This window comes from Peromyscus eremicus, chromosome 1 (genome assembly GCF_949786415.1).
Source record: "Peromyscus eremicus chromosome 1, PerEre_H2_v1, whole genome shotgun sequence".
Lineage (NCBI taxonomy): Eukaryota > Metazoa > Chordata > Mammalia > Rodentia > Cricetidae > Peromyscus > Peromyscus eremicus.
The window spans coordinates 193,004,170-193,148,348 of record NC_081416.1 but is presented as its reverse complement, the minus strand read 5'-3'; the positions used below and the strand labels follow the sequence as shown (position 1 = coordinate 193,148,348).

General features: G+C 38.4%; 1 protein-coding gene and 1 pseudogene across 1 annotated transcript; one reads left to right on the top strand and one right to left on the bottom strand.

Moving 5' to 3' along the window:
* The first annotated feature begins 25,212 nt into the window (after positions 1 to 25,212).
* LOC131904111 (vomeronasal type-2 receptor 116-like) lies at positions 25,213 to 104,551 on the top strand (annotated as a pseudogene).
* Positions 104,552 to 130,342: 25,791 nt separating this feature from the next.
* On the bottom strand, positions 130,343 to 131,452 carry LOC131904108 (formyl peptide receptor-related sequence 3). Its single transcript, XM_059255068.1, has one exon. The coding sequence runs from the start codon at positions 131,450 to 131,452 to the stop codon at positions 130,343 to 130,345; it is 1,110 nt and encodes a 369-aa protein (XP_059111051.1).
* Positions 131,453 to 144,179: the final 12,727 nt, after the last annotated feature.

Sequence of the window (144,179 nt, the reverse complement as noted above, 5' to 3'; positions counted from 1 at the left end):
TTCTGATTTTGTTAATTTGGATAATCTCTCCTTTTTTTCATTAATTTGGATAAAGATTTGTTGATCTCATTGAATTTTTCAAAGAAACAACTCTTTGTTTCACTGATTCTTCATATTGTTCTCCTTATTTCCGTTTTATTGTTTTTAGCCCTGAGTTATTATTTCTTGACATCTACTCCTCTTGTGAATAATTACCTTTTTCATTCTAGAGCTTTCAGTGGTGCTGTTAAGTGTTAGCATGAGATTTCCTCAATTTTTTTTTATGTATGCACAAAGAGCTGTGAACTTTTCTTTTAGCACCACTTTCATTGTGCCCCATGAGTTTGGTATGCTGTGTAATTATTTTCACTGAATTTGTAGTACAAATTCGAATAGATCTTAATAATGAAAACCCAGAGTCAGATATAGGGGTATATGCTGAAAGAGAGACAAACAGAAAAAGAGACAAAGGAGCAAGTCACAGCCACCACCTTTTATCTCTCCAACTCCTCAGCCTGAAAGAGAGATGAGCACCTGTCTCCTCCCACCTTATATTCTTCTCTCCACCAAGCCATATCACTTCCTGTCTCCACCTGCCTAGTACTGGGATTAAGCGCATGAGATCCCAATTGCTGGGATCACAGGTGTGTGCCACCACTGCCTGGCTCTGTTTCTCTTTTAGACTGTATCAATCTTGTGTTGCTCAGGGTGACAATGAACTCCTGATCTTCCTGCTTCTTCCTCACAAGTGCTGGTATTAAAGGTGTGTGCCACCACTGCCTGGCCACATTGGCTAACTAGTGGCTTAGCTCCATACTCTGATCTTCAGGCAAGCTTTATTTGTTAGATCACAAACAAAATAATACCACAGAATTCTAGAAAGTCTTTAATTCCTTTTTTTCTGCCTTGACCTATTTTTTTTTTTATTCAGTAGATAGTTGTAATAGTTGTTCAGGTTCCCTGAATTTTAAAGCTTTCTCTTGTTCTTGTTATTAACATCCTTCTCTACTCAGTGTTAGCTTGATAAGATGCAGGGGTAATTTCAATTTTCTTACATCTCTTGAGACTTAGTTTGTGTCTGAGTATGTGGCCAATTCTGGAGAAAGTTCCATAAGATGCAGAGAGGAAGGTATATTCTTTTGTATTTGGGCAAAATGTTCTGTAAATACATTAGGTCATTTTGGTTTAAAATGTCTGCTGGCTCCAGTATTTCCTTGTTTGGTTTTTGTCTGGATGACCTGTCCATTGATGAAAGTGCAATACTGAGGTCTCAGACTATCAGTACTTGAGGGTCAATATGTGCTTTATGTTGTAGTAATATTTCTTTTACAAACTTGTATGTTCTTGTGTTTGGGGCATAGATGTTAAGAATTGAAGGGTTATCTTGGTGGATTTTTCTTTTGATAAGTAAGTAGTATCCTTCCCCATCTCTTTTAGGTTTGAAGTCTGTTTTGTTAGATAATATGTCATGGTGTGTGGTGGCATGGATGTGTGGGTTCATGCAGATCCATGGAAAGAAGTCTCAGAAGCACCTTAAGAATGAATTTAGCCTTTGGCAGCTGCAGGGAGGTCTGAAGCACTTTCCCTTCACCCAGGGCATTTTTATTTTCTTTCTTTTTTTTTTTTTTAAAGATTTATTTATTTATTATGTATACAGTGAGTGTTCTGTCTGCAGGCCAGGAGAGGGCGCCAGATCTCATTGTAGATGGTTGTGAGCCACCATGTGGTTGCTGAGAATTGAACTCAGGACCTCTGGAAGAACAGCCAGTGCTCTTAACCTCTGAGCCATCTCTCTAGCCCGACATTTTTATTTTCTATTTACAGTTTAGCCAGTTAATTTCTGTACTTTCAAAGAAACCTGAAAGGAGCTCTCCAAGATAAAATGCCAAGTGCAAATTCCTTGATTTCTCAGATACCATGGTTTTCTGGGTTTCTAGAACTAAGTTTTACGTAGGACTTTGATCCTTGGGAGACTCTCAGACAAGATTCACATAGGGTGATATGAGAAACAAAACGGATAAGAGAAACAAAAGGTGTCAGTTAAACAAAGGATGGATTAAGGCTAGGTGCTATTCTCTTGAGCTAGGTCAAGAGTAGCTCAGCAGGAATGCAGCCACAATAATAAAATGGCTACACCAGCTTGCTTTGTAGGTCCATATGCTTGGAATATGTTTTTCCAATGCTTTACCCTGAGGTAATGTCTTTACTTTTATTGAGATGTGCTTCTTGGATGCAGCAGAAGGACAGTTCCTCTTTTCACAGCCACTCAGTTTGTTTTTATCTTTTTATTTTGCAATTGGGTCCATTGATATTGAGAGATGTCAATAACCAATGATTGTTGATTCCTTTTATTTTGTTACTGTTGTTGCTGCTGGTGGTGGTGGTGTTTGTGTTTGTGAATGTATGTATGAGTTTGTTTACCTTCTTTTGGTTTTGCTGTGAGAGTTTTTCCAATTTTCTGTGTTTTCATGGGTGTAGTTAACCTCCCTAGGTTGAAGATTCCCTTCTCACATCTACTGTATGGCTGGATTTATAAGTAATTATTGTTTAAATTTTACTTTATATGGGATATCTTACTTTTTCCATGTAAGTTGATTGAAGATTTTGTTGAGTATTGTATTCTGGTTAGGCATCAGTGATCTCTTAGAGTCTGAAGTACAACTGTTCAGCACCCCTGGACAAAAACTCTCTACTGAGATGACAGGTATAATAGGAGTATGTTTGCCTTTATATTCAGCTTGGTATTTTACTCTTGTAGCTTTTAATATTCTTTCTGACCCTCTATATTTAGTGTTTTTATTTTAAGTTGTGGATGGACTTACTCTACTGGTCCAATCTATTTGACATTTTCTAAGCTCTTGTATCTCTATAGGCATCTACTTCTTTAGCTCAGGAAATTTTTCTTCTACAATTTTCTTAAAAGCACATTCTTATCATTTAAGATGGATTTCTTCTCCTTCCTCTGTACTTATTATTCTGATGTTTAGTCTTTTCAGTGTCCCGTATTTCTTTCCTTCTTTTGCTTTATGATTTTTTTGATTAAACATTTTCTTTGACAAATGCATCCATTTCTTCTAACATATCTCCATTGCTTAAGATTCTCTCTTACATGTTTCTGTTGGTGCAGTTTGCCTCTGTGGTTACTTTTTGAATTCCTAAATTTTATATTTCCAGAATTCCCTCAGTTTGTATTTTCTTTATGGATTCAATGTACATTTTCAGATCCTGAACAATTTACTTGTTTCTTTCAATTGTTTGTGTTCTCTTGCATTTCTTTAAGATATTTATTCATTTCCTCCACTTTTTTACTTGTGTTTTCCTTGATTTTTTTAAGTGATTTATTCACTTTCTTCTTAAGGACCTCTACCATCTTCCTATAATTTGTTTTAAGACTTTTTTCTTGTGCTTTAGCTATGTTGGAATATTCAGGGCCTACTGTAGTAGGATAGCTGGGTTGTTTTGGAGACATGCTGCCCTGGGACTTATTGATTGTCATTTTACACTGGCATCTAGGCATTTGGATTTTAGATAATTACATGTCTAGGTGCTGATTTGTGAATTTGTCCTTGTTGCCTGGGTGTTTCTTTTAAACAGCAGGGGAAGACATTTTCCAGTGGGAAAGAGAAATATTTTCCCCTTTTGAAAAAGGGAAGGAAACACATAGAATTTATGTAGGGGTTTTTGGAAAAGATCAGAATATAAATGCAGAATCAGGTGTGTATAAGCTATTCTCTACTTTCTGGGTCATTTCTTCACATGACACTATTTTATCTTTAGAAATTTTCATGTTCTGAATATCATGATACATGTGATATAACTGGTGTCTGATTTAGGCAAGGGTAGTGCATGAGAAGGGGCTGGGGTTTCAGCATAGAGTCAGCAAACCTTAGGAAAATCAAAAGTTCCTTGGCTTGGTGTAAACATAAACACTTACATACTGAGCCAGGGTTACCTGATTATGGTCAGAGTGAATGTCGTCTATCAGGCACACATCAGAGGGGCTACAGGAAAACCGAAGTGCAGTGATATTTTATCTGTTTCCCCAAATAAAGTTTATCTGAGGATCAGAGGAAAAAGCCAGCCACTATATTAGACATAGAAGTCAGACAATGGTAGCACATGCCTTTAATCCTATCACTCAGGAAGCAGGGATCTGTCTGGATCTTTTGAGTTAAAGGCCATACTGGGAACAGAGCTAGCCAAGTGGGTGGTACACACCTTAAATTCCAACACTAGTTAACCCTAAAGTTCTGGAGGTATGTAAAGACAGACAGGAAGTGACAGAGCTGGGCAGCAAGAGGAAGTGATGTAGCTGGGCAGAGAGAGGAAATGAGTTAGCAAAACAGAAAGGAATATAGGCATGGGTATACAGGAAGTAGGTCTTTTGGAGACTGAAGGTTAGTGAGGTGAAGTTGGCTTGTTGCTTGTCCTATTCCTCTGGTCTCTCAACTTTAACCCCAATTTCTGGCTCCATGATTTTTATTTTATAAGACCATTTAACAATTCAAGTTACAATTGGTGACCAATGCTTTGTGGCAAGAATTCACTAAACAGCCATTTGTGGCCTTAAAACTCCCCTGGCTCAGGCCCGAGCTGCATGGCTCAGGCTGGAGCTGTACATGGCCAGATCTCCACCCCATGTGGGCCAGAGTCTCTTTGGCTTTTTCTCTCCTGGTGGGTGATGGGCTCTCTCCAGATTCCAATCTCAGACTGCTACCACACTAGGTAGCTGATTTGAAATTTTCTTGAACTTCTACTGTTCTATGCAGTCAACAGACTTGGTAAGTCAATTAAGATATCTTAAAGGGAGAAATTAGTTAAAGGAGTTTTTTTCCCACATTAAAAAATGGGAAACATTTTTACAATGGAAGGAATTCAGTCTCTGTTTGATAATACTTCAAGCAGTCTGAAAATAGAATGATTAAATGAGGGGATAATCAATGTTGATGGAATGTACATAACATCAGTTATGAATATTATTTGTTTGATCATTTTTATTTTAGCATTAAAAAGGTTGTTCAATTTAAGTGCCAATATAAAAGCTTTAGAAAACCCTGTTAAAATGAATTATAGAGAAATTCAGACCCAGACAGAAGATTTTAAAGATGAACCTATCTCAGGATTGAATGATATGGTTACAGAGAAAGAGCCTCAAGTTACCAGACAGCAAATGTAAATCTACCCAGTAACCTTACAGGAATGGCCAAATGCTCAAGGGTATGTACAAGCTAAGTGGACTCCAGTGGAAAAGCTAGATTTGAGGAGATTTAAAGAAGCTGTAGTATTATATGGAAAGCATTCTCCATTTGTAAAGCAGATGTTCAACTCGTGGACAACTTGTAAAGGAATTATCCCCCAGGGATGGAAAGAATTGGTTACAACTGTCCTAGAGGTTGGTCCTCAATTACAGTGGCAAATGTGGTGGAAAGAGGCTAAAACTATAGAACAATGATGTAGGACTAGAGGTTTGGAAATTTCACAGGAACAACTTCTTGGAGAAGGCAATTATGCTGATATACAAAGACAATGATTATATAACAACCAAACCTAATTCTATGCTGCATGGCAGCTATGAATGTGGGGGACAGAATTGAGGAAGCAGGAAAAAGAAATGAGTCATTTACAAAAGTTATACAGGGCCCAAAAGAAACCTTCACAGATTTCTTACAAAGGCTGTCTTCAGCAGTAAACAGAATAATACCAAATTTAGGAGCTAGACAGATAATAATTGAATCCTTGATTTTTGAGAACACTAATGCAGCATGCAAATGGGTAATAAGGCTGTTAAAGGCCAGATCAGCACTCTTGGAGCACTGGATCAGGGACACAATTAATATTGAGTCTCATGATCATGGTGATATGTAGATAGAAGAGATGATTTTAAGAGCTTTGAAGAAAAATAATAATAATATCAGATGCTTTAATTGTGGTAAACAAGGTCACCTAAAAAGGGAATATAAACAGAACATTCCTAAAAACAATGTTTCTTCAAGGAACAATGGCTACAAATGCCCCTCCCTTCTGGAGTATGCAGAAGGTGTGGTAAAGATAAACACTGAACCAAACGAATGTAGATCAACAAGGGACAGACAAGGTAATCCCTTGCCTTTGCTGATGGGAAAATCCCTGAGGGGCCTCTTGCAGGCCCCCACAACAAGTTCAGTTTAGTCCTTTCCTGCCATCATAGAAGAAGCCCCTTCTTAAATAACCTTAAATAACCAAATGCCTATTGTAATGAACCATATTACTCAGGGTGATAGAACAGCTATAGCAGAGAGAACAGGAAATTCAGGAGAAACCATAAGGTGAATTTTTTGGCAAACTTCTATAAATGAATAAAGACCCAAATTAAAATACAAATAAATGACGTTCTTCTGGAAGGTCTTGTAGACACAGATGCAGATATCACAACAATTGCGCCAGAATTTTGACATCCGCATTGGCCTCTTCAGGAGGTAAATGTTCAGCTGTTAGGGATTGGAACATTATCTCAAATGAAACAGAGCACAGGATGGGTCAAGTGTATAGGACCAGAAGGACAGAGAGGAAAATTAAACCATATGGGGCAAATGTAGCTATGAATTTATGGGGCCATGATATATTACAACAATGGAATAGCCAGATTAACATTTCTCCAACCTAAGAAACAAATCATAAACTAACACATGTTTCTGAGAGAAATATTATGTGGTATTATAAAGAGCAGTCAGCAGCCATCCAGATCATACAAGAACAGGGCACAACAACTGATGATCTTCCAAAGACACCAACAGCTCTACCTTTAAAATGGTTATCAGACAAGCCTGTATGGGTTCAGCAATGGCCTTTAACAACAGGAAACTGCAGCATTTGGAAGAGCTGGTACAAGTGAAGTTAAATGCTCAGCATATTGAGGAATCAACCAGCTCTTGGAATTCTCCTGTATTTGTTATTAAAAAGAAATCTGGTAAATGGAGAATGGTAACAGACCTTAGAGCAATTAACAAAGTAATTCAGTCAATGGGCTCTCTACAATCTGGAATTCCTTTGCCTACTCTGTTACCTAAAAGATGTCCTCTTATAGTTATTGACTTAAAAGACTGTTTCTTCTCACTACATTTACAAGAGAAAGACAGAGAAAGATTTGCCTTCAAGGTGCCTACTTATAATAATTCTCAGATAGTTAAGAGATGTCAATGGAGTATTCTCCCACAGGGAATATTAAATAGCCAACTATATGTCAATATTTTGTAAGACAGCCATTGGGAGTAATACATAAACAATTTCCTAAATCTATAATTTATTATTACATGTATGATATTTTACTATCTGATTCAAATGAAGATACCTTAGAAAGAATGTTTGAAGAAGTAAAGAAAATTTTGCCTTGTTGAGGATTACAAATTGTTCCTGAAAAAATACAAAGAGGAGATTCTATTAATTATTTAGGATATAAAATAGGTCTACAAAAATATTAAACCCCAAAACGTGTAAGTTAGGAGAGATCAATTACGGACTCTTAATGACTTTCAAAAATTACTCAGAGACATTTCCTACCTAAGGACTGTTGTTGGGATAAAAAAATGAAGAACTGAGTAAATTGTTCATAACCTTAGAAGGTGACAAGAACTTAAATAGTTCAAGAGAATTATCAGCTGAAGCTGAGAGAGAATTGACCTTGGTGGAAAAGAAAATACAGGAAAGACATGTGGATCATGAGGATCCAATGCTTGATTGCATTTTGGTTATTTTACCCTCTAAGCATTCTCCTACAGGGATTTTAATGCAGAAGGAAGATATTATATTGGAATAGCTATTTATACCAAAAAACACAGAGTTAAAAAACTTATATGGAAAAGATCTCTGAGTTGATTTTAAAAGGAAAATTGAGACTTCATCTATTAGCAGAAATAGACCCAGCAGAAATTGTAGTACCTTTAACTAAGGATGGCATTGACAAATTATGGGTAGAAAGTGAACCTTGGCAAAGAGCTTGCAGTAAGTTTTTGGGAGAGATTAACAGCAAATATCCTAAAAGTGATAGAATTCAACTTATAAAGAGAGCTAATTGGATCCTACCTCACATTCTATGGGAAACCCCAATATCTGGAGCCCTTACATTCTATACATATGCAAACAAAAAAGGAAATGCAGGTTACAAATCATAAAATTTGAGTAAAGTAGTCAAAGTCCTGATAATTCAGTACAAAAATCAGAATTTTGTGCTATTCTGATTGTATTAATGGATTTTTTGGAACCTCTCAAAATTGTTACTGACTCTCAGCATCCTGAAAGAGTGGTCTTACATATTGAGATTGCAAAATTTATCCCAAATGTGTCAGAATTAACTTTGTTATTTATTAAGTTATAAGACATAATCATGATTAGGAGGCATCCCTTATATATAACTCACATTGGAGCCCATACAGGTCTGCCAGGACCTCGAGCACAAGGTAATGATGAGCTCAATAAACTATTGATAGGAAATGTGCTGGAGGCCTTGGAATTTCATAAAAAACATCATTATCAATAGAAGGGTTTAAAAAAAGTATTTTTCCATAACCTGGCAACAAGCCAAGGAAATTGTAAGGAAATGTACTATTTGTTCTTTTTAGAATCAGACTACACTATCAGCAGGATGTAACCCAAAGGGTACTCAGAGGAATAAAATCTGACAGATGGATGTGTTTTAATTTGCAGAACTTGAAAAATTGAAATCTGTGCATCACACCATTGATACATATTCAGGTTTTCAATGGGCAACTGCTCTGAGTTCTGAAAAAGCTGATTCTGTAATCACACATTTTCGAGAAATTATGGCATCTTGGCTATACCTGCACAAATTTAAACTGACAATGCTCCAGCATATGTCTCTGTTAAAATGATACAGTTTTTTGCTTATTACAATATAAAGCATATTACAGGTATACCACATAATACTATATGCCAAGCAGTTATAGAAAAATCAAATCAAACTCTAAAGGATATGCTAAATAAACAGAAAGGGGTAACAAAACCCCCAGAAATAGATTACATAATGCTCTATTAACTTTGAATTTTCTCAGTGCTAATGAGAATTGAACAACAGCTGCAGAGAGACATTGGACAGTAGAAAAAACTACAGAATTAAATCAGCTTATATACTTTAAGGATGTGCTGACCTCAGAATGGAAATGAAGATTTGTATTAAGTTGGGGATGAGGTTTTGCTTTTGTTTCTACAGAAGAAGAAAAGCTATGGATACTGTCAAAATTGATAAAGGTTTGATTTGAACAAGAGAGACCTCTTAATTAGAAGAGGTGATAATTCACCAACCAGAATGACCATCCAATTTAAATTAACTTATACCACTAACATATGCTTTTCATTTAATCAGATATAACTTGCCAAAAGGGAACCTCCCCAAAGTTAGGCGTGGGGAAGGGTTTTTGTTTTTGTCTTTTAGGAGAATGAAGGTTAAGGAATCTGAAAAACACTGGACAAATGAGACATCTGAAGAAAAGGGACAAATCATCTAGAATAAATGTCCCAAGAAAAAGAGTAAATTGGCCTATTGATATGCCACATATAAAATTTCATAAGTCTTCCTAAATGTTTGTTTCTGCTGTTCTCTACAGACACTTAACACAAATGGTCTTTATGTAGTCCCAGTTCAATTAAAAATTAAAGCTGGCTTTGGAGTTGGAGAATGGCTGTTTCCTTCTCTAAACCCAAGCATGTTTGTTAAAAGGAAAATGCAAAATCTCTGTATCATGTCAGAAGAGCCATCTGATATGGGACATAAGAAAAACAAAATTAAGGGACTATTCTATTGCCACTAATCTCATAATTCCTTGTTGCTATTTTGATTATTTAAAACATTTCTTAAGGTATGCATTTTATATCAAAATTTATAAGATTAATATATACATATTAATCTTTTGTTATGATATTAATGGTCATATAGAAAAAAAGGGTTTATCTTGCTGCCTGCACATGTTTTTGTGTTTTAGTTTCTTACCGGTTTTCTGTAAGGAATCATGACCATGCCTAACAGCAAATTTGAAGTCTCCAGAAAGATAATGGGGCCCCACAATGATTCCACATGGACAATAATAATACCACTAAGCTGACAAACATCACCCAAAGATCAGCTTTGGATGACAAACTGCTCAGGGCAATTTTGAGATAGCTAGCTGAGATGATCCAGCCTCACAGACTACCCAAGGAAGGACTTGAAATAACCAATATGCAGAGACTGGACAACAAATGATACAGCTACCTCTCCCAGGACTTGACAATTAATTAAAATTTTTTCTTTTCAGGATCCCCTAAAGATGCCTTCACCCCCAAACAGCAGGAAGTAATCTTAAGAACATGACACCCACATTCCCAAGAGGTGGGGTGGTTTTTGGTCTTTCTACAGGTTTTGGATAATAGTCATTGCTTAGAATGGTTGGTAACAAGTCGTTTTTGTTAATGGTCAGGAAAAAGGCTAAATAAAGGAGATTAGATTTAAGGTTCTTATTAAAAAAAAAGATATAGAAATGATAGCATAAAGGGTAGATTATTGAATCTACTCTGAAAAAAAAGAGGGGCTATAGATATGATATAGATAAAATGGTATATTATTGAATCTGCTTTTAAAAGGCAACTATTAGTTTTAAATATTTTGCATTGGATTGGATTTTTGCATATTGTATACAAATTATGTATATTGATACAAATTTGAGATTAGCTTTGTTAGAAAATATTGTACATATATTTCTAATCTTGGTCAAGATATTGTACCTATACAGTTCATTTCACAATATAAGGTAATTTGCTAATCTTGAAAGTTATAAGTATCAACTACTAGGATATAAAGAAATGGAAGTTAGTAGTTAGTCATTACAATTGAACTTGTAGTCATATTAGGTATGTTTTCAAGGTCAAGCAGAGATATGCTTTAGATAGACATGTCATCTTCAAACCCTTCAGAGATCTACATAGTATGGTGTAGCTTAAGTTTTCCTGCCTGGCCCACAGTCAGGACAAATCTCTCTCACCTGCCAGTCCCACAGCCGCTCAAACCCGACCAAGTAAACACAGAGACTTATATTGGTTGCAAACTGTATGGCAGTGGCAGGCTTCTTGCTACTGTTCTTACAGCTTAAATTAATCCATTTCTATAAATTTATACCTTGCCACATGGCTCGTGGCTTACAGGCATCTTCACATGCTGTTTCTCATCGTGGTGGCTGGCAGTGTCTCTCTGACTCAGCCTTCCACTTCCCAGCTTTATTCTCCTCCTTGTCCCGCCTACACTTCCTGCCTAGCCAATGGCCAATCAGTGTTTTATTTAGTTACTAATTAGCAACACATTTGCCATACAGAACATCCCACAGCAGTATGGCTTTTAAGATATTTTAATAACATAAATTTTTTTCTCTTTTTTATGAATATGAGACATGTCTGCTTCTGGCAGCACTAATCTTCTTCAGAGAAGGCATGGGCATTGAAGAACCTCCACATGGAATTAACTTTCACTGTGGCAAAAGTTAGCCACTGTGCAAGAAAGTGCCCTTGGATTGACTGCTGACAGTATGCTGTCCAAAATGAACAAGCAAGACACAAAACAAAGGACTGCCAATCCTTGCCAAGACAAGTGTGGTTGCAGCTTGGCATTAGGCATCATCAGAAGCCTGGGCAATATGATACCATTGCTGAAATGACTTTGCAATCTGGAAAAGGTACAGTGCCTCTTCCTTCAAATGCAGCTGAACAAGCAGTGGGCTGATGTCTCCTGGTGTGCAGTGGAACAGTAGCTGGATCAGTTATTCTTGGAGGAGTAACTAGGCTGATGGAGTCTGGCCTCCCAGTGGTAGACTGGTATTTATGAGGCCACCTACAAGCTGAGAAGAATGGGAAGCTGAATTCCAAAAATACTAGCATTTTACAGAATTTAAAATCATGAATCATAACAGGACAATGGTGGAATTCAAGTTTATCTGGTACATGGAATTCTTGTATCAAATATGCAGTTGAGCTGTAGGCCTTGCATACATCCTGCTTCATAAATGAGTCTGTCAGATATGCTAAGCCTGTAGGCCAAAGATGATGTCTCAACATTGCCGAGAAACTTTGGGTGACTGTCCAGGCAGCTGGCTGTTTTTGTCATAACTCACATTTTTTGGGAAGTTGTTTGCAATTCCTGTTTTACTAGGTAATATTATTTCTTCTTTGGGTCTCTGAGGGAGTTTAAGATTAGATAGTTACAGCGATAGTTTGCCTTGTTTACAATTTAGAAAAGAAACTCACTAAAGAGGAGTGCAGGGCTGGGCCAGGCCTTGCAGCACTGCTGCTTGGGAGGAGCTACTTCACCTCATCAGTTTCAGCAAGGATCTGGATGTGGTGATATTGTGTTCCCCAAAATGTTGTGTACCCTAATAAACTTATCTGGGGTCAGAGACAGAACAGCCACTAGATACAAAGGCTAGAAAATGGTGGCACTCACACCTTTAATCCTAGCACTCCAGAGGTAGAAATCCCTCTGGATCTCTGTGAGTTCAATGCCACATTGGAAACAGCCAGGCATGGTGACATACACCTTTAATCCCAGGGAGTGATGGTAGAAGGCAGAAAGATATATAAGGCGTGAGGACCAGGAACTAGAAGCATTTTATCTGGTTAAGCTACAGGCTTTCGATCAGCAGTTCAGCTGAGAGCTATTGGGATAAGGACACAGAAGCTTCCAGTCTGAGGAAACAAGACCAGCTGAGAAGTTGGCCAGGTGAGGTTAGCTGTGGCTTGTTCTGTCTCTCTGAGCTTCCAGTGTTTACCCCAATACCTGGCTCAGATTTGATTTTATTAATAAGACCTTCTAAGATTCCTGCTACATCTGGATCTTTTGTCCAGGTTGCCCCAAACTCCCCTAAGGTCTCCATGTTCAACTGTTAGAGCTTGGTTTGGCAGCTCCCTGCCTGAAGTTGCTTATTGGCTGTTGTTTGCCTTGGTCCAAGGCTGTGAGCAGAGAACAGCCTCTGTTGAGGTGGAAGTTAAGTACACATTTATTTTTACTGTGACTTGTTCAGGACAACATTTCACAAAATGCCTTGTTTCCTTTACTGCTGTTTTGGAAAGGAAAGTTTATTAAAATTGTTTTAGTTTGAGAATATAGTCTTATTAATTATGGCTTTATTTTGGAAAACTCATGAGTTTTAATTCAAATGTTTGCCAATACCTTCCTATGTAAGGTGATAGTCAGAGATAGTTTTTGATATTGATGGCTTACGGACAGTTCTGGGGTATTCACATTTAAAGATTCCTTATTAATGAATGTCTTTGACTTAAATCTAACAAAAAACTGCAACATTATTCTTTGTACATTTTCATTATATAGTGTTAACAAGCTTAGTTGCAAACTAATAAAATACTTAAGCTATTAAAAAAATTGAAAGACATCATAAGATAGTTTTCTGTTGGTAATATAAGATAGGATAGAAAGTGAATTAGGTACATTGTGGACTTACCAAAATAGGGTAGATAATGAAGTGTTCTCACTGAATTTGTCAAATGCAAATGGACTAGACATTGTTGATGTACTATTGCTTATATACATTGTATATAGTTATTGTACTTATTTTATACAGTATATTATATTAGTTATAACATTTTTTTAGACAAAAAGAGGGGAAATTTGGTGATATTCTATCTATGTTCCCCAACAAAGTTTATCTGAGGATCAGAGGAAAAAGCCAGCCACTATATTAGTCATAGAAGTCAGGCAATGGTAACACACATCTTTAACCCTATGACTCAGGAGGCAGGGATCTGTCTGAGTCTCCGTGAGTTCAAGGCCACACTGGCTTGGTGGCACATGACTTAAATTCCAACACTAGTTAACCATAAAGGTCTGAAGGTCTGTACAGACAGACAGGAAGTAACAGAGCTGGGCAATAAGAGGAAGTGATGTAGCTGGGCAGAGAGAGGAAATGAGTTAGCAGAACAGAAAGGAATATAGGCATGGGTATGCAGGAAGTAGGTCTCTTTGGAGACTGAAAGTCAGTCGGGTAAGGTTGGCTTGTTGCTTGTCCTATTCCTTTGCTCTCTCAGCTTCAACCTCAATTTCTGGCTTCGTGATTTTTATTTTATAAGACTGTTTAGCAATTCATGTAACACCGAGGCTGTGACAACTTTGTTGCAAACAATCAGAATTTTACATCCTTATCAGAAACAGACTATAATGGCAGTTACCAGGAAGAACACAATTGTAGTTGCCAGCATACAGTAATATTTGCAAGCTATATAGGGTACACAAGGTTAATGTCTAAGACCAATTTTTCTGGCAAGCTTCCATATGCTTCTCTGACTTCTAGGTAATGCAGAGATACATAGGTGGCCTGAAGGACCACCTATGCTCCACTGCCTGAAGGAGTGCTTCAGTTTCTCAGGAACTGAAGGGCATATAGTGCTCCAGGAGCCATGGACTCTAAACTGAAAAACCTATGACACATGTCTCTCAAGTCAGCTAGACCAAGCGAACTCCATGATTCCCCATAGATCCCCTTTTTATTTTTTAATTTCAGAGTATACAAGTCAATCTTCAAAGCAGACATGTGTAGCAAATCTATCTTAAGGCTCAAATGCTTCCCAGAATAACCAACAAAAAAATCCCCAAAAACATGCCTCTAGACTACAATTTACAAGTCCAATTAAAATTACGATATACCAAAAACAATGACCAAAAGTCTTTGCTGGGTTTTTCACAGTATTGAAAGAGGGTAATTTATCTAACTTTGAATGCCGAATAGTTAATATTTATTTCATCATGCAATGTCGGAACATTATTGCTTAAATTAACATGTGACCATTGTTAGTAAACTGCAAAAGCTCTGGGTTTGGTGTCCTGGGTTTCGGCACCAAATGTAAGTAAATTGATAGCTGAAACTGTGAGGAGACAGTTCAACCCTAGAGGGTGAGGTATCCCGGACACCTCAGAGCTACTTAGGACAAGAGCTCTGCCCTGAAGGCGTCCCGGACACCTGAAGCTGTTTAGCACAGCAGTGGTGGCAAAACTGGAGACAGTTCAGCCCTAGAGGGTGAGGTGTCCCAGACACCTCAGAGCTGCTTAGGACAAGAGCTCTGCCCTGAAGGTGTCCCGGACACCTGGAGCTGTTTAGCACAGCTCTGATGGCTGAGACTGTAAAGAAACAGCCCAACCTTGGAAAGGAAGGTTTTCTGACTTCTTGGGAGAGTCAGGCCTGGAACTGCTTCAGCAAGGACGGGTATCCTGACTCTTTGGGAAAGTCAGGATATACCTGGTATGATGGTATGATGGGGGATGGTTTCCCCGCAGGACACAGCAATCCTGCTCCTCTCCTGGAGAGCCACAATCTCTGGCTCAGTGTTACCAGCTCTTTCTCGCTCAGTCCACTATGGGACGTCGCAGAAAGGTTCTTCTGTTCAGCTCCCCCTTGCTCAGTCCACTATGGGATGTTCCAGCAAGGTTCTTCTGTTCAGCAGTCAATGAAGGTCTTCACCCAATACTCTTTTGAGAAAGAGGTTTATTTGGGAAGGAGGAGTCCAGGAGAGTAACTGCCTCTACCAGGGTGGAGAGAACAGCTCACAACTGACCGGGCAGGGCGGTTTGTATAGGATGTCTAGGGGGTGGAGTCAACTGTGATTGGTTAGTTTATTTTCTGCCCAGGGATTGGCCAGTTTTGTGAGCAAGGGGCAGAGATGGCCCTGATTTCAGGGCCAAACTGTGTTTCTTTCACTGGCCTTTCTTGGCTTTTTGACACTACCTCTAAGGCCAGAGCACATTTCTTTCACTGACTCTGATTCTAGGGGCCAAGCGTGTTATTTTGGTACTAGTCCCAGAGTCAGGGCATATTTCCTGGGTTTTGGGTTTGGGGATAAAGTGTTCACTTCTCTGGCTCAGGTCCCAAACACAGGCTGTGTTTCTTTCCCTGGTCCTGGGCCCTAGGGCCAGGATTCTACTGTCCTGCTCTGTGATTGGTTGATTTCACAAGTCAGTTGGACAGGGGTGGAGATGGCTCTGATCTGAGCTAAACTGTGTTTCTCTCACGGGCTTTATCTGAGCCATCCTTCCCTAATTCTGGGCTCCAGGGTCAGGGTGTGTTTCTCTAGCCAGCCCCTTTTCTCTACAACCATCTTTGCCTAGGGAACTATATGAACAGCAGTAACAGATACCTTCAACAGAGACAGCATAGCAAGGAATAGCAGTTCTGCAGTGACAACCCTCCCCTTAGGTTTCATCAACTCTTTTTCCTCAGGTTTTTATCTCAGTCATTGTTGATAGAGAGACTCTGTTTTTCATGGTTTGATGGTTCCATTGCCTCATTGCCTTTCTTTGCTTTAGGGGTAGCCTCTGTAAACATTTTCAATTTTCTTCATTCCTCTTCCATAGGTCAAAGTCAGTCTTTAGGTATCCACATAGCTTTTTTAGCACTCTGAGGAAAAACACAGAGATAGCCTTAGCTCCAGTGAGTTATTAGACCCAGGCCATTCCTATGACCTGACATTGCATGTCTTCAAAGGACTATGCCCCCGAGTTGCTTTTGGAGGGGCCATACAATATTCTAAAGCAGTATGGCTGTCTTTGCCCAATTTTTAAAAAAATAAATTATAAAACATAGAAGAAAAAATATTATGAGGATTAGCCATAATACCCTTATCCCCCTCCTTTATTTTTAAATAATGTTTAAGTTGTCTATTACCTCTTTCCAGAAAAGATTGGTGCTGAGGGTTATATGAAATGCCTGTTATGTGAATAATAGCATATTGTTGGTCACATTCCTGAAAAAGCTCAGCAGTATATGCATGAGCATTGCCAGTTTTTAATATTTTACAGGGAACTAAACCAGCAAAATCTCTGAGTAAAAAGTTGATCATATCCTTAAGTGCTTCTCATGATCAGAGAAGAGAAAAAGTGAATAAATAAGTCTGTACAATCTCATGAACATATTTTAACTTCCCCAAACTGGAGACATGAGTAACATCTATGTGCCAAATATGATTTGGCAGCAATACTCCAGGACTTATAGCATAAGAGGCTAGAGACTTGATATTAACTCTTACACAAGAAAGGGTATTCTTTAACTCTCAAAGTAAGCCTGTTCTTTAGTTAGTGAAAAACATTTTTTTTTCAATGAAAATTTTCAATGCTTTGACGAAAGCTTTCACATGGTTCTCATGTTTTATTTAGGTTGTTAGTTCCTAGGAAAAGAGACAGTGTTAACATTTACCTCAGATAAATGGACTGAAAAATTAGAATGTGACTTAGTATATGCAAAACAAACCAGATTTTCCTATGTCTCTAATTCTCACTGAATTCATTGTAATAAATCATGAATAGAGGTGTCTGATGAAGTGATCCACCTGTTTCTAGATGCTGCACTGTCAGCACTGCATATTTTGTGTCAGAATATCAGTTTAGAGGCTTAGGGTAATTCCACTTGTTTTACAGAAGCATGTGAGTGAGTCTAGATCTGTGAAGCATTTCTAGAAACTAGGGTACTCTTACCATCTTTAGGGATATGTACAAATACTTATACAGACGGTATCAGAGAAAGCTTGGTAGTTTCAGGAAATTAATCCACTATCATTACTCTTATTTTTTTCTTGTTGCATGACTGCCAATAATTGATGCAATGTATGCTCTTAGAGGGCTGCAGTCAAAGATAACTCTTGAATATATGAAGGCCCAATATTAGTTAAGAAGTGGGTGTAATTATTAGCATCTCCTTTCTTTCCAAAGGGACCAATAACAGTCTGGCATGAAGCATTAGCATTCTCATATGCCAGCTGCTTGATAATAATCATTTCTGCCTCTCTATCAATTGTCAGGTAACTAATGTCCTGCAAAAGAAGAGAAATAAAATCTTGATATGTTTCATCAGGCCTGTACCTAATTTTAGAAAGTTCCTTTGTTGTTCTTTAAGAATCTGGGAATTTACAACATGCTTGCAGTGCTAAAGCCTTTATTTGTACATAAGCCTCAGGAGGATATTTTATCTCCTGTTGAGCATCATTGTACATGCCTCCTCATGTGAACACTTCAAAAGTTAAGGATGCATTATTTTGCTTATGTCTATTAGCTTGGTCCTGACATCTTTCTGAATAATCAGCCTTCTACAGTAAATATTTACCCCCAGTAAGACCAGATTGTATTGTTAGACCCCAAAATCTAGGGTCTAAAGTGGGCACCCCAAGAACCCAGACGCCAGTCCAGTTGATGCAACAGCACGAGGTTTTTATTGAAGAAGCGACTGGGCAGACGGGCAAACTCTGCTCCTAAGAGCAAGAGTTGCATCTTACTGCAGCCCCATGGGGACTTTTAAAGAAAAAAACCCACAAAAGCCATAAGATTACAATTCCCATACAATTTCATTGCACAAGATAATGGTCTGATCACAGAGTGATCACAGAGGGGGTACAGTTATGCAAACCTCAAGGGGGGTATCAGGGTGGGAGTGGAGTTTACACAAAGGTTACAGTGGTCCTTCCTGGAACACTTGCAACTATCCCAGTCACAGTTGAGCACATCTTTTAACAGAAATCTTTTTACATTGTTACATTGTTACGGGTTGAATAATGGCTGAGTCAGGTTGCCCTTAGAACTAGATTTTTAGTTTCTTATTTCCTGGGGCTTGGGGGGTGTAAGCCTGAAGGGTTAGGGTCTTTCATTAAGAAGATTTTTCCAATTAGAGGCATCAAAAGCATCTCCAGAGATAGAATCAAGGAGATACAATATAAAAGTGTCTCATATTGAGCACAAGCGTGCATAAGATCCTTAAGAGTCTTAAATGAAATGAGTATATAATTTTTAACTTGCTGCCACAGGTTATGATGGTTGGCCATTTCACAAACCAGGAAAAGGGAAAAAATACTTATATGTCTTCTCTCATTGTCTGGGCTCAATACAGAGCCTCTTGCATTAGAGATCTGTACTGTGACTTAAAAGGAGTTGATTCTTTTATCCAGGAGTGAGAAACCTCCTTAATAACCTTAGTAAGAGATAAAGTGAAGCAGCAAAAAAGTGTCCCCATGTTATCAGGAACTGTACTTGGTAGATAGGGGTTAGGAGTGGAAGAAATTGGAGCTTGAAGTGCAGCAGCAAGATTAGCACAAAGAGGAAGATAGTCAATTTCATCATAGAGACACTAGATAATATATATTCAAGTTTTAATTTTTCTCCTGTTCCCAGTATTAATTCTGCTTTGTCCTGATCACTTTCACTTTTAATTTTAACTGTGTCTCTTTTGTAGTGAAAATTATAGTTGGTCTTAATTCAAACTTAGAGTCAGATATCAGGTAAATGCTGAAAGATCAGAGAAATAAAGGAGCCATACACTAGAGAGACTTCTTACTTCCCCCAAATTCTCAGACAAAAGGGCCAAGCTCCTGTGTCCACCCTGCCTTATCACTTCTTCTCTCTGCCCAGCCATATTACTTCCTATTTTTTTTCCTCCCAAGTATGGGATCAAAGGCATGAGATACCAAGTGCTAGGATTAAAGGTGTGTGCCACCACTGCCTGGCCTCTAGTGGCTAACTCTGCTCTCTGGTCTCTAGGCAAACTTTATTTGTTAGAGCACAAACAAAATATCACTATACTCTTTTATCTATTATGGATTTTATTTCCTTTCAAAGCTAAAAAGCATCACTAGGAATTTTTTCTGGTCCCATTGCATCTAATTCTCCCTGAATTGTTCTTCCTAACCAGGACCAAGTTCTGGGGCTGAGAGATCCCTCTTCAGGGAAAGAAGGATGAAGTTCATCATTTCATCAACTTGTGGGGTTCTGCTTTTACTCCTTCCACCAGCAACAAAGTTCACAAATGTTGTGAACAAAATGCAAACAAATGTTGTCCCTCCTACTCTGTCTAGCCTGTATCTGATATGAATTATTGCATGGGGGGACCCCTGAGAGTATCTCATGCATGTAGGGAAACATGTTGGGTAGATGCAGTTGCAGATGCAGATGCCATGTGGGCATAGTGTCAGTGTCAGCGGCAGACAGTAGTTCACAACCCAGGTGCTGCATCCATGTGGAGAGTTTATTATAACAGAGAGATGAAGAGAAAGATAGGAAAGAAAGAGACAGAGAGAAAGAGAAGAGAGAGAAAAGTTGAGTGTGCACACCTTGTGGGAGGAAAAAGTGGAAGAGAGAGAGAGGAAGGGTAGGATTCATGATTCTTAAGCCAGCTAGAGCAGTCCAACTCCATGATTTCCTGCAGCTAGCATCTGGCAGAATTTGTTCAATGTTTGTCTTACATAACTTAACTCTGTTTTAAATTCAATTACTTAGTATATATAAAAATATAAAATTTACAATTAAGTATGCAATTATTAAGTATGTATATAATTATATTATGGTTTAAGAGTACAAGTAAATTTACATAACCATGAAGCAGATATGTTTATATAAAACTAAATTTTGGGTAAATATTTGATACTTCAGGGTGTAGAGCATCCTTAATGTGGTGGTTAGAATAAAAATTCTCCCACAGGCATAAAGGGAGTGGCACTATTTGGAAGTGTGGTCTTGTCTGAGTAGGTGTGGCCTTGAGTAGGTGTCGGGGTGGGGTTTGAGGTTTCAGAAACTTAAACCTGGTCTAGTGGCTCATTGTCTCTTCATATTCCCTGCGTATCCAGAAGTAGAAGTCTCAGCTACCTTTTCAACACCATGTCTGCCTGCATGCCACCATGCTTCCCTCATGATAATGATGGACAAAACCACTGAACTATAAGCCAGTTCCAATTAAATGTTTTCCTTTATAAGATTTGCTGTGGTTATGGTGCCTCTTCACAGCAATAAAAACCCTAAGACAAAAGTGTTATTTATTCATTTATTTATTTTACATTCTGACCACAATTTTTTCTTTCCCTCCTCTCCTTCCATTCCTGCCCACCCCTACCTCCCCTCTTCTCCTCCATCATCTACTCCTCTGTTTCTGTTCTGGGTATCAACAAAGCGTGGCAAATCAAGTGGCAGTAAGACTAATCTCCTCCCCTGGAATTAAAGCTGGGCAAGGCAATCCAGTGTAAGGAATAGGTTCCCAAGAGCCAGCCAAAACATTAGAGACATCCCTCACTCCCATTGTTAGGAGTCCCACAAGTAGACCAAGCTACACAACTGTCACACATATGTAGAGGACTTAGGACAGTTCCCTGCAGGCTCCCTGGTTGTTACATCAGACTCTGTGAGTTCTCTGTGAGTTCATATGAGCCAGGTTAGTTCTTTCTGTGGGTTTTCTTGTGATGACTTTGACCCCCCTAGCTCCTACAATCTTTCTTCCCTCTCTTCAGCAGGATTCCCCAAACTTGGCTTAATATTTGGCTGTGGATCTCATCTGCTTCCCTCAGTTACTGGATGAAGGCTCTCCGATGACAATTGGTGTAATCATCAGTCTGATCACAGGAGATATCCATTGTTGCTAGGAGTCTTAGCTGGGGTCATCCTTGAAGATTCATGGGAGTTTTCCTTGCATGAGGTTTCTACTTGAATCTTAAATGTAATCTTTTTAAGTACTCTACTCAACCATCAACCCCCAATTTAATCCCTCAGGTTTACATCCCCAACCTCCCCAAGTCTACCCATGAGATCTCTTCTATTTTCCCTTCCAAGGGAGATCCAGGCATCCACTTTTGGGGCCTCCTTGTTAACTAGCCTCTCTGGGTCTGTGGATTGTAGCATGGTTATCCTTTACTTTATAGTTAATATCTACTTATGAGAGAGAACATACCATGTTTGTCTATCTGGGTCTGAGTTATCTCACTCAGGATGATTTTTTCTAGTTCCATCCATTTGCCTTCAAATTTCCTGATCTCATGATTTTTAACAGCTGAGTAATTATTGTCAGTGTCAGGATCACTGTAATACAGTGAGACTCTGGAGTTGACCACACAAATAGTGCCCCCAAACATGGTGCAGATTCTCTTCCTGGTGGTAGACAGTAATGAGGAGTTCTAAGAAGAAAGGAGCAGAGATCAGGAGGTATAAGTAAATACTTGTGTCAATTACTGGTGTTCTACTCAGGAATTTTGTCTCCTGTTCCAACATGATCAAAGCTCTTACCCACTTTCTCTTCTAGAAGGTTCAGTGGATTTATGTTGAGTTCCTTGATCTACTGGGACTTGAGTTTTAAGCATGGGTAATAGATGTAGATATAACGGTCTTATTAAATAAAAAACACAGAGCGAAATGCAGAGTTAAAAGCTCAAGAGATCAGAGCAGTAGCTAAGAGCTGAGACTAAAACCTCTTTCTTACCCCTCTTTGCCACTGCTGTCCTTCCCCTGAGAAAGAGACCTACTTCCCGTGTGTCTGTCTTTTTATTGACTTTCCATTCTGCCTTCTCATTGGTTGTAAATCCAACCACATGACCTCCTCATCACTGTCTGTCTATACAGACCTCCACGTCTTCTATGGTTGGTATTGAGATTAAAGGTGTGTGTCTCCATGCTGGTGGTGTCCTTGAACACACAGAGATCTGCCTGTCATGTGATGGGATTAAGGACATGTGCTACCACTGCCAGACTTCTGCTATGGCTTGCTACTAGCTCTGACCCCCAGACACTTTTATTTATTAACATACAAATAAAATCACATTTCAGCACAAATAAAGTATCACCATAAATAGATATGGATTTATTTGCATTTTTCTACATGTGGACTTCCAGTTAGACCAGTACTATTTGTTAAGGAAGCTTTCTTTTTTTCATTGTATAATTTTGGCTTCTATGTAAAAAAAATTGAATGTCCATAGGTCTGTGGATTTATGTCTGTGACTTTGATTTGATCCCATTGATCAATGTATCTATTTTTATACCAATATCATGTTGTTTTTATTACTTTAGTTTAGTAGTAGAGATTGATATTAGGGATGGTGATGCCTCTCCCAGTTCATTTATTGTACTATTTTAGCTTTCCTGGTTTTTTGTTTTTCCATATGAAGTTAAGTTCTGTTCTTTCTAAGTCTTTAAAGAATTATGTGAGAATTTTCATGAGGATTGCATTGAACCTATAGATTGTTTTGGTAAGATGGTCATTTTTACTATGTTAATTCTACCAGTCCATGACCATGGGAGATTTTTCCATCTTCTGATATCTTCTCCAATTTCTTTCTTCAAAGACTAAAAGTTTTTAATCATATAAGTCTTTCACTTTCTTGGTTAGAGTTATCACAATATATTTTATGTGGTTTGTGGCTCTTGTGAAGGGTATTGTTTCTATAATTTCTTTCTCTTCAGTTTTATCCTTTGTATATAAGAGGCTAGCAAGGTTTTGAACATTGCTCCCTGAAACATCTTAAGATAGGTCTCTTCACTCTGAGTTACAATCCATCCATCCATCCATTCATCACACACACACACACACACACACACACACACACACACACACACACTCTGTATACCAGGCTACTCTTGAAGTCTGCCTGTCTCTGTCTCAGGAGTTCTGGGATTAAAGACATGTGCCACCACTGCCCTGCCCTAAATGTAAAACTTTTAAGTGTACCTTTTTTTTTTAAATCAAGAATTGAAAGACATGTAGGAAAACACAGAGCTGACTTGGTCTTTCCCTTACTGAAGAGATGATGAAAGGGAGATCAATGTTGTATGGTTACACATGAACAGTCAGTACTAGAACCTGTCTGACAAGTTAATCTCATTTGTCTAAACACTTACATTTCTTCCAACTTATCCTAAAACACTTGTGAGTGACAGTTGCTGTGTCCTATTTTTCTCTTGTACAGTTTTTCCTGAATCTGCCAGACCGCCCATTTCACACATTGAAAAAGAGGTGTGTCAGAAAAACACTAAGAGAAAATTATTTAATAATGTGTCCTGTCACATCACTAGGACACTCCCCCAAAACACACATGTTTAAGTCTAATGAGTATCCTGTGTTAAAAAGTCTTATTTGATGAGTTTGTAAAAGTTCTTACTCCACAGACTCAGCACCATGTGTCTAGGAGTAAAATTGCTTACTGTGTGATCCAGGATGGTCCTGAACTGTGTGTTACTAAGTACGAAGCAACTTTTCATGGCACACATTCTCATCATGATCCTGTCTATTGTACATATACTCATTATATGCTGTCAATTGGAAACAAAAAAATCCAACAAGATACAGTTTGGCCATTTAGCATTTCTTAATATAATGTTTCTTATTGTTGCTACAGTTGGACTTTCTTTTACTCAACTCTTCCTTCCTCTCTTAGAGGAATTTCTTTATTGAGTGGACCACCATACATTGCCACAGTATAACGCACAATAGTTTCACTGCCTTAACCTTCTTCTGTGGACTACAGAGTAGATCCCTGCTCAAGATAGTTTCATTCAATATATTGGGGGGTAGAATGCATTTAGATGCTTTTTAGCTATTATCTTTGATGGAGGAAAGAGAGGAATTTCTTACATATCTCATGTTCTAAGGAAATGGTAAATGGTAGTTGAACCCAGAGTTCTAGATGCATGGATAGGTTATGAGAACATGACCTTCATTGGACAATTTCCAAGAATGAAAGAAAACAGGTATGGTGCACAAGTTCAGAGCACAGATTATAAACAAGAAACTTGATTTCTGCTAAGAAAGTAAGGGGTTTATTTGAAATTAAGGAATACAAGAAATAGGGTAATTCTTATTCCCAAAGGGAGAAAGAAACTGAATATGTTGAATGTGGACATCATATTGGTCTGCAGATGCACATGTATCATAGAAAGAAATTCTGAGACTCATACAGACAATAGTCAAGGAAGAATGATGTAGGTTGCCTTTGGTCCTGGAAAGCCTGATGACCCACTTATTTTTGACTGTATAAGCCAAGCATGGACCTTTTCTGGCCCTTTCCCCTAGAAGGCATGCTGTGATGTAACCTGTTGGCATTATCCTGTTTTGCTTACATTTGACAAATTTCTTTCTTCACATTTGCAACCAAATTGGCCCAAGAGGATGACATCCCTGAGCTCTTGCTGTCTGTTATCTTGGCTGAAATCATGATGCCTGTGGCTATAGACCAAGATCCACAAACATCTTGCAGCTTGTTTTTCAAATGAACACAGAGCCACAGATGCAGAGCCAAAGGAAAGAGAAAGTTTCAAACCTCCCAATGGAAGTGGAAAGATCTTGGATTGATAATTGTGACAGCCTCACTCATCAACATAGTTAGAAGCACACATGCCCACAAATGTACTAGGTGAGTACAAATATGCTGGACACTGAGGTCTGCATCTAACAGACTTATGGCTATGCAGACACACGTATTAGTAGAATGTTCTCCTCAATTTTTATTTCCTGTCTTCTGCAGATTCCTTATCTTTTGTGGGCCTTTAATAGTTCTGAGTGCTATTGGAGAATCACAGAAGAATTTCATCGTGAAGGAGATGTGGTAATTGGTGCATTTTTCCCTCTTCATACGATTTATACAGGCAACAAACTTCCTCATGCCACTAAGCCATATTTTTACACAGACTTCCACCTACAGTAAGTGCCATTTTTTTTTATTAATTTCTATATCAAAATTCCCATATCCTATGGTATGTTTGGATTCAAACTCCCATACTCATTATCTTTTTCATCATGACTATCCTACTTCAATTCTGATATGCCTATTTAATTATATATTACTGTTGATTTCCTTTCCTCTCTTAAAGAGGAAGTGAGAATTTTTTTAAATTAAGAATCCTTTCTTTCCCATGTTGCAATTGTAATCTTACAGGCTTACTTTGTCATGCATATTGTACCTCATGCTTTATGTTTTAGGTCCTTAGAGGAAGATAATTTAATTAAAGGTTGACAAGTACTTCAGGGCATTTGAATTGGAATAGGGCTTCTGTAAAACAAGGTGATGCCACTAAAGACAGTGACTTCTGAATGCCTGATATGATGCTATAAAGACAAAATTTGTATGTTTTCTATGCAGCTAATACCAAATCTCAAGTGTTAGAATTAGAATTTGGGAATATTTCTCTTGTGCAAAAACACTTCACCTGTGTCTGAGTTTGCATCTAAATGTTTATCTGATATTCTTTCATTCTCAGGCAGGCTTTCATTTTATCTGCTTGCTCCATGTGTTCTAACATGTCCTTCCTCATTGTTATAAGTTTAGTCATAAGACATATTGTATTGGCCGGGCTGTGGTGGTACATGCCTTTAATACTAGCACTTGGGAGGCAGAGGCAGGCAGATCTCTGTGAGACCAGCCTGGGCTACAGAGTGAGTTCCAGGAAAGATACAGAAGCTACATAGAGAAACATTGTCTTGAAAAACCAAAAAGAAAAAAAAAAGACATATTGCATTGTCAACACATTAGGCTATTTATTAACTTGTCTTAAATATGCAAAATGAAGGTGAGTGTCATCCAAGTCTTGTCATATTCCTTGGTCTAGTTAACAAGTAATAATCATGCATGTTTCTTTAAAAAAACAACAATGCATTCTTTATTCCATGGATATGTTTCCTCAGTGGTAGGGTTCCATTCAATTGGATGTGAAATAAAGGCATCCACAATTAATTGTGAACACAGCATGGAAACATAGAAACACATAATCAAAGCCATGCTGAGAATCAGTGGATGAAAAATTACAATAAGAAATAAGTGGTAGGATGGATTGTGGTCAGTGTGACACTACTGGGTATTTGCTAAAACCTTGGTAGGATGCTAATTCATTAGATCACAGAAAGTTTAGGAGAGGAAGTGTTCAGATGTGAACAGTCACAGGATATTATAATTGACATAGCAAAAATCCAGAATTGGTGTCTTCTGCTTTGTAGTTTGCCAAAGCTGCCCATGGCTCCTCTTTTTCTCTATTCTCTAATGGCACCAGTTCAGTCACCAATATGCATCAGTATTGATTGCTTTCTTGGTTGTGTATCATGGAGCATATGACTGCAAAAGGAATAATTTCAGTTATGTGAGTTTTGAGTGGTTGTCTTATTCATCACATACAAGAATACAGTGGTGTGTCAAATGACTTAACTTCTTATGAAATCAGAGATATAATCAAACTGTGTTTATGGAAGAAAAACTTTTTTTCTACAAAAGATTAATATGTGTTTTTGATTACATACTTGCTAAATGTATGTTTTATACAAAATGAGATTCGTGAATATATATATATATATATATATATATATCTACTACAAAGTTAAAACACTTCTGTCATGCTTCTAATTAAATGCATTATTTAGGTGTGTCAAAAATTCATATACTTTTAAGAGGTATTGTTCTCCCCTCCTTCCCACTCTTCCTCCCCACTCTTTCCTTTTGCTTTTTTGAGATATTTTCTCACACACATAAGTATGTTCTTTCATCAGTTGTTTCTGTCGTATTTTTCTACATGCATAAGTATGTTAATCATGATCATCATAACTTCAAAAAGATATAAGCTGAAGCTTAGCATTATGCTCCACTGCATTAGTTTTTATATGGTCCAATTTATGTATGGTGGCTCACATCCTTGTAAAACAAAACTAAACAGTATCTTCTTTAGGCATTGATGGGAATGTTTTTCTTTCAAATTTACAGAAAAAAATGTGTTTAACTTGATATTTCAAAGTGGATCTGTAGCTAGAGATTTCCTGCCTGGCCCACAGTCAGGACAAATCTCTATCACCTGCCAGTCCCACAGCCGCTCAAACCCGACCAAGTAAACACAGAGACTTAAATTGGTTACAAACTGTATGGCCGTGGCAGGCTTCTTGCTAACTGTTCTTACAGCTTAAATTAATCCATTTCTATAAATCTATACCTTGCCACATGGCTCGTGGCTTACCGGCATCTTCACAAGCTGTTTCTCATCGTGGCGGCTGGCAGTGTCTCTCTGACTCAGCCTTCCACTTCCCAGCTTTATTCTCCTCCTTGCCCCGCCTATACTTCCTGCCTAGCCAATGGCCAATCAGTGTTTTATTGATTAATTAGCAACACATTTGCCATACATCCCACAGCACTTCCCCCCCCTTTTTTTTTTTCCAAAAGGAAGGTTTTAACCTTAACAAAGTAAAATTACATATAATTTGGGAATTTGGACGTAGCTTCTCTTACTACTTCCTGCTGGAAGGGGGCGCTGTATCTTATGGGGAAACAAAGAAAATTTTAGAATTATGGAATAGTCCATGAGGCTGTATCGTCTGAGCCAGATGCCTTCAAACCATTCTGGATGTTGGATCATCTGGGCCATGGTGTCATTGGAGACCTTCAGGGGGTCTTGGCTGGTCAAACCTGATGTATCTTAATCTGGAACAAATCCATAGCCTTTGGCTTTCTGTGGGAACAAAAGCAGAGACTCCTTTCCAAAGTAACATATCCTTATATCCAAATTTTGAAGTCAAGATATCTTTAAAATATGCCTATTGGTTTAACTCAGCTTCCTTTACAATCAAATATCTATCTGCAGTTAAGAATCCCAAAGACAACACAATCCAGATTCTCTGTGTAATATTCATCTTTACGTAGCTTATTTTTATACTACCTTTACTGTCTCTTTAAAGACTTTATATTTTAAAACTATGTATTTGTTTCTATAACTCTATATATCACCTTTTTTTGTCTCTTTCAAGCCTACGTATCTTTTACACACATTGTAAACTATTACATCTGAATCTGTCTTATTGTGAATCTCTTGCCTTAAACTGCAGCAGCTGTGGCTGCTGGCTCCGCCCACCTCAGCTTCCCAACATGGCTATGTTTACCGCCAGCTCTGGGAGCTATCATGGGTCTATGCTTTTATCCAAGAAGCATGTAGCCCAGAAACCTCTTCTTTTGTTTTGTACTAGGAAAGGCTAAATCCACCATGCAGCTTAATGTGCCACTTGCAGAGGCCTCATTCCCGCCATACAGCAGGTTGAGCACACACGCCAGGAACCCACAAGTAGCTCAAACCAGCAGCTGCCGCTCATTTGAGAGAGACAATTAGGAACTGTTTTTAGCTCCGTTTTAGAATCTTTTTTCTCAGTTTTTAGGTGGAAACTCTTGCCACCACGTTGGACGCCATTTGTAGCTAGAGATTTCCTGCCTGGCCCACAGTCAGGACAAATCTCTATCAGGATCTCATCAACTGTGTATGCAGTTCTTGAGTTGATTGATTAACAAGTTATGTATCATAAGAATATTATCTTTGACAATTGATGTTTTAATATTTTACATATTTTTCTTTAGATATACCCCATTTATGAACGTTTTATTCATTAAAGAATGTATGTATGTGCTTTCAGGTCATTCTTAAATGTTTTACAATGCAATACAATTATATATATACACACACACACACACACACATATATATATATATATATATATATATATATTATAGTGTCTGAGATTGCAATGCAATTACAATTTATTGCTTCTCATTCCTTCCTTCAAACCCTCCCATATACTTTCCTTGCTTTCTTTCAAATTCATGGCCTCTTTTTTTCATGAATGCTTGATATTTTATATTTAAGCTGGAAAAACAGCATCTTGCCCATAGATCAAAATTCATCATTTTTTGTTGTTGTTCTTATAGAGGTGAAACTTTATTAGTTTGAGAAGTGTAAATGGTTTAGTACAAAATTGTATTCTCTTAAATATACGTTATATTTTTTTCAGGAATTAAAAAAAAAAAAACAAAATGAAGCAGTTGCCAATTTGCCAGAACATTTCTCATGTAGATAAAGACATCCTGGATTCCTTTCTCCATGCCTCCTTTTCAGTGTATTAGAGTGAAAATGTCTCCACCCCTAAATTATGTTTGTTCTGAGCCCTACCCTCCACTGTTGGCCATGATATCATAATTGTTCTCCCTCTTTCTGTGAATTGTAGGCCTGTGTTTTTTTTCCTTTGAAAATAGACAGTATGGTCCTTGAATGTGCTGTAAATCTTTTTATGGAGGGCTATCTGGCCCCTTTTTTCATTTTTAGGTGTTTGAAAAATTTTCCTTTGGTGTCTGCCTTTAGCTACTGAACTTAATTCATGTCCAGTTTGTCTTTTTCTTTTCTTTCTTTCTTTTTCTGATAAAGCTTTCCTTTCTATGGCTCAGAAAGTTGCATATTGTGATATACAAAACGTTCTTGAAATGTATTTGTAGATGCCAAGATAATATTTTCTGCTCAGAGAGTCACATGTGTTTATACACTAAAGATCATCCCCATTGTCAAAGCAAACAAACTGCCATAGAGAAAGTGTAATGAAGCATCAGAATGAGCAACAGCATTAGGATTTAAATCATACATATTTCCAAAAATAACATTTTTCTCAAATTGTATCTTTTCAAGTCCTATAGCTCCGCTTGCTGACATAATTACATGGCCGTTTTTTCTTTTATTGAAAATAGATTATTTTCTCACATAATATATCCTGATTACAGTTTCCCCTTCCTCTATTCCTTGTAGTACCAACCTACCTCCTCTCCCATCTGGACCCACTCCCTTTCTGTTTCTCATTATAAAAGAACAGGCTTCTAAGAGATGGTATTGAAATATGACAAAATAAAATATAATAAGATAAAACAAAAACTATCATATAAGAGATGGTTAGGTAGGTCAATACAACAGAACAAGGAGCTCGAGTGATGGTAGGCAAATTGGATATCCTCTTATTTGCACCTCAGGAATCCCATAAACATAGTTAACTGGAAGCCATAATATATATGCAGAGGACTTTTGGTCATGTTGACTTAGAGGGCCCATTTACTTGGTGTCATCCACCTGCTCTGTATCTTACATTCTTTCTGCCTCCTCCTCCACTGGATTCCCTGACCTTTGAGGAGAGGAATTTTATGGTGACATCCCATTTAAGGGCTGAGTGTTCAAGGTCTCTGTCTCTGTCTCTGTCTCTGTCTCTCTCTCTCTCTGTAATGTCTGTCTGTGGATCTCAGTATTTGTTCCAATCTACTGAGGAGGGAAGCTTCTTTAATAACGACTGAACACAGCACTGATCCATGAGTATAGCAGAATACCCTCAGGTGTCATTTTTTTTTTATCACTTTTTCCCTTTTTTAGACATGCATAATTTGATTGTACCTCAGATTTCTGGGGTATTTTTTTTCCTGATTCCTGGTGACCCAAAGAGTGCAAGGTATGGGTTCTACCTCATGGAGTGTACCTAATGTCAAATAAGTTATTATTCAATTATGCCCACAGGCTTTGTGCCACCATTGCCCTTAGCATATCTTGCAAGCAGTATACCATTTTAGATAAAGGGTTTGTGTCTGTCTTGCTTTTCTATATTTTTCTTTTGGTAGCATGCATAGTACCTTCCTGTACCAAAATGCTAGAACATATGGATGAAGGCTCTATGTGGATACTACATCAACTTATCTGTTTTCAATGATATATAAATGTTACCTTCAGCAATGGGGCCTTGTTGTCAGTTTGTGGAAAGCAACCTATTGTCTGGGCAATAGCCTGGGTGGCTTTGCAACTCCCATGGGACCCCTTTGGGCTAACAACTCAGATACAACTTAATCCCAGTCATGGAGTTTCATTTGGTGACAAGAGATAGCCAGTTGTGATACTCTGTCCCCCAATATTTGGTGATTTCATGTAGACCACACACACACACACACACACACACACACACACACACACACACACACAATTCAGGAATTTTCATTGTATTAGGCTTTCATACTTCTCTTTAGTATTTTGCTGTCATTCCTGTATTTTCTCCCTCACACTCCTGTCCCCTCTCCTTTCCCGCTTGATTCCCTGATTCTAATGCCCCCATACATCCATAATTATTGATTCTATTTCCCTTCCCTAATTCTATCTATCTGTTTTCTCTAAACCCTTACTCTATACCTACCCTCTGTAGTTCTACAGATTACAGTTTGGTTACCATTGACTTAACTTCTCATATCAACATGTGAGTACATACCATATTTGTGTTTCTGGATCTGGGTTACCTCACTCAGGATGTTTTTTTTCTAGTTCCATCCGTTTACCTGCAAATTTCATGTTGTCATTTATTTTAAACTGCTGAGTAATACTCCATTGTATAAATGTACTACATTTGCTTTATTCATTCTTCTGTTGAGTGACATATTGCTGTTTCCAGTTTCTAGTTATTATGAACAAAACCACAATGAACAACATTGAGCAAGCGTCTTGGTGGTAGCATGCAGTGTCTTTTTGGTATATGTTTAAGACTGGTATAGCAGCATCTTGAGGCACATTGATTTTTGTCTTCCTGAGGAACTGCTATACTGCCTTTCATAATGGTTGTACCATTTTTACTTCCACCAGCAATGGAGGAGTGGTCCTCTTACTCTATATCCTGGACAGCATGAGCCGTCACTTGTTTTTTGGTCTTAACCATTTGGACAAGTGTAAGACAAAATCTCAAAGTAGTTTTGATTTGCATTTCTGATGGCTAAGAATGTTGAAAATATAAAATATTTCTCAGCATTTTGAGTTTCCTCTACTTAGAATATTCTGTTTAGACCCATATCCAGACATTTTGCACAGAGCGAGTGAGACCTTGGAACACACAGTTCTAAGTAGGGTGTCTCTACCAAATCCCTCCTCTTGGAGCTCAGGGAACCCCAGGAAAAAGGAAGAAGAAAGAGTGTAAGAGCCAGAGGGGATGGAGGACACCAACAGAACAAGGCCCTCTGAATCAACTGAGCAAGGCTCATATGAACTCACAAATACTGCAGCAGCAAGAACTGAGGCCATATGGGTCTGAACAAGGTCTTCTGTGTAAATAGTATGTTTTCCAGCTTAGTATTTTTTAAATTTTTAAAAATTATTTTTTCTACATACCACCCATAGATCCCACCTCCTACCTCCTTCCATCTCCCAGCCCTTCCTCCCAAGCCACCCCACATCCCCCAAATCAAGGTCTCCCATGAGGAGTCAGCAGAGCCCAGCACACTGAGCCTAGGCAGGTCTAAGCCCCTTCCCACTGTACCAAGGCTGCACAAGGCACCACACCACAAGTACCAGATTCCCAAAAGCCTGCCTATGCACCAGGGATGGATACCGATCCCCCCCTTGGATGTTCCCCAAATAGTTCGAGCCAAACAACCATCTTCCATATCCAGAGTGTCTAGTCCAGTCCTGTGGGGGCTTCACAGCCACTAGTCTACAGTTCAAGGGCCTCTAATAGTATGGCCAGTCATCTCTGCACTTCTTCCCGTCATGATCTCCACATTCTCTGCATGCAGAATCCCTCTTCTCTCTCGTTGATTGCATTCCCAGAGCTCATCCTGGTGCCTGGCCATGGATATTTGCATCTGTCTCCATCAGTCACTGGACAAAGGCTCTATGATGATAGTTATGGTAGTTCGCTAGACCAGTCACCAGAGTAGACCAGTCCAGGCACCCTCTGGACCACTGCCAGCAGAACAAGGTGGTGTCATCCTTATGGGTTCCTGAGAGCCTGCCCAGCACCCTACCTCTTCCTTTTCCCATGATGCCCTCATCTATAATGGTATCTCCCTCCCTGCCCTCCCACTCTGTCCATGTTCCAGCTTGACCCACCCATTTCCCTATGTTCTCATTCCCCACTCCTTACCCTCTGCCATCCACCCACACCCAGTCCTTTCATGTAGATCTCATCCACTTCTCCTTCACAGGGTCATCCATGTGTCCCTCCTAGGGTCTTTCCCTGTTAGCTAACCTCTCTGGAGCTGTGGGTTGCAGTCTGGCCATCTCTCCCTCACATCTAGTATCCACTTATGAGTGAGTACATACTATGTTTGTCCTTCTGAGTCTGGGTTACCTCACTCAGGATGATATTTCCTAGTTCCATCCATTTGACTGCAAATTTCTTGATATTGTTTTTTATTTCTGAGTAGTATTCCATTGTGTATATGTGCCACATTTTCTTTATCCATTCTTCAGTTGAGGGGCATCTGATCTGATCAGGTTTCCAGGTTCTTACTATTACAAATAATGCTGGTATGAACATAGTTGAGCATGTGTCCTTGTGGTAAGATTGAGCATTCCTTGGGTATATGCCCAACCAGCTTAATATTTCTTATGGGACTCCTGAATGTGTGAATGAGTGGGTGTTTGATGCTTGTGACTGCCCCTGTGGTTCTTTTCCTTCTGTTTGGTTACCTTGTCTGTCTCAATGTGATGGTTTTTGTTTAATATTATATTTTATTTTTAGTTGTTATCTCCTAGAAGCCTGTGTTTTTTTAATGATAGAAAGAAAAGGAGTGAATCCTGAGTGGAAGGGATGTGTAGAGGGGGTGGGGGAGTAGAAAGAAGGGATCCTATAATCAAGATATAGGATATATGAGAAAATGATCTATTTTCAATAAATGAAAACAAACAAAAAACTCAAAAAATCCAAAATGAGAGAGAATTATCTATGAAGATTCATATCACAATTTTTTAATTTAATTGTATTCTTGATATCCAGTTTTTTTTTAGTTCTTTATATATTTTGATGATTAGATTTCTACTTCAGATGTAGTTGGTACAAATATCTTCACATTGTGTAGGGTGCTGCTTTGTCCAAATGATGGCTTCCTTTGTCTTGCAGAGATTTTTCAGTCTCATGACATACCATTTATTGATTTTTGACCTGAGTGCCTATGCTAATGGTATTCTTCTCAGAAGATTTTTCTCCTGTCCCAAAGAGGTAAAACCTATTCTGCTCTTTCTCTTCTATTGGGATCAGATCAGTGTACCTGATTTTAGATTGAGGTCCTTGATCTTTTTGGAGTTGAGTTTTGTAAATGGTAGTAAATACAGGTTTATTTGGATTCTTCAACATGAAGTCATCTAGTTTTACCCATGTCATTGTGGTATTTTTTCTTGTGTGTATGTCTGTCTTCTTTATCAAAATCAGGTGTCCATAGGTATGTAGAATCCTCAATTTTGTTCTGTTATCAGTGTTTCACTTTTGTGCCAATGCCATTTTTTAACTATAGTTTTGAAGGGTACTTTGAAATTGGGGCACTGACAGAGCCCACAGTTCTTTTACTATTCAGGATTGTTTTAGCTATTCTGCTTTTTTATTTGTTTGTTTTTCCACATGAATCTTAGAGTACTCCATTCAAGTTCTTTGAAGAATTATTTTGGAGTTCTATTGGAGATTGCATTAAATCTGTAGATTGTTTTGATACTGTGTTAGTCCTACTGATCTCTAAGCATGAAATATCTTTTCATCTTCTAATATCTTCTTCATTTTCTTTCTTCAAATGTATTTTAGTTTTTATTACAAGTCTTTCCCTTGCTTGGTTGTAGCTACCCCAAGATGTTTTATATAATTGGAGGCTATTGTGAAAGGTGGTATTTCTATGATTTCTTTCTTATGACACTTGTCATTTGTATATAGGAGAGCTACTGCATTTTTTAGTTAATTTTGTATCCATTTGCTTTGTTGGAAGTGTTTGCCAGCTGTAGGAAAAATTTCCAGTGGAATTTTTAGAGTTCCTTTTTGTTAGGATCCTGCCCTCACTCCAACACATGCACAGTTTGGGGTCTTGCATCTTACATCACCAGCGAGTATGGGCAACTACGTACCCACCTTAAAATGTCAGACACAGACATCCACTCTCTCTCTCTGCTCCCTCTCTGTTTCCTCTATGCTCCCTACTCTCTGCTCTACTCCTACCATCTTTCTTTTTCTCCAGGCCTGGCTCTCCTCCCTCCTATCATCTCCTTCTTTTTAATAAAGCTCTTTGGTGGCTGTGGCCTGTGACTTTTCTGCCGGTAACCAGCACTGCCACCAGCACTGTTTATCATAACCATCACCTTTAGTACCATCATATTGTCTGCAAGTAAGATAATTTGACTTTTTCCCTTCCCATTTATACCCCCTTAATGTACTTCAGTTGTCTTATTGGTCTAGCTAAGATTTCAGTACTATATGAAGTAGTTTTGGAGAAAGTGGACAACCATGTACTGTTTCTCATTTTAGTGGAGTTGATTTGAGTTTCACTCCATTTAAGTTGATGTTGGCTATGTGCTTGCTGTAAACTGCCTTTATTAAGTTTATGTACATCCCTTTTATTACTAATCTCTCTGGGACTTTTATCATGAAGGAATGTTGCATTTTGTAAGAGGAGTGCTTTGTATCTGAGATGTGAGATGATCTGCTGAAGACCTTCATAGGGGGGTGTTTGGGTCCCAAAGAGGATTTGTGGAGTTGGGGGTGGGGTGGGAGGCAAGGCAGAGATAAACATGATCTGAGGATGAATCAGAATAGCTGCCAGCAGCTTTTAATTGAAAAATGAATACAAATTTATATTCTGTATTTGCACATAGTATGAAATGAGAGAAAAGTGCATGTGAGCTGGGGTGTGGCTTGAGATCAGGGGTTGAGGAATCTAACATTGACTTTGACAATAGGCACCAGTCATAGGTTAATGAAAGGGCCACAAGTTCCTCTTACCAGAGATAGGAGAATGACTGCTTTAGCAAGCAAGAACTTTCCTCAGGCCCCAAAAGGAATGGAAACCTTTATCTCAACTCCTGATCTTGGAAAAAAGACCTCAGCTGGGGAGAAGACACTACACAACAATTTCTTAGTCTTATTTTATTTTACATTTTAAAATTCATTTTACATGCCAACCACAGATCCCCCTCTCATCCCTCCACCCACTCCTCCCATCCCCACCTTCCCCTGCCCCCAACCCAGCCCTATCCCTTCCTCCAACAGGGTAAGTTCTCCCATCGGGAGACAGCTAAACCTGGTACATTCAGTTGATGCAGGACCAAGGCCCTCCTCGCTGCATTAAGTGTGAGCAAATTGTCAGACCATTGGTAATGGAATCCAGAAAACCAGCTCATGCACCAAGAATAGATCCTGATCACACTGCCAGGGGCTCCTCGAACAGATCCAGCTACAAAACTGTCTCCCTTATGCAGAAGGTCTAGTTCAATCCCATGCAGGTTCCACAGCTGTCAGTCTAAAGTTTGTGAGTTCCTTTGAGCTTGGTTCAGTTGTCTCTGTGGATTTACCCATCCTGATCTTGAGCCCCCCTTGCTCATGTAATCCCTCTTCTCTCTCTTTGACTGGACTCCCGGAGCTTGGTATGGTGTTTGGCCATGGATCTCTGCATCTGCTTCCATCAGTTACTGGATGAAGGCTCCATGGTGACAGTTAAGGTATTCACTGATCTGAATACCAGGGTAGGCTAGTTTCAGGAACCCTCATCACTATTGCGAGTAGTCTAATCTGGGGTTGTCCTTGTGGATTTCTGGGAATTTCCCTAGCACCAGGTTTCTCCCTTACCCCATAATGCCTCCCTCTCTCAAGGTATCTCTTTCATTGCTCTTCTACTGTGTCCTTCACCCATTTCAACTATTCTGTTCCCTTATGTTCTCATCCCTCATCCCCAGGTTACTCATGGGGATCTCTGTTTCCCCTTCACAAAGTGACCTGTACATCTTACTTAGGTCCCTCCTTGTTTTCTAGCTTCTCTGGAGCTGTGGGTTGTAGTCTGATTATCTTTTGCTTTACCTCTTGTATCCACTTATGGGTGAGTACATACCATGTTTGTTTTTCTGAGTATGGGGTACCTCACTCGAGATGATATTTTCTAGTTCCATGCATTTGTCTTCCATTTTCATGATGTCATTGTTTTTTTTTTTTTTTTACTGTTGAGTAGTACTCCATTACCTATGTACCACATTTTCTTTATCCATTCTTTGGTTGAGGAGCATTTAGGCTGCTTCTAGGTTCTGGTTATTATGACTAATGCTGCTATGAACATAGTGTGAAGGCAATATAAAGGCCTAGACTTGACTTTACAGACACCACCTTCAACCACCTGGTGACCACAGGCTATATTCAGTTCCAGGTATAACCTCAGGAATGTGCCAGAACAACTTGAATAGATAGACTAGACACAGCCAATCAAAAAATAGGGCAGTGAAGTTTAACAAGATCCAGATGCTCCTGCAAACATCCTGTCAGCAGTTTATGATCATTGCAGATATCCAGATAATTCTGTCAGCAGGTTGTGCTTTTGAACCAAAAGTCTAACCCAACAGTTTCAAATGTGTTTTTTTGCTGAAAGTCTAGACCAATAGTTTAAAAAAAAATCACCTTGCCCCATATTCCTTCTACCCAGTCCCTCAAACTGCCAAGGTATGTAATTCCCAGCATGTGTTTTTTTTTCCTTTAAATCCCTCCAACCCCAAAGCCTGGGGACACTGCATTTTCCATCTGCTGGGTGGCAGCCCAAGTTCAAACTTGACAATAAAAAAAACCTTGTGTGCTTGCATTGGAAACTGGCTTTTCCTTGGTCTCTGGGAGTATCACAACACAGGTACAACATTTAGTGCATGGGCCAGGAAAACCCATGACTGCATGGACTCCAGACCAGAGTCTCTGACTGGCTGATAAGTGTGTCTCTAAGTGTCTTTTTGTCCTGTTTGTCTGTGTTCAGTTTCATTTATGTGGCATGCCTAAGTCAATGATTATGATCAGGAATGGTTAAGGGGCAGATATACCAAAGGACCATGATCACAATGGACTGAAGGATGTTTCAGATCCTGGTAGTGGATCTGTTTGATTGATGACAGGGGCCTCAGATGTGTATTGGGGTAGAGGCCCCCACATCTGTTTGTGGTCAGCTGACACTGTTTCCCTGGGGAAATTTTTTGCCTTTCTTATATTCATATAGAAATATCCTGCCTATATGAATGTGTGAGAAGTATAGCACAGTATGCGAGTTTTATGCCTGAGTTTGTTTGTGCATTCTGACTCCTGTCTTGAGCTCCATCAAAGACCCGAGAAGGAATATAATAATACCTGAGGAAACAGGAGATGGATACAAGCAACTTTCAGGAATCTTGTGAGAGTAGACAGAGATAGCTGGCTGCCTGGACAGTCATCTACAATTTCTCAGCATCATTGGTGCATTCACATTGGCTGTAGGACTAGAACATCTGACAGACCATTTTCAGAAGCAGGAATTTTGAATGACCATCTTATCTTGTCTTGGCAGAGTTCAGAGGTTGCTTTTCCCTGTGTCCTCCTCATCCAGAAAGGACAGCATTCATACTGTCAGCAGTCAATGCAAGGGTAGTTCTTTGCCCAGTAGGCCATTTTGTGTCAAGAAGAAGACAAACTTCAAAATAGAAATGTCTCAGAAGCCCAACATTCTCTCAGGATCAGATTGATGCTGCCAGTAGCAATCATGTCTCATGTCAACAGAATTCTAAATTATCAAAACATTTATATGTCATATTCTTTAAGTCTATGAAGTATTTGAAGATTACCTGTCCATCTGAAATATGTTTCTGTAAGTCTGGATAACCTAACTAACTATAGAAATGACAAGCATGGGGCTAGAGAGATGGCTCAGCGATTAAGAGCACTGACTGTTCTTCTAGAGTTCCTGAGTTGAATTCCCAGCAACCACATGGTGGCTCACAACCATCTGTAATGAGATCTGGTACCCTCTTCTGGCCTGTAGACATACACACAGGCAGAATACTGTATACATAATAAATAAATCTTAAAAATTAAAAAAAAAGAAATGACAAGCATGAGTGACTATAGCTCAGTAAGTCTTCTTTACTTAAATAACTTAAGGACTCAGGCTTCACATTAACAAGATAAAGTCTGTAAGCATATGTACTGTATAATGACAATGACCTCAAAATTGTGACAATACACAAAATAGCTTAAACAGAGGTAGGAATGTATAGTGCAATATGTAATATGACAATGAGCCTAAATATGTATCACTATACAAAATATCCTAAACAGAGTTAGAACATACATATAGTATGACAAATACATATGTATTTGTATCAATATACAAAATATTTCAAACAAGAGTAGGACTATGTGTACAATACAACAAATATAGTTTTGTATTTGTATCAATATACAAATTATCTTAAATACGAATATAAGAATAGTTTACATTGGTATCAATATACAAAAATCTATATCAGTGCAAATTATCTAAGGCTGATATTTTACTGAATTAGTTTATTAGTGAATACAATAATCTACCTTAATAGCCTATACCTATCAATTTCCCTTTTTCTTTTCTAAAGGAGAAAACTGAGTTCAAATTTTACTGTTCCACTGCCAACCCTATAACTATCCATCCATAACCCTGAGAAAAATGAACCATTTGGGAGAGGGGTGTCATTTTATTAGAATTACTTCTTGTTGTTTAGGGAGCGAAGGTATCTCTGTGTGTTCCTGTAAGAAAACTTAGATAATTAGTTCTCAGTAGGGCTAGCCATAGTGTCTGCAGCTAGTCTCAGTAATAGATAAGATTGTCTGAGATTCTGGCTAGAAGTGTAGTATGATGGACCATCTCATCTTAGAACCATCCTGAAGAGTTTTCAGTCCAAAGCTGATCATTGAGTAATGTTCTTGGTGAAATGGCATCTTTCTGGACAGAGTAGAGTCACTGATGTGGGGCTCATCTTCATCCTGGAGACTTCAGAGATTGATATTGGGAAGACTTATTTTCACTGTGGAAAACTTGAACATTATTATTATCAAAATGGAGTTTGGATTTAAAGATGACATGTAAGAAAGGATTCCAAGAAATCAAGAATAAGCATGGAGAGGAATGAATCTTGATAATAATGGTCCTTAGATTATTTGTTTTTTTCTGTCTCATACCAGTTATCTCTTCTGATATGAGAGAGAATCTCTTAATTTTTTCTTTTAACAAAATACTCGGGTTTAGAGAGGGAGAGAGCCACATTCCAACTCCAAAGCCAGCTTGATTTATAATTGAATCAGGACTACAACTATTCTAGAGTTAAAGAGATATCAATTTAGACAGTGAGATATTATCCTGTAGAGTATATGGGTACCAATAGGTTCTTCCCTTCTGCTGTAGACTTCTGGGTGTCCAAGGCCTTATGATTTCTTAAAGATGGGTATTCATATTATCCTATAAAGACAGAAAACAGAACCCTGCCCCAACCTGTGTTTGCTAATTTTTCTTACAACTTGTAGAGATATCACATCGGTTGATGAGCTTTAACTTCTCCTCATCAAGGGGTTTCTCCTGTTCAAATCGAATTTTTATTAAATTGGTTGGTATCTATAGCTTTTTTTCTCCTGCAGAAAACAAAAGCAAAACCCCTTCCCCAATGTAGGACATACCCTGGTTTCTATTCTGAGGTCAACACATCTTTGAAATAAACCAGTTGGTTTAGCTCAGAAGTTTTGTCTGTCACCCAATGTGTCTCTGCAGCTGTTGTCCCTTCCTCATCAACATTGAGAAAATTCAAGGCTAATAAAGCATTATGCAATCTATTTCTAGGAGTCATTGTTACCTGTTGCTGTTTATTTAGTATAGCCTTTAAAGTTTGATTGGATCATTATATGATTGCTTGGCCTGTGGGATTGTGTGGTATACCTGTAACATGCTTTATATTGTAATAAGCAAAACTGGTCATATTTTATTTTAGACATATGCTGGAACATTGTTAGTCTTAATTTGTACAGGTATTTCCAAGATGGCCATAACTTCTAATAGGTGTGTAATCACAATATCAGCCTTTTCAGAACTCATAGGAGTTGCCCATTGAAATCCTGAGTAGGTGCCAATGGTATGGTATACATATTTTTATCTTCCAAATTCTGCAAAATGAAACGCATCCATCTGTCAAATTTTATTTCTTTGTATACCTTTTGAGTTGATAACTGTAAGTAATGGAGTTTGGTTATAGAAGGAACAAGTAGGACTTTTTTTTTATAATAATTTCCTTGTAAATTGGAAGGATGGAGAAATCCTTCTTTGAACCCTTGCTATTTACATGGTCTTTCTTATGAAATTATGAGGCTTCTTGCACATTATCTATTAATAACTGAACAATCCCATTGTTTCCTTGTGCTAGAGGTCCTGGCAGACCTGCATGGGATCTGGTATGTGTTATAAGATTTCTGATGACTTCCTGTAATTGTATGAATAGTGAAGTTAATTCTGTATTATCAGGAATAAATAATCAGTTTCAATATGTAAAACAACTCTCTCTGCATATTGAGAGTCAGTGACAATATTGAGGGGTCCATGAAGTCCATTAGTACCATAAGAATGGCATATAGTTCTGCATTTTGTACAGAATTGTATGGACTTTGAGTGACTTAAGTCTCCTGATTTGTATCCTGCTTTCCCTGATTTATTTACATCAGTATAGAAACTGGTGACTCTAGAAATTGACTTTTGCTGTACAATGTGAGGAAGGACCCATTCAGTCTTCCTTATGAATTCTATTCTCACACTTTTGGAATAACAGTTGTTAATCTCTCCCAAAAGTTACTGGAGGATCTTTGTCAGTATTCATTATCTTGGTATAATGAGGAAATTTCCTCATTAGTTACAAGTACTGCAATTTATGCTAGGCCCATTTCTGTCAACTAGTGAAGTCTTAACTTTCCTTTTAAAATCAAATCAGAGATCTTTTCCATATAAGTCTTTAACTTCTTACTTGGTTTTCATGGTAGAAATATCCATTCCAATATAAAATCTTCCCTCTGCATCAAAATCCCTGTGGGTGAGTGTCTGGAGGGGAGTATGACCAGAATGCACCTAAGTTCTGTATTCACACAATCCACATGCACTCATATTTTCTTTTCTACTAGAGCCAATTCCTTCTCAGCTTCAGCTGATAATTCTCTTGGACTATTTAAGTCCTTGTCCCCTTTTAGGGTACTAGCCAAATTTACTAGTCAATCTTTAGTTATTCCAATGATAGCTTGTAAATTGGAAATGCTTCCTAACAATTTTTGAAATCATTAAGAGTCTGCAGTCAGTCTCTCCTGAGTTGTACCATTTGGGGTTCTAATTTTTTATAGCTCTATCTTATATCCTAAGTAATTAATAAAATCTCCTCTTTGTATTTTTTCACAAGCGATTTGTAGTCCCCAGCAAGGTAGAAATTTATGTCTTCAAACATGTTTTCCAGGTACCTAACTTTGGATCAACTAATAAGATATCCTCCATATAATAATAATTTATAAATTGTGGAAATTTCACATGATTTATTTCCAATGTTTTTTGCAGAAAATTTCGGCACAGGTGCGGGGCATTTACCCATCAACGCCATAGCTCCCCAGAGTTTTCTTGAGTGTGAGCAGCAGGAAATATTAGATAGAAGGATTTAGATTATGAAGATAAACAGATAGAAAATAAAGGATAGCCTTGAGAGGGCCTGGATGGGGCTGACTGTCCCTGCCGCAGGGTGGAGCAAAAGACCTCCCCCCAGCACAGCCAAGTGCAGACCATCTCAGACATCTGCACTCAGGCCCGTGGTCCAATCATCCTCTCTATGCAGAGCTGCCCCCATGGTCCTGTTGGCCTCCCCTGTAGCCACCACCACCGCCACCACTCTGGTCCTGATTGCTGTAACCACTGCTGCTGCCACCACTCATGGAAGACTGATCTTGGCCATGGTTGCCTCCACCACCCCCTCCAAGACCTCCACTGCTGCTGTTGTATTTGTTCTGTTGTCCATAACCCTGAGGTGGGTTATAGGAGCTTTTTTGTTGTCCATAGCTTTGTTGCTGTCCACCATAGCCAGACTGTTGGCCATAGCCTCCATTCTGGGGCTGCCCATAACTGCTGCTCTGAGAACTGCTACCATAACTTCCCGAGGTGCTGCTAGGAGTTGGCTGTTGGTCATAGCCAGGGTAGGAGGACTGCTGCTCGTAAGAAGATTGGGAACTTTGGCTGCTGCCATAGCCTCCAGTGGAACCATATCCCTGGGGAGCTGACTGAGCGCCATAGCCTGTGTTTTGGGTCTGTTCATAAGAAGACCCATAGCTGCTCTGGCCATATCCTGAAGTGTCAGCTGACTGGTCATAACCACTGTAACTCTGCTGGTCATAGAGTTGTTTGCTTTGTTGGGAGTATCCCTGCCCAGGCTGGGTAGGATAGTCCCCATAGCTTTGAGTTGCTTGTTGGATATAGTCGTTTGAAGCCATGTCCATGTTTGCATGCACAGTCTGCCCAGCAACAGGATTCCAGGTGTGAGGACTGCATCCTGATTTATTACAAGTTTATTACTACATGTCTTAAGATTACTTAAGATTACTTAAGATTAGATACTTCTTGCAAGCTTGTATTCTTAAAGGAACTCTATAGATGTATTTTACAAACTTATATAGGGCTACCATTAGCATATATCTAACTAAGCAAACACCTAAACATTTCTTAACACAGATCTAACAAGACAGAATAATTTCTACAAACTCACATATTTTATTTTCATCTTCTACTTCTTACTCTTAATTATCATCACTATCTCTGTAAGAAAGACTCTCTTAACTAGACAGGAAGTACATACATCATTTCTAAAGTTTAGAGTTATAGTCAGCTTTGCTATGCAACACTGGGATTTAGTGAGTGTTGTCATTATAGAGCTGTGATACTTGTTGCTAGGGGACTGTAACATTCTCGGGATGAAGTCACACCCCAAAGTCGCTGAGTTCTCATAGCCATTCTGGAACCAGCAGAGATGCACTGTCACTGGTAAATGGTTTTTAACTAGAGGCTGTCCCTTCACCCAAATTCATAATAGCTCCCCTAAGTGCTTCAATTCAGACAAACATTTCTATTACAGGAGTACTTTTGGTTTGTTCTACCGAAAAACTTTACTTGATGCTGAGGGTGAAATTACCGTATTTACCTGCTGTAAAGCTCTTTGCCCAAATACTGCACAGCTATTAGGTGATATAAAGTATTTTTCTAAAGAAACTAGTAAAGCCAAAAGCAGCACAGCTCCGAACTCTATTTCCTCACTGTTTGCATTAACCAGTGACAAAACCTCAGAAACACTAATTGAGCCTCTTTCATTCTGGTTCCTTTATAGGAACATCATTGGAGCTGACCTTCCTTAGTTCCACACTCCTTACCAGACGCTCTGATAACCACTGAGCTTCATTCTCCTCTTGTGAAAAAACACAAACATGTCCTTGACCCCATATTAACACAGGATTGGGACCCTTCCATAATCCCGAGCAGGGATCTTTCCATTTCAATTGAGCAAAAGTCGCTTGGGTGCCACTGTGCCAAAAATCTATCTGTGGCATACTGCTCACAGACATCCATATTCAAAAAGTTCAGAACAAAAAGAGCATGATTTAATGCATTATGTGGTGATTGAGGGTAAATTTCTTTCTTTTTTATTTTTATTTTTTTGAAGTTGTATTTTAAGACTGCTATGAGCCCTTTCTACAATACCTTGTCCCTGAGGATTATAGGGAATACCTGTTTTATGTACAATTTCCCATTGGGTACAAAATTGTTGAAATGCCTTACTAGTATATCCAGAACCATTATCAGTTTTAATAATTTTTGGTATACCCATATACAAAAAACACTTCAAGCAGTGCATAATTACATGTTTTGTAGCTTCCCCAGGTTGTGCACTAGCCATTAAAAATCCCGAATAAGTGTCAATCGTCACATGTACATATTTTAATTTGCCAAATTCTGCAATATGAGTAACATCCATTTGCCATAGATGATTAGGAAGAAGGCCTTGAGAGTTTACCCCTAAGTGAGGGACAGGAAAGTATTTTGGACATACCCCACATCGTTCAACTATTTGATGAGCTGCTTCTTTGGTAAGATTGAATTGCTTTCTTAAGCTTTTGCTATTTTGATGATGAAGAGTGTGTGACTGTTGAGCCATTTCCACTTGGGATAATGCTACTATCTTTGTTAGCTTATCAGCCATTGCATTACTCTCAGCTAAAGGACCAGGAAGATTGGAGTGAGCTCTAATATGGCCCATTTGTTGAAACAACATTTTGACTTGATTGTTGTTAGTTCTAATATATTCACCAAAATTGTTACTATTCAAAGGAGTCAAGAACATAGATGTTCTTTCATGAAACATATCCTTCATTAGCTTACTCTGAGAAAAAGCGTTTCAGGATTTAGTATTTTCACTTCATTAGCTTTAACTCTTGATGTTATCATTATTAGCAGCTGTGATATTTAGCATTGATTTCTTGTAAGGAACTTTCAGGTGAAGCAACTATTTTTTTAAGACAGATTTTTCTGATGTTTGTTTCCCATCTATAAAGCAGTCATTTCTTTTCGAATGTCTGTTTTCTTGTCTCCTTATTAGATTTGCAAAGTAATCATTCATTGCAGGCTGTTTGTTCAAAAGGTAAAGAACTTTATTTTCCCATAAGTTTCTTCATATCTAAAACAATGTTTAGTTTATGGACTGCTTTCTCTTGCTTTCTTAAGGATTTTAAAGTGGCTTGTTTGCTCTTAAAGGTAGCTTTTTGTCATCCAACTACTGCAAAAACTTTGCACAGCTATTAGGGTAGATAAGGCATTTTACCAACAGAGCCCCAAACCGAGAAGTTCCTAGTACTGTATCCTTTCAATTTTTCGTTGGAACTGACATTCAACAAACTCTGAGATGATTTTCCTCCTTCTTATTGTTTTGGTGGCACACGCCTTTAATCCCAGCACTCGGGAGGCAGAGGCAGGCGGATCTCTGTGAGTTTGAGGCCAGCCTAGGCTACAAAGTGAGTTCCAGGACAGGCTCCAAAGCTACACAGAGAAACCCTGTCTTGAAAAACCAAAAGAAAAAAAATAAAAAAACCCCTATATTTTAAGTTTACTATGGATGTCTTTTTGAGCTGACAAAAGTCTTTCAGGGCAATTTTGCCATCTTTAGTAGAAAAAAATACCTTTCCCAGAATGCATTTCTCTTATATCAGTCCTTTGTTGCAAGCTAGCTTATGGACTCCACTTCCCATAGTTCTTTTTGGGTCTAAAAGTCACTTATGAAGTTTTTTCCCAGAAAGTTTGAACAAAGTTTTTTTTTGCTTTTGCAATGGGAGATTTGAACAAGCATTTTAAGTTTTTAATTATGGGACACTGGGCAACTTCTGTTCTTTTCTCAGCTGGCTTTAACAGGTGTCTTTGCTTCATTTGACACTGGCCCCGGATCCGAATGGCACCTTCCTCATTAGTGTGCATTGAGGCTGGCATTCCTGATAGCAACTTTCCTTGGGGCTTGTGTTTGCCTTAGCCAGTAAGTGAAAAACAAAAATCTTTACAACAGAGCTTTTCCATAGCTCCTTCAGAGATTTTCTCCCATGGATCTTTATCTCATTTTGCTTGTTCCTCCCCCTAGGTGCAGAGCTTCAGATATCTCAGCTGCTCTGTTCCTCTACTAGCTGCCTTTGGAGATAGGGGCTTTTTTTTTCTCCCCCAGAATCTGCCTCAAATTCTAGCAGCTTTTTCAGGTCATGCATTTTCTGGGGAGGATTATGTCCCTTCTCTGTTTCTTCAGAGTCTTTCTCCCTGACAGTTCCCAGTTTGCTTTCAGTTTATCCCCTGTGCCCCAGAAATATTTCCCAATGCCACAGTGACGTTTTTTTTTTTTTTTTTTTTTTTTTTTTTTTTTTTTTTGCTTCTGAAGTTAGGGGCTTTAGTCCATTTCTGTTTTCAGGGTCTGTGGGGTTTGTGTTCATAAATCAAGTTTGGCAAGGGAGGTTTTTGGCATCTCTAAGCTCACATTAGGACAGGTATTTTTTCCTCAGGCCTTTTACCTGACCCAGTCTCCCAGTGAGTTGCATTTGCTTGTCCAGGTGCTTAAGGACAGAGCTTATGCCAGAGGCAATCACCCCTTAGGGCTACACTCCCTCATCTCACTGGGAATCAGTTGATACAAAGCTTTTCTCAAAAAGATGCTTTTTCTGATAGAAAAGAAAGCTTTACTCCTGGATAGTTCTGTTCTGCACTGGCTGGGCTCTTTCCCCAGACAGCATTCTTGACTTGGCAGACCAACTGCAGATGCAGTTTGGCTTTATTGCTTTCCTACTAAACAGTTTCCTGTCCTATTGGACTCTTTGTGGCTGTTCACTCATACTCTCCCAAGCACTTCCCTCAGGGTACTCTGACCCATTGTCTTTTACTAGCTTGAAGAGACAGAGCTTAAAAGAGATTTTTAGGAATTTGTCCCTGCCTCCTGCATTGCAGGGAGGATTTTTATGCTTGAAAGTGAACTTAGAGAGGTTTTTGTTGTCTTAAGAGATTTGTTGTTTTCCCTTAGAACTAATCACAGGTGGTCCCCATACTAATATCTTCAGGTGATTCTAATTTTTGTCCTTCTGAGAGAAAGTTAAAGGCTTTAGTTTTTAAGTTTTTTAAAAGAGCTTTTAGTTTGAGAGAGAAAGATTAAGGCTTGTTAGAGAGATTTTCCCTCCAAATTTTCCAAGAAAAGCTTTTAGTTAAAGAGAAAGATTTTTTTTCCTAAGAGAGAAAGACCAACTTTCCCCAAAACTTCTGCATTTTAAACTTTTTGGCTTTTTACATCCCCCTTTTTGCCTCAGGGAGAAAACACTTTCTCCTGCTGCTTGGACTTAGCATTTCAGCTGCCCCCAGGTCAAAAGCTTCCATAGGAAACTTTTTCTTCTCCATAAGCTCAAAGAAGAGCTTTTTTACTACCCATAAGGCTCAAAGAAAGATTTTTTTCCCCAGTTTGCATTTATAGCCCCCAAAGTTAGAAAAATTGAAGAGTTTTTCTCTCTAGTTGCCTTACTTTTCTACACAATCTTACACTTCTAAGTTTTTTCTACACTATATTACTACACTATATCTTATACTTATTTTTTACAGATAGAAATTGAGAAAGGGATAGAAGATAGAAAATTTTGACAGAAGAGAATTTTGCGCTGAAGCATCAGACATCCTTCAAGTCCATTTTCCTTTTCTCTCAAGGATAAAACCCCTGCTCCTTAATAATATATATATATTTCATAACACCAGGCATGCCCCCTTTTCACTGGCAGAGCTGACTCACACTTTCTCTAAAACTCTGTAATAAAACTCTTATTTTCCTTTATCTTTAGTCTCTATTACTTTGTCTTTAGTCCCTGTTCATTTGTCTTTAGTCCCTGTTTATGGTGCCATTCTGCAGGGCATTTACCCACCAACCTCACAGCTTCCCAGAGTTTTCTTGAGTGCGAGCAGCAGGAAATATTAGATAGAAGGATTTAGATTGTGGAGATAAACAGATAGAAAACTAAGGATAGCCTTGAGAGGGCCTCTAACCTATTCCAATGGGCCCTGACTGTCTCTGCCCCAGGGTATTTATAGAGACGCCAAGGGGTGGAGCAAAAGACCTCCCCCCAGAACAGCCATGCAGACCATCTCAGACATTTACACTCAAGCCCATGGTCCAATCATTCTCTCTATGCAGACCTGCTGGGAAAAGCCACAAGGAACCTGAAAACGGGCTTCCACAAACAGGGTAGGGCTATTTAACATTCCCTGTGGGAGGGTCTTCCAATTGTATCTTGTAACTGGCTGGGGTTATTATAATTAAGTACTGTGAAGGCAAATTTTTCTCTATCCTTTTCTTGTACAGTTATGGTAAAGAAGCAGGCCAGGCAGTGGTGGCATATGCCTTTAATCCCAGCACTCAGGAGGCAGAGGCAGGTGGATCTCTGTGAGTTCAAGGCCAGTTCGGTCTACAGAGTGAGTTCCAGGACTGGCTCCAAAGCTACACAGAGAAACCCTGTCTTGAAAAAACTAAAAAAAGAAAATAGAAAAAAAATGATAAAGAAACAGCCTTTTAAGTCAATAACGATTATAGACCATTCTTTGTGCAGCAGGGAGGGCAAGGGCATCCCATTCTGTAGGGATCCCATAGGCTGAATTACTTTATTAATAGCTCTCAGATCTGTTAGCATTCTCCAATTACCAGACTTTTTTCTAATAACACATTCAGGAGAATTCCAAGGGCTGGTAGATTCTTCAATGTGTTGAGCATTTAACTGCTCTTGAACCAACTGTTCTAAAGCTTATAGCTTCTCTTTTGTCAAAGGCCATTGTCCAACCTAGACAGGTTTATTAGTTAGCCATTTTAAAGGTAGGACTGTTGGTACTTCTGAGAGTTCAACAGCAGTTGTGCTTTGTTTATGTACAGCCTGAATGGTTGATGGCTGTTTTTTATAATATGTTATATTACTCCTAGCAACATGCACTGGTCTGTATTGCCTTTCCGAGACTGTAAGAATTTTAATCTGGGTATTCCACTGCTATAACAGATCTCAGCCCCTAAGTTTCACCACTACATTTGCCACATATGGCCTCAGCCTTCCACCCTGTCCTTCTCGCCCTATGCATTCAACCCATCTGGAACTTTGTTTTACTTGAGATAGGGTTCCATTCTCTAGAAATTGGACATCTGCCTCTATTTGGGTACCATGATTTTGGTGTAATTATAGTCACATCCACACCCATGTCTACCAGGCCCTCTAAAACAATGCTATTAATTCAAAGTCTAAGCTTTGGTCTTTGTTCATTTATGAAAGTCTGCCAAAATATTCATTTTATTGTCTTCTTAGGAACTTTTGATTCATCTATCAGAGTTTTTCTATCAAGTGCAGTATTGTTATTTCACAGTAGACACTGGGTTATTTAATTGTCCTGGAGAGGAATTTCCTCCACAGTGTCTGGAAATATTTGGACCATGTTCAGTTTGGGAGCCTACTAGGGGCCTGTGGAGACATTTCCCACTCGTAAAGTGTTTCCTAATATATCTACTGTTGACCTGCACTCATTGGTCCAATGTTGGCCTTTGCTGCATCTTCTACATAATCCAGAAGGGTAAGGTCTCCTGTTTGTGTTATTTCCAGAAGGTGTATTGCTTCTGGAAGCACCCCGTGTACAGTTTCTACTTATATCACCTGGTGTGCCAGAGTTAAAACATTTGGTACCTCAAGGCCTCCTTCCACCTCTGGAAATTGCCTCTCCTATCCAAGCCTCATTACCATGGTTAAGAGACTCATAGTATATTGAATTCATTCTTCAAAAGGTACTGACATGACCTTTAATGGTGTAAGTATTCTTTTGCATTCTGCATTAACATTGTTAAATGCCAAGGACTCAGTTAATACTGGTCTTAGTTCTTTGTCTGACACTGCTTTTTTTTTTTTATAACTATGGTCAGCCTTTTTAAAAAACAGTAAACAGTTCTTGTGCCCCTTGGAAAATTTTTGCGTATATCTCAGTTGCTTTTCCTGGTTCTGGAATTTTTCCCAAGTATTTAAAACTGCTGTACATCATAGGGATATTATATGCTTATCATAAGTAGCTTGTACATTTCTATCAGTGAAACATCTCTCAACAGGAATTTGATCTTGGGAGATCTCAAAACCTCTGATCTTACCCTGCTATTCCAGACTTCTAGCTTCCTCTCTCAAGCAGCTTTTCCATTGTAACTGCTGGCTATATTCTGGAACAGCTGAGATTAACTGATTCCAATCATCTGGTTTGATTTTATTTGTGGAAGACCATGTAATTAACATATGTTTTACATATGCTGAGTGTATGCCATATGGGACCACCACTTCCTCAATGTTTTTTAAATCTCTGATAGGAATAGGTTGCAACATATATTCCATACATGGTTAAGGATGTCTATCATCTGCTGGCCTCTAACAAGATAATCCATTGTATGAGAGCCATCTGGATGAATTGTATGGCCTTGCCTTTCTGCCTATTAGGTCCCTTGTAATCTTTACTGACAGTTTCTTCTAGAGCTTGCAACCAAGCACCTAGGGTCACTTGCAGTGAGTGAACCTCCTCTGTTCTAAGAGATTCCAGAGATTTCATGGAATCAGGCAAACTATTATGTTATTCTAAAACACATGATTCCATATCCTTTGGTTTATCATTAATGATAATCTTTCTTCCTTATAAAGTATCTGAATACTGGCACTATCACTCTGGAGAGTTATTGTTTTATTCTTTAAATATTCATATTTATTATCAATAGAATCAAATCTGGTTGTACATTTATTAATGAACTGAAGTTTTTGTAGCAAGTTAGCTCATTTGAAACAAAGGATCATTTTATTTAAGTCTTTCTTACTACCTTGTATATCCTGGGTAGCAGATTCCAGAGAAAGAATCTTTTTACTTAAATCTTCATTACTACCTTGTAAAACCTATATCATTCCCAATAATTACTCATCTTTGTTATTATTGTTAAACCAGTTTTTCAGTGCTTTGTGAATTATTATGCTAAATGCTAAAATGGTTTATATCATATATGTCCCAGGAAGGTTGTATAAATCTTGAAAAAATTCATCCATTATATAAGCAAAAAAGTTTTTAAATTATTGTGATATAATATTTTCTTCCATGTTTTGAGAAATATTCAAAATTTGCAAAGAAAATTTCATTAAATTGTTTATTTATAAATCAATTTTAAGGTATAAAATTATCAAGTACTCTTACCTTGGATGAAATCCTTGATTGCTGCTATTTAAGTTCTTGTGATTTTTTTGGGGATGGGAGGGTGTAGTATCATTGCTTGGCTAGTAGGTGTCACAGGTGCAGCGCCAAAACAGGTCTGGTGAAAGCTGACTCAGGTCCTTGAATGGCTCCTGTGAATTAAGCACTTACTCAGTCAACCTCTGCTGCGTGAGCTGCCTGGTCTACAGACTTCCCACAGGGCTGTTGTATGTAGCTGGTTACCTGAGCAGAGGTCAGGCCCTTCCTTGAGGGTTTGGGCTGTGTAGGCTCTGCAGGGTGGATAAGCTCACCAGCAGCTACCTGAGTGTATTAGGGTTTAGTAATGCAAGTAGCCCCAGTGAGAATGTGTGGGGCTCTGTTCCGCATGGTTGGGACTGAATGGCTGTGGGGTGCTAGTGAGGCTGACCTGCACACAACCCTCTGAGCCAACCTGCTGCCACTGCTGCAGAGTCTATAGGCAGAAGCTACAGGGAGTGTGGGGTCTTTTTTTCACATGAGTGCCACTTATGATCAATCCATGTGAGTCTATTAAATGGGTAACAAAATTTATTAAGATATAACTTAAAGAAATACACTCAGGATTACAGAATGGAGTAGATAGCAGAAGTTGTCCTCTGATCTGACTGGGAGCAAATCCACCTTGCAGGCAGAAGCAGGGAAAATGGGCATGTGACCCTTCTCCAACTCCTTATAAGAGGTCATGTACAACAGCAGGAAGCACCACTTCCTTTGGGTCATATAACCCAAAGTCATGGGTGAAACAAATATCACTGCACCTTTTTGTTACTGACTTTGTTAATTTGGATAGTCTCTGCCTTTTGGTTAGTATGGATAAGGGTTTGTCTATTTTGTTGGTTTTCTCAAAGAGTCAATTCTTTGTTTCTTTGATTCTTAGTAATGTTCTCTTTTTAAAAATTTTATTAATTTCAGCCCTTAATTTGATTTTTTCTTGGTGTCTACTCCACCTGGGTGAGTTTGCTTCTTTTTCTTCTAGAGCTTCTGGGTGTTCTGTTAAGTCACTAATGTGAGATTTCTCTGACTTCTTTATGTAGGTATTTAGAGCTATGAACTTTCCTCTTAGTACTGCTTCCATCATATTCCATACATGTGGGTATGTTGTGCATTCTATTTCATTGAATTCAAGAAAGTCCTTAATTTATTTCTTTATTTCTTCCTTGACCCAGTGGTGATTCAACTAGGCATTATTCAGTTTCAATGAGTTTGTAGGCTTTCTGTAATTTGTGTTGTTGTTGAATTCTAATTTTAAGGCATGGTGGTCTGATAAGATACAGGTGGCTCTTCCAATTTTTTTGTATGTGTTGAAATTTCCTTTGTGACCAAGAATATGGTCAATTTTACAGAAGGTATATTCTCTTGTGTTTATGTGGAATGTTACATAGATGTCTAATAAGTCCATTTAAGTCATAACATCTGTTAATTCCCTTATTTCTGTTAAGTTTCTGTCTGGCAGATCTGTTCATTGGTTGAGAGTGGAGAGTTGAAGTCTCCTACTACTAGTGTGGGGGTTTGATGTGTAATTTAAGCTTTAGTAATGTTTCTTTTACATATGTGGGTGCTTTTTTATTTGGAACATAATTGTTCAGAATTGAGACTTCATCTTGATGGACTTGTTCTATGATGAATATGTAATGTCTTTTTCAATTTCTTTTGATTAATTTTAGTTTGAATTCTATTTTGTTAGGTATTAGGATAGCTACACCAGTTTGTTTAAGTCCATTTGATTTGAAAGACTTTCTTCAGCCGTTTCCTCTGAGGTAGTCTGTCTTTGAAGTTGAGGTGTGTTTCTTGTATGCAGCAGAAGGATGGATTCTTTTTTTGTATCCATTTTGTCTCCCTGTGTCTTTTTACAGGCAAATAGAGTCCATTGATATTAAGGGATGTTAATGACCCTTTGTAAATTCTGTTATTGTAAATTCTGTTATTTTTTTGGTGGTAGTGTTGTTTTTGTTTCCTTTCTTTGGGATTTGTTGGTGTGGGATTACCTATTGTCTGTGTTTTCATGAGTGCATCTAAATTCCTTGAGTTGAATTTCTCCTTCTAGTGCTTTCTGCAGGGCTGGATTTGTGGATAGGTATTGTTTAAATCTAGTTGCATCATGGAATATTTTGTTTACTCTGTCTATGGTGACTGAGAGTTTAGCTGGGTATAGCAGTCTGGGCCGCCATCCATGATCTCTTAGTGTCTGTCTACATAATGTCTGTCCAGGACCTTCTGACTTTCAGAGTCTTTATTGAGAAGTCAGGTATTATTTTGATAGGTCTGCCTTTATATGTTATTTTGCCTTTTTCCTTTGCAGCTCTTATTAATTTTTCTTTATTCTATGTGTTTGATTGCTTTTTCTTGGTTCTCTTGGCTTTCTTTAAGGGATTTATTGATTTCTTATAATTTTTGTTTGCTTTTCCCTTGATTTCTTTAAAGGATTTTTTCATTTCTTCTTTAAAGGCCTCTATCATCTTCTTGAAGTCATTTTTAAGGCCATTTTCTTCTGCTTCTTCTATGTTGGGATGCTCAGTCTTGCTAATGTAGAACCACTATTGTCTTGTGGTGCCATATAGCTCTTTAAGGTGTTAAATTTATTCTTGCACTGGCATCTTCCCATGTCTTCCTTCAGTCAGTGCAAACAGTGTCTGTCTCAGGGGGCCATTCTTGGTTCATTTAACACTCTCAGTCTTATTGGAGCTCTTTGTCCAATCAGAACTCTTGGTTCAATCAGAGCTCTTGACTCAATCTGAGCTGGCAGAGTCTGTGTCTTATGGAGCAGCTGAGGTGTCAGAGGTTGGGTGGGTTAAGGGGGTGGCATGGCGCTTGTGGTTACAGATTCTGGTGGGAGGTGGTGGTTGTTAGGCCTGCCTGCAAGAGTCCTGCTTACTGGTCTACAACTGTGGCTGCAATGGGTGGGGTATGAATTCACTGTGCTTCTGGGCCTAAAGCCTAGAGACTGGGGTGATCTGCTAGGAGAAAAAAGACTCACTTCTTGGTCTAATTGGAGCTAGTTGAGTCTGTGGCTTAGGGAGCAGTTTCAGTCTTGGAGGATGTGTGGATTTGGGGGGTGGAGTGGTCCTTGTAGGTTATAACATCTGGTGGAGGATGGTGGTAGTCAGATCTGCCTGCAGGACTCCTTCCTGCTGGCCTGTAACTGGGGCTGCAATGATTAGGGGTATGGTGACATTGGTTGTTCCCTAAAGTTTAGAGGCTGGGATGATTGGCTAGAACAAAGACTTAACTCTTTATACAATCAGAGCTGGTGGGTCTTCTACCCTCATAATTCTCCCATAAGGGAGAATTTTGATGTTTTACTCTTTTTCTAATATACTGTACTATTCTGATTTTCCTAATGGAATGTTGAAATCTTGCCCCTAATGGCCTCAGTCTCTGAAACTGAATTGTAGGCATTTAATCCTTTGGATCAGGAGGGTCTAAAAAACTCTAACTTTCCTGTTCTTGGTGTAATTAGGAGGGCACAATGGGATTCCTGGTTTGGAGGTGGTGGGGATTTTTTACAAAGAGTTATTTTGTTTAGAGAGCTACCATTGTACAAATTTTCATTATTTATCAAAGTCCACAAAAAAATTTCTTAAAGGGAAAGTAATTAGTAATGATAACCAATAAAATAAAAGTTAAAAGGCCTGTGGAAGTGTGGTCTGCAATGATGAAATACTGGAACTTTGTCAAGCAGCAATATTTTCCATGTGGTCCATGCCAATGATCATGTTTTTTTTTTTTCTGTCTGTTTATATGGTGCATTATCTTTATCAGGTAATGTTTGTTGAACCATCCCTGCCTCTCTGGGATAAAGCCTACTTGATCGTGGTAAATTATCTTTTTGAAATATTCCTGAATTCTTTGCAAATATTTTATTGAGAATATACGCATCAATGTTCATAAGAGAAATTGTTCTATAATTCTCTTTTTTGTTGGGTCCTTTTATTGTTAGTCCCACTGATTGAAAATATGACCACTACCACTGTTAAAAGCCAAATTTGAAGCAATATTTAATTAAATCCTGGCCAGGTGGATGGGTTCTGGCCAAGTCTATATGCAGGTACATGGAAAATGGTCCAGATTTATGTATGGCAAGGGCTTAAGAAGGAAAACGCATAATTCATTTCATTTCCCATCATGTCTAATCAGGGACAACCATATATACTGACATATTTCCTGCCTTCATACCTCCCACTCACATGTCGTCAAGCACATCCAGTGTAGTTGGGTAAAACAAACTTATTTAGGGGAATGAAAACATTTGGCTATTATCTTTCACAAACAATAGCTGCCAGCATTTCAGGAACTACTTTTCCTTGCATAAGGGGTTTGCAGATCAGAGGAATTTTTGTTCCATAGATCTCTAAGGTATAGTAGTCAAAACTTAAAATGTAACTTTGGCTCTCACATTTCCCTCTCAAGTTGTGTCCTGAGTCAAATCCTTGATTTTGTGATAGGTACCTGTCTATATTGTGATCTAATAACTATCAGCTTAATGGTACTCAGACAGGAATTATCATTTAGTTAAAATATCAATAATGCAAGAGCAAATGGCAATTAGCAGAAGCAGAATGGCAAAAGGGCCTTGTGATGGCTGAAAGAGAATAGGAACCAGTTATTTACTTCATCTCAGGTACCCTTTTTTGCAATGATTTTTTTTAGTACAGCCAGATTATTTCTAATGATTTCTGAATAGTTTGTATAATTACAGCAATTTTCTCTTAAACCTATAGAATAACCCCTTTGTCTTAAATAGAGCAGGTTAAGTGTCCTTATAGAACTATTTAAGTTAGTGGATCCACATGTTGATATATCTGCATCTACTTAATTTTAACAGCTACATTTTCTGGTATGCCAATGGACACTATAGTTAGCTATTTTGTCCCTTATGTAAGGGAGTTTCCTTTTGATCTAACATTCCAGCCTGCTGTGGAACAAGGGGTGATTTTCTCTCTTCTGTAACTACTGCCTGCTGAACCTAGGACATTGTTGTCAGGGCCTAGGAAGGCTGAAAAGTTACTCAAAGGCAAAAGGGAAAATCAGCCAATGGGGCATTCATCAGAAACATCTGGTTCTCTGACCCAGCTGGAAACAGGCAGCATTCACATTGGCGGGACTGATCTACATCAGCTTTCAGCACATCCAGGGCTTGCAGTCATTTGGAACAAGTTGCAGTCAGCAGCTGGTGCTTAGATATTGTAACCAGAGGTTTCTGTCCCACCAGAAACTCCCAAATACCCAGCAACTGCTTCCCAAATTACCACACGGAGGCTTATATTAATTACAAATGCTTGCCGAATGGCTCAAGCTTATTACTAGGTAGCTCTTACATTTAAATTAACCTATATTTCTTATCTATACCTTGCCACACAGTTCATAGCTTGTCACCTCAATTTTTATATGCCTTGCTTCCTTGGCAGCTAGCTGGCATCTGCTGACTTCTCCTTTCCCCTTTCCAGAATTCTCCTACTCTGGCTCTTTTGCTCAGTTTCTTCTTGCCCTGCTATTGGCAAATCAGTTTTATTATTAACAATGAGCATAATCCACAGCATTTCCCTATTTTTGTCCAATTAAAAAGGAAGGTTTTAACCTTAATGTAGTAAAATTATATACAACAAAACAGTTATGATCAAGTCGTGACTGGAATATTCTGTGAGGCTGGCTCATCTCAGCCAGTAGCCTTGAAGCTGTTCTGGATGCAGAACTCAGAGAAAACTGCAACAGAGGCACTCTGAAACATTGGATCATTTGGGCCATCTGTTCCCATCAGAGATTTTTCAGAAGGTCTTCCTCTATTAGACCTGATTTTCTTTAACCCAGAATGAATAGAGAGCCTTTCATTTCCTGTGGAAATAAAAGCAGACCTTCTTTCTCAAAGTAACATATCTTTTTGAGACAGGTTTTCTCTGTGTAGCTTTGGAGCATGTCCTGGAATTTGCTCTGTAGACTAGGTTAGACTCAAATTCACAGAGATCTGCCTGCCTCTGCCTCCCAAGTGCTGGGATTAAAGGCATGCATCACCACCACCCAGTCAAAACATTCTTTCTTCTTTTTTTTTTTTCATTTTTTGAGACAAAGTTTCTTTTGAAACATGTGGCCTTGGCTGTCCTGAAACTCACTCTGTAGACTAGGCTGGCCTCAAACTCACAGAGATCTGCCCACCTTTGCCTCCTGAGTGCTAGGATTAAAAACGTGCACTACCACCTCCCTAACTTAAATTTTAAAGTCAATATATTTTCAAAATATATAGGTTGGTCTAATCTAGAATCTTTTATAATCAAATGTCTCTCAGCAGTTATTATTTGTTCATTAGTCATAAAAAAATTAAAGACAACACAATAATGTACACTATCCAGACTTTCTGCATAATTTCCATCTTTAAGTAGTTTATTATATATTTTTATTATTACTCTATTTCTCTTTTTAAGGAGTTTGTCTTTTTTCTTTCAACCCTACATATATTTTTAAACAGACTGTACCCTGTTTAGAGTTTTTTTTTGGTCTGAATCTCTCCTTACTGTGTATTTTTTTTAACCCTTTTGGTTAGCATGAGCAAAACCATAAACTGCCATGCAGCATCTGGCAGTTTGTGATGATACTTTAAGCCTGCAGGCAGAGGCTGAGAGAAGTCTCTCTGTACTGCAGTCCACACGAGTGACTGCAAAAACCCACCATACTGCTTAGCTCATGATGGCTATCAGTCAGCTCCATCTCATATGCAGCTCTTGGGAGACATGTCTCTGGGGAGAGATGCTTCTGACATGAGACTCTGAGACTAGAAAACTCAGTGTGGCTCCATTTCTGTGTGTTCAGAACATTTTTTTAAGCTTCTCAGTTTTTACGTCGATCAGTGCTCCCATTGGGTGATATAATTGGAAACTTTTCTCTGTCCTGTCCCGTACAGCATCCACTTCCAAATAATCATTCAAAGACTTATATTAATTATAAATGATTGACCAATGACTCAGGCTTATTACTAGCTAACTCTGACATTTAAATTAACCTATATTTCTTATATATATTTTGCCACAAAGCTTATGGTTTATTACCTAATTTTTTTTTTGTTTTTTTTGTTTTTCAAGACAGGGTTTCTCTGTGTAGCTTTGCGCCTTTCCTGGAACTCACTTGGTAGCCCAGGCTGGCCTTGAACTCACAGAAATCCGCCTGGCTCTGCCTCCCGAGTGCTGGGATTAAAGGTGTGCGCCACTACCGCCCGGCTTATTACCTAATTTTTTACATGTCTTGCTTCCTTGGTGACTGGCTGGTGTCTTTTGACTCCATCTCCCCTCTTTTCAGAATTCTCTTAGTCTGGTTCTTGCACTCAATCTCTTCTACCCAGCTATCATCCAAACAGCTTTATTATTAACAATGGTCATAACCCATAGCAGGTTATATTTGTCACACAAGTGGAAATCTGCTGAAACAGATATAGACCAGGGACAAAAAAATAAAATTTAGGAAATTAAAGAAAAATATTACATTTGGAACTTTCTGACCCATTAATCCTAGTAGTTGGGGAAGAGGAGGCACCCCAAGATCAGAGGAGAGAGAAAGAGAGAAATATTCCATCCTCAGGAATAGACAAATGGGGAAAGTTAGGTTGTATTTATCTGGAATTGTTTTGAACTATGAAAGGTGGATCCAAGTCTTATGACTCATCAGGTTCTCTGAAGCTTACATGACTTTTCTTAGTTTACAAAAAGACATAAAAGTTTCAGATATGTTAGCATTAGCAATCTGTACTGAAATGCACACTGTAGAAAAAGCTGGCATACCAATCTGTACTGAAGTCCACTATAGGCAGACAGATCTCTCCTGCCCACCAGTTTTCAGCTAACCACTCAGAGGTTTAATATTACTTATAAATGATCAGTTGGTAGCTCAGGCTTTTACTAACTAGTTCTTACATTTAACTGAACTCATAATTCTTATCTAGATTTAGCCATATGGCTTGGTACATTTTCTCAGTATGGCATTCACATCTTGCTTCCTCTGAGACTAGGTGGTGACTCCTAAGTCTGCCCTTCTCCTTCCCAGCATTCTCAGTTTGGCTACCCCACTTATACTTCCTGCCTGGCTATTGGCTAATCAGTATTTTATTAAACCAATTCGAATGACAAATCTTTACAATGTACAAGAGGATTATTCTACAGCAATCCACAATGTGGAAAAAGCAGGTAACTGGTGTCTGTAAAACAGCTGGAGTAGACTCCCACATTTGAGTTATAGAAAAAGGTATAGATTTGGGATAAAAAACACAGACAGTTTTGATCTGTCCAGACAGCCGTATGTATATTGGAAAAAATGTCTTTAGCCCAATGAGAAGCACCTTTAAGTTTATACTTAGAAGACAACCAAAAAAAATCTGAAATCTTGAACTTGTGACTGAACAGTATGTAGCTAGTGCTATTTCAGTTCATCAAAACTCCATTGCTCAATGTTAAAACTTTGAACTTTTAAAATCTTAGTCTAACAAAAGCAAAGGAGAAAGAAATCTGAAACTTTTACATTTTCACATACCTTAAATCATGTACTTATACCTTTACATCTTGTATTTACATCTCAAATCACTTTCTGTAACCCTCAAAATTTATTTAAACTTTCACATCCTCAGACCTTTATATATCTTAGACCTTTAGAACTTGCATAGACTTTCATATCCTCAGAGCATTACATACCTTAGAACATTTTCTTAGACCATCAAACCTTGCATAGACTTGAACATTTTTTTTCATATAATCATTTATCAGAGACACAGGTAGTTATTACTTAGAACAGTCATTGAAAATCATGTTCCTTTAGTGGAAAGTTCCATCTAAAACCTTTTTATCTTTTAATATGAAGCCTGTTAGTCTTTTCTCTTTAGGAGAACTAGTAGCTCTAGAAAAAAGCAAGGCTTGATTTTCTCATGTGAAATGAACTAACAAGGTGGCTGAAGCCTTGGGGAAGAATGTGCTTGCCTGCTGCTGCTAAGATGACAAAGCTATAGTTAGCCTAGCTGGCAATATCATCAGAGACATGAGAAGGATAAGTTATAGCAGAAAGTGTAATCTGAATTGTATGTGTATCAATTAAAATGGCAGAGACTATTCCATTAAATAGATGGCCATCTCAGGCTACTGTGGTCTCCATGGCATTCGAAGCAGAGCTACTAGATCAGCATCCATCTTTGGCTGAGGTCTAGAAGGTGAGAGGCTTTCCTGTGGAAGAGAAACATGGAGGATACTGATTAATTTGTCCAGGCAAAGTGGGATAATCAACTCTTTCTTTTTTGAGACAGGGTTCCTCTGTGTAGTTTTGGTGCCTGTCTTGGACCTTGCTCCATAGACCAGGTTGGCCTTGAACTCACAGAGATCTATCTGCCTGGCTCTGTCTTGCAAGTCCTGAGATTAAAAGTATGCACCACTGATGTCCAGCAGAACAATCAACTCTTTAGTATCCTGTTTGTCCACAGTTTGGCTGGGCCATGGCAACAAGTGCTGCATTGGTGCAGTCTTGCCCAGTGATAAGCATTGCCACAATCCAGGTGGAGACATTGTGGTGCTGTGTGATCTTCTTTAGAGACCTCTGGGTCACTGCTAGGATCTGGGAGTCTCTGTCATAATAAGCTTTTTCCATCAAACCATCCTAATTTTCATCAGGAAACCTTCATCCAGTAACTGATGGAAGCATATGTAGAGATTCACAGCCAAGCACTGGACTGGGCTCTGGGAGTCCAGTTGAAGAAAGGGAGGATGGATTTTATGAGTAAGGGAAACAAGATCATGATGGGGAAACCCACATCTGACCTGAGCTAGTAAGAGCTCACAGACTCTGAACTAACAGCTAGGGACCCTGCATGGGACCAACCTAGGTCCCCTCAATGTGGCTGACAGTTGTTTAGCTTGGTCTGTTTGTGGGGCCCCTAGTGGTGGGATCAGAACCTGTCCCTTGCACTTGAGTTGGCTATTTGAAACCTATTCCCCATGCTGGGATACCTTGCCCAGCCTTGATTCAAGGGGAGGAGCTTTTCCTGGCTCAACTTGATATGCCATGATTTATTGACTCCTGTTGGAGGCTTGTGCCTTTCTCAATGAAGGAATGGATGGGGTGGGGTAGACAGGAGGTGGGGGGAGGAAATAGGAAGAGACTGAGAGAGGTGAAACTGGTTTGTATGTAAAATAAATGATAAAATTTAATAAAAAACATTTTAAATGCCATATTTATCAGATCTCTGACAAGTTTGAGGACCATTATCTATTAAATATATCTGAGCTAAACTAAACCAGGCTTAACCTTGAAAACATACCTAACATGACTATAAGTTTGATTATTATAGGTGACTAACTACTAATCTATATTTATTAATTACGTTACATTTTTAAATTAGCTGCATAGGTATAATACCTTAAACATGAGTAGAATCACATATACAGTATAACAAAACTAACCCTAAATTTGTATCAACATACAAAATTCCATACCAATGTGAAATATTTGAGACTAAGAGTTGTCCTCTTAGTTTAAAAGTAGATTCAATAATCCAAACTTTCCTATATCTCCCCCCTCACACACTTTTTGTGGAAAATATCCCTGAATTTAACCTCCTTTGCTTAGTTTCCTCCATGACCATGACCAATAACAACTTGCCACCAACTCTCCTAAACAATGACAAACATCCACTGAAATACCAAAACCACTCACCTCACCCCTTGGGAATGTGGGTTTCATGCCTTCTGTTGTCTGGGGGTGACAGCAACTCTAGGTGACCCTTAGAAATTTGGAATAATGATCAAGTCCTGAGAGAGATAGTCATAACCAAACTATTATGAGGACTAAGTAGCCTGCAAGGTACATACCAAATATAGCCATATTTTTCTTAATTATCCTTAACAGTTTACAATAACTTATTAGCTTTCATAAGACTAGTACTTGCTGGGGTAGGGCTTGTGAGCAGAAAATGAGGGACCCTAGAGGCTAGCATTGCCCTTGACAACTTAATAAGCACCATAGCCATATGTTAGTGAAAGGACCATAAGTTTCTTTTGCCAGAAATAAGGAGAATGACTCCCTTTTTAGAAAGCAGGAAATTTCTTCAAACCCCTGAGGGAATGGGGGCTTTTGTCTAAATGCCTGACCTTGGGAAAATAATTTTATAGCTTTATTTATATTAAGTTTGAGCTTTAAAAACTACAATTTCTGAATTGAAGCTCCTTTTAATATCAAAATAAAACTCTTCACTCATAGACAGAGTCCACAGAGAGTGAGAAATTTCCTTTTATAATACACCATTACAGAATATAACAATTTATTTTATGATTCAGTTTATCAAAATAGACTAAGCTTAACAAAGTTAGAAAAGATGAGGGGGCTAGGCATACATTCTTAAGCATGAATACACTTTAGGTAAGGAGAGACATTCTCTGAGCCAGTGGTTCAGATTTCCCAATGTTTTGACCAGTCAATACAGTTCCCCATGTTGTGGGGACTCCTCAACTACAAAATCCTTCCTGTTGCTATTTCACAACTTGAGTTTTGCTGGTGTTTTCTCAGTGCAAACAACCAACATGCAGGTGGTTCCAGACTACTGTAAAAATGCCTTTTAGTGCCCCCCAATCCCATGGTTGAGACTCATTGGTTGAGAAGCTGCTCCAAATCCTTTGCCAGATTGTTTAGGTCATTGTCTTGCTACATCATAAGATGAGAATATCCTAGTTTCTGGTGTTAAGCATTTTGTACTAATAGCTGTGGCCTTAAATTTTTTTACCATTATATTTATTTTTAAGGTCAAATATTTTTTTGTTAAACTCCAAAACTTCTTCTTAAAGAATGTTTAAAATCTCTCAATCCCCAACATAAAAATAAAAAACTTTTTTTTTACATGAAGAGGGAGAAAACATAACCACAATCTGCATAACGCCAAACTATAGTCCAGTAATGCAAACATCCAAAGCTCAATATATGAGATTTACTCAAAATCCTTTGGGCTTTCTCAATGGTCTTGAATCACCTCATTGGCCTCACCCTCAGCAGCATATGCATAGCCTGCCATCTAGATCTTAGCCTGCTTCATTTCATTGTGGCTGGTGCTTCTGGTGAATATCACATGGCATCAGTGTTGTGGGAATTCTTTCCTTTCAGCGATGGCTTTGGTGTAGAAAGCCCTAGCATGTGTGGTCTTGCCTGCATATATGTGTCTAAGCAAAGGGAGAGCCAAAAAACCAACTCTAGAACCAGCTTTCAAGTAAAATAGAATAGCATAAAACAATTTTAATATTATCTACACCAAAAAGACATTTAAACTCCTATTAACCTGAATCCGGTGACCAGAGAGCCCAGAGACAAATTCTGAGCCCCAGCCATATATGCAGCCATGGTAGCAGTGGTGACTGGTTGCTGTCAGCAACATAGACAGCCCATTTCTATCTCAGCTCCATGTTGGCAACAAAAACTTACAGACACACGAGAAAACACAGACAAAACTTTCCAATAACACAGGGAGACACAACTCTTGAGAGAAACAGACAGCTAAAACTTTCCAACAAGACAAACAATGCAACAAAACTTACAGGCACACCAGAAAACAGAGAGACAAAATTTTCAAACAAGACAAACAAAACTTCCCAGCCAGAACCAGATGGCCGGGTGACATCTAGATATATACCCTGGATGGGAGAATATTGGGGTCCCATTGAATCCCTTCCATGTCCCAGATGTGGTTCCTACAAAACAGAACACGACTGTGACTCACCAGGATGCCTCCATAGGCACTTGCTGCAAATGTCTCAGCATGTCAGTTCAAATTGATACTCAGCAAACTGAAGGCAGCCTTGGAGCCTCGGAATGTCTCAAAGTTATGTGCCCTCTGAAGCAGCCCCTCAACCTTGGAGTTCTGTAGTGAATGTCCAGCTTCAAAATTTGGGTGGATGGTCTGAATCTTGCTGGGGGCCTCCAGAAAATGTTAACCCCACTGATCAAGAATAAGACCACTACTTACACCAAATTAGATGCAGACTTTCAATTAATACTGCCAGGTGGTAGGGCTTTGGCCAGGTTCATAATCGGATTCCTGAAAAATGGCCCAGAATCAAGTATGGCAAGGGCTTCAGAAGGAAAACTCATAATTCATTGCATTTCCCATCAGGCCCAATTAGGGGTAAGCACATCTTCTGACTGTTTTTTGCCTATGTACCTCCCATCCACATGTGATCAAGCACATCCAGTGTTGATGGGTCAAACAAACTTATTTAGGGGAGTGAAAAATACATAGCTTGTTATTTCCCATAAACAATAGCCTCCAGTATTTCAGATACTATCTGTCCTTGGGCAAGGGGCTTGCAGATTAGAGGCATTTATGTTTCATGGTGCTCGAAGGCATAGTAATTAAAACTTAAAATGTAATCATGGCTCTCACAGTATGGCTTGGGTATTAGAGTAACTATAGCCTCATAAAATGAAGTGGGAAATGTCCCCTATTTTACGGGACAAATTGAGGAGTATTCCCATTAACTCTTCTGTTAAAGTCTTGTAGAATTTTTTGCTAAAACCATTGGCCCTGAGGTTTTCTTTTTCTGGGAAAATTTTAATGACTACTTCAATTTCAGTAGTGTTCATAAGTTTGTTTAAATTGCTTATCTGTTCTACACTTAACTTTATTAAGTGGTATGTTTTAAGAAAATTATTCATTTCTTTTAGGTTTTCTAACTTGTTGGATTACAGGTTTTTAAAGTATGGCTTAATGATTCTGTGGATTTTTTTGGTGACTGTTTTGCCTTCCATTTCATTTATAATTTTTTTTTTAATTTGGATATTTTCTTTCCCCCTTTTATATAATTCAGTTCATCATTTTCATTGGCACTTGGGTATGTTTTTTTTTTTTTTACCTCCCCCTTTTCAGTGTGTTTCACAGAAAAGTTGTAATCCACAGAGTTATATTTCATCACAGACAGAAAGACAAGAGCAGTCTTTGTTATTCACCCTTCTCTCTGCTGTAAAGGCTGTTTGTTCAGGCTCTCCCTGAGTTGAATGTTGAAGGCTATCATTGTCAACACACTGGGGAACTTTTTTTTTTTATCATTCTTTCAAACTGTCACATACAGAGATAATTGTGTTCATCCTACTCCTGCATTTTTCTTTAGAAACAATTCAGATATTTGTGCATTGAGTTTTTCTGAAATTCATGGATAAAGAAAATATTAACTAAATTTTTCAATGTTTCAATTATGTGTACTATAACTGAGTAATTAATTAATGATATCTCCTTCAATTCCAGTGGAAATTGTATGATGCAAGATATGTGTAGAAATTACCACAGGAATTTCTAAAATGTCTAACCTCTCATAGTTACATTGTAGCACCATTATCATCCTACTGAAAAAAATTATACATAATCAGTTGTTAAGATGATCTTTTCTGAGCAGATACAACCTTAAATTTTCACCTTCTACTATTTTAGCACAACCAAAATTCTAAGTAATTATACATGTCCAAAAATGACCTAGGTACTTGTACTGATTTGAATGTAATTGGCCCCCATAATCCCATAGGGAATGGAACCACTAGGAGGCATTGCTTTGTTTGAGTAGATGTGGTCTTGTTGGAGGTAGTGTATCGTTGTGGGGCTTAGAGGTCTTTTATAGCCAAGCTACACCCAGTGCCATATTTCACTTGCTGTTGCCTGTGGATCAAGATTTAGAACTCTCACTCCTTTTCTAGCACCATGTTGGCCTTCATGCTTCCATATCCCACCATGGTGATAATGGATTAAACCTCTGAAACTCTAAGTCTCCACCTAAGTTAAATATTTTCCTTTATAAGTGTTATCACGGTCATTGTGTTTCTTTACAGCAATGGAAACATGAACTAAGACAGTACTTCAAACTTATTAATCAAAATGAATTTTGAAATTGTATGTGGTACAAAACTTAAGTTACTTTGCCATGATCACATTGCAGCATCCATGTCCTTGAAGGTGCCCTGGTCTTCCTTGCTTCTCTGTTCACCATTTTGCATCTTGACCCAGAAAGTGAAACTTTGCCCTTTTCTCTTTTCTGAGTTTTTCTTTCAGATACTGCCCAGAGCCTGAATGTTCTTTTTGTGTGATACTTTGATTTCTTTTACTCTTTTTCTATGTCCACATATCCTGCTATCATAATACTTGACCACCATGTGTTTTACCTCTTCTGCTTAGATCAAAGGGGGTATCTTTTTTTTCTCTTCTGCATTGTCCTCTCCAGATAGCTACTCAGAGCTGTAGATTGCCTGATGTTGGCTCTTAGCTTTTTAAACATTAATAAAATTGTGTTCAAGAAAACTCTGCAAAGGAAGTTTTCATTATCATTTACCAGCTACACAGGATTATGATACAGCATGTGTTGTCAAAATCATGTTTCCAATGTACAATTATCAAGTCTTTATGTTTAAAATTTTTGGATCCTGCGGGGCGGTGGTGGTGCATGCCTTTAATCCCAGCACTCAGGAGGCAGAGCCAGGTGGATCTCTATGAGTTCAAGGCCAGCCTGGTCTACAGAGTGAGTTCCAGGACAGGCACCCCCCCCCAAAAGTTTCTGGATCATTATTGTGGCTTTGTGTTAGAAGGTTTTGAGATTCTCTGCTGACTTTGTAGTGAAATATGTGATAGTAATTACAATCTACAATCCCATCTCAACTTTAAATCACTAGAAAACACATGAACAAACGTCTTTTCTAATTTGGGGAAGTAACTGAGTGGAAGGTGTCTAATCAGCCTGAATTTTATGAAGTAAAGTAGGCTGACTGTCCTCTAAGCCCCAGGGATCTGCTTGTCTCTGTATCACCATCATATGGATTTTAAAGTGTGTACCTCCTTGACTGGGTGTTACTGGAAGTTGTGGATTAAATCCAGGTCCTCATGTGTGCATGGCAAGTAGTTTATTAAAGTTTCCTTAGTGCATTCTAAACTTCTGAGTGAAAAGACAGATAAAAATGTTTCCATTGATACTCTTGTGAATTTCTATTTTAGCCTTTATACTTTTTTATGCTTATCCTCAAAACAAAGTTATCATGATTCAATTCATTTTAATATTATGGTGTTCTTAGTTTTTGGTTTGGTTTTGGATGGTGTTAGATACAATGTTCTCTTTCAAAGCTTGAGGCTAATTGTATTAGGATTTACAAGAAGCACACCTCTAAGGTAGGCAAGCTGTGACTTACAGCAGCTATATTAAGGAGGATAAGCTTGAAGAAAAGTGCTAGAATGGAGGTCAGACACAGGACAGACAAGCAGACACAGTGTGGGTAGGGACAATTATCATAAAAATAAGGAAGCCAAAACTATCAGATAAAAAAAAACTGTTGATGCATGGAAAATATATGTAACTAAATGGCCAGGATTCTGCAGCAAACCACATACTCAGAGGAGCCATCTCTCTCTGTTCTTTTCATGTATTGTTTTGTCTGTCTTTGTTTTTTGAGACATGATTTCTCTGTGTAACAGTGTTGGCTGTTCTGGAACTTGTTTTGTAGACCAGGTTGGCCTGAAACTCACAGAGGTCCAACTGCCTCTGCCTCCCAAGTACTGGAAATAAAGGTATTAGGCTACCACTGCCTGGCCTTTCCATGTATGTTTGAAGTAAAATCAAACTTCCTTATATTTCCCTGCACTACAGAGCAATTGCTTATGGTGATATTTTATTTGTACTAAAATGTTATTTTTATGTTAATAAAAAAGTTGCCTGGGGATCAGAGCTATTAGCAAGCCATAGGAAAGCTGGGCGGTGGTGGTGCATGCCTGGGTGGTGGTGGTGCATGCCTTTAATCCCAGCACTTGGTAGGCAGAGCCAGGCAGATCTCTGTGTGTTCAAGGATACATCCAGCATTGGAGACACATGCCTTTAATCTCAATACCAACCATAGAAGACCTGGAGGTCTATACAGACAGGCAGTGATGAGGTGGTCATGTGGTTGGGTTTACAACCAATGAGAAGGCAGAACAGAAAGTCTTTATAAAGACAGACACACAGGAAGTAGCTCTCTTTCAGAGAGGTAGGACCACTGCGAGAGGAAGGATAAGGCTTTTAGCTGACCTCTTGGGTTTCATCTTTGCATTGGTTCTGTGTTTCTTATTAAATAAGACGGTTACTTCTACAATTACTTTTATATGAAATCATAAAATGTGCAGTTTATTTGTATCAAAACAAAGAACAATTTAAAAACACAACATTAATGAAATATGCCTTCTTGAACACTGCACTTTGACCTTAAAATGAAATGGTATTTCTCCATGAGAGGAATTTGTGGCCTTTCAGAGTATAAGCTATTTTCTTCCTATTGAGAGCCACTGGTAGCAAAAGTCCATGGAGTATACAGCAGTGACAACTAGAGTTCAGAAGATCAACTATCGGAACTAAGGGTTCTGTTAGTAGAAACCATCATGCAAGGCACTGTGGAATTACCACCGTTTGAATGAATTTGCTATCTCTTGTAAACTTCTTGTGCAATAAGAGCTATGATTCTTCCCATTTACCGTGCATTTCCATGTTATGTGTATGTATAATCTCATGGTTGCATCTCAATCTTATGGACACACATAATTGTGAATAGTCTAGAATATGGTTTCTTATTTAACTGTACAATTTTTATGAATAGAAACATACTAAAATATGTTTTATACTAGATCTATTGTTCCATGTGGACCATAGACACTTAGAGGTCTTACTCTCCATCCTTAGCCACTGACAAGGTAAATATTGGCCAGACAAAATGTCTTCATAGAACTCTTACAGAGTGGAATTGCAGGTACCTGGCCTTGTTAGATCAGAACTCTTCAGAAGAATTATAGTGAACCAGAAGTGATAGTGCAGGTGTCTGGCCTTGGTATATCTTAGTCCTTCAAGAGATCAATAGCACCTATGTTGCCCTAAGCTTCCTTCGCCAGCACCTCCCCATGTGATTCAAATAACAATCAACACTTTGCATTTGTTTCTGCAGAAGTTTTTAATGCAAGATTTTAGGCTTAGTAGACTAATTATATATAGGTTCTGAGATTCAGGTGACTAACAGAAAAAGGCTATTAACTTACCATGTCTGGATATTATTAATCACATAAAATTATACACATATTCTTGGCCTTTTCCTTAAATCTTTCATTGGTTTAATTTCTTTCCTTGTAACATTTGTAGCTATCCCTTGAAGAGATAGCCAGAATCTTTTACAACTTATAGCTGTTGTCAATCACCAATTAAGCTGACCAAGTCTTTGCCAAGTGTGACTTTTATCAGAATACTCATCCCTGAGAGTTTACTTTGTAGTTTTTGCTAAAAAGTTGTTAATGAATGGCTATATATACATATATGCTTGGGGGAACAAAGAAGAGAAGAAGATGGAAAAGACCTAGATAGATAAGAGAGAACAGCAAGAAGAGAATTGATTGAGAAGGACTAAGATGAGGACAGAGATAAAAGAACTAGATAGACATGAGAGAACAGCAGAAGGGACTGAGAGCAGGAAGGACTCAGAAGAGCTAAGTATGAGAACAAAAAAGAAACTGTGTAGATAAAATTGACTTAGAAGAATAAAGTAAATGGACTAAAGAACTCAGTGTGCTTAGATTAATTTGGTATCTCACAGATTTAGAATCCTCAGTTGGTTGTTAGACACTTCCATGGACCCTGGGAGCTAACAATATAGGCTGGACCGATTATGTTCCATACAAATTATGGCTATAAGGAAGAGGAAATGTCTGTGGTTAAAATATTTCAGGTGCAAAAGTGATGATCTGGATTAAGATCACCAGATGCCATTTAAGTACATGCCTGCAATCCAGTAATCAAATGGAAGAGGGGAGATAAAGATTCAAGACTTAGTTGAAGTCTCCTGGTCAGATAACTGATCCTACATACTGCAACATCTGAAGGAACCTTGTATAAAAATATATTGAAAGATGGGACTTTCCTTTCAGGTTGTCCTCTCTCTTGTGCTCATGTCCATGATATCCATGCACTTGCACACAACACACACACACACACACACACACACACACACACACACACACACACAAAGACACACACAAAGGCACACAACACATACAAGGACACATGATACACACAAATATCCAATATAGCCAGAAAGATTGAAAAAATAGTTTAGAAAAGACAACTGTTGACAGGGATGATTTGAATATACTTGGTGCTATTCTATAAGATATTATCTTAGAAAACTAGATGGCTGAAACAAGACTACTTGCTTTGGGGCTAGAGACATGATGATATGGTATAAAACACTTTCCATCTTCAGAACATTGGATCTCAATTCTTTTTTCCCATAAATCAGCTCACAACAATCTGTACATCCATTTCTAGGAGCCCAGCACCCTCTTCTGTCTTTCACTAACATAGCATGTATGTGGTGCACAGCACTCATGCAGGCAAAACAATTTGACATAATAAATAAGCCATAAATCTTAAAGAAAATAAATACAGGCTTTTCAAAATTTAAGAAGTTGGAAGAATAATATCCAACCATCAGGAGATTTGATAACTGTAAGGGCCTGTTTCCCAATTTAGAGTAGAATTATATTAGTTCCATTAACACATAAAAGACAGATAAAGTAAGGTCCTTGAAGCATTTTATTATAAGTGTTGATGCTAGAGAGATGGCTCTGTGGTTAAGAGCTCTGACTGATCTTCCAGAAAACCCAGATTCAATTCTCAGCATCCATGAGACAGTTTACAACAATTTCTAGCTCCAGTTACAAGGAATATGATACCTTCTTTTTGTCTGCTGCTAGCAGACATGCACATGTTATAGAGGCATGCACACAGACAAAACTCCCATATATATGACAAAAATAGGTTCATAAAAATAAAAGACTAATGGGTATTACACTAAAAGCTCTTATTTAATCTACATTACATGGCATGCCCATTCTAATTCCAGGTATTCATGGGAATATATTAAGACATGGATTTAGAAACATAGATTTGTCTTTATTCTTTTTTTCCTTAAAAGTTATCCTTCTCTCATATACTACATTGTGACTGCACTTTCCTCACCTCCTCTTTTCCAGGCCCATCCTATTCCATGCCCACTCTCCCTCCATCTACTCCTACTCTGTTTCCTTTCAGAAAAGGTCAGGCCTCCTGGGGATATCAAACAAACATGGCCTATCAGGTTGCAATAGGACTAGGCACGTTGCTCTTAATAAGGCTGGACAAGACAACCCAGTTAGTGGAAAAATGTGGTGATATATTTTGTACCCCAATAAAGCTTACCTAGGGATCAGAGGACAGAGCCAGTCACTAAATTAGACACAGAGGTTAGGCAGTGGTGGCACATACCTTTAATCCCATCACTCGGAAGACAGAGATCCATCTGAATCTCTATGAGTCTGAGGCCACACTGGGTTACATGAGAGAAACAGAACCAGGCAGTGGTGACACACACCTTTAATCCCAGGAGGTAATATGGCAGGACAAAGAAAGGTATTTAAGGCATGAAGAACTTGCTCTTTAGACTGAGGATTCTGTAGAGGTAAGAACTAGTGGTCGGCTGTTCTGCTTCTCTGATCTTTCAGTGTTCACACTGATATCTGGCTCTGGGTTTTTTAATAATAAGTCCTCTAAGATTTGAACAACAGAAAAGGGCCTCCAAAGCAGGCGAAAGAGTCACAGTCAGCCCCTGCTCCCACTTTTAGGAGTCTGACAAGAAGACTAACCTATGAAACCAAAATATATACAAAGAGGACCTAGGTCAGAGTCATGCAGGATCCATGATTACAAGGCCAGTTTAGTTGATTTTGGGCTTTCTTATGGTGTCCTTGAATCCTTTGGCTCCTTCAATCCTTCTTTCCCTTCTTCTGCAGGATTCCTCAAGCTCTGCCTCATGTTTGGCTGTTGGTTTCTGCATTTGTTTCCACCAGTTGCTGGATGAAGCCTCTCTGATGACAACTAGGCTAGTTGTCTATGAGTGTAGCAGGATATCTTTGGCATCCTTGGATAGAATTTTTTCTGACAGTAGTGTTTGGTTTTATCCTAGGTATTCTGGACAATCCAGCCTTTAGTTCATGGCACTCCAGGCAGAGTATGTACCTTCTTATGGTATGGGCCTCAAGCTGGACCAGTTATTGGTTGGCCACTCCCACAATTTCTGTGCCATCTTTACCACAACACATCTATCTTATAGACAGGATAAATTGTAGTTTGAAGGTTTTGTGGCTTGGTTGATGCCTTAATTCCTCCACTGAAAGTTTTGTCTGGTTATTGGACCTACCAACTCAGTCTCTGCATCTCCTCTAACTAGGAGTTTTAGCTAGGGTCACCCTCATAGATTCCTGGGAGTTTCCACTGCACTAGCTTTCTACTTTGCCCTCCAAATGCCTCCCAATTCCAGTTGTTTCTCCCAGTACTCTCTCCATCCATCTTCCCCTCAACTAATCCCTCCTATTTCTATTACCACCAACACCCAGGCCACCTATGGTATCTATTCTATTTCCCCTTCCCAAAGAGATTCATGGATACCCCCCTGAGCACTCCTTGTTATTTAGCTTCTCTGGATTTGTGGTTTGTTGCCTAATTATCCCTTACTTCACAAATAATATCCATATATAAGTGACTACATCCTAGAAACACAGACATTTAAACTAGAGAGATAATTGCATTAAATCTGCACATGTATGATATATGTGTTCCTCCTGTGTATTTTTATGCTATCCATGCAGGTATAATTTTAAGAACTACCAGTTTGTTGTGGCCCTGGTTTTTGCCATTGAGGAGATCAACAGGAACCCTCATATTTTACCCAACACATCTCTAGGATTTGATTTTCGTAATGTACAATATGTTGAAAGGGGCATACTTGTGAATGCCATCTATTGGATAACAGGTCATAAACACTACAAAATTCCTAATTACAACTGTAGAAAGAAGAACAAATCAGCTGCTGTACTTACAGGAACAACATTGGCAGCATCTGCACAAGTTGGGACACTGTTGCAACTCTACAAAACACCACAGGTGAGGAAGGGTGTTGTGTGGAACAGGGATCTTGGTATGCCTTGTGGACATTTCAGGAATCTCAAAGGTAAAGGAGAAACACTTACAGTACTCAGCTACCAAGGAACCCAGGGATATATCCATATTTTTATTGCTCAGAATAGAAAGGAAAGTGTGGTCCAGACAAGGAGGCTTATCAAAGCTGGTTGACTTGTCAGTCATTTTCTGGAAACCTTACTCAGAGATATGCCACTAAAGCAGAATGCATCCATCTTCACACTGATCATCCCCATCTGTTGCCTCAGGACTGAGATAGTGTTTATTCCAGCCTTCTCCCTATTGTGTTCAATTCTGTTTTCTCTTCAGCTTACTTTTGGACCATTTGATCCTATCTTGGGTGACCGAAGACAGTTTTCCTCTCTCTACCAGATGTCCCCAAAGGACACATCTATATCACTTGCTGTTCTTGCTTTGATGCTTCATTTCAAGTGGTCCTGGGTTGGTCTGATTCTCCCAGATGACCATAAAGGGATTCATATTGTGTCAGAATTGAGAGGAGAATTGGAGCGTAATAGAGTCTGCATAGCTTTTATGGAAATGATTCTAGGCACCTGGACTTCATTTTCCAATAAATTCTGGAAAAATCTGGGGAAGATCCAAAATTCATCAGCAAATGTGATAATCATTTATGGAGATACTTATTCTCTACAAGGTTTAATGAGAAACATTGGGCAACTGTTAATGACAGGGAAAGTCTGGATCTTGAATGTTCAATGGGATTATACCAACCATGCTGATTATTTTCTTTTGGACTCATTCCATGGCAGTCTTATTTTTTCACACCACCTTGAGGAGAGTTTTGAGTTTACAAATTTTATCAGAACAGTTAATCCTTACAAATACCCAAAAGACAATTACCTCCCTAAGATATGGTTTTTGTTCTTCAAATGCTCATTTTCTGAACTTGATTGTCATCTTTCGGAGAACTGCCATCCCAATGCTTCCTTGGATTTATTGCCTAGACACATTTTTGACATTGTAATGAGTGAAGAGAGCTACAGTATATACAATGCTGTGTATACTGTGGCCCACAGTCTCCATGAGATGAGTCTTCAGCAAGTACAAATGCAACCATATACAAATGGGAAAAAACAAATGGCATTCTTCTCCTGGCACGTAACATCACTTCCATTGTGTTTGAGATTTTCAGATATAATGTCAATAACCATAGGATAGTTTGCCTGCATACATGTGAATGCTGACTGATAAAATGGTGTCCCTGATGAATTTGGTGCAAGTTGCAAGGAGGTAATGAGCTTAGTCAATATTAAGTTTGTATCACAAAGAGCCTGGCCATCTTCTCATGGCAAGAGATTCAATGAGAAAGAATGAGAATTCCCTCAAGCAGTTCTCAGAATGAAGTAGAGAAAATGATAGATTCTTAGTGGTTTAGTTCCAATGATATCTACCACAATGATTTTGTATCTAATGACCACATTTACTTAATCATTAGATATACATATCCTCAATTTCCACACTGGAGTTATGAATACACTTTGGAAGTAAATGGGTGTGACTAGTTTTGAAGTAAGTAATAATTGCCTCAATAAACACACATGGATCACTTTCCTGAGCTTGATTCAGCACTTTCTCTTGAATCTGACTTACCTATGATGCAGATTAGTATCTGACTCACCCAGGTGTTCATTGATTCAACCTCACTAACACCTACATTGGTATTTATCTTGGTTAGGGTTTCTATTGTTATAAAGAAACATTATGGCCACGACAACTCCAATAAAGGAAACTACTTAATTGAGGCTGGCTTGCAATTTCAGAGACTTAGTCCATTATCATCATGGTGAGAAGCACGATGGCATTCAGGTAAACATAGTGTTGGAGAAGGAGCTGAGATTTCTACATCTTGATCCTCAGGCAGCAGCAAGAGACTGCCAGACTATCCCTGGTTTGAGCAAATGAGACCTCAAAGCTCACTTCCACAGTAACACTTGATCCTACAAGGCCAAACCTACTTAAAGAAGACCACACCTCCTAATAGTGCCATTCCCTATGAGCCAAACATTCAAACACATGAGGATGTGGGGGCCATTCCTATTCAAACCACCACAGTACCATATGTGATTAAATCAAAGATTTAAAACCATGAAAGACATTTAATAAAACATGTTTGTCTACCCCTAGGTCCAATTTACCATTGGTTCACGCATCTCTTTCAGTTTAACTTCAACATAGGTTCATGCATCTCTTTCAATTTAACTTTAATGTAGGTTGCTGCATCTCTTCCAGCTGCACCCTTTCTTGAGGAATATTCATACAAACAATCATATGTGAAGACAGAAAAATTCAGATAGGAAAAAGAAATTAAGTTCAGACTATGATATTCTCAATTTTTGGAATTTTCCAAAGGGCCTTGGAGTAAAGATGAAAGTAGGAACCTTTTCTTCTAATGCTCCCCTGGGACAACAGTTATCTTTAACTGAGCAGATGATAAGATGGCCTATAAGGTTTACTAAGGTGGGTTGTACAATATCTTAATTCTTTGAACTTACCTTACTAAGAATATTACTTTTCTGGAGGTAAATACTCTTAGATGGTAGCTCATATGTATCACTACACAAAAAAAGGAAAATAAGGAATGCCACAGAACCACTACTAATATACAGAATTTTCTTTCTTCCTAATTCTGTTCAATGGACCCATTATTTTTTATTCTTTTTTCTTTTATGAGAAACAGAATTTTTTCTTATATACGTTATCTTGATTTTGATTTCCTCTTCTACTTCTCCCAGTTCCTTCACACCTCCCAATCCATCTGGATTCACCCACTTTCAGTCTGTTATTAGAAAGAAATAGGATTCTAAGATACAATAATGAAATAAAATAACTATAAAACAAAAAAAACTAAAAGATTATGATACGACAAAACAAACAAGGAGAAGAGACTAAGAAAAGGTAAAAGAAACAGAAATAAACACAGACCACATTCATTTAGACTCTCAGGCATCCCATAAAACCATTAAACTGAGAACCATTATATGTTTGGGCAAAGGACTTCAGAGTAAAAAAGGAAAAATAAAAAAAGTCAAAAATTAAAAATAGAAAAAAAAGATTAAAAGAAGGGACAAGCCCTAATATGATATTATGTGACAAGGAACCTCCAAAAAAATGCTTGATTCCATTTTCTATTGTTCATATACTGCTGGGAATGCATTCAACAATTAAGAGTGGGGTTTTTCCCCCAGTGAAATTCCGATAGAGAAAGCTAAGTTTTCATTTGCAGGTGGTTATCAATATCATATAGTTTTTGGATTAGGGATGGGGTTATGTGTCCACTTCTCTTTTCAGCTCTAGGATCTCATGTGGTACAGAAATATTTCCAAGGCCTGAGCATGCTACCTGAAGCACTGTGATTCCAGATGCGTTTTGATCATCTTGATGTAGTGGGCCTTGTTTCCTTGGTGTCCCCCAACTCCTTTAGCTCTTACACTCTTTTCACATTCTCCTCCACATGATTATCTGAGTCCTAATGGGAGGAATTTGATGGAAACATTCTATCCAGACTTGAGTGTTGCAAGGTCTCCCTCTGAATACTTTCAGGTTGTAGTTTTCTGTATTTGTCTCTGTTGTGCCCAGATCGTGACCTCCAGAGAGACCACGAAGGACGAGCATACCAGAATGCAAAAGCAAGGTTTATCTTTGTTACAAGTTGCGCCACAGGGAACTCATCTCTAGCATTCACTGGCCTCAGCGCAGTGAGGCAGGGAGGAGTTACTCTTTCTTGGGGAAGTTAGTTTTTATAGGCAAAACCCATAAAATTTCTTAGAGGGTAGGGAGTTAGTACGGGTCCATCCTTGATTGGTCCAGTTTTTCCCCGGCCTGGACTTTGTCTTATTTTAGCTTATCTGTTTGCCCTGTCAGGAGTTTTACAACTCATCTCTGGGGTCTGGTCAAGTTATCTCTGGAGAGGGGCATCTCATGGTTAATTGGTTACTACCAGACATCCTGACTTGGTTCTTTTGAAAACACCTGACTTCACCTTCTCCAGAAAGGGGGAACTGACTCACTTTTAAGATATCTCTTCCCTCAGCTCTTTTGTGTTTCTGGGGGAATTGTGTCTGGGTCTTTCAGTTTCCATCAGCTTCAGGAAGAAACTTCTCAAGATAATTGAGTAAAGCACTAATTTATGATATTGCAGAAGGACATTAGCTATCATTTAATGGCTAGGTTATTTTAGAACAGTAGTATTTGATTTTACCTTAGGGCATTATCCAATCTAGTCTTAGATTCTTAGCTGGTAAAGAAGTATTGGGTATGACTTCCATCTTAGGGTGTGGGAATTAAGTCAAGTCAGATACTGGTTGGCTACTCTCACAGTTTTACGGCACCATTGTAATAGCAGACCTTGTAGACATGACAACATTATAAATCGAAAGTGTTGGTGGCTGGTTTAATGCTTACTTTTCTCCTTTAGTAGCATACTGAGTATCTTTATATACCAAAGACTAGCACCCAGGGATAAAGGCTGTAATATAGGCACTCCTTAGTTTTTCCATATTTGAAGAGTTGTGGAGGTGTTGTCTGGAGCAAAAGAACCTTGCTGTCAGTTTATGGAGAGCAACGAGTAGTCTTGGCAAAAGTCTAGTTTTTTTTGGGGGGGGGAGGGGGGTTTCTCATTGGAACCCCTTGGCCAATACCTCAATTTGAAGTAACCCAATTCCAGTACTGGTAGCTTCATTTGCTGACAATAGATATCCAGTGGGGGTTCTTTCTCCTCCATTATTTGAAGATTTTATTTAGATCCTCTTCATATATGTATATATTTTAGAAAGCTTCTGTTGCGTTAAGTTTCCACACTACCCTTCACTTAATTTTATCTGTTTCTTCCTGTCTTCCCTTTCTTATTTCCCTGTTCCCTCCCCATTCTTACTTGATTACTGTTCTAGCCTCTTTCATCACTACAGAACTATCTATTCTGTTTCCCTTCCCTAAGTAGATCTGTTCCTCCTAGTTCCTTACTCTACACTTAAGCTTTGTGGTTCTATGGATTGTATCTTGGATATATTGACTTAACAGCTAATATTTATATATAAGTGAACATAGACAATATTTGCTTTCTGGGCCTAGTTCCTCATTCAGGATGATTTCACTAGTGCCATTCATTTACTTATGATTTTCATGATTTTATTTTTTAAATGGGTAAGTTATATTACATAGTGTAATTGCACCATATTTCTTTAAAAATTCAACTGTTGAGAGACATCCTGGTTGTTTCTAAATTCTGATTATTATGAATAGAGATTCAGTGAACATGGCTGAGCAAATGTTTTGTGGTGGGATGAAACATCCTGTGGGTTTTGCCCAAAGGTTGTACAGCTGTATCTTGAGGTAGATCACTTTCCATCTCACCTAGGAACTGCCTCGCTGATTTCCTTAGTAGTTGTACAAGTTTGAAGTCCCTCTAGCAATGGATGAGTGCTATTGTTTTTCCATATCCTTGGCAGCATGATCCATTGTGACTAGTATAAGATGAAATCTTAGAATAGTTGTAATTTGCATATTCTTGATGTCTAAGGATGTTGAACATTTCTTTAAACCCTATTCAGTCATTTGAGTTTCCTGTACTGAAAATTCTGTTTATATCTGTATTTGTTTTTAAAAATTGAGTTATTAGTTTTGTAGCTATCCAGTCTTTTGAGTTATTTATATTTTGGATATTAGCCCTTTATCTGATATGTAGGCCACAGAAATATTTTTCCATTCTGTATATTGCTGTTTTGTCTGAATGATGATGTCCTTTGCTGTGCAGAAATTTTTCAGGTTTATTAATCGTTGGCTTTAATGCCTGCGATAATAGTGTTTGGTTCAGAAAGTCTTTTCCTGTGCCAATGAGTTCCAGACCATTTTCTTCCTTATTATTTCAATTTCTATGTATCTGGTATTATGTTGAGGTCTTAGATCCATTTGGAGTTCAGGTTTATTTTTTTTTTGGCAAGGGGATAAGTATGGATTTCTTTGTATCTTTTTATGCAGCCATCCAGTTTGTCCACAACCATTTGTTGTAGATGCTGTTTTGTTTCCAATGTTTATATGAGGATTATTCATAAAAAATCAGGTGTCCATAGGTGTGTGAATTTAAGTCTGGGTCTTAAGTTCAAATCCATTGATGAACGTGTCTCTTTTGTGTTAATACCATGCTATTATTATTACTGTTGCTCTGTAGTGCAATTTGTCATTGGTGATGGTGATGCTTCAGCAGTTCTTTTATTATTCAGAATTGTTTTAGGTATAGTGCATTTTTTTTTGTATTTCCATGTGAAGCTGAAAATTGTCCTTTCAAGACCTTTGAAGAATTGTGTTGGGATTTTGATGGTAATTGCTTGAAACTGTAGATTGCTTTTGGCATGATGGCCATTTTTACTCTATTAATCCTAGTGATTCTTGAGCATAGAATATCTTTCCAACTTCTGATATATTCAATTTCCTTTTCAATACCTTAAAGTTTTTAATCATGTAAGCCTTTCCATTGCTTGAAAAGATTTACCTCAAGATATTTTATTTATTTGAGGCTATTTTGAAAGGTATTGGTTCCTGTTTTCTTTCTCAGTCTCTGTCATTTGTATATAGAGGGCTACTGATTTTTGGTAGTAAAGTTTATATCAAGTTATTTTGCTTAAAGAATTTATCAGCTACAGAAAAATATGAAAGTGGAATTTTCCCCTGAAAAATTCCTCCCTTTCAGTATACTATCATATCATATGCAAATACAGATTTTTTGACCTCTTCCTTTCTTATTTTTGTATCTTCTTGGTAAACTTCCTGTGTTTTATTGCTCTAGCTAAGACTTCAAGTACTATATTGAATAGGTATGGAAAGTGTGGACAACCTTTTCTTGTTCTTGATTTTAGTGGAGTTGATACATAGTTCTCTCCACTTAAGTTAATGTTGGCTACAGGCTTGCTGTAAACTGCAATTATTATGTTGAGGAAGGTTTCTTGTACTCCTAGTCTTGCCAAGACTTTTATCATGAAGAGTTGCATTTTGTGAAAGAACTTTTCTGCATCTAATGAGATGATCATACAGTTTTTTTTTCTTTCAGTCTGCTTATATGATGGATTACATTTATTGGTTTATTCATGTTGTATCATTTACATATATATGCTTTTCTTGGATGAAGCCTTCTTGACCATGGTAGAAAGTCTTTTTAATATGTTCTTGGATTCTTTTTGCAAATATTTTATTAAAAATTAATGCATCAGCACTTATAAGGAAAATTGGTTTGTAGTTCTCTTTCTTTGTTGGATCTGTATATGACTTGAATAGTGGGGTAAATGTAGCCTCCTAAATTGAATTGGGCAAAGTTCCCTCTGTTTCTATTTTGTGGAATAATTTGCACAGTATTGACATTAACTCTTCTGTAAAAGTTTTGTAGAACTCTACAGTAAATCTATCTGGTTCTGGGCTTTTTCATGTTGGGATACTTTTGATGACTGCTTTAATTTTACTACTACTTATAGGACTATGTAAATGACTTATCTCCTTTTGATTTTGCTGTGATAAGTTGAGAGTATAAAAAATGATTAACTCCTTTCTGATTTTCAATATAGTGGAGTGGAGGTTTTTAAAGTATGTCCTTATGTTTATTTGTATTTCCTCAGTGTCTGTTGTAATGTCTCCCTTTTGATTTTTAATATTGTTAACTTGGATATTCACTCTCTGCCTGTGAGTTAATATGTAAACGTATTTGTCAATTTTAATGATATGTTCTAAGAAACAGCCCTTTGTTTCATTGATTTTTTTTAAAAATATGTTTTCTATGTTTTGATTTCAGCATTGGGTTTATTATTATTATTGTTGTTGTTGTTGTTATTGTTATTATTATTATGCCATTTACTCCTTTTGGATGTGGTTTCTTCTTTTTGTTTTAGAGCTTTCAAGTATGCTGTTAAGTTACCAGTATGAGATCTCTCAATTTTTTTCTGTAGATACTTAGTGCTTTGCACTTGCATCTTAGAATTGCTTTCATTGTGTCCTATGAGATTGGGTGTGTTGTATGTTTGTTTTTATTCAGTTCTGTAAGTTGTTTGTTATTTCTTTCTTGACCTATTATTCATTCCATTGTAAGTTGTTCAGTTTCCAAAGTTCTTAAGCTTTCTGTTATTTTTTATTTTTTATTATTATTAAGAGATTTTCTATTCATTTTATATACCAACCACAGACTCGACTCTCCTCTCTCCTCTCACCCCCCAGCCTTTCCCCTCAACCCATCCCCCCATTCCCACCTCCTCCACAGCAAGGTCTCCCATGGGGAGTCAGCAGAGCCTGGTACATTCAGTTGAAGCAGGTCCAAGCCCCTCCTTCCTTCACCAAGGCTGTGCAAAGTGTCCCACCATAGGCACTGGGCTCCAAAAAGCCTGCTCATGCACTAAGAACAGGTCCTGATCCCACTGCCTGGAGACCCACTAAACAGTTCAAGCTAAACAACTGTCTTGCCTATCCATAGGGCCTAGTCCAGTACCATTGGGGCTCCTTAGCTATTGGTCCACAGTTCATGCATTTCTACTAGTTTGGCTGGCCATCTCTGTACATTTTCCCATTATGATCTCCATGTCTCTTGCTCATAGAATCCCTCCTGTCTCTCTTGGACTCCTGAAGCTTGGTCTGGCCCCTGGCCATGGATCTCTGCATCTGCTTTCATCAGTCACTGGATGAGGGCTCTGTGATGACAGTTAGGGTATTCAGGCATCTGATCACCTGAGTAGGCCAGTTCAGGAACCCTCTTGACTATTGCCAGTAGTCTAAGGTGGGGTCATCCTTGTGGATTCCTGGAAACTTCACTAGTACTCTGCTTCTTTCTATTTCTTCTTTCTATGATGTTTTCATTTATCATGGAATCTCTCTTTCTTTGCTCTTCCACTCTGTCCCTGTTCCAGCTCGACCCTCCCATTCCCTTATGTTCTCATTCCCATCCCTTGATCTCCATTAACACCCCCCTACCCCCAGTTTGCTCATGTAGCTCTCATCCATTTCTCCACCACTGGAAAATCCATGTGTACTTCCTAGGGTCCTCCTTACTAGCTGGCCTCCCTGAAGCTGTGGGTTGCAGTGTAGTTATCCCTTGTTTTACATATAGGATCCACTTGTGAGTAAGTACATGCCATGTTTGTCCTTTTGAGTCTGGGTTACCTCACTCAGGATGATACTTTCTAGTTCCATCCATTTGCCTGCGAAGTTCATCATGTCATTGTTTTTCTCTGATTAGTACTCCATTGTGTATATGTACCACATTTTCTTAATCCATTCTTTAGTTGAGGGGCATCTAGGTTCTTGCCATTACAAATAATGGTGCTATGAACATAGTTGAGCATGTGTCCTTGTGGTATGATTGAGCATTCCTTTGGTATATGCCCAAGAGTGGTATAGCTGGGTCTTGAGGAAAATTGATCTTCACATTTTTGAGAAACCACCATACTAATTTCCAAAGTGACTGTATAACTTTTCACTCCCACCAACAGTGGAGGAGTGTTCCCCTTGCTCAATATCCTCTCCAACATAAGCTGCCTTCAGTGTTTTTGATCTTAGTCATTCTGACAGGTGTAAGATAGTATCTCAGAGTTGTTTTGATTTGCATTTCCCTGATGACCAAAGATGTTAAGCAATTCCTTGTGTCTTTTGGCCATTTGAGATTCTTCTTTTGAGAATTCTCTGTTTAGCTCTGTAGCCCATTTTTTAATTAAGCTGTTAGGTATTTCAATGTCTAGTTTCTTAAATTCTTTATATATTTTAGAGATCAGCTCTCTCTCAGATGTGAGGTTGATGAAGATCTTTTCCTCTTCTGTAAGCTGTTGCTTTGTCTTATTGACCATGTTCTTTGCCCTACAAAAGTTTCTCAGTTTCAGATGGTCCCATTTACTAATAATTGCTCTCAGTGTCTGTGCTACTGGTGTTATATCTAGAAAGCAGTCTCCTGTGCCAGTGTGTTCAAGACTACTTCCTACTTTCTTTTCTGTCAAGTTCAGTGTAACTGGATTTATGTTGAGGTCTTTGATCCACTTGGATTTGAGTTTTTTGCATGATGACAGATACATATCTATTTGCAGTTTTCTACATGATGACATTCAGTTATGCCAGCACTATTTGTTCAGGATGCTTTCTTTTTTCCATTGTTCAGTTTTGACTTCTTTGTCAAAAATCAGGTGTTCCTATGTGTGCAGATTAATGTCCAAATCTTCAATTCGATTCCATCGGTCCACATGTTGGTTTTTATGCCAGTACCAGACTGTTTTTATTATTATAGCTCTATAGTAGAGCTTGAGGTCATTGATTGTGATACCTCCAGAGTATGCTTTATCATACAGGATTCTTTTAGCTCCTGAGTTTTTTTGTTTTTCCATATGAAGTTGAGTATTGTTCTTTTCAAGTGTGTGAAGAACTGTGTTGGGATTTTGATTTGAATTTCATTGAATCTCTAGATTGCTTTTGGTAAGATTGCTATTTTTGACTATGTTAATCCTACCTATCCGTGAGTATGGGACATCTTTCCATTTTTTGATATCTTCTTTTATTTCTTTCTTTAGAGACTTAAAGTTTTTCACTTGCTTAGTTAGAGTTACTTCAAGGTATTTTATATTATTTATGGCTATTGTAAAGGGTGATGTTTCTTTGATTTCTCTCTCAGCCCATTTATCATTTGTATATAGGAGGGCTACTGATTTTTTTGAGTTAATCTTGTATTCTGCCACATTATTGAAGGAGTTTATCAGATGTAGGAGTTCCCTGGTATAATTTTTGGGGTCACTGATGTATACTATCATATCATCTGCAAATATTGAAATTTTGACATCTTCCCTTCCAATTTCTATTCTTTTGATGCCCCTTTGTTGTGTTATTGCTCTAGCTATAACTTCAAGTACCATATTGAATAAATATGGAGAGAGTAGACAGCCTTGTCTTGTTCCTGACTTTAGTTGAATCACTTTGAGTTTCTCTCCATTTAATTTGATGTTGACTGTTGGTTTGCTGTAAATTGCCTTTATTATGTTTAGGTATGTTCCTTGTATTCCTGATCTCTCCAAGACCTTCATCATGAAGGAGTGTTGGATTTATGAAAGACTTTTTCAGCATCTAATGAGGTGATCATGTTGTTTTTTTTTTTTTTAGTTTGTTTATATGGTGTATTACATTGACCATTTTTTGTATGTTGAACCATCCTTTCATCCCTAGGAAGAAGCCTATTGGTCATGGTGGATAATTTTTTGATGAGCTTTTAGATTCAGTTTGCCAATATTTTATTGAGGGCTTTTGCATCAATGTTTATAAGGAAGATTAGTCTGTAATTCTCTTCCTTTGTTGCATCTTTGTGTGGTTTGTGTATCAGGGTAACTGTAGCCTTATAAAAATAGTTTAGTAATGTTCCTTCTATTTGTATTGTGTGGAAAAATTTGAAGAGCATTGGAGTTAGGTATTCTTTGAAAATCTTGTAGAATTCTACGCTGAAACATCTGGTCCTGTGCTTTTTTTGCTTGGGAGACTTTGAATGACTGTTTCTGTTTCCTTAGGGGTTATTGGTCTATTTAAATAGTTTATCTGGTTTTGATTTAACTTTGTTATGTGGTACCTATCCAGAAATTTGTTCATTTCTTTCAGATTTTCCAATGTTGTGGAGTACATGTTTTTGAAGTCTGGATTTCCTCATTGTCTGTTGTTATGTCTCCCTTTTCATTACTGATTATGATAATTTGGATGCTCTTTCTCTCTGCCTTTTGGTTAATTTGGATAAAGGCTTGTCTATCTTGTTGATTCTTTCAAAGAACTCTTTGTTCTGTGGCATGGTCCTGTGCTGTTGTTTCTTTTGGGGGAGGGGGTCACATAGGCACAGAGTCAAACCACACAGACTCCGGGAGAATGTCAAAAACATAAGCTCAGTTTATTCAGGAACAGGAAAGCCTTATATACCCCCCACCCCACCCAGGGGGAAGGTCTGATGAATACACATCTGCTGGTGTGACATGGCTTCCTCTCATTGGTCCAGGTCATCTCCAGATCATGTCTCAGCTGCTGTTGCTAAGGCCCTTAGGCAGACCCAGGTTGGCTCTCAGAAAGTATCTTTTTTACTGATTTGGGCTGGCTGGCCCTCAAGCCTGTTAGGGATGAGTCATCCTACATTGTTTCATTGATTCTTTTTATTGTTCCATTTGTTTCCATTTCATTGATTTCAGCCCTCAATTTGATTTTTTCCTGATGTCTATTTCTCCTGGGTGAGTTTGATTCTTTTTCTTCTAGAGCATTCAGGTGTTCTGTTAAATCACTAGTGTGAGATTTCTCCAACTTCTTTATGTGGACATTTAGTGCTACAAATTTTCCTCTTAGCACTGCTTTCATAGTGTCCCATAAGTTTGGGTATGTTGTACTCTCCTTTTCATTGAATTCTAAGAAATCTTTAATTTCTTTCTTTATTTCTTCCCTGACCCATTGGTGATTCATTTGGGCATTATTCAGTTTCAATGAGTTTGTAGGCTTTCTGTAATTTGTGTTGTTGTTGAAGTCTGACTTTAAGCCATGGTGGTCAGATAAAATACAGCAGTTTATTCAAATTTTTTTGTATCTGTTGAGATTTGCTTTATGACTGAGCATGTGGTCAATTTTAGAGGGGGTTCCGTGGGATGCTGAGAAGAAGGTATATTCTTTTGTGTTAGAGTGGAATGTTCTGTAGATATATATTAGGTTCATTTGAGTCATAACATCTGTTAGGTTCCTTATTTCTCTGTTAAGTTTCATTCTGACAGATTTATCCAGTGGTGACAGTGGGTTGTTGAAATCTCCCTCTATTAGTGTGAGGAGTTTGATGTGCAATTTAACTTTAGTAATGTTTCTTTTACAAATGTGGGTGCCCTTGAATTTGGGGCATAAATGTTCAGAATTGAGACTTTATCTTGTTGGATTTTCCCTGTGATAAATATGTAATGTCCTTCCCAATCTCTTTCTATTGATTTTAGTTTAAAGTCTATTTTATTAGATATTAGGATAGCTACACCAGTTTGCTTCTTACATCCATTTGATAGGAAAGTCTTTTACCAGCCCTTTACTCTGAGATAGTGTCTATCTTTGAAGTTGAGATGTGTTTCTTGTATGCAGCAGAAGGATGGATCCTGTTTTAAAATATGTTTTAAAATCCTGTTTAAAATATGATGATACTTTATTTGTATTAAAATGTTATTTGTATGTTAATAAATAAAGTTGCCCAGGGGTCAGAGCTATTAGCAAGCTATAGGAAAGCCGGGTGGTGGTGGCGTACGCTTGTAATCCCAGCATTTGGTAGGCAGAGCTAGGTAAGTCTCTGTTTTCAGGGATACAGCCAGCATTGGATACACACACTTAATCTCAATACCAACCATAGAAGACCTGGAAGTCTATACAGACAGGCAGTGACGAGGTGGTCATGTGGTTGGGTTTACAACCAATGAGAAAGCAGAACAGAAAGTCTATATGAAGACTTTAACACAGGAAGTAGCTCTCTTTCGGAGAGGTGGGACCACTGCAGAAGGAAGGGTAAGGTTTTAGCTCTTAGCTCTGACCTCTTGGCTTTCTTCTTTGCATTGGTTCTGTGTTTCTTATTTAATAAGATGGTTGGTTACATCTACAGTATCCATTCTGTTAGCCTGTGCCTTTTTATAGACGAATTGAGACCACTGATATTAATGACGGGTGATTGTTAATTCCTGTTATTTTTTTGTTGGTAGTGTTGTGTGTTTCTCTTCTTTGGTATTTGTTGGTGTGAGATTATCTATTTCCTGTGTTTTCATGGGTGTGTCTAATTTCCTTAGGTTGGATTTTTTCTTCTAGTGCTTTTTGTAAGGCTGGATTTATGGATCAGTATTGTTTAAACCTGTTTTATCATGGAATATTTTGTTTACTCTATCTATGGTGATTGAAATCTTTGTTGCACATAATAATCGGGCTTGGCATCCATAGTCTTTTAGTGTCTACCTAACATCTGTCCTGGACCTTCTGGCTTTCAGAGTCTTCATTGAGAAGTCAGGTGTTATTCTGATGGTTCTGCCTTTATATGTTACTTGGCCTTTTTCCTTCGCAGCTCTTAATATCTTCTTTTTATTCTGTATGTTTAGTGGTTTGATTATTATATGGCGAGGGGACTTTTTTTGGATCCAGTCTATTTGATGTTCTGTAAGCTTCTTTTGTCTTCATAGGCATTTCCTTCTTTAGGTTTATAAGGTTTTTTTCCTATGGTTTTGTTGACTATATTTTCTGTGCCATTGAGCTGGAGTTCTCCTCCTTCTTCTATCCCTATTATTCTTAGGTTTGGTCTTTTCATGGTGTCCCAAATTTCCTGGACATTTTGGGTCATGATTTTATTGGCTTTAGTGTTTTGTTTGACTGACAAATCTATTTTCTGTATTGTATCTTCAAAGGCAGATATTCTTTCTTCCATCTCTTGCATCTGTTGATTTTGCTTGCATCTGTAGTTCCTGTTTGTTTACTTAGATTTTCCATTTCTAGCATTCCCTCAGCTTGTGTCTTCTTTATTGCCTCTATTTCAGTTTTCAAATCTTGGACTATTTCTTTCATGTGCTTAATTGATTTTTCTTGGCTTTCTTTAAGGAATTTATTGATATCTTTCAATTTTTTGTTTTTCTTTTCTTTGATTTCTTTAAGGGAATTTTTCATTTCTTCTTTAAAGGCCTCTATCATCTTCTTAAACTCATTTTTAAGGTCAATTTCTTCTGCTTCTCTGCATTAGGATGTTCATGTCTTTCTGATGTAGAACCACTAGGTTCTGGTGATGCTGTATTGGTCTTTATGTTGTTGTGTGTATTTTTGCACTGGTGTCTAGCCATCTCTTCCTCTACTCAGTTCAAGTTGTGTCTGTCTGAGGGAGCTTCACTTACTCCAATTGATACTCTGGTCTAATGGGAGCTCTTGGTCTAATCCGGGCTCTTGCTCCAATCAGTGCTGACGGATTCTGTGTCTCAGGGAGCAGCTCTTAGTTCAGTGGACACTATTGGTCTCTGTTTCAGGGAGCAGCTATTCCCAATCAGTGCACAGTGGGCTTATGACTCTGGTGATCATTGTTCCCAATCAGTGTAGGGTAGGGTTATGACTCCAGTGGTCACTGGTGTCACAGATGATGGTTTTCTGATGAAGGGGTGGGGGAAGAGACAGCTGTCTTGTCCCTGGGGCTCCAATGGCTTGAGTGAGGGCTATGAAATGTTCCAGTGTGGCTTAGGGGCTAGGAAACTGATCTGTTCAGTCTGGAGATGGGGCCATATCTGTTCCCAATCAGTGCAGGGTGGGTTTATGACTCTGGTGGTCACTGGTATCACAGGAGGTTGTTTTCTTGGTGAGGGGAGTGGGGGAAGAGGCAGCTGCCTTATCCCTGGAGCTCTAATGGCTGTGGGGAGTGGCACAAAATGTACCCCCCAGGTCCTACGGGCTAAGGACTCAGTCAGCCAAGTCTGGAGATGGGGTTTTACTTGTTCTCAATTGGTGCAGGTTGGGCTTATGGCTCCAGTGTTCACTGTTCCTAATTGGTGTAGGTTGGGGTTATATCTGGTGTTCATTGGTGATGCAAGTGATTTTTTTTTTTGGTGAGGGGGTGAGGGAAGAGGCCACTTTCTGTTATTTTTTATTGTTATAATGTTGGTCACACTCCACTTTAATCTGTGTTGGTCAAAAACGATGCAGAGTTTTTTTTTAAATTTTTTTTATTTTTATTTTGCAATACAATTCAGTTCTACATATCAGCCACGGATTCCCTTGTTCTCCCCCCTCCCGCCCCCCTCATCTTCCCCCCAGCCCACCCCCCATTCCCACCTCCTCCAGGGCAAAGCCTTCTCCCCGGACTGAGATCAACCTGGTAGACTCAGTCCAGGTAGGTCCAGTCCCCTCCTCCCAGGCCGAGCCAAGCGATCCTGCATAGGCCCCAGGTTTCAAACAGCCAACTCATGCAATGAGCACAGGACCCGGTCCCTCTGCTTGGATGCCTCCCAAACAGATCAAGCCAATCAACTGTCTCACCCATTCAGAGGGCCTGATCCAGTTGGGGACCCCTCAGCCATTGGTTCATAGTTCATGTGTTTCCATTCGTTTGGCTATTTGTCCCTGTGCTTTATCCAACTTTGGTCTCAACAATTCTCGCTCATATAAACCCTCCTCATTCTCGCTAATTGGACTCCCAGAGCTCCACCCGGGGCCTAGCCATGGATCTCTGCATCCAGATCCCTCAGTAGTTGGATGAGGTTTCTAGCAAGACAATTAGGGTGTTTGGCCATCCCATCACCAGAGTAGGTCAGTTCGGGCTGTATCTCGACCATTGCCAGCAGTCTGTCGTGGGGGTATCTTTGTGGATTTCTGTGGGCCTTTCTAGCACTTTGCTACTTCCTATTCTCATGTGGTCTTCATTTACCATGGTCTCCTATTCCTTGTTCTCCCTCTCTGTTGTTGATCCAGCTGGGACCTCCCGCTCCCCCAAGCTCTCTTTCCCTCGACCCTCGCCCTTCACTACCCCCACTCCAGAAGGGAAGTCCAGGGCAGGATGGGACGATGATGCAGAGTTTTATTTCAGTTTTCTTGTGTCTGTTGATACTTGCTTTGTGTTGGAATGATTGTTCATATTTGGAAAAACTTCCATGAGGTGCTGAGAAATTATACTCTTTTTTGTTTGAGTGAAATGTTATGAAAACCTCTGCTAGTTACATTTAGTTCATCATAGAAGAGAGCTCCAGAATTTCTCTGTTAGGTTTGGCCTAGGTCATTTGTCTATTGGTGAAAGAGGGTTATTGAAGTCTCCCACTCTCAGTGTGTGAAGGTAAGTTGTGATTTAAGCTGATGACATGTTTCTTTTATAAATTTGAGTGCCCTTGTATCTGGGACATAGATGTTAAGAACTGTAGTGTCCTCTTGGTGGTTCTCCCTTTCATGAGTAATCCGTGTCCTTCTATATCTTGTTTGACCTGTTTTGGTTTGAAGTCTATTTTGTCATATATTAAAATGGGCGTACCAGGTTACTTTTTAGTTCCATTATCTTAGAATATCTTTTCTCATCATTTTTTCCCTGAGGTTATGTCTATCCTTGATGTTAAGTTGTGTTTCTTAGGTGCAGCTGAGGGATGGATACTATTTTTGCATCCATTCTTTTAATCTGTGTCTCATTATTAGGGAATTGGGACCATTGATGCTAAGAGTTATCAATGAACAGTGTTTGGTGATTCCTGTTAGTTTCACTTTGTTTTGGGATGTGCTTATGTGTGTGTGTGTGTGTGTGTGTGTGTGTGTGTGTGCATGTGTGTGTGTGTGTGCATGTGCGCATGTGTGCTTGTGTGTTTGTGTGTGTGTGCATATTTCTCTGTTTTGATTTTCTGCTCTGAGATTATTTATATTTGTGTTTTCTTGGGGCTAAATTCTTTAGGTTGTAGTTTTGCTTCTAGTACCTTCTCTAGGTTTGAATTTATAAGTAAATATTTCTTAACTTTGGTTTTTATCATGGAATGTTACAATTTTTGAATCTATTGTGATTGAAATACTTGCTGGATATATATTCTGGATTGGCATATATGATGTCTTTGTAGAACATCTTTTCAGGACTTTCTGGTTTTTAGTTTTTCCATTGAGGAGTCAGGTGAAATTCTAGTAGGCCTGACATTTTATGTTACTTAGTCTTTTACTCTTGCAGTATTTAATATTCTTTCTACATTCTATATGTTAAATGTTTTGATTATTTTATGCCAAGTGAACTTTCTCTTCTGGTCCAGTCTATTTGATTTTCTCTATGCTCCTTGTATCTTCATTGATCTCTTTCATTAGATTAGGGACTTTTTTCTATGGTTTTGTTGAAAATAATTTCTCTGTCATTTTCCTGGGCTTTTACTTATTCCTCTATCTATAATATTCTTAAATTTGGTCTTTCCATAGTGTCCAAGATTTTCTGGATATTTTGTACTGGGAGATTTTTAGATTTAACATTTTCTTCAATGTATCCACATTTTTCTATTATGTCCTTAATCCCAGAGAGTCTTTCTTCCATATCTTGAATTCTGTTGTTGAGGCTTGCCTTTGAGGTTTCTGTTTGGGTTCCTAGTTTTTTCTTTTCAGATTTGCTTTTGTGTGGGTTTTCTTTATTGATTCTATTTCCACTTTGAGGTCTTGAAATGTTTTCTTCATTATCTTCCAATCTCTTTTAATTTTTTGTGTCTTTATATATTTCTTTATGGGATTTATTATTTTTTCTTTAAAGATCTCTATCATATCAATAAAGAATATTTAAGGTCTTTGTCTTGTGCTTCACACATGTTGAAATTCTCAGGGCCTATTGTGATAAAGGGGCATGGCTCTAGTAGAGACATATTGTCTTGACTATTATTGAGTGTATTTTTATACTGAAAAATAGGCATCTGTGTTTGGGATGCTTGTAATTCTAGGTGCTGATATCTTATCTTGTCTTTATTGGCTAGGTGATTCCTTGATTTTTATTGCCTTCTCTGGTTCTTAGCAGGTTGTGATGGCAGCTTTGCATTTCCTGCTAAATATTTGCTTTGGAATCCTGCTAGATGTGTGTACTGAGGCTTCCAGGTAAAATGTGTTCCTTGGTATTGGTAGCTGATGTTTAGGGTGAGGATGGGCAAAGAAGGTACACAGTTGGAGGATAGCAGGCTTTTCCATAAGGATCTGCTTATTCCTGCGGAATCAGGGCAGAGTATGGAGCGGCTACACCAGACTGCTATGAAGCTGGAGAAGACACAGTGTGGGGATGTTATGCTAAAAGCAGAGGAGGGAGAGAGAATATGTGAAGCTTGTCTATTTGGTTCTGTGTCCTACTTACTTCTCAGAAAGGCTTGTCTTGTGGATTTCCAGGAAGTGCCTGTTTAAGTAGGGGGCTGGCATGTCAGGATAGGTGGAAAAGAATGTTGGAGCAGCTAATGTGTATTCTGCAGTGGACATGGGGGAAAAGAGGAGGTGTAGGCCCCATGCAGTTTTTTACTGAAGATTTTGGAGTGTGACTGGAAGATTTTATTTAAAGGATAGAAGGGAGAGGTGAAAACCCACAGTTAGTAGACTATTGCTTTCCTTACTGGAGGGAAATTTTCCCGGGAATGCCTGCTGGAGTTGGGGATTAGACTATAGCAATGACACTGAGGGAATAAAATTGAAGGGGAAGGTCTGTATGATACATTTGAAGTGGATCCAAGGGAGAGTAGGCCACAGCAGATTGTCTGCTCCAGAACTGAGGGGACTGTATTTAGAAGACAGGTGGGAGACGTCAAGAGCTGCCATTTCAACACTGCTTTCTTTGTCAGAGTGGCCTGGAAATATCCAGAGATTTACCATTAACTTTTCAATATGCTTCCAAATGTTCACTCTTGTGCTAAGTTTTTGTCAACTTGACACAAGCTAGAGACACCTGGAAACAGGGAATCTCAATCCCAGAAATGCCACACAGACCAACCTGGTTGAGACAGTTCCTCAGTTGAGATTCTTGTAATAAACACAGTCAGAAGTATCAGATGCTGACTTTGATAAAACATTATAAGTAAAAATGACTTTTAGAAAAGATTTGTTTCATTTTATTTTTGTTCTAATTGTTCCAGGAGGATAACAATTTATCACTCTTGAGAAACATGGCAGAAACTTGTAGGTTTGGTGGTAGGAGCAGGAACCTGAGAGATCACATGTCTATCCACACATGAGAATCAGAGAGAGTAAACACAATGTGAATTATGCTTATAAACACTCTCACCACAACCCTAATGATATCATTCTCACTCCAAAATGCCATATTCTAAAACTTTCATAGTACCACCAAAGAGTGTCTCACACTCAGCCCTAAGTATTCAGATAACCAAATCTATGGAGGACATTTTTCATTCAAGCAACATTTCTATTTTAGTAAGATTTGTATCATTGTCCTTGATCAGTTAGTATTTTGCTATCAGATTATAACTAGGGAGAATAGTATGATCATGTTTGTGTGTGTGTATGTGTGTGTGTGTGTGTGTGTGTGTGTGTGTGTGTGTGTGTGTATGCATGTGTGTATGTGTGAATTGTCTTCTACCACAACTAAACATACGACAAAAGAAAAAGAAGGGAAGAAAGGTTTCTTTTGGCTGATAGTGTGAGCAAGCAGTGATTAATGGTGGGAGAGGCTTGATTCTGAGGACAAGAAGTAGTGATGACATCCCATCCCCAGGCAGGTATCAGAGAGCAATGAATGCAGCTGCTCACCTCCTTTCTCTTTTTCCCTCTCTCTGAGACAACAGCCAATGAAATTCTGATAGCTACCTTTAGAGTAGCCCTTTCAACCTCCAGTAAATTCCTGTATAACACTCCCACAGAAACGTCTAAAGAATTGTTTCCCTGATAAGTCTAATTTTTTTCTACACAGTAATCAAAATTCACAATTCTGCTGGAAGTAAAAGCTACTAAGCCAGTAATCACTTAGTAGCAAGACAGGATGAATCTGGAAGGAACACTAGATTTTCTGGGATAGGTCCCCAGTGACCTAACTTTCTCATACTTGTCCTAATCTCTTCAAGTTTCAAAAAGCATTTCCAAACTCTGCAGCATTCTTATAGTCCAGAATAAGCCTAGAACGCATGGGCCAGTGAAGTTTAAGGTCTGTCTAAATCATTTTCTGCTTTTGTAGGTACTGTATTTGAAAACTAATTGTTTAACATTAAAAATTCCATTTTGGCTTTCCATAAAACTGTGCACATTTGATAACAGCTTTCATTTTTTTTTTTTAGATTCCTCATTCTGTGTGCCATAAGAGCTGTGGGCCTGGGTTCAGAAAAGTTGTCCTGGAAGACAGGGTTGTCTGCTGTTATGATTGCATTCCTTGTCCAGACAATGAAATTTCTAATGAGACAGGTAAATATGTAGGTCTTACAAACAATTTGCCGAGCTCATATAAGATTCTGTAATAACAAAGCAATTGAGATGCTCTGGAGAGATTCAGAGACAAAATATTTCTTTCCTTTATTTAGGAATTTGAATGCTACACTTCCATTTTGTCTTGGAGCAATACACTCTAACCCTTGATATTCACAAATATTCTAATTTTTTCCCTTCAATAAGTCTTTATTATGAACTACAGATTTCAACAATGAATTTTAAAGCCTCAGAGAGGGATGAAAAGTCAGGGTGGGGTACAGCTTAATGGTGGAACACTTGTCTAGCAACTGTAAAGCTCTGAGTATAAGCCCCAGAATCAAAGGGGAATGCAGCAGCTGAAGAGGAATGTAAATTGACCAAAATAATTAGGGAAAAACCTAATGAATCTAGGAAAGAACTCTTACCTAGTGCAAATCAAAGATTACAAACTTTGTATGAGGTGCTGACTTTAGAAGTATAGCTTTAAAAAAATAATGATTCAAATATGTTACACAGAGGCATATTCTATCACTGTTTTTATATTCTTGCCCTGGCCTACTTGTGTTCGTCTGTATGCTTAGCTGTGGTCAGAGCTTGAGTTCATTAATTTAGCAGAATAATCAGTCCACAAGCCAAACAACTTTTTATTTTCTAAGTTTTAAAATGTATTCTCTTAAATTGTTCTTCTTAATATTATGTTTTATTATTTAAAATAATTTTAAATTTAAATATATTTTGATCATATTCTCCCTCTTCCCAAGTTTTCCCTGATTCTCTCATCTCTCTCCCCACCCAACATTAAGTTCTTTCTCAAAGGAAAACAAAAACCCAACACAATAATACCCCCAAACCAAGAAAACAAAACAAACAAGACACATCCCCAAACCCACCAAGTAGTAGCCAAATAACAGCATAGCATACCAAAAACTGTGGAGTCCATTATGTTGCTGGTCCATTACTTCTAAACATGAGATCTTCCCTGGGGTGGTTGATATACCACTGTCACTGTATAGGAAAAAAGTGATTTTACTTCTCTCAGCAGGTGTACATGACAGTTCAGTCATTAACCTTCACCCTAGTGTCTAAGTTGGTATTAATTCATTATCTTATCCGTTTTTAATATAACAAAATAAGATATAACAAGAACAAAAACAAAAATTGTTACATCAAAGTTGGACAAGATAAACCAATGGAGGGAAAAGACATGAAGAGACGGCAAAAGAATCAGAGACCTGGTTGGGTGGTGATGGTGCAGGCCTTTAATCCCAGCACTCGGGAAGGCAGAGCCAGGTGGATCTCTGTGAGTTTGAGGCCAGCCTTGGCTGCCAAGTGAGTTCCAGGAAAGGCGCAAAGCTACACAGAGAAAAAAAAAAAAGAATCAGAGACCTGCTCTTTGCACACTGAAGAATCCCTTAAAGACACTAAACTGGAAGCCATAATATATACACAGAGGATGTAGTACTGATACATGCAGGCCCTGTGCATGCTCCTTTAGTCCCTGTGAGCTCATCTGAGCATTAGTCATGTTAATTTGGAAGGGCTCGTTTTCTTGGTGTTCTCTGTCCCCTCTGGTTCTTATGATTTTATGCATTCTTTTTTGGTGGATTTTTTGTGTTATTTTATCACCACATTTTTTTCATGTGACTATTATTTGGTTTTATCCTAGGACCCTGGGCTATCTAGTCTCAGGTCCTTGGTCACCCAAACAGTTTTGGGTTTTGGTTCTACCTTCTGGAGTGGGCCTTATTTCTAATCAGTCATTGGGTGATTATTCCCACAAGCTTGGTGCCACCATTGCTCTAACATATTTGGCAGGCACTACACCATTCAAGGTAAATGGTTTGTGGCTGGCTTGGCTTTGAGTTTCTCTATTGATAACATGCAGAGTACCTTACTGTACCAAAGATGCTGGAGCATAGCAGTGAAGGCTCTATATGCACCAGCTCAGCATCTCCATGTTCAATGAGTTGTAAGGGTGTTGTCTTTATCAATGGGACCTTGCTGTCAATTTGTGGAGAGTAACCTATTGTCTTGGCAGTAGCCTGATGCGCCTGGGGATACCTATGGTGTCCCAGTGTCCAACAACTCAATTAGATTTAACTTACACCTGGTACTGGAAGCTTCATTTGGTGACAAGAGATGGCCAGTTTACACTCTGTCTCCTTCATTACTGAGCAACTTCGTTTATATCACCATCATATATGTATGTATTTTAGAAAGTTGCTATTGTATTATAACATGATACTCCTCAAAAGACCCTCAATTTTAGCTCCCTCTATTACCTCCCATACATCTTGCAAACATTGTTGTCACAAACTTCTTCCTATTACAGAGATTTCAGGTGTCCTTTCACCATGTAACTTAACACAAGCGATTTAACTTCTAGCTTTTTGCTGCTCAAACCTCATTAAAATCACATTTAGTTCTCACTCCATGTTTGAATTTCTTTTATGTTCATAATGATTCTCTTCAATACAGTATTTACTACAGGGTAGGTTACAAGAAAGCTTTGCTTGATTTCCCCAGTTTATATATTTTTGCTGTCCTGAATAACTACATGTTACTTTATGCATAGTGAGTTGAAATTTTTTCCTACCTCCCTGCTCCAGGAGCACAAAAGAAACATTATATTAGTGAATGATCTTCAGACAATGTGAACATTCTGCAGTACAAGGATGTGCAAAGACCTAAGGGTAGATTAGATTACAGAATCCCTATTAAGAAAAATCAATCATACACATATTCATGTTGTCTTCTATTGTAAAGAAAAATTGCTGGTAATTGTTTCAATAGGTGTTAATTACATTGAATCTATAGTTGCATCAGTTCTGAAAATCTTGAAAATAACACATGTATTAGTTCTTTGAGAATTAAAAACATGGTATTTTGATCATGTTCACCCTGTTTCCTCAGCTCCTCATCTCCTTTTTACTATTCCAACTGTGTGTATATCAATAAATCACTCAGTGATACTTTTAATAGAATATATATTTATCAGTATAATAGTAGTAGTTTTTCCTATGGGGTTAAAATCTATCTGTCATAGGTATCTGGTCCCAATATCAGCCTAGGTGTAGGTTCCATCCAGTCGGCCTTAAATTTAATCACAGAGTCATTAATAACTTCCATAACATTGGTGCCACTATTTAATCAATGAACCTATCTTCCAAGGACAGTCATTATTGTAGCTCCTATAACTATATTAGTCTCATAAATACTTTTCACATCCAGTAATATGCTGTGCATTTCCCAGCACTATGAAAGCTAGCCAGTAGGAGTGCACATTATGGGTCAATAGATGATTGAGTTTTGTGACACAAATATGTCCTTTCTTCAACAATAGTGGTTTTCTCTTAAGTTCTAGAGAACAACCAAGACTAAGGGCAATAGCTTGTAATGTTTTCATTCTATGGGACCCCTCTGGACATTGACTTAAATAGAGGTATCCCATTCTTGGTGTTGGTATTTCATTTTCTAGTATTAAGTAGGGTCTATTTGAAGTATTTTCTCCCCTTATAAGTTAACTACACTTAAAATCTTTTTAATGTATATTTGTATGTCTTAGGATGATTCTACAGTAGTAGGTCTCCACACAGCTTTTTCCAAAAGTCTTTGGCAGCATTTATCTCTCACTGTATTTTCCCCATAAGTAATTCAGTGACATTTTAATACTATATTTGTTTAATAGAATAATAATAGTAGGTTTTCCTTGGAAGCTATGCTCAATTTAGTTATAGGTTCTTGGTCCCAGTATGTGTTCAGGTACAAGTTCCATCCATTGTGGTGGGCTTTAGTGGAGTAATTAATTATTTCCATAACATTGGTACTATTATTTCATCAGTGAGCCTTTCTTACAAGGGAAGTTTGTTCCTCTTTATACTTTCTCCTCCATACTGCCCTCCCATTCCTTATACCTCTTTTTCTTTAATTTTCTATTATTCTCCTATCTCCCTGTAAACCATTGTACTCAATCATACTTCACTTATAGACTCATTATCCCCTATGGCTCCTTAGTCATTTCCTAAACTCTATGATATACAAATAAAATACAAATATGTAAAGATTCATGCTAAAATGCACAAATGTGAACAAACATGCAATCTTTTTCTTTCTGAATCTGGGTTACTTCTCTAAAAATCAAATTCTTGTGAGAACTGCATAATTAGTTTTTTTTCTTAAAATCTGAATAACATCCATTATATAAATGTCACTCTTTTTATTATCTATTCACCTGGTTGATGGACATCTAGGCTGTTTCAATTTCCTGGTTTTTTTGAAATGAACATCAGTGAATGTGAATGAGCAAATGTCTCTGTAGTAGAATGTAGATTCCCTCAACTATGTGCTCAAGAGTGGCATAACTGAATAATAGGATAAACCCATTTCTAGCTTTTTGCAAAACATTAACACTAATTTCCATTATGTCATTATCATTTTACACTCCTACCAAAGTGAATAAATTATCCCTTTGATTATTTTTACCACAAACCTCAGCAACATAGGCAAAGTTTTGCAAATACTAAACAAATATTAAAGTACTCACTAACATATATCCACATGATTATAGCTTATGAATGTTATCACTAAAATAAGGACTACATATAAAATAGATGAAGTATGGAATAACACCTTGTAATATGTAATTGAAAGAGGGAAATCATTATGACTTTTTTGAATGACAGAACTAGCAAGGCAAGCATATCTATGTGAATATGAGCTGTGAAAAACTCAAGATTATAAAGTGCAGAAAACCTAAGTTCCTTTCAGGGATTAGCAAAATATTGAAAACCTTTGTCAAAATACATTTCAGGAACATAAATTAGGCATAAGGTAACTTAAACCAGAGAATATGAGAATGAACATTAACACATGGTACTGGGTAGGAAATTAAAGAATTCTCAACTGGCATCTGTGACTAAATTATATATTTACTCATTGCATATTTTGTGTAAAAACTTATCACCTTGACAACACTAATATTTTGAATAAAATTACTTTAGGAAAGGGAATTTAAAATTTTTTTTTTTATTTTGCAATACAATTCAGTTCTACATATCAGCCACAGATTCCCTTGTTCTCCCCCCTCTCACCCCCCTTACCTTCCCTCCAGCCCACCCCCCATTCCCACCTCCTCCAGGGCAAAGCCCTGGAGATCAACCTGGTAGACTCAGTCCAGGTAGGTCCAGTCAAGGGAATTTATTTTATTTATTTATGTTAAGGGAATGTTTATAGACATGATGATTCTATATGTTTCAACAATTAAAATTTTACTGTGCATATTTTCATATTCAAGAGAAGTCTGAAATAATGTGATGTTTAAGAAGCATTTGTCATTTAGTAATACCAACATTAAACTTTTATTTTTGGTTAAGTAAGTTCTGCAATGCTTTTTTAATGGACATAATGCACCCTACTTGCTCTTTTATCCATTCTTTCTTATCTAGCTTTAACACATGAATGCCTCTTCTCATTACCTGTTCTTTTACTGATTCATGACTCTCTCTCTTTCTATCTCTCCCTTCTACCCCTACCCCTCTCTCTCTTTCTGTGACCCACCTGGTTTAATCACAGCCATTTGTATGAACCTTAGGTTGAGACTATCCTCTAGATATTGGATTTCTGGGGTTACCAAATGGGAATAGAATTGAAGACATTGACTCTCCCTTTCCCTGAATGTATTAATAGAAAATTTTAGCACTGAAGGATAGAATGTCCTGAGTTCCTCAATCCTTTCCTGGATGTTGATCAGTTTATATGTGTGAAGACACAGTGCACTCATTCACAAATCTTGAGAGTTCCTAATTGCAATGGCTATATATTTCATAGGAAAGGAAAGTTTGAATCGCTTATCTCCATCTTTCCACTCTTACAATGTGCCCCCCTCTTCTTCAGTGATCAACGATGCTTTGAGAAGCTGGTACAAATGTCTTGTTTATGGATGACACTCACCCATCACTTATTAAATATTTGATAGCCATAAATCTCTGACTACACTGTAGCTCACCATAATAAGAGGTTTTGTTAATCTCACTAAATGATATTAACACCACCTATTTTGGGTTGAATTAAAGAAGATTTATTATATGCACATTGTATAGCCCATCTGGCAACTTCCTCTTCCTGAATGTGAGACTCAATTGTCATCCCCATATATAGGAGAAGTCAGATTTTTATAGTCCCCAAACTTAAAGGCTAGTGGTTTCCAAACATTTGGGGGTTTCTAGGGGAATTTTGGCTACATAGAAACTTGGCAGAACATCTTATCTTATGAGGGAGGAGATCAGGCTATAGGATATGGAACATGCATAATTCAAAAAATGTGTCAAGGCATAGTTAAACTCAAGTTTATAATAAACAGAAACAAACTTATTTTAACCTTGTTACAAAATGGCTACTGATTTTAAGGAGCGGACAGGTTGGTTCAGCAACATCTCTGGTTAAGGCTGAGAGTCATAACTGCTTTTGGGTATAAACCAAAATATTTAGAGGGTGGTTCAATTTTATGTTAATTTAAATAACAGGATTAAGCTTATTCCCTAGGTCCTTCTTATGATCTTCTCCACCAAGAACATTTGTGTGTGTTTATAATTCCTTTTGTTGGATCTCCCTTTAGTACTTGTGTTTTTTTGAACCTTTGGCATATGGTAGGTTAATTAAAAAACTCCATTTGTACATATTAGGAGCACAACAACAGCAATCTTGCATGATTACTATGTAACAACTACATGTTACAAGAATGTGTAGGTAATAGAACAGATACACACATAAGGGTTGGTTAAACACTTCAGAATTAAAAATTTTACTGATTGAATCCTCTAAAAAATTTAGTGATATATTATAAGACAAGTTATAATACTATATAAAGTACTTTTATAGATTCTGTACCATGTGCATTTAATAAGAAGGAAATGGAGTTCTACATGTAAAGCATTTAACATACTATAGAAGACCAACAGAAAAAGAAATACCTCAAAATAGAAGAGATGAAATAGCCCAAGAGTAAGAGGTTATCTTGAAACAATGTCTTAAGAGCATGATGATTAAAGTGTTTTAATAGAGCTTAAGGAAACAAGAAAGTGAGATGTACTAAAATAAACAAAATTCTACTAAAATCAGATTTGATGTCTTAAAAACATATACACAATAAAATAAAGTCTGAGAATGAGTTCAACTTTTCAAAAATACCAATAATTTAAACATAGTGAAATTGTGGCATAAATAAATCAATGTATATATGTAACTGGAGATTTCTCCAGTCCCGCCGGGGCCCACAGCCACTTAGACCCAAGTAAACACACAGACTTATATTACTTATAAACTGTATGGCTGTGGTAGGCTTCTTATTCTCTAGTTCTTATATCTTAAATTAAACCATTTCTATTAAACTACAAGTTGCCATGTGGCTTGTGGCTTACCAGTACTTTACATCTTACTTCTCATGGCAGTGACAGCTGGCAGTGTCTCCTGACTCAGCCTTCCACTTTTCAGCATTCCCTCTCTGCTTATCCTGCCTATACTATACTTCCTGCCTGGCTACTGGCCAATCAGTGTTTTATTTATCAATCAGAGCAACACATTCACAGCATACAGAAAGACATCCTCAGCATGTATATATTTTAATTTCAAGATTAAATAAAAACTTTCATTACAGAGCTTGAAAACAGTTTTATGAAAATGTCATAGTATTTCTGCATCCACATGAAAATAGGTGCTATCCACCAATGTTCTGAAAACAGTTTCACTAGAGAGGGTTTTCAAGTTTCAAGGATATGATAATGCTCATTCACTCTTGTTCCAACAAAGAGTTGAACAAAATTGGAGAAAGGCAGGAGCCATGAGACTGCATTGGGGAACAACTGAGGATAGCATGAGTGGCTCTCCTTAGGGCAAGGCCTCTGGAGACAGTGACCCACTTGGTAAAACTTACATACAGTGCACTGCATAATTCTGGGCATGACTCAAGGACTGTGTGTGCTATGTGCTCTCCTTGTTTTCACTATGCTTGCCACACTGCTGTCCTAATGAGTCACAGTGTCATGAAGTTTAATATTACATATTTGCATTGCTGTTCTCTATGGAATTATTTTAACCATAAGAGGTTTAAAATAATGCTGTCAAATAGATGGTATCAAGAGTTAATGGGAATATTCAAGGAACAGGGAATGTAGCAGAATCACAGAAACCCACTATTGCCCACTTGGAACACTGTTCTACCTGTAGATGTGCCTAGTTAGAAAAGTTCCCTTGTAGCTTGCAAAACTGCTTATACTTCTGATCATGAAGATATAGATCCAAAATATCATGGGTATACATAGGTGAATAGGGAGACAGAAGGGAAAACAGACGGGGAAAAATCGCTAATTATTGTTAATGACTTTTAGGAACTTATGGAGTAAAAACAGTTTGTAAAACTGTTCAAGCAAGCCATTGAATTTGAATAAATAAAGATGGCTCAGGAAGTTCATAGTCACTTGTTTAAACATCAACAAGTGGTCACAATTCCACCTTGGCATTAAATGAAATCAGTATAGAGTGCTTATTTCTTTGACTATATGAATACAGATGAAGATGAATTAGCTAGCAACCCAATGAGCAGGCACTGAGACATGGCTTTGTAAAAAAACGAAATAAAGCAGCAATGCCTCACAATTATCTTCATCTCTGACCAGATGTAGATCAATGTGTGAAGTGTCCAGAAAGTCAATATGCAAACACAGAGAAGAAACACTGCATAGAAAAATCTGTGAGTTTTCTAGCCCATGAAGACCCCTTGGGAATGGCTCTCACCACCACAGCACTGTGTTTGTCTGCACTCACAGCTATGGTTCTTGGGGTATTTGTGAAGAACAGAGACACTCCCATTGTCAAAGCCAATAACAGAGCTCTCAGTTACACCTTGCTCATCACACTCACCATCTGTTTCCTCTGTGCCTTGCTCTTCATTGGCCGTCCCAACACAACCACCTGCATCCTTCAGCAGACCATATTTGGAGTTGCATTCACTGTAGCTCTCTCCACTGTGTTAGCTAAAGCGATTACAGTGGTTATTGCCTTCAAGATCACCTTTCCAGGTGAGGTGGTTAATGATATCAAGAGCTCCAAACTTAATCATTCCCATCTGTACCCTGATTCAGCTGGTTCTTTGTGGAATATGGATGGCAACCTCTCCTCCCTTCATTGACCAAGATGCTTATGCTGAACATGGACACATCATCATTTTATGCAACTAGCGTTCAGCAGTTGCCTTCCACTGTGTCCTTGGATACCTCTGCTCCTTGGCACTTGGGAGTTACACCATGGCCTTCTTGTCCAGGAATCTGCCTGATGCATTCAATGAAGCCAGATTCCTGTCATTCAGCATGCAGGTGTTCTTCTGTGTCTGGGTCACCTTTCTACTTGTATACCACAGCACCAAGGGGAAGGACATGGTGGCAATGGAAGTCTTCTCTATCTTGGCTTCCAGTGCAGCTCTCCTTGGCTTGATCTTTGCCCCCAAGTGCTACATTATTTTGTTAAGGCCAGATAGAAACTCTCTTAATCTCATCAAGCACAAAACACATTCTGGAAGAAATAAGCATCTTAATCATTAGTTCAAATTAAACCACATTTTTATGTTAATAAGTTGAAGAAATGTATTAAATTTAGTTTTATATCAGCATATCCTGTAGTCTCTTCCTGAAATAGATAAGGGAAGCCTACTCATGTGAATATGGTTTCAAAGTTCCTATTATCCTGAGTTATTCTGAACCTCAATTAGAAACCAAGAGTAGCAAGAGAATTAGCTGTATTATTTGCTCTGTATGAAAAGTAGGAGGCTATCTTTTCTACACAGCTACAATATGGGTTTGACTCCTTAGGTTACTATTTCTTCATCCAATCAAAATACAGTTTTTTTTTACATAAACTATCAGTGTTTTTTTCATATTTGAAATCCATGGTGTGCATATGTGTGTGTGTGTGTGTGTGTGTGTGTGTGTGTGTGTGTGTGTTTATGTGTGTGAGCCTGTTTGTGTGTGTATGTGTGTTAATATCTAAGTATGTAGCCTGGATGATCAGCAGGATTCCATAAAATAATTTCATAAACAAAATAATTTCTATGCATCAAGGTTATGCAAATAACAGTGTGTTGTACCAGGTGCAATATATGTTGCAGTTTTGTATGCTCCTATGGTATTGGCTGTTAATTTTCTGTGGTGGTATTGTGTTCCCCAAAATATTGTGCATGCTAATAAACTTAATCTGGGGTCAGAGAAGAGAACAGCCACAATATTAAACATAGAGCATAGGCAGTGGTAGCACACACCTTTAATCCTAGCATTCCAGAGGCAGAAATCCCTCTGGATCTCTGTGAGTTCAAGGCCACATTGGAAACAGCCAGGCATGGTGACTCATGCCTTTAATTCCAGAAAGTGAGCCTTTAATCCCAGGGAGTGATGGCAGAAAACAGAAAGATATATAAGGCTTGAGGACCAGAAACTAGAAGCTTTTAGATTTTTAGCTGGTTAAGCTTTCAGGCTTTGGAGCAGCAGTTCAGCTGAGACCCATTCTGGATGAGGACTCAGAGACTTCCAGTCTGAGGACACAGGATCAGCTGAGGAACTGGCAAGGTGAGGTAGCTGTGGCTTGTTCTGCTCCTCTGATCTTTCAGCATTCACCCCAATAACTGGCCTCAGGTTTGATTTTATTAATAAGAACTTTTAAGATTCATGCTACAATTTTCTTTTCTTTTTTCGGTTTTTTGAGACAGGGTTTCTCTGTGTAGCTTTGCGCCTTTCCTGGAACTCACTTTGTAGACCAGGCTGGCCTCAAACTCACAGAGATCTGCCTGGCTCTGTCTCCCGAGTGCTGGGATTAAAGGCGTGCGCTACCACCGCCTGGCAGCTGTTAATTTTCATGCTATTTATTTAATTTGTTTTTGCCTCTACATGTGTTCTCACTTTCACTTGCATTCTATTTTTTTTTTTCAACTTACAAAGTGGATCTTAGTAAAATGTCACATGTCCTTTCATCACTTGTGGTAAAAGTTCAAAAATCTGTATGTAGATTTTAATTTTATATTACTTTTCAATACAATATATATATATATATTGTATTTCAATACAATATATATATATTTATATATATAAATGTTTTTCAGAAACCCTTAAGATATTTCAGTACATAATGTTTTCATTTGGTTTCTGCATTTATATTGAAGAAAATCAGATTATAAAAATTAATGAGTCTAACCTAGATCCTCTGCGTACATGTTATGGTGGTGTAGCTTGGCGTTTTTTGTGGGACTCCTAACAGTGGAATGGAGGTAGTCTCTGACTCTTTTGTCTGCTTTTGTGACCCTTTTCTCCTACTGGGGTACCTCATCAACCCTTCATATCTCACCCAGTGTATGTACCTAGTCTTATTGTAACTTGTTATACCTTGTTTGGTTGATATGCCTTGGAGGCCTGCTCTTTTCTGAAGGTAAATGGATGAGGAGTAAATCTGAAGGAGAGAGGAGGTGGGGCAGAATGATTGGGAAGAGAGAAGGGAGGAGAAACAGTGGTTGGGATGTAATATATGAGTGAAGAAAAAAATATATAGAATTAAAAAAAATGAAAGGAAAAAAATTATGATTTTTTTTAAAAGTTAATAGTGTACCAATCTATTGCACAATGTTGTGGTGATATTTTATTTGTGCTGAAATATGGTGATATTTTATTTGTATATTAATAAAGTTTGCCTTGAGATCAGAGGAAATAGTAAGCCATTTTAAGTAAACACAAAAGTCAGTCTGTGGTAGCACATGCCCTTAATCCTATCACTTAGCAGGCTGGGTCTCTGTGTGTTCAAGGCCATACTAGGGAACAGAGCCAAGCATGGTGACACATGCCTTTAATCCCAGTACCAATCATAGAGATCTGGAGGTCTGTAGAGACAGGCAGTGACAAGGAAGTGAGGTAGCTTGGCTAAGAGCCAATGAGAAGGCAGAAAAGCAAGGCAGATAAAGGCATGGGTAGACAGAAAGTAGCTTGCATTTGGAAGCTGCTACAGCTGCTGAGGTAACGTTGGCTGGTGGCTATTCCTATTTCCTTGATCTCTAAGGCTTTCACCCATATATTTGGCTCCATGTTTTTTATTTAATAAGACCATTTAGAAATTCTTCTATACAATTGTGTTGCATACTATTAGTACATAGGCACTTTTAGGACTATATTTTAACAGCCAATGTCAAATGTCAGTCAATCAGAACAACCATCTTAGAGTTAGCTACATGCAGTCCCTATTCAAATGTAATATAATGTGCCACATCTGGCTCTTTAAAGTCTAGCTGACTAGATACATTTTAAATTTAATATATACAGTTACACATTTTTCTCTAGTCACTTCTATCAATTCTCCATTTTTTGATTGATATATATTCTTCCAATTAAAATAATACATTAATTAAAACCTTCAATTTTATACTATACATTTATGGATAATTTATCACCATTTTATAAAATATAGAGGATCTATTAAGAAAAACTAAGTTCTTTCAGTTTTTCATGGTTATGTGAGAACAAATATTTATTAAATTGTAAGACGCCCACTAGTGTATATCTTTTGTCCTAGTAACTGTCACTATTTATATCTCTATACCTCAGCCTTTGAGCTTTCAAAAATGGTGTTATTAGCTCTATCATAGTATTTAAGACCAGATCAGCAAAAGGGAAGTCATGCCAAATACTGGAAACCTAGTCAAATATCCAGGGCTAATGAAGTCTTGAAACTTGGAGGAGAATCTACAAAAAACCATGGCTTTACTGAATCAGCATAGTCCCTAAACATTCCAAGTTTTTTTGCTTATACTCACAGAGAAGTCTAATCATCATGCATCATCAAGGAAACTTCTGTTTGCAACAAATACAGACCAATAGAGAAAGTCATGACCAATCAAAATGCAGTGTAGAGCTCAATCCCAACTGATACATCTATACCCCATCTTCTCTTAGCCTCTTATGCCCTAGTACTCTCCAAATACCAACTCACTTAGGTTCCCAAACATCCTCATGCCACTCTCCTAGATACATTAAAAACACAGCTCACTTCATTTCTGGGAACACAAACCCCTTCTTTCAATCTTCTCTAATCCACATTCCTCAAATTCCCAGCTCAAGTTTACTTGAGAATTCCCTGCTGGCACATTGACAAAAAGTACTGGGTATCAAATTTATTCTTTGGTCTGCCATATGCTTTCCACTCTAGATTACTTAGATCCTTGTAAGTAAGTCTGGGACCCTGTACCATATCTGTGGTCCCATTGCTACTCTCAGATTCTCATAACATCTCTTTCTACCTTCTCAGGTCCCTCCAATTTCCACTCATACTCAATAGATGGATGAATCTCTTTTGCACTTCTTTTTTGACCTTTTTTTAAAAATAAATTTTGTTTTTATTAAGAGATTTTTTTATTCATTTTACATACCAACCACAAATTCCCCTGTCCTCCCTCTTCCCGCCCCCAGCCTTCTGCCCCAACCACCCCACATTCCCACCTCCTCCAAGGCAAGGTCTCCTTTGGGGAGTCAGCAGAGCCTGGCACATTCAGATGAGGCAGGTCCGAGCCCCTCCTTTCTGCACCAAGGCTGTGCAAAGTGTCCCACCATAGGCACTAGGTTCCAAAAAGCCAGCTCAGGCACTATTGACAGGTTCAGATCCCACTGCCTGGGGACCCCCTAGACAGTTCAAGTCAAACAACTGTCTCATCTATCCAGAGGGCCCATTCCAGTACCATGGGACCTCCTCAGTTCATGCGTTTCCATTAGTTTGGCTAGTTGTCTCTGTATGCTTTCCAGTAATGGTCCCAATATCTCTTGCTCACAGAATTTCTTCTCTCCCCCATCAGCTGGACTCTGGAGCTCTGACTGGGACCCAGCCGTGGATCTTTGCATCTGTCTCCATCAGTCCCTGGATGGGGGCTACATGATGACAGTCAGGGTATTCAGCCATCCAATTACCAGAGTATGCCAGCTCAGCCACCCTCTCAACCATTGCCAGTAGTCTATGGTGGGGCCATCCTTGTAGATCCTGGGAAGCCCCCAGCACTCTGTTTTCCTTATTCTCATGGTGTCTTCATTTATCATTGTATCTCTTTCCTTGCTCTCCCACTCTGTTCCTGTTCCAGCTCGAACCTCTTGCTCCCCTAAGCTCTCATCCCCTGTCCCTTGCCCTTCATTACTCCCCTTCACCCCCAGTTTACTCATATAGATTTCATCCATTTCTCCATCACTGGGCAATCCATGCATCCTTCCTAGGGTCCTCCTTACTAGCTAGCCACCCTGAAGCTGTGAGTTGCAGTCTGGTTATCCTTTGCTTTATATCTAGTATCCACTAATGAGTGAGTACACACCATGTTTGTCCTTCTGAGTCTGGGTTACCTCACTCAGGACGATATTTTCTAGTTCCATCCATTTGCCTGCAAATTTCATCATGTCATCGTTTTTCTCTGCTGAGTAGTACTCCATTGTGTATACGTACCACATTTTTTTTTGTTTATTAAGAAATTTTCTACTCACTCCACATACCACTCACAGATTCCTCTTTCCTCCCTCCTCCCAGCCCGCATTCCTCTCTCCCAAGCCATCCCACATCCCCACATCCCCCAAATCAAGGTCTCCCATGGGGAGTCAGCAGAATCTGGCACACTGAGCCTAGGCAGGTCCAAGCCTCTTCTCACTGCACCAAGGGTGTGCAAGGCATCACACCACAGTCATCAGATTCCCAGAAGCCTACCCATGCACCAGGGACAGATCCCAATCCCCCTGCCTGGGTGTCCTCCAAACAGTTTGAGCCAAATAACTGTCTTCCATATCCAGAGGGCCTAGTCCAGTCCCATGGGGGCTCCACAGCCACCAGTTCGCAGTTCATGGGCTTCCAGTAATGTGGCTAGTCATCTCTGCAAGTCCTCCCATCATGATCTCAATATCACTCGCCTGCAGAATTCCTCCTCTCTCTCATCAATTGGATTCCAGGAGCTCAGCCTGGCACCTGACCGTGGATCTATGCATCTGCCTCCATCAGTTCCTGGATAAAGGCTGTATGATGACAGCTAGGTTATTCATTAGACCGGTCACCAGAGTAGACCAGTCCAGGCACCCTCTGGACCACTGTCAGCTGACCAAGGTGGGGTCATCCTTGTAGATTCCTGAGAGCCTCCCTGGCACCCTGCCTCTTCCTATTCCAATGAAGTCCTCATCTATCATGGTGTCTCCCTCCCTGCCCTCCCACTCTGTCCCTGTTCTAGCTTGACCCACCCATTTCCCTATGGTATCATCCCCTACTCCTAGCCCTCTGCCACTGCCCCATACCCAGTCCTCTCATGTAGAACTCATCCACTTCTCCTTCACAGGGTCATCCATGTGTCCCTCCTAGGGTCTTTCTCTGTTAGCTAGCCTCTCTGGAGCTGTGGGTTGCAGTCTGGCCATTCCTTCCCTCACATCTAGTATCCACTTATGAGTGAGTATGTAGTATGTTTGTCCTTCTGAGTCTGGGTTACCTCACTCAGCATGATATTTTCTAGTTCCATCCATTTGCCTGCAAATTTCATGATATCATTGCTTTTACTGCTGAGTAGTACTCCATTGTGTATATGCACCACATTTTCTTTATCTATTCTTCAGTTGAAGGGCATCTAGGTTGTTTCCAGGTTCTTGCTATTACAAATAATGCTGGTATGAACATAGTTGAGCATGTGTCCTTGTGGTAAGATTGAGCATTCCTTGGGTATATGCCCAAAAGTGGTATAACTGAGTCTTGAGGAAGACTTATTCCCAATTTTCTGAGAAACTGCCATACTGATTTCCAGAGTGGCTATACAAGTTTGCATTCCCACCAACAGTGGAAAAGTCTTCCCCTTGCTCCACATCCTCTCCAACATAAGCTGTCTTCAGTGTTTTTGATCTTAGCCATTCTGACTGGTGTAAGATGGTATCTCAGAGTTCTTTTTGATTTGCATTTCCCTGCTGATTAAGGAATTTGAGCAATTCCTTAAATGTCTTTTGGCCATTTGAGATTCTTCTGTTGAAAATTCTCAGTTAAGCCCTGTAGCCCATTTTTTAACTGGATTGTTCAGTATTTTGAAGTCTAGTTTTTTGAGTTCTTTATATATTTTGGAGATCAGTCCTTTGTCAGATGTGTGGTTGGTGAAGATCTTTTCCCATTCTGTATAGGCTGTCACTTTGTCTTGTTGAACATGTCCTTTGCCCTACAAAATCATCTCAGTTTGAATAGGTCCCATTTATTAATTGCCAATCTCAGTATCTATGCTACTAGTGTTATATTTAGTAAGTGACCACCATTGCCAATGCATTCAAGACTACTTCCTACTTTCTCTTCTATAAGCTTCAGAGTAAGTGGATTTATATTGATGTCTTTCATCCACTTGGATTTAAGTTTTGTGCATGGTGACAGATACGGATCTATTTGCAATCTTCTGCATGTTGACATCCAGTTATTCCAGTACCATTTGTTGAAGATGCTTTCTTTTTTCCATTGTACAGTTTTGACTTCTTTGTCAAAAATCATATGTCCATAGGTGTGTGGTTTAATGTAAGAGTGTAGTGGGTAGCCATTCCAGCTTTGATCTGGAAGTTCCAACCCCCATTGAGACTTCAGCAACTGTCACGCCTACAAGGTGGGGCCAAGGGAGGCGACTGGAGACTGGAGATCTGGATCGGCGAGCTGGCTCTCGGTTCTGGGACCCTGGATGGGAGAAGTGGACCAAGCAGAGCTCCAGAGAACACCGCTGGACGGCGATACACCTTCCCCAGACCCCGTGACCTACCTATCCCTTAATTTGTAAGTTACCCCATTAAATAAATCTCCTTTTAACTATGTGGAGTGGCCTTAATAATTTCACCAATATAAGGGTCTTTAATCTGATTCCATTGGTCCACATGATGGTTTTTATATCAGTACCAAGCTGTTTTTAATTACTATAGCTGTATAGTAGAGCTTGAAGTTATGGATCATTATGCCTCCAGAGGTTGCTTTATTATACAGAATTCTTTTAGCTATCCTAGGATTTTCGTTTTTCTGTGCAGAGTTAAGTATTGTTTTTTCCAGGTCTGTGAATAATTGTGTTGGGATTTTGATGGGGATTGCATTGAATCTGTAGATTGCTTTTGGTAAGATTGCCATTTTTACTATGTTGATTCTACCTATCTATGAGCATGGGAGATCTTTCCATTTTCTGACATCTTTTTCAATTTCTTTCTTCAGAGACTTAAAGTTCTTATCATACATGGCTTTCACTGGCTTAGTTAGAGCTACCCGAAGGTATTTTTATATTATTGGTGGCTATTGTAAAGGGTGTTGTTTCTCTGATTTTTTCTCAGCCTTTTTATCATTTGTATATAGGAGGGCTATTGATTTTTTTGAGTTAATCTTGTATCCTGCTGCCTTACTGAATGAGTTTATCAGCTGTAGAAGTTCCCTGGTAGAATTTTTGGCATAACTTATGTATACTATCATATCATATGCAAATAATGAAAGTTTGACTTCTTCCTTTCCAATTTGTATCCCCTTGATTTCCTTTTGTTGTCTTATTGCTCTAGTTAGAACTTCAAGTACTATGTTGAATAAATATGGGGAGAGTGGACAGCCTTGTTTTACTCCTGATTTTGGTGGAATCAATTTCAGTTTCTCTTCATTTAATTTGATGTTGGCTGTATGATTGCTGTAAATTTCCTTTATTATGTTTAGGTACGTTCTTTGTATTCCTGATCTCTCTAGAACCTTCATCATGAAGGGGTTGGATTTTGTCAAAGGCTTTTTCAGCATCCAATAAGATGATCATGTGGTTTTTTTTCTTTCAGTTAGTTTCTATGGTGTATTACATTGACAGATTTTTGTATGTTGAACCATTCTTGCATCCCTGTGATGAAGCCTACTTGGTCATGGTGGATAATTTTTTTTTTATGTGTTCCTGCGTTCGGTTAGCCAGTATTTTCTTGAATACTTTTGCATCAATGTTCATGAGGGAGATTGGTCTGTAATTCTCTTTCTTTGTTGCATCTTTGTGTGATTTGGGTATCAGGGTAACTGTAGCCTCATAAAAAGAATTTGGTAATATTCCTTCCATTTCTATAGTGTGGAACAATTTGAAGAGTATTGGTATTAGCTCTTCTGTGAAATTCTGGTAGAATTCTGCGCTAAAACCATCTGGTCCTGTGCCTTTTTTGTTTGGGAGACTTTTAATGACTGTTTCTATTTCCTTAGGGGTTATTGGTCTATTTACATTTTTATCTGGTCTTGATTTAACTTTGGTACAGGGTACTGCTGTGGGATGGTCTGTATGTCAAGTGTGTTGCTGATTGGTCAACAAATAAATCACTGACTGGCCAGTGGCCAGGCAGGAAGTATAGGCAGGACAAGGAGGAGAATAAAGCTGGGAAATGGAAGGCTGAGTCAGAGACACTGCCAGCCACCACGATGACAAACAGCATGTGAAGATGCCGGTAAGCCACGAGCCATGTGGCAAGGTAAAGATTTATAGAAATAGATTAATTTAAGCTGTAAGAAAAGTTAGCAAGAAGCCTGCCACAGCCATACAGTTTGTAACCAATATAAGTCTCTGTGTTTACTTGGTTGGGTCTGAGCAGCTGTGGGACTGGCAGGTGAGAGAGATTTGTCCTGACTGTGGACCAAGCAGGAAAACTCTAGCTACAAATGGTGTCCAATGTGGTGGCAAGAGTTTCCACCTAAAAACTGAGAAAAAAAGATTCTAAAATGGAGCTAAAAAACAGTTCCTAATTGTCTCTCTCAAATGAGCGGCAGCTGCTGGTTTGAGCTACTTGTGGGTTCCTGGCGTGTGTGCTCAACCTGCTGTATGGCGGGAATGAGGCCTCTGCAAGTGGCACATTAAGCTGCATGGTGGATTTAGCCTTTCCTAGTACAAAACAAAAGAAGAGGTTTCTGGGCTACATGCTTCTTGGATAAAAGCATAGACCCATGATAGCTCCCAGAGCTGGTGGTAAATGTACCACCGTCATGTTGGGAAGCTGAGGTGGGAGGAGCCAGCAGCCACAGCTGTTGCAGTTTAAAGCAATAGATTCACAATAAGACAGATTCAGATGTAATAGTTTGCAATGTGTGTAAAATATACATAGGCTTGAAAGAGACAAAAAAGGTGATATATACAGTAATATAAACAAATACATAGTTTTAAAAAATAAAGTCTTTAAAGAGACAGTAAAATTAATATAAAAAATAAGCCACGTAAAGATGAATATTACACAGAGAATCTGGATTGTGTTGTCTTTGGGATTTTTAACTGCAGAAAAACATTTGATTGTAAAAGCTGTTGAGTTATGCCAAAATGTATAATTTAAAGGTACCTTGACTTCAAAATTTGGATGTAAGGATGTGTTGTTTTGGAAAGGTGACTCTGCTTTTGTTCCCACAGAAAGCCAGAGGCTATGGATTTGTTCCAGATTAAGATATATCAGGTTTGACCAGCCAAGACCTCCTGAAAGGTCTTCGATGACACCATGGCCCAGATAATCCAATGGCCAGATCAGATTCAAGGAAACTGGCTCGGACAATACAGCCTCATGGACTATTCCATAATCCTAAAATTCCACAAATCCTTTGTGTCCCCATAAGATACAGTGCCCCCCTCCAGCAGGAAGTAGTAAGAGAAGCTACGCCCAAATTCCCAAATTATATGTAATTTTACTTTGTTAAGGTTAAAACCTTCCTTTTTGAAAAAAAAAAAGAAAAAAAAAAAGAAAAGGGGAAATGCTGTGGGATGGTCTGTATGTCAAGTGTGTTGCTGATTGGTCAATAAATAAATCATTGATTGACCAGTGGCCAGGCAGGAAGTATCGGCGGCACAAGGAGGAGAATGAAGCTGGGAAGTGGAAGGCTGAGTCAGAGAGACACTGCCAACTGCCATGATGACAAACAGCATGTGAAGATGCTGGTAAATCACGACCAATGTGGCAAGGTATAGATTTATAGAAATGGATTAATTTAAGCTGTAAGAACAGTTAGCAAGAAGCCTGCCATGCCCATACAGTTTATAAGCAATATAAGTCTCTGTGTTTACTTGGTTAGGTCTTAACGGCTGTGGGACTGGTGGGTGACAAAGATTTGTCCTGACTGTGGGCAAGGCAGGAAAACTCTAGCTACAGGGTACCTATCCAGAAAATTGTCCATTTCTTTCAGATTTTCCAATCTTGTGGAGTACAGGTTTTTGAAGTATGACCTGATGATTCTCTGGATTTTCTCATTGTCTGTTGCTATGTCTTCCTTTTCATTTCTGATTTTGTTAATTTGGATGCTGTCTCTCTGCTTTTTGGTTAATTTGGATAAGGACTTTTCTATCTTGTTGATTTTCTCAAAGAACCAACTCTTTGTTTCATTGATTCTTTGTATTGTTCTCTTTGCTTCTTTTTTTTTTATTTCATCCCTCAATTTGATTACATTCTGGTGTCTGTTACTCCTGGGTGAGTTTACTTCATCTTGTTCTAGGTCTTTCAGGTGTGCTGTTAAGTCACTAGTGTGAGATTTCTCCAACTTCTTTATGTGGGCATTTGAAGCTATGAATTTTCCTCTTAGCACTGCTTTCATGGTGTCCCATAAGTTTGTGCATGTTGTACTTTCATTTTCATTGAATTTTAGGAAATCTTTAATTTCTTTGTTTATTTCTTCCTTGACCCATTGGTGATGCATTTGGGCATTATTCAGTTTCCATGAGATTGTAGGCTTTCTGTAATTTTTGTTGTTGCTGAAATCTAACTTTAAGCCATGGTGGTTTGATAAGATATAGGAGGCTATTTCAAATTTTTTGTATCTGTTGAGATTTGCTTTGTGACCAAGCATGTGGTCAATCTTAGAAAAGGTTCTATGGGGTGCTGAAAATAAGGTATATTCTTTTGTGTTAATGGGGAATATTCTGTAGATATCTATTAAGTCTATTTGAGTCATAATATCTGTTAGTTCCCTTATTTCTCTTAAGTTTCTGTCTGGCAGGCCTGTCCATTGGTGAGAGTGGGGTGTTGAAGACTCCCACTACTAGTGTATGGGTTTTGATGTGCGATTTCAGCTTTAGTAATGTTTCTTTTATAAATGTTGGTGCTTTTTTATTTGGGGCATAAATATTCAGAATTGAGACTTCATCTTGTTGGATTTTCCCTGTGATGAATGTATAATGTCCTTCCTGATCTCTTTTGATTGATTTGAGTTTGAAGTCTATTTTATTAGATATTAGAGTAGCTACACAGGTTGCTTCTTAAATTCAGTTGATTGGAAAGTCTTTCCCCAGCCTTTTATTCTGAGGTAGTGTGTGTCTTTGAAGTTGAGGTGTGTTTCTTTTATGCAGCAAATGGATGAATCTTGTTTTTGTGTCCATTCTGTTAGCCTTTGCCTTTTTGTAGGTGAATTGAGGCCACTGATATTGATGGATATTAATGACCAGCTCTGGCTAGAGTTTTCCTGCCTGGCCCACAGTCAGGACAAATCTCTCTCACCTGCCAGTCCCACAGCCTCAGACCCAACCAAGTAAACACAGAGACTTATATTGCTTATAAACTGTATGGGCATGGCAGGCTTCTTGCTAACTGTTCTTACAGCTTAAATTAATCCATTTCTATAAATCTATACCTTGCCATGTGGTTCGTGGCTTACCGGCATCTTCACATGCTGTTTGTCATCGTGGTGGCTGGCAGTGTCTCTCTCTCAGCCTTCCACTTCTCAGCTTTATTCTCCTCCTTGTCCCACCTATACTTCCTCCTGCCTGACTACTGGCCAATCAGTGTTTTATTTACCAACCAATCAGAGCAACACATTTGCCATACAGAACATCCCACAGCAACCAGCTATTGTTAATTCCTGTTATTTTTCTTGGTGGTTGTGTATGTTTCCCTTCTTTGGTATTTGTTGGTATTAGACTATCCATTGCCTGTGTCTTCATGGGTGTGTCTAACTTCCTTAGGTTGGATTTTAACTTCAAGTGCTTTCTGTAGTGCTGGATTTGTGGAGAGATATATTTAAATCTGGTTTTATCATGGAATATTTTGTTTACTCCATCTATGTTGATTGAGAGTTTTGCTGGGTATAATGGTCTGGGGTGGCATCCATGGTCTCTTAGTGTCCTCATAATGTCTGTCCAGGACCTTCTGGCTTTTAGAGTATCCATTGAGAATTCAGGTGTTACTCTTATGGTTCTGCTTTTATATGTTACTTGGCTTTTTCCTTTGTAGCTCTTAATATTTTTTTCTTTATTCTGTATGTTTATTGGTTTGATTATTATTTGGCGAGGGGACTTTTTTTTTTTTGATCCAGTCAATTTGGTGTTCTGTAACCTTCTTGTATCTTTATAGGCATTTTCTTCTTTAGGTTGGGAAAGTGTTCTATAATTTTGTTGAATATATTTTCTGTGCCTCTGAATTGGTATTCTCCTCCTTCTTCTATCCCTATTATTCTTAGGTTTGGTCTTTTCATGGTGTCCCAAATTTCCTGGACATTTTGGGTCATGACTTTGTTGGCTTTATTGTTTTCTTTGACTGATGAATCTATTTCCTCTACTGTATCTTCAGCGCCAGAGATCTTCCATCTCTTGCATTCTGTTGGTTACACTTGCATCTGTAGTTCCTGTTCATTTACTCAGATTTTCCACTTCAAGTGTTCCCTCAGTTTCTGTCTTCTTTGTTGTCTCGATTTCAGTTTTCAAATTTTGAACAGTTTCCCTCACTTGTTTAATTGCTTTTTCTTGGCTTTCAAGTGATTTACTGATTTCTTCCCATATTTCGTTTGACTTTTCCTCGATTTTCTTAAGAGAAATTTTCATTTCCTCTTTTAAGATCTCTAATATCTTCTTAAAGTCATTTTTATTGTCAATATCTTCTGTGTTGGGATGTTCAGGTCTTGATGCTGTAGGTTCTGATGGAGCCATATTGGTTTTTAATGTAGTTGACTGTATTTTTGCACTGCCATCTACCCATCTCTTTTTCCACTTGGTGCGAGCAGTGTCTGTGTCTGAGGGAGCTTTTCTTGGTCTGACTGATACTCTTGGTCCATTGGGAGCTCTTGGTCTAGTTGATGCTGATGGCCTCTTTGTCTCAGGGAGCAGCTCTTAGTTGAATTGGCACTAGTTGGCTCTGTTTCAGGGAGTAGCTGCAGTCTTGGCACATGGTAGATGGGGGTAGTCTGACCTGTCTTCAGGAGGTCTGCCTGCCAACTGGCCTGAAACTGGGACTGCAATGGGTGGTGGTATAGGGGTGCAGGGTTATGCCCCTGGGCCAAAAGCCTAGGGGCTGGCTTGTTTGGGTATGAGGATAAATACTCAACTCTTATTCCAGTTGGGTTTGGGCAGGTTCTATCTCAGGGAACAGTTGCAAAATTGGATGGTGGGTGGGATTTGGGAGAGGTGGGGCTTGGGTTACAGGGTCTGATGGGGGAATGGTGGTAGTCTGACCTGTGTACAGGAGGTCTACCTGCCAACTGGCCTGAAACTGGGACTGCAATGTTACCACATTTCTTTATTCATTCAATTGAGGGGCATCTAGGTTATTTCCAGCTTCTGGCTATTACTAATAATACTGATATGAACATAGTTGAGCATGGGTCCTTGTGGTGTGATTGAGCTTTACTTGGGTATATGCGCAAGAGTGGCATAGCTGGGTTTTGAGGAAGATTGATTCCCAATTTTCTGAGAAACTGCCATACTGATTTCCAGAGTGGCTGTACAAGTTTGCATTCTCACCAACAATGTGGTAGTGTTCCCTTTGCTCCACATTTTCTCCAACACTGACATTGGGGTAAGATGGTATCTCAGAGTTGTTTTGATTTGCATTTCCCTCATGATTAAGGATGTTGAGCAATTACTTAAATGTCTTTCAGCCATTTGAGATTCTTCTGTTGAAAATTCTCTGTTAAGCTGTATAGCCCATTTTTAAATGAACTTTTAGGTATTTTGAAGTCTAGCTTTTTGAGTTCTTTATATATTTTGAAGATCAGCCCGTCAGATGTGTGGTTGGTGAAGATCTTTTTCCATTCTGTAGGTTGTAATTTTGTCTTATTGACCATATTCTTTGCCCTACAAAAGCTTCTCAGTTTGAAGAGGTCCCATTTATTAATTGTTGCTCTCAGTGTCTGTGCTACTGGTGTTATATTTAGGAAGTGATCTCCAGTGCCAATGTATTCAAGACTACTCCTACTTTCTTTTATCGGGTTCAGAGTAACTGGATTTATGTTGAGGTTTTTGATCCACTTGAACTTAAGTTTTGTGTATAGTGACATATATGGATCTATTTGAAATCTTCTACATGTTGACATCCAGTTACACCAGCACCATTTGTTGAAGATTCTTTCTTTATTCCATTGTACAGTTTTGGCTTCTTTGTCAAAAATTAGGTGTTCATACATGTGTGGATTAATGTCAGGGTCTTCAATTTGATTCCTTTGGTCCACATGTCAGTTTTTATGCCAGTACCAAGCTGTTTTTTATTACTGTAGCTCTATAGTACAGCTTAAAGTCATAGATCATGATGCCTCCAGAGATTGCTTTATCATACAAGTTTCTTTTAGCTACCTGGGTTTTTTGTTTTTCCATATGAATTTGACTATTGTTCTTTCCAAGTCTGTGAAGAATTGTGTTGGTATTTTGATGGGGATTGCATTGAATCTGTAGATTGCTTTGGTAAGATTGCCATTTTTACTATGTGGATTCTATGTATCCATGAGCATGGAGATCTTTCCATTTTCTGCAATTTCTTTCTTCAGAGACTTTAAAGTTCTTATCATACATGTCTTTCACTGGCTTAGTTAGAGCTACCCAAAGGTATTTTATATTATTTGTGGGTATTGTAAAGGGTTTTGTTTCTTTGATTTCTTTCTCAACCCTTTTATCATTTGTATATAGGAGGGCTACTGATTTTTTGAGTTAATCTCGTATCCCGCCATATTACTGAAGGAGTTTATCAGTTGTAGGAATTCCCTGGTAGAATTTTTGGAGTCACTTATGTTCACTATCATATCATCTGCAAATAGTGAAAGTTTGACATCTTCCTTTCCAATTTCTATCCCTTTGATCTCCTTTTGTTATCTTATTGCTCTAGCTAGAACTGCAAATACTATGTTGAATAAATACAGAGAGAGTGGACAGCCTTGTGTTGCTCCTGATTTTCATGGAATTGCTATAAGTTCTCTCCATTTAATTTGATGTTGGCTGTATGATTGCTATTAATTGCCTTTACTATGTTTAGGTATGTTCTTTGTATTCCTGATCTCTCTAGAACCTTTATCTTGAAGGGGTGTTGGATTTTGTCAATGGATTTTTCAGCCTCTAATGAGACGATCATGTGGTTTTATCTTACAGTTTGTTTCTATGGTGTATTACATTGACAGATTTTTGTATGTTGAACCATGCTTGCATCCCTGGGATGAAGCCCACTTGGTCATGGTGGATAATTTTTTTATGTGTTTTTGGATTATGTTAGCAAGAATTTTATCGAGTATTTCTGCATCAATGTTCATGAGGGAGATGGGTCTGTAATTCTCTTTCTTTGTTCCATCTTTGTGTGGTTAGAGTATTAGGGACTGTAGCCTCATAAAAAAAGTTTGGTAATGTTCCTTCCGTTTCTATAGTGTGGAACAATTTAAAGAGTATTGGAACTACCTCTTCTTTGAAATTCTGGTAGAATTCTGTGCTGAAACCATCTGATCCTGTGCCTTTTTTGTTTGAGAGACTTTTAATGACTGTTTCTATTTCCTTAGGGTTTATTGGTCCATTTACATTTTTTATCTGGTCTTGATTTAACTTTGGTATGGGGTACCTATCCAGAAAATTGTCCATTTCTTTCAGATTTTCCAATTTTGTGGAGTACAATTTTTTGAAGTACAGGGATTTCTGCATTGTATGCTGTTATGTCTCTCTTTTCTCTCTTTCTTTCTTTCTTTCTTTCTTTCTTTCTTTCTTTCTTTCTTTCTTTCTTTTTTCTTTTTTCTTTTTGGTTTTTCTAGATGAGTTTTCTCTGTGTAGCGTTGTGCCTTTCCTGGAACTCACTCTGTAGCCCAGGCTGGCCTCGAACTCACAAAGATCTTCCTGGCTCTGCCTCCCAAGTGCTGGTATTGAAGGCATGTGCCACCACTGCCCTGCATGTCTCCCTTTTGATTTCTGATTTTGTTGATTTGGATGCTCTTTCTCTGCCTTTTGGTTAATTTGGATAAGGGCTTATCTATTTTGTTGATTTTTTTCAAAGAAACAACTCTTTGTTTTATTGATTCTTTGTATTATTCTCTTTGTTTCTATTTTATTGATTTCAGCTCTCAATTTGATTATTTCTAGACATTGATTCCTCTTTTTTAAATGTGCATGCCCTTGTATTTGGGGCATAAATGTTCAGAATTGAGACTGCATCTTGGTGGATTTTCTCTGTAATAAGTATGTAATGTCTTTCTCAATATCTTTCTATTGATTTTAAAGTCTATTTTATTCAGTGTTAGGATTGCTACACCAGCTTGTTTCTTATCCATTTGATAGGAAAGTTTTTTTCCAGTCTTTTACTGTGAGATAGTGTCTGTCTTTAAAGTTGAGGCGTGTTTCTTGTATGCAGCAGAAGGATGATGGATCCTGTTTTCATATCCATTCTATTAACCTGTATCTTTTTGTAGGCAAATTGGGACCATTGTTATTAATGGATATTAATGACCAGTGATAGTTAATTCCTGTTATTTTTTGTTGGTAGTGTTATGTGTTTCTCTTCTTTGGTATTTGTTGGTGTGGGATTATCTATGCCTGTATTTTCATGAGTGTATCTAACTCCCTTTTGCTATGGGATGTTCTATATGGCAAATGTGTTGCCAATTAGTCAATAAATAAAACACTGATTGGCCATTGGCTAGGCAGGAAGTGTAGGTGGTTCAAGGAGGAGAATAAAGCTGGGAAGTGGAAGGCTGAGTCAGAGAGACACTGCCAGCCACCACGATGACAAACAGCATGTGAAGATGCCGGTAAGCCACGAACCACGTGGCAAGGTATAGATTTATAGAAATGAATTAATTTAAGCTGTAAGAACAGTTAGCAAGAAGCCTGCCATGGGCATACAGTTTGTAACCAATATTAGTCTCTGTGTTTACTTGGTTAGGTCTGAGGCTGTGGGACTGGCAGGTGAGAGAGATTTGTCCTGACTGTGGGCCAGGCAAGAAAACTCTAGCTACATCCTTTGGTTGGAATTTTCATTGTAGTGCTTTCTGTAGGGCTGGATTTGTGGAAAGGTATTGTTTAAATCTGGTTTTATCATGGAATATTTTGTTTACTCCATGTATGTTGATTGAGAGTTTTGCTGTATATAATAGTCTGAGTTGGCATCCATGGTCTCTTAGTGTCTGCATAATGTCTGTCCAGAACCTTCTGGCTTTCAGAGTCTCCATTGAGAAGTCACGTGTTGGTCTGATGGATCAACCATTATATGTTACTTTGTCTTTTTTCTTTGCCGCTCTTAATATGTTTTCTTTATTCTGTACGTTTAGTGGTTTGATTATTATGTGGTGAGGGGTTTTCTTTTTGGAACCAGTCTATTTTGGTTCTGTAACCTTTTTGTACCTTCATAGGCATTTCCTTCTTTAAGTTGGGAAAGTTTTCTTCTATGATTTTGTTGAATATATTTTCTGTAACTTTGAGTTGGTACTCTTCTCCTTTTTCTATTCCTATTTTTCTTAGGTTTGGTCTTTTCATGGTGTCCCAAATTTCCTGGACGTTTTGTGTTATAAATTTTCTGGCTTTATTTTTTTTTTGACTGATGAATCTATTTCCTCTATTGTATCTTCAACACCAGAGAGTCTCTCTTCCATCTCTTGCATTCTGTTGGTTATGCTTTCATCTGTAGTTCCTGTTCATTTATTCAGATTTTCCATTTCCCTTCTTCCATTAGTTTGTGTCTTCTTTACTGCCTTTATTTCCATTTTTAAATCTTGGACTTTTTCATTTACCTGTCTAATTGCTTTTTCTTGGCTTTCTTTAAGTGATTTATTGATTTCTTCCAATTTTTTTGTGTCTTTTCTTCAAATTCTTTAAGGGTAGTTTTCATTTCCTCTTTAAAGGCTTCTATCATCTTCTTCAAGTCATTTTTAAGGTCTATTTTTTTGCTTCTTTTGCTTTGGGATGTTCAGGACTTGCTATTGTGACACCACTAGGTTCTGATGGTGCCATATTGGTCTTTATTTTGTTGACTGTATTTTTCACTGGTGTCTACCCATCTCTTCCTCCACTCTGTGCAAATGCTCTCTGTGTCTGAGGCAGTCTCTTTTGGTCCTATTGATATTCTTGGTCTAATCCGGGCTCTTGGTACAATCAGTGCTGATGGGTTCTGTGTCTCAGGGCACAGACCTTAGTCCAATGGGCACCAGTGGGCTCTGCTTCAGGGATCAGCTATTCCCAATCCATCAGGGTAGGACCTATTTTCTGTTCCCAATCAGTTCAGGGTAGGCTTATGTCTCCAATTTTCATTGGTGTTAAATGGGGCTGTTTTCTTGGTGAGGGGGTCAGGGAAGTGGCAGCTGGCCAGTCCCTGAAGCTCCCATGCCTTTCTTGACCTTCTATGGTCAGTACTCCCTAAAACACCAATCCTCCCAGATCCTCTGCTCTTACAACCCACTAACATCTTGCACTCCTCTGGTCAGGACTCTCCAGATGCCTGATAAAGCACAGCATTGAAGTGAGATTCTCCTCTTTTGTGATAAACAATTTTGACAAAAGCAACTTGGAGCTGAGGTTTTATTTTAGCTACAGGTTGTCTTAGTCACTGCTCTATTGCTATAAAGAGACACCATGACTACAGCAATTTTTATAAAAGATATCATTTAATTGTTGGCTTGCTTATAGTTTCAGAAGCTTAGTCCATTATCATAAAGGAAGGGAGCATGGTGGCATGCAGGCAGGTTCTGGAGCAGTAGCTGAGAGCTTACATCCTTACAGGCAGAGAGAGGTAGACTAGGCCTGGTGTGAGCCTTTTAAAACCTCAAAGCCCACCCCAGTGACACCTTCAACAAGAGCACACCTACTCCAGAAGGCCACACCTCTTAATTATTTTAAGCCTTTCAAACAGTTCTATTCCCTGGTTACTAAACATTCAAGTATATACACCTATGTGGTCCATTCTTATAGATGAAATTGAGCCCATTCCTATAGAAAATATATTCAACTCCATAGCTACCATAGGCTTGTAGGCCTATAATAATGAAAAATGCACTGAGGCCAAAATCAAAAGTCCACAAACTCTTTCTTCTTAAAACTGTTTCAAAATGTAAGTCTCTTCTGAGACCCAAGGCAATCTTTTAACTGTATCTCCTCATAAAATCAAAATGTACATTACATCTAATATTCAATAGCACCAAAAGAAAGGAAGGGGGACCATGAGATGAACTACTGCACCAAAGCAAGATGAAAAAATTAGCAGGGCCAACTCTAAATTCTGCATCTCCATGTCTATTGTCAAAGTGCTCTTGAGAATTCCAACTTCTTCCAGCTTCAGTGGCAGAAACACATTTCCTCTCCAGGTATTACTATACCCTGTTAGCATTTCTACTTGGAAGGTATTCCAGGTCTCTGGCATCTCCTCCATCTTGGAATCTCTAATATATTCCAAAGTTCACCTTCACGACTTCACTCAGTGACCTTTCTGAGTACCCATGCAATGACACCCCAGACACTCCTAGCTTTGCTGTATTTCCTTAACCTTGGAGGTAGATTGCTCAACCCTCTTCTTATTTATCCCCCTGATAAAGCCAGAAGCCAGAAGCAAGTAGATGAAGCTGCTAAGTACTTCTGCTATTAGAACCTAGGCAATTATTCAATTATATTTGCATCAGCTTTCTGTTGTTGGTTGTTTCCTTCACTGCTTAAGCTTTCATTTAGTTCCTTTTCACAAGCTGGAAGTTTAGCTGGATGGGGTCTTTCCCTGAGGGCACCACTCCCTTTATTTTATTTAGCATCAGACTCTTCTTTAAACTGTTTATCTTCTTGAGCACTAGACTTAGGTTTATTTAATTTCCTGGTAGCATTTTCTCCTCAGACTGTAAATCTTGTATTTCTCTTTGTCCAGCTTTCTCTTTTTCATTATAAATCTGCATAAGACTGATCACTACTAGTTGCACAACACAGTCAATATCAGGCTGCCTTGAATATCTCCTCAGAAATGGCATTAGTCCAAAACTCTTCAATTTGGCCTCCTCCCATTTTTTAGGACAAAGGCAAAAAGTCACTTTTTTTTTTTTTTTTTTTTTGCCAAGCTGTTATAAGAACAGTCTCTAGGCAACTTATTAATATCTGGAGCTGGGACCTGAAATTCTACATCACCTTCAGCAGCATCATTTTCCATATTCCTATTAGTATAGCCCAGTAAGCCTGGGTTTGAGCATTCAAACATTTTTCAAGTTTAAAGTTCCAAAGTTTTCCATATTCCTCCAAACAACAGCATGGTCAGGCAGTTCCACCGCAACAATACCCAAATTCCTTCTAGCAACTTCTTTTTAGTCACACTTTTATTGTTGTAAACAGACTCCATGACCATGGAAGCATTTAATTGTTGGTTTGTTTACAGTTTCAGAGGCTTAGTCTGTTATCATCATGTAGGGAACAGGACAGCACTCAGGCAGGTGCTACAGAAGTAGCTGAGAACTTACATCCTGATCCTTATGCAGAAAGAGAAATACTGGGCCTGACATGGGATTTTGGACATTAAATCCCACCTCAAGGGCACACTTCCTACAACAATGCTATACAATCTCCAACAAAGCCTCACACTCTCATAGTTCTAATCCTTTCAAATAATCCCACCCATGGTGAGTAAGCATTAAAATATATGTGCCCTTGGGGGGGCATTTTTTCAAGCTACCACACAAGTGTATACTCCATCATTTGGGAAAAACTAAGGCAAGAGCTGAAGCAGAAACCAAAGGGGACTGTTCCTTAATTGTTTGCTTCCTCTCTCTTGCTTGCTGCCTTTCTTATACAGCCCAGGTCCAGTGTCTATGATGGATGATATCACCCCTTATCAATTAGCAAGCAAGAAAATATCCTACAGACATTCTAATGGGCCAATCTGATTGAGATAATTCCTTAGTGGAGGTTCCTTCTCTCCAGGTATGTCTAGGTTTGTGTCAAGTTGACAGAAACTATAAAAATCCAGAGATACAAGCAATAGTCTGTTGCAGTACCACCAAGGCCTGGATTCAGGTACTAAGATGGATGTTGTTCCCATTTTGCTAAACCCCCAGAGACCACCAAGGAGCTGGTTTCCAACGCAAGCACATAAGGGTCCTTTTATTGTCAGGGTCAACCTGGGCCACCACCAAGCAGATGGAGGGAAATTTGGCAGTGCCAGCAAGCCCAAGTGTAGAGAGTTATTATAGGGAAAAACCACAAGCAGGGAATTGGCAACTTGGGACTCGGTAGAAAGAATATGGGGCAAGGTGATTTTTTTGAAACTATTGGTCTAGACTTTGAGCATAAAAACATATTTGAAACCCTTGGGTTAGACTTTTGGTGGGGAACCACAACTTGCTGAGCAGGATTATCTGGGCTGCTCAGCAGGATTATCTAGATAGGTTCAAGGGCCATAAACCTCAGACAGAATGTCTGCAGGAGCATACTGCTCTGTATCCTTTCAAGTTGTCATGGCACATTCCTGAGGTCCTTCCTGGAACTGAGTACAGCAGGTGGTCTAAGATGATGGCCCTACCCTAAGATAGAGTCTGTATCGCCTTCACAATGGGGAAGGGGTGTAAGCATGAAGAAATGAATTTTCTGACCTCCACATGATTTTCACACAAGTGGCCACCTATGAATAGCTCCAGTCATATTATTTATACATCAAAACAAGCTTGTTTTTCCATATTAACAAACAATTTTTCCCATTCTCCAACGTTAACTTCCAACAAAAACAAGTATGTCAAATAAGTTTTTTTCCCAATGTTTACATCAAAACATCTTTAAACCAAAACACATCATTTTGTTGCCTTGGGCAAATATCAAACCAGGTACCCCCTGCCTTTACAAAACAAAAAGATAATTGACATAGGCACACATTTTCAAGAACAACAATCTCATTCAAAATATATTTAACAGAAATAGGGGTGATTTGCTTCCTCTACTGTCAGCATTGAGTTACAACAGCTCCTGGGGTCTAAAGTGACAGCTGGCATCCCCAGAAAAGAAACATGAGAAGCATCAGCTCCCAAAGAATTTTAGAGAAAAATATTAGAGAAAAAAATGGGGTTTCCAAGAAGGATCACATCTGTCTCATGCATGATTGATAAAATGACACTAAAACTGCCAAGAGAATCATCAATATTGCAAAAGAGAAGAGAGCATGCAGGCTGTATGATCCCAGCAGTATTCTGCACTGTCCCAAAATCCACTGGTCCTTGCCGAGTGAGCCTGTTCCCATGGGCTTTTGCCTCATCCAGAAACTCATCAGACAAACACTCATATACTGGTCTAAAACTGAGTTGCATGGCTCCCAACAATAATCCTCATGTCAGCCTCACAGACATTCCCTGTCCAGATATCCCCAAAGCCCAATTGCTCATCAGTGGGTTTCTATCATTGAATGAGGCCAATAGGCAAATATAAGCACAGTACTTTACCCTTCTAGTCCTCAGGCAGCTTGGTCAGTATCTGTGTCTCCTCTTACTACTTTCTCGCTCAAGACACAAAATATAGAATATGAGCATTTTAAAGCTCTGCTCCCTATCTCTTGGCTTTTATATTCTTTCATTCCTTATTTAACATTCTCTGAGACTTTTAAAAGAGGTAATTTAATCTTATTTAGGGTTGAGCTATCAACAATCACTTCTTCTCAATTTCATGATCAGGCTTCAGTTGCTAAGTTGGTGCTGTTCACTACAAAAATGTCTTCTATAAATAAGTGTGGTGATATTTTGTTTGTGTTCTAACAAAAAAAAAAAAACTTATCTGGGGATCAGAAAACAGAGCCAGCCACTAGATTAGACAAAGAGGCAAGACAGTGGTGGCACACACCCTTAATCCTATCCCTAGGGAGGCAGAGATCCATCTGGTTCTCTGTGAGTTCAAGGCCACACTGGAAACAGAGCAAGGAAGTGGTGGCACACATCTTTAATCACAGTACTTGAGATCTCACATCTTTGCTTGGGAAGGACACACACCTTTAATCCCAAGAAGTAATGGCAGAAAGCAGAAAGGTATATAAGGCATGAGGACCAGGAACCAGAAGCTTTTGAGCAGTTCAACTTGGAAACAGGATTGGCTGAAGAGTTGGCAAGGTGAGGTTGACTGTGTTTTTTTCTATTCCTCTGATCTCTCAGCTATTACCTCAGTATCGGGCTCTGTTTTTTTTTTTTTTTTTTTTTTTTTAAATTTTTTTTTTTTAATTTTAAGACCATTTAGCAATTTGTGTTACAAATAAGCCAGAGAGTGGCATTTATATTTACATAGGTATTTAGAAGGTATTTTAGTTTAGATAAACAAAAGTAGTAAGTTCTATGATAGGGCCTATGAACTCCCAAGCCACATGTTTTGACTAAGTTTACAGTACCATACATAGATTCCCTCCTATGAAATTGTCCTCATATCCAATCAGAGAGTGGATTGTAATCTATTTGACAATCATGGCACCACAGCACAAGTTGGCACCAATTGCCTACATAGTTTTTTTTTTTTTCATCATGGAGGTCATCGGTTTCATGTCTGAGTTAGATAGTTGATGCCTTTCTTCTCCTAGAATTCTGCATAGCATCCTCTGGCACTGTAGATGCTAGCCAGGAACTAGGGCATTCTACCTCAATTCCAAATTTATTTTTCTGTATCTTGCATCAAAAATTTGTGGTGCCTTCAGCTATTTGGAGTAATCATATAGTTCTACTGAACAACCAAGAGCAACAATAATAACCTGGGCCACTTTGGAACTTTGGGACCTAACCAACCAACAATTAATATCCCACTCATGTCTAAAGGATTTTTGTTAATTGCTTATGATTGTAGGAGCAAAAATATCCAAAAATATACTTTTAAAATATTTCAACTTGGTTATAAGATATGTGCATGTGTATCTCTTTTTCATGTAGCATTTATTATGTTTAACTCTCCTCTACCACATCTCTGCTTACCCCACCTAGTATTTGCTATTTCTAATTTTACCTAATTTCTTCTATCCCCATCTCTTAAGTCATTCCTTGATTTTCTCCATCCTAAGGATCTGCACTCTTTCACATCCCTCCATGAAACTTTCCAAATGAATAAAAGCTATATGGTGACATTTACCACAGCAAGGACACACTCTTAGTATGAATTTATATTCTTGATTACTTTCCTTCTGCTATAGTAAAAAAAAAAATAGCCTGGTAAAAGTAACTTAAGGAAGAAAGGTGTTATTTTATTTTTTTATGGTAGTTCTATCTTACAGTCTACAACCTAAAGAAGTCAGAGCAATATAAATTTGAGAAACTAGGTACATTATCTGCACACTCAAGGATACAAAGCAGTGTAAATGATGCATTACAGGACTAAGATAGCATTTTGCAGTCTTATACAATCTATGATGCATCCCCTGCCCAATAATTGGTATCACCCACAATAAGGATGTTTTTCCACCTCAATTGATGTAATCAAGGCTATCCTCCACAGAAGCACACATGGATCAAATGAATCTAGAAAGTCTCTCCTTGAGACTTTTCTCAAGATGATTATAGACTATGCCAGTTGACAATCAAAATTAGCCATTATGCATTCCCTCCCTTATTTTACATCTCCCCTGCTCCAGTCAGGCCTCTTTGATCACTTAGGCAGTTTAAATGTACTTTCATATCTCATATGTACTTGTATACATGTACACCCACACAAACATACATAATTTTCCAAGTCAATATAAAATCTGGTGATTCATAAATAAGAGAAAATATGCAATATATTTCCTTCTGATAGTGGCCTTATTGATACTATGTTTATCAACAATGTCACCCCTTCTCTAACAATGCTGTGATTTTGTTCTTCTTCATGACAGAACTCTTTATTGACCAATTTAGAATTGGTTTCATTTGTCTAGATTGGTTTTAATTCTTAAGTTTTCTATGTAAACTGCCCTTGAATTATCTTCTTTTCTAGAAGTGCTAGGACTACAGGCACACACCACAAGGCCATCAAAGATTTACTTCTGAATAAAATAATAAAATTTTAGTGTTAATATATAATATGTTGTATGATCCTTTCAGATATACCTTTTTTTTTTTTTTTTGGTCTCTTATACTGTTTTGCCATCTTAGTCTTAGCCTAGGCTACAGGCTCAGTAGAAAAAGTCTTAAAAGGACAGTGATATTAGTTTTGATTTTTATTTCTTCCAAACCAGAGGACAAAGAAATATTTTTTTAATTAATACTCAAAAATGTCATGTAACATAGGATGAGACAGAAAGTGAGAATGAGTTTGCACAGAAGGCATTGCTTTGGCTCTTTCCTGCCACTTTCAGTAGCTCAGAGTCAGCAGGAGGTGAAGACAAACTGTTGCTTTTGCCATTGTTCAGGGTTGAGTCTTCCTGCAGGGCCCTCTTCAGACTGGCAGACAGGGAGTGGATCAATCTCTCTCTGAATTCTTGACCCAGAAAGACATAGAGTATTGGGTTGAGGCAGCTGTTGAAGGAGGCCAGGGTGCTTGTGGGGTTCACCATCACGTGAATAATGTTTGGTGTCTCCTTGTTCCAGATATTTCCTAAAAGAATTATCAGTTGAAATGGGAACCAACAGACAAAGAAGGAAACTGCTACAGCAGTGAGGACACGTAAGGGACGGCTGGAATTTAAAAAGCCTCTTCTGCAGATCTTGGCAGCCATGAGTCCATAGCAGATGGCAATGAAGGACATGGGCATGCTGAATCCAATAATGAAACTGATGATTCCTAAAGCTGTACTCACAGTAATTGACACCTTTAATTGCTCCTTGGGGTTTGTAACCCAGGATTCAAAGTTGGTTGTACAGTGCACATCCCCTCTTGCATCTTTTACTGTAGTCAAGAAGAGGAAATGTGGCAAAGTAAGGAGTAGAGCAAGAATCCAAACTCCAACAATCATTTTCCTGGCCAGACCCACAGTTCTGTGGTTCTGAGCCCATACTGGGTACAGGACACAAATACAGCGGTCCATGGCAATGAGAGTGATCAGGAACACACTTACAAAAAGGTTTATGTGCACAATGATATGTACAAATTTGCAAAGGAACCAACCAAAAATCCATTTTCCTCTCATTACCATTGAGATGATGTGGAGTGGTATTGTAGCCATGAAAGAAAAGTCACCCAAAGCCAGGTTCAAATAACAAATGGAGGTCACAGTGTGTGCCATCCGGAATCCAGCTACCCAAATCACAAGCCCATTACCTAGCACACCAAGGACAAAAGTTATGGAGAGGACTACCAATGAGAGGATCCATAGAACCCTGGAGGTGGTAGATTCATAGAATACAACTTCTGATCCATTCAGAGGGATGGAGGAATTGGCTTCCATTTTGTCAGTATCTGAAACATTTCAACAATGACTGTTTCTTATATGGGGCTCCATCTTACACTACCCTTACTCAGATCCCACATCCATTTTCACAACATGGTACCCATTCTAAGAGTCATAGGGTAAACCTTGTTCTCTATTGAATATCCCTAAAGGAATGCATAATTCTATACATTATCACAGAGCATTATTACTTCTCAGACTGATTACAAAACAGATCATGAGCTCCTATGTCCCAGCACTGATATTAAACAGAGGGTAGACAGTAAACAGTAAGTAACATGGGGAGGCATGAGTTTACCAGGGATTCGAAAGCAGTGAATTGATTAGACTGTCCCTTGGTCAATCTTTATTCTCAAAGGAAAGACTTCAAGTGAGAGATGCAGAGTTTAAGCTAAGGTTTATTTTTGAATGAAGCATAAGGAGTTAAGTAGAGGGTCATTAGAGTATGTAATGCACTCCTGTTGAGTTCCTGGCCTGGTTCCAGAGAGTAGCACCTAGTCCTAATCCTTCCTTTGTTGTCCCCCCCTCCCCCCGCCCCAATCCTTCCTTTGTTTAACCACACCTTTTGTTTCTCTTACCTTTTGTTTCTCTTACTGCCCTATGTGAATCTTGTCTGAGAGCAAGGGATCAGAGAGTACCCCAAAGATCAGATCAAAGGCCTATGCAAAACTTGGTTCAAGAAACCAGGAAAAACATGGCACCTGATAAATCAAGTAATTTGCACTTGGCATTTGGTCTCTGGGACTCCTTTTAGGTTGTTCTGAAGGTATGGAAATTAACTGGCTAAATATAAATAGAGAGTAAATAAAAATGCCCTAGGCGAGGGGAAAGTGCTTCAGTTCTTCAAGGCAGGACCCCCTTCCAGCCATGAAAGGCTATATTTATTCTTAAGATGCCTCTGAGTCTTCGTTCCATAGAGCTGTGTGAACCCACACACTCGTGTTGTGACACTCAGTGACAGGAATATGTTTATTAGATGATGTCCTTTTAATTCTAGCTGTAATATAATCACTGTTGTGACATTCTTCTTTGTCTGTTGGTTCCCCTTTCAATTTATCATCCTTCTAGGCACATTCTGTCATAAGACACTGCTCAGTGAAAGCCATAGAATCCTTATAGTTTTTGTCAATCTAATGATTCTCCATCTTTCAGGTCATCATTTTTGTAAGGCAAGCACTTTAACAAATGAGCTATCCCCAGAGTCACAGTTCTCCTTTTTAGGCTATATCTTTCTGTGATCTCACTGAGAGTTGTATAGGGCAGGAGTGAAATAATATAATGAAACCAGGACTCAGAACTTACAATAGTGTGTTGGTGTGGCAGCAAGAAATTTCCTTAACATTTTAGAAACCAATACGGAAGAGTTCAACTGTGGTTTCAAAAAGGCTTAATGACAGAGGGAAACTCAAGAGACAGTTACAAAGACAAAGTGGCATATATTTCATATCTAACATCTTGCCAATCTCGTATTAGGTTTACATCTTATTCTGTACATGCCACAATGCAAAAATGCATACCAAGATATTCACCCTTTTTTTCTGACCTAGGTTCACACAGTCTTGTAGGTCCTGCCTATTTCTTTTAGATCATATTTCTGTTCATCTAAGATACTGGTTTTAATCTAGAGTTGAAGAGACTCTTGAACAGATACTACCAAAGTTTAACAACGTGTACTTTCTTGTCAGTCTGCAAAGGCAGGAAATCAGTGAGGGGTGTATCCCATCTCTATCTTCATGCCAGTGTCTTCCATTGTTCCTGCTTGAGATGAAGCTCCTCACTGCTTGGAATACTAAAAATGAGCATGCATGCTTATTTAGTGTTATGTGGGATAGAGTGTGAGACCTCATGAGTTTTGGTAGAGTACAGGGCCTCTTGTTGATCTGCATAAGCATTTTATAGTTAGTACACTTGTTGTTAATGTTTATATGTTAATCAATCTAAAAAAATTTATTATTATTATTATTATTATTATTATTATTATTATTTAAGAATACATGGAGCCAGGCGGTGGTGGCACACGCCTTTAATCCAATCACTTGGGGGGCAGAGCCAGGCAGATCTCTGTAAGTTCAGAGTGAGATCTAGGACAGCCACCAAAACTACACAGGAAACCCTGTCTCAAAAAAAAAAAAAAAAAAAAGAATATATGGATGTTTTGAACAATTGTAAAACTTAGGCTATTTGAATAGCGATAGAGATTTGGTCTTAATTCAGCTTGTTTTGACCTCTGAATCTTTCCTCTTCCACAACAATGTGACAAATAGTGCTTAAAGTATTCCACCTCTAGTATGTTTAATTGATCCTTTCACTAAGTAAGACAGAGTTTTGTTCAGAGAAGATGTCTACTCCAACTATTCTGAGTATAAGTCCCGATCAGTCTAGAAAGTGGAATTATTTCTGCTTCATAATATTTTACTAGAGCCACCTACATGACTCAATTCCAGATAAAAGCACCATGTAAGGTGATCATCAGGGACCTTCTGGGATTTCTTTTCTCCCTTTCTTAAGAAAAATATTGTTTTGTATTAATTGGAGTGCTTGACTTTGCACAAGTTACAGATTACATCTGAAACTGACACATCCATTTCAACCAATGCATCTCTGTTCCCCTCTTCCCTGTTGAGAAACTTGACATATCTTTAATGCCTAATGTGGGTTCTATAGCATCTAAAAGCAGGCATATTTTAGATTTACTTATTTTTTTTATTTCTTCATTTTATGTGTTTTCATGCATGAGTTTATGTGTACCACATATATCCAAACCTATAACGTCTCCTAAATTAAAACATTACCTCCAAGAAAGAACAGGGAAGCTAATGAATCTTAGTAAGTGAACAACACACAAGTCTCAAGAGGTCCCGATACTAATGAGACTCAGAGGACCACTCCAAGATTTTGGAAATAGAAATCAAATAAGAGGAAAAGAGAGGTGGCAAAAATACTTAGACAGATCTGTCTGACTTACCAAGATGCCCGCCTACAAGTCATGCAAAGATACAGTTTTCTTGAGTCATCCCACAGGTTGGGGTGGGATTTTCAGTGATGAATCTGCCTTTGAATTGTCTCTACTGCTAAAAATGACCTATCATTCATTCACCTGAAAATAACCCCAACAAACTCATTGGTTCAGCAATTTAGAGTTTTATATGACCATTACTTTGGTCTGTCATTGGTTCACTGTGTATGACTAATATTTTTGTTGCACAGACTCAGTTAAAGCATCACACAACAGTGATTGAACTACATACTCAACACATGGTCCTACACTTCAAAACACTGTGGTAATTTATCTAATTTATGGTCATCAGTGAGGTAGGAATTTCCAAAGAAGAGCTAAGTAGATTAGTTTGTTAAGGTTAGCAAAAGAAAACATAACCAATTGGGGTCTTACATCATAGCAGTTGATCTTATTTCAATTCTGAATGCTGGAAGTTCAAGATGAGTATGTTAGCTTCTCCTCAGACTTCTTTACCTGGCTGTATCCTCCAAGTGTCCACACATGATCTTCTGTGTGAGTTTAAACAGCTTGGATGTTTATTTTCACAAGAACACTATCTTATACTTCATTAAAACCCAACCTTTAAGGTCCATTTAGCTTTAATTATTACTTTAAATATTCTGTTTTTACATGGTCACATTTTGAGGTACTATAATTAGGGCTACAACATGAAAATGAGGAAAACTCCAACATGTACCATAACATAGAATTATGGACAAAAGCAATGAGCAAGAATGCTGGCGATAGGTCAGAAGAAAAAAGTGAGCTTGAGATTTGCCTAGAGATCCAAAACAAGGTCTGAGATGGAAAGAGAGATTAGAATGAGGTGCGATGGGAACCTAAGCCATGGTAACACCTCCACAATAGAGATAGTAAGACAAGAGATAAAAATGTTTTCTATGGGCTAGAGACAACTAAGTGATTAAATGTACTGACTGTTCCTCCAGAGGATCCAGGTTCAAACTGAGTTCTAGGGGATCTGACACCCATTTTGACTTCTCTGGGGAATAGGCATACATTTGGTGCCTAAATGTGTATATAGAAAAACACTCATACTTACAAAATTAAAAAAAAATTCTAAATAGATATGGAAAAAGTTTTTTCTATCTCTAATATGTAGGTACTATTTATTACACCAAAATCCTTTCTGTATGTTCTGCAACAGTTTTCCTGTCTGTTGTATTCAAACAAAAAAAACTTCAACAATATGACTCTGAAGTCACAAATGAATTGATTGATAATCTATAATCATGAATCAATCCACCTGTTTTCATACAGCCTATGAGTCAAGAATTGTTTTTATTTTTTATCTTACTGACTGAGGGAAACCAAGGGAAAGAAGCAATAATGTATAGAGGATCTAGTTGTATTCTTAAATGAAGATATGTTGGCATAGTACCACACTCACAATTATGTGTTGCCAATGTACTGACATTATTAAGTTGAGATGAGGACTCAACAGACTAGCGGTGTGCAGTATTTACTATCTCATTCTTGATAGAGAATACTAATTCCCAGTGAAATGTCTTGTCCAATTACCCAATTATTGAACAACCTGACCCAGTTCCTCTTCCTCTTCCTCTTCCTCTTCCTCTTCCTCTTCCTCTTCCTCTTCCTCTTCTTCTTCTTCTTCTTCTTCTTCTTCTTCTTCTTCTTCTTCTTCTTCTTCTTCTTCTTCTATAAAGGACTTTGTAGGTAGCTCATTTACTAACAGGGCTGAAGACTTGGCTTTAACATCAATTTTTTTCCCTCCCTCAGAACAGTCCAATGCTATTTCCATTTGTTTTTGCCTATGTTGGACAGTGGAGCCATCCTGAACAGAAGCCCACTTGAAGATTTTTCTTCTTTGTTTCATTATATGAATTTCCTTACTCATGCTGTCCTCAGTGCATTTTTACAGGTGCTTGCATGATAATTGCAGGATATTTTGCAGCAAATAACAAAGCCTGCATGTGTTTTAGTAGGGGGTGTTGTGAGCTGTGGTGGACACATAGGCATTTCCCTTTTCCATCATCAGAAAGAACTCCACAATCTGATCAGCAATTACTCTCTATGGATTCTCTTGGCCTTTGTGTTTTCTTGGAATCTGGGTGATTCTTTATACAAAATGATGCTCATTGCCATTTATATTTTATTAGAAAACTATTGTGAATTCTGTATATATCCATTTTCATACCTCTTCCTCCCCTTGGGAAGCTTCTAAAACATATCTTTTAGAAATCAACACAAAGTTGAGTTTGTAGAAGTTTGGAGTCCCATGGGATTGATTTAGGTCACCATGCCTGAGTAGTTAATGCTTTATCCCTTCTGACTATATCAACTCTTCACACAAGGCTTCATCTCTCTGTCTGTGGTTTCCAGGCTTCTCATTTTTATCTCTGCCTTTGACTGTTTAACATATGTTATACTTCATTAGGACTTTACCCTTAAGATCCCGTTTAGCTTTAATTATTACTTAAAACACTCTGTCTCTGAATAGTCCCATTCCTGCCTTACTTAGGAGGAGAAAGATTTTAGACACCTAGGTCTCTTCATCATTAATATCTATAGGGTTGGACATATGACTCACACCAAAGAAGAAGCAGAAGAAGGTGTTCAGGATCTTGAGTCTCTAGAAGGATCCTTCCCACTCCCAAAATATTTTTAAGACAAGGGGTAATATTGATTTAGTTTTCATGTCACTGTAAATCTTATGGTTCCTAGTTTTCTGCTTCCTGGTTTCAGTTCTGTTATACTTTCTTCATTTTGGGGGATTTTTTTTCTGAAACCATTAGAATCAGGCCACTTACCCCAGGAGAATAAATGTGGGGCTGTTGAGACAAGGGCCCAAAGCTTTTGGGAAGCACAAGTGAGAGACTTTTTTCCTGGGCAGAATTTGGTGAGATTATACTCAGAAGACTGGAGGCACAAAAGACCCTGAAATGAGCTGCAGAAGGATGTAGCTGTAGATCACTTGGTATCCGTTAATTCAGCATAGTACAAACAAGATGCAGTGGCACATACCTGTAATTTTTTTTGAGACAGGGTTTCTCTGTGTTGTTTTAGTGCCTGTCCTGGATCTCACTCTGTAGACCAGGCTGGCCTCAAATTTACAGAGATCCGGCTGCCTTTGCCTCCCAAGTGCTGGGATTAAAGGCATGCTCCAGCACCGTCCAGCTTCATACCTGTAATCTTAACATTCTGGAGATGGATGTGTTGAATGAAAAAAAAAATGACTGTATATGGCCAGGCTGGAGAAGAGACTAAAACTTTTAAATAAGAAAATAGTAGACTCAAATATATTCTTATAAGTCACATGAAAAATGAGAGTAGTAGAGTATGAGGGCAGTGATGAGTCTACAAGAAGACAGGATCTCAGGGCTTCATGCTATCTGTGCAGAATTCCCATCTGCTGCCTCCAGATCATTATTTTTGGTTGCTTTCCCCTCTCAAAGTCTGAGTTTCTTCTTCCATCACAATGTTGATGATGTTTAGTCAAGTTCATACTAATTGAGATCTCAAGAGGGTGATGGGTTTAAGTGATTGTCAGGTGAAAGGTGCTATATAAATGATAGCCAACTTCATTGTTCTTCATTGGAAAGCAAAGTCGTTCTCCCTTCAACCATAGATGGATTGATATCTCAGACTTCTGCTTTTGTATGTCTATCCTGTCATTGCAAGATAAAATCTCATTCATTAGGTAAACTCTTACAGTTTCAATAGTTGCTTCAGAAATTTGTGAGAAGAAACAAGCCTCAGAAATCTCTATTTTTTTTAATGTGGGTGAGTAGGAAACATTGGAAAGTTGTTTCTGAGACAGTAGAGCATTGAGGTTCAGTAGTAATATGAGTCACATACATAATTTTTGATGATCAGTAGAAGCAGATCATTTGAAGAAATGAGTCACAAGACTATGTTAACACATTTGTAAGAGTGCTTGTCCTGCACAAGCTGAGCCCTGCATGTGATTCTCAGCACTGCATAAACTGTACCTGATGTAACAGAAATATAATCCCAGAGCTGGGAAAATAGATGCAGGAAGATCAAAATTTCAGTGTTATCCTTCGCAAGTTTGAGGCCAAACTTTTCTACATCTGATCTTGTCTGAGGCAGGAGGATGATGGTTCAAGGTCATTTTTAGCTACGTGATATATTACAGGTCTACAACATCTATATAATCAGACTCTATCTTTAAAAATGGAAACTAAAAAGAAAACAAAGCAAAAAGCCCAACCCCCCCCCCCCCCCCCGCAATGAACAAAAGAAAGGAAAGTGCTGAAAGTATAGTTGTATGGGAGAGTTCTAGAATGACCAAGTCCCTGGTTTTGATACACAGAGGTGCTCTTCTTTAAAAGATTAAATGTGATAATACATAGTGATACCAAGTAATGCCATGTAATGCCTCCTCTCAGAAGGCTAAGGAAGGTGTACTGAGAAATTGAGGACAGCCTGGGCTGTGTATTTAGATCCTGACACAATTAATAATTCATGATTTGCAAAATTTATATGTGCCCAACTTAGCCTCTATGATTCCATAAACTACTTCAGGGAAATGTAAAACCAGAAAACAGATAAATAATCCTAATAGGGAGCACGTTTTTTTCTCAGTTTTCACTTCTGCCTTCTAAGTGAGGCTGAAATCTTCCATAACACTTAACACATATTACACACATCATTGCATAATTGATATGTTGAGGCACATCTTCCATGTACTAGACATGCACACACTCTTGCAGAATCAGCAGATGACCACTGTGACCTGGACAAGCAGTGATAACTGAATTCAGTTTTTTTCAAATCAGGAACAGAAAGTTGGAAAGTGGTGATCTTGGAGTATCAGTACCAATGGGCTGAGGGTGGGATAACATGTTGCCAGAAATGTAGTGACATGCTGCATCCAGTAGTGAGATTCAAAAATATCAGCATTGTCAAGTGTGAGGATGGATTTGGTGAAGTGAAGCAAAATGAAGATGGTTGTTAAAAGCAGGATGCTTTGAGTGGCTTTAGTCTCAGACGACAGTCTATGGGAGATGCTGAATGTGTAGAAATGCCTGATCCTGTGCTGGTGTCTGTAGAGAAGAAGAACCATGTAGACACTGGCTCCAACCATGAGTCCTATCAATATAAAATCTGAAAGAGTTGTCAATATTTTGTATATGCCTTCAGATGTACTTGACACTTGAGAAGAACAGAGCCCATAATCCTGCTTCTTAGTAGAGTTCTTCATATGCTGAAAGCCTTCAGTGTGTCCAGGACCAAAGATATTTATCATCAGGCTGGATATCCAACAAAGAAAGCAGGAGACACTGATCTTCCAAGCTTGGCCTTTGAGCCTCATCCACCCATTCACTCTGGGACTGATGGCTACTGCCTGAAAATTACTCAAGAGGCAAGTGCTACATAGAGAGAGGCTCTGGCCCACTTTGTGCATATATAAGGCAACTTCACAGGCATGGTTTCCCAGAGTGTGTGTTATTTCCCAGATATATATGCTATGGGGAATTCCCCTGAAGAGAAGAATCAACAAATTTCCCACAGCCATGTTGATGAGTATGAGGTGGGTAGGCCTTGATGCATGGCTAGTATAGGACATGGAGAAATAGACTGCAAGAACAAAGGCATTCCCTAACACTCCAAACCCAGTCTGTACTAGGAAAAGTAATCTAAGAATAAAATCACCAAAAGCCATTCTCCCAGGATTGAAGAAAACAGTTATACAAAATGGCTAGAGAGCCACAGAGTTAGATCTCAGTTTAGATTTAAAAAATTTTTCTTGTTTCTGATAGGAACTCCTGGTCCTTCATTAACGCCACTTTGTAAAGGAAATGATTTTATTTAAGAGTTTTCTTCACCAAAAAATTCAAAATCACCATATACATAGACCAACTAAACATGCTCATGTTTTGCTCACTCAATCAGGACAGATGACTCCAAATTTTATTTTCCAGATTCTTCCTTGAATGTCTGGGACATCATCCACAAAATAAAGCATGGTTCACATTAAGAATATTTCATAAGTATTATTGTATGGCAGAACAGGCTGCCACTCCTCAGATTAATATACCTGGGTCACTTCCTAAGGCTTCAGAACTTTCTCTAGGAGAAGCTTCTACAAACTACAATAAAAATAAAATTCCAAATGGCTGGGCCTGGCAGCACAAGAGTTTGATCCCAGTACTTTGGAGGCAGATAATTAAAGATCTCCCTGAGTTTAATGCTATTTTGTTTAAAGAGTTAATTCCATTGCCAACCAGACCTACATGGTGAAAGCCTGTCTCAAAACAAACATATAAATAAATAAATAAACTTAAGTCATGCCATAAATTAAAGAAATAAATGATATTCTAGGAATATGTCAGGGCATCTATATTTAGTGATTCCATAATAATACGTACCAATCATTTTTAACTAATTTAATAATTTGAAAAACAAACTATGTAAATACCATTAGTAAAAATATTGCAAGTATGTAGTGAAAGGAAACAATCTGTTCTTCTTCTTTATACTCTTATCCCTCTTCCCTGGAGAAACTCTGTATCTCAGTTATATAATCTTCATAGTTTTAGTCATATTCTCATAAAACCCATGTTCTAAAAGCAAATAAAATGGAGTATTAAAATTTAAATTAAACAGGGCGGTGGAGGCGCACACCTTTAATCCCAGCACTTGGGAGGCAGAGCCAGTCAGATCTCTGTGAGTTTGAGACCAGCCTGGTCTACAGAGCAAGATCCAGGACAGACACCAAAACTACAGAGAGAAACCCTGTCTCAAAAAAATTAAATTATTCTCAGAAATTCAATTTTTGAAAGTTAAAATTTAGTTCTTGTTCACAGCTAATGTGCCATGATATTACGCTGAAAATATAAATCATGAAAAATAAGATATTCTCAGTATGATGACACATAGTTAATCCCGGCACTTGGGAGGAAGAGACAGGTGGTTCTCTGTGAATTCAAGGTCAGCCTAGTGTATATGGAGAGTTCTAGGCCAGCCAAAGTCATACAAGTAGTCCCTGTCTATAAAAGAAATAGAGAGAGAAGGAAAGAGAGAGGGAATGGTAGGGCATAGAAGGAGGATGGAAAGGACAAATAAGCAGAGGCTGGATAGCTCAGTGGCTCAGAATTCACTACTCTTGTAGAGGACCCTGGTTCTGTTCTTAGCACCCATACCAGGCAGCTGTCTGTCTCCTACACTTGAGTTTCATGAGTATCTGATACTCTCTGGTTTCTGCTAGCATCTGCCCTCATATGGTGTGCATTGACTCCCACAGACAAACACAAAATCATACATGAAAAATTAATGAATACATCTAAAGGGAAGGAGAAGTATGTACTGTGACCATGTGAAACTTATAGCAGGAACGTAAAGTGAGTTCAATGATATGAAATTCAGTAGTACCTGTCACTATTTAAAAAAGGGAAATAGATCTCCTTTCCTCCAAGGGAAACAATGAATAGGAAAAGGCAAAGTAACAAGCCGTATTTTCTGTTTCAAATAAGAAATAGCTTGAGAGCAATGGTGGTCACAGGGGAGGTAATAAGACAGCTGTGGTTATGCACAGACATAGACATGCAACTGTACAGATTGGAATTCTATATATAGAAAGGAAGATGATTTCAGGAAGAAAGGAAGGGGGCTCCCATTTCAATTAGTATTTTTTTCTATAACTGTGAGTTAATATAATTCTCCTTGGAAAATTTATCATGAAAAAAATAAAGAATACTTACATATATGATCTAATGATTTAGTTGGGAATCCTTATAGAATCACTGATACAGTAGTCATAGAACAACTTTGGAAATAAACAGATTAAAAAATTGCATATGATATAAGATTATATTATGATAGTCTTTGGACCTAGGGTTGTAGCTCAGTAGTTGAACAAATTCTTGTGTGGTGTCCTGGGTTTTTATCTTTAAGTTAGTGTGTTGTCAATTTGAGACTCTGAGAAGAAAGAACCCTAATTGAGCAGATCTTCATCAGATTGTGTAGCTAGAGTTTTCCTGCCTGGCCCACAGTCAGGACAAATCTCTCTCACCTGCCAGTCCCACAGCCACTCAGACCTGACCAAGTAAGAGATGGACTAGAACAGGAAAGCAGAGATTCAGATTTAAATGTAAGGCTGATCAAGACAGACTACAAAGGAAGTGCATTTTCTGGGTCTCGGGATGTGACTCAGGTGGTAGACTGTTTAGAATTCTTACATGGCATGTGTGAATACCTTGGATGAATTCGCTGAACTGCATGAATTCTGTGTGGTGAAATACTTCTGTAACCCAACACTTAGGAGATAGATACAGGATGATCAGAAGTTCAAAGTCATCCTAAGGTACATAGCAAGACTGAGGTCAGCCTAGGCTACGTGATACCAGCTTGAAAGCAAAACAAACAAACTGCCTCTCCTCATCATCAACACTTATATTTCTGACCTATTTTCCTGATAGAATGGCTTAGAGTCGTTTCAGTGAAACAGCAATTGATTAAAACTTTTACTTCATCTATGTTGGGTTTTGAGTCTGAGTTCTGGACTCTCATGCTAGTTCATGCTGAATGTTCAGGTCAAATAATACACTTGCCATGTTTCCAATATTTAATTTTAATTCTCCCCTCCCCGTGTGTGTGTGTGTGTGTGTGTGTGTGTGTGTGTGTGTGTGTGTGTGTGTATGGTGGTGGAGGTGATGTGAGATGGCAGATGGGGTCATCAAATTCCCTGAATCTGTAGTTACTGAGTTACTGACAGTTGTGAGCTGCCACACATGAGTGATGTGAACACAGCTTGGATCTTCTGTAAGATCAGGAAGAACTCTTAACTGCTGTGCCATCTCTTCAGTCTCTCTTTCCCTATTTTGCACAGGTCAAAAATGAGGCAGAGTGATAGAAAAGATGGCACAGTGTTTAAGAGCACTTGCTACACTTTCAAAGGACCCGAGTTCAGTTTCCAGCTTTCCCATTAGGAAGATCACAACTATCTGTAACTTCAGACCCAGGGTATCTGATACACTCTTCTGCCCTCTGAGGGGACCCACACAATTGGGACATGTATCACACACACACACACACACACACACACACACACACACACACAGAGAGAGAGAACAACATAACTAAAATAAAATATTTTGAATGAGGCAAATAAAAAGATTTTTTACAAAAAGTGAAAACTTCAAATTTATCAATTTATATATATATATCAATATATCTATATATATATATAAAATATTCTATAGCTAGATGAAGGAATTCATTATCTATCCTGTGGCTGGGTGGGGCAGAGAAGACAAGTATATTAAATAACAGTAAAAAAATTGACAGGATCTTTGGATGTGTTCATAATCTTAATTGTGATAGCTGTTTTTTTTCATGTGTGAATATTTCCAAAACACTGAAATTGTACACTTTAAACTCAGGTAAATAGTGGCTGATTACTTATATTTCAACACAGCCATATCACTATGGGACCATGCAAACAAAGTAGGGGTGGCAACTTGTTAGCATCTTGGGGCACTCAGCTACAGCAACTAGCACATGAGGTCTGAAGTGACATGAACCTCTTGTTTCCTTGTGCTTACACATCCCGGAGCAGGCTAACTCCCCTTCTTGTAATCAAGAGTGTGGTTTAGATCTCTCCTCCCTTTGCTTCTGTGTTCCTCTCACAGTGGAGAATAATTAGGTCTGTAACACGGAACCTCAAAAATAACAGCAATCAGGAAAAAACATTAGGAGTGTCCTGCAGCTGCATGGAAGCTG

Coding starts and splice junctions, on each gene's coding strand:
- LOC131904108 (XM_059255068.1), bottom strand. CDS start 131,452: ATGGAAGCCAATTCCTCCATCCCTCTGAATGGATCAGAAGTTGTATTC.